Below are 144,179 nucleotides of genomic sequence, written 5' to 3'. Positions count from 1 at the left end.
GAAATGTCTTACCTTTCAAATTATGACATGCATGATTTGGAGCGTATTTTTGAGATAGTAATTTAAAGATAAAAAGAAGAATTATATATAATAGGTTTAAATATGCATTTAATCTCAAAATTGACACATTGTTTTAAATAGGTGTTTATGATTTTTATAATTAAATTTAAATTTTAAAAATATATATTTTTATTATTTAAATTAAATTTGGATCGGGTCAAGTTGAAGTGCAAAAATTCTTGTCCAACCGGGCCAGATGAGCTATCCATCCCTTGAATAGGTCTACATTTAGATCCATAACAAATATGATTTTTTGTTACATTGATACAAAGTATTTTTTTTTAATTTCAAAATGTCATATAAAAAAATTTAATAATATTAACAAATAAACCTAAATTTAGGGGCGAAGCTAGACAAATTTTTACGGGAGGCCAAAAGAAATTTTAATTTTTTATAATCTATATATTTATAATTTTTAAAGGATCAAATTAAATTTTTATAATTTTAGAGGGGCCTAAGTATAATTTTACATTTACTAATTTCAAATTTTAAAAAAAAATTCAATGGCCTAAATAAAAATTTTCTATTTTAAGAGGGGCCCCTGCCAACCCCTGTATCCGCCTCTGCCTAAATTTTAAATTTAAGAAAATAAAAACATAAAATTCTCAAAAATAAAAATAAAAATATTAAATTTCAAATTTCAAATATATATTGTAATATTTATAATTTAATAAAAATAATTAATTAATTATCTAACGCAACCATTATAATCAATAATAAGAAAAGAGTAAAACAATGGTTCATGATGAGATGAGTGGCTAATCGAGCATTAGGCATCCCCTCAAAAATGAAACCTGGGAGGTGGAACTTTGAGGGTTCAGACTCGGTTGTCAATTACAACCAATCAAATAGAAACACGACATGCTATACGAGCTTGACACGTCTGTCACGCAGGAGCGGAAACTTCTATAATATTTTACAATGCGCGTAACTCCCCCGCCTTATCCGGACATCCAACGGCCTACAACTCGCCAGAAAGCGATAGTCTCCCCATCAGATGCTGCTTTTGTTATTGTATGGTCCCCTCACATTTTTCTTAAAATTTATTTTCCTTTGCGTACAAACAGGAGACATTTGCTTTTCCTTTAGCTCCACCCAGTAATGTTGCCTGATATAACACTTCTTTATTCAAATCAGTGAGTGTTTATATATATATATATATATATAAATCTGCATATAAGAAGTCAATACAAATGTGCGGTTCTTTTATTCAAATAATGTAAATATTAATTACAAAAGTAATATTTTTTATTGTACTTTGGGTGCCACTATTATATTAATCCGCACCACCTTAAATTTCCCAAAATCTTCAGTTAATCATTAAATGAAAAAAGTATATATTTAACTATACCGACAATATATCGGCATTTAATTAAATAAAAATTAAAAATAAGTTCTCTCTTTCGGCGTTCATCTCTCCATCTCTCGCTCCATTCATGTTCTTCCAAAAGGGTTTTAATAATTCTTTTTCAATAAAAAGTTTGATCTCAATCTCCTCTTCTCAATCAAAACCAAATCTTTTTAATTTAATCCAAGTGTAGCGTTTAACACTTTCGGAAAACACTTCATTTTTGTAAATAATATATACCTCATACTATTTTAGTAAGCATAGTATTAATATATTATAGGCATAATGCTAGTTTATCTTTTGTTATTTGATTTTTATTCTTTTCTTAGTTAAATTTGGTCTTAACCTTTTAAGGAATTAAATTTGACTACCAATCTTTTGAGAGAGAGTCAAAATGGTGTTCTTTTAATAGAAATATCGGCTAAAATGTTAAAATTTTAAATATAGTTGTCTGCATGTCAATCCACATATATTCTATGTTTTTTCATGAACATTTTATAATTTTTGAATTTTGATTTTTTACAGACTTTAAATTATTTGACTATCAATTTTGAATTTTAAACTCCATATCATGAACACTCAAACATGGTAATATTAGCAATTAACTTTCATCAAATCAATACTAAAATCTAAATTAAAAATATTACTTTTGGATGCCAAACTATATATTTTGACCAAATACAGATATGCCATATTAAATTAAGAAAAACTCAAGTACGGTAATAGAAAATGACAAACTCAAATATTAAATTATGTATTAAACTTTTATATAAAAATATAAATATTTAAAGAGGCGTGTCTGTTTTTGAACTTTTAAATGTTTTGCATTTAAACATGTATAATCACTTCAATTTTGTCCATGGGTTTCCTCGTCATTTAGAATTACCTGGATGTCAATCGCGACTCTTTCCAGTTTCTAATGATTGGAGAACTCTAGAAATTGCTTTTGGTTGGGTGTCCTTAGAGATGTTTTTACGGTCTTGACGGTTAAGACTTGTACAGAGACTCATTGCATCAAGGTTTTATTTATTTTGATAGCTTAGAAGCAAAGTAAAAAAAAAAAAAGTATAGGCGGAAATTAAGTTGTATAATTTTATAAAAGTTAAAATGTAATTTTATTATTTTAATAGTTTATATCTTTATAATTTTTAAATAATTAAATTAATCTTTTATCATTTTAAAAATCAAAATATAATTTTATTATAGACTAACTTAAAATATTATAATTTAAAAAAAAGGGGCTGAGGCCCCTGCTGGAATCTCTCATTGCTCCCAATTTACCACCAGGAGACTTGATTCAAGGGATGGCGATTCATTGTCTCTTTCATAAAGTGAAGGGTTACTAGCTTCATGAGTTCGAGTTTGTAACTTTTGCATGTATGTATTAAGGTTTTAAAATAGTAGTTAACTGTTATAGTTGGTTGTTAGCAGTTAGTTAGTTGATAACAGGTACTGATGTTAGTTAACCTTGTAAAAACTCTATAAATGTAGAAAGTGTAATACCCCTAACCCGTAATCGTTGCCGAATTAGGATTACGAGGCATTACCGAACAAACACAACCATCCTTAATAAACAAAGACATTAAAATCTAACTAATATAGACATTGCAAACTAGCAAATCCATAAGAAAATAAACCATTTTAGTATGGCTATTATAATCATATATAATACAACAAAATACGACCTTCAAAACATTTATCTAGTCTATACATGCCATAGTTAGAATTTAAATATTTAAAATACCGAGATAATAGATAAGGTGATGAACTTGTTGACGATCCCCGAGCTTGAAGCTTGATCTAAAATCTATAAAAGCAGAGAGATGTAAAGCGAACAAAGTAAGCTTATATAGCTTAGTAAGTCTATAACATAACTAAAATATGTATAAGCCATATAATTTCCAAATCAAATTCTTGAATTAAGTAATTAACACAAATAATTATTTTATTAGCATTTGCTATCTTTAAACCATTTTATTTATAATCAAATATATATACCTAATAAACATTATAGCGAATGCAAACATATTCATCAAATACTTATAAACAAATGTATATACACCTCAAATACATATATATACTTATCAAATGCATTTGCGAATATATATATATATATATATATATATATATATATATAGATATATATCAATTGCTTATCAAATGCATATACCAAATGCATATATATTTAATATATGCATATACTGAATGCACATATATATAGATATTTAATAATTACTTAGACCGAATATATATATGCTCATCAATTTAATATAACCAAAATCATAGTTATATCAATTGCATATTCTCACATAATTTAAACAGCTTCACCGACACTTAGCCTGCTAGGTTTTAAAACTTGATTTAGTACACCGACTTTTAGCCTGCTAGACTTATAGTCCGAAATGTATCACCGGCATTAAGCCTGCTAGACGTATAGTCTGAATAATTTCACCGGCATAAAGCCTGCTAGACATAAAGTCTGAATTATTTCACTGGCAATAAATCAGATTAGTACTGAGCTTTAACAAAAGAATCTCAATTCACAGAAGTTGTATCTCATATTTGTATATAAAATCCACTTAAAATTCAGCTCAATAATTTATAAACCATATCTTTAAATAACATAGATAATGTAAAGTTCAAACATCAATTCCAGCTCAATAATTTCATACTTCCAATGCTATTCAAGAACTTTACATGAATAAACATACATAATTCATTACAAGAATATATACTTGTATATTAACATAACCGAACCTCATGTAACCTTGTATAATTGTCATACCTAATTTCACTATAAAATCATATACATGTATGCATACCGATCATTCGAATATAACTTATATATATATAATTACCAACTCACATATGTAAATATAAGTTACATATCTTAATCAAATCTAAGAGTTTATACATATATATATATACATATATTCGAACCTAATATACATATATATGTATAAATTATACTTACCTTGGATTAAAACCAGAATTTATACATATACAACATTCATACTTCCACTAAATTAAAAAAAAACTATATATATATATATATACATATGTATATATATTCGATCATTATGTATATAATTATAAATATAAATATATAGATATTCGTACCTTTATCTAAATTCAAAGTTTATTCATGCTATTACATATATTTTGAATCTATCATATACATGTATAATTTCATACCTAATTTTATTACAAGAGATTTTCATATATATACATGCCTATCCTAATCTCACCTTTACTTATATAAAATTTAAACCTATAATTTAACTCATAAACTTATACAAGATTATACTTGTATATTCGAAACTATCAAATACTTACATAAAATTCATACTTATACTTCAAATTATAAACATTTAATTACAGCTCATCAAGTATACCATCGATATACATGTATAAATATTGATTTAATAACTTTTAAATTGCTAATAGACTTACCTCTGACAACGATAATCGAAACGGAACGATTAGTCAACGACTTTAGTCTTCCCCCGATCCAAGCCCGATTTCTTTAATTCTTGATCTAAACACATTCAAATTGAACTCATTCAAATATAATTTCATTCAATTTTGTCCAACAACACATAAATGAGAAATTTACCATTTTACCCCTACTATTTAACATTTTTACAATTTAGTCCAAATTGTACAAAACACAAAATATTTCAAATTGACCACACTATGTTTTGGCCGAATATTTCCTAGACCCATATAGATCCTTGCATGTCATTTATTTCACCTTTTAGTCCCTCAATTAAATATTTTCTTACAAATTAATCCAAAATAATTAAATTCATAAAAAATTCAAGAACACACATTATAATCTATCACATATCTTTCATATTTCATCATCAACTATTACCAAGCTCAAGTATTCATAAATGGCATGTCTCAAAATCACTATCAAATTCTAAAATTAAATCATGGGCTAGATATAACACGAAGCAACTATCACAAAAACGCAAAAATCATCAAAAACTGAAACCAAACATACCTTAAATCAAGCATCAAAGATGTCCGAATAACTTGGTTGTTCTTCTTTTATTTTCTTTTCTTAGTTTCGATTAGATGATAATGAAATAAAAGATGATGGTGGTCTTTATTTGTTTAATTATAATATTATAATATAATATATATTATAACATTTATAATTAATATAAAAACTATATATATTATACACATGCCGCCCACTATTCTATTTAATGGTTAAATTGCAAAACAAAATCTCCATATTAAAAGAATAACCACTATTCAGCCCCTTTTTAGAAATAACCATTAATTTTTTATTTTACGCGATTTAATCCTTTTATTTAATCGGACACTCAAACGGCGAAATTAAAGCACAAAATTTTCACACTAGTAAATTCACACATAATAAACACAGAAAATAATATTAAAATATTTTTCTAATTCAGATTTGTGGTCCCGAAACCACTGTTCCGATTAGGGTAAAAAAATCGGGCTGTTACAGGAAGTTGGTTGTTCACCAGATTATCTTTTCTGAATGGAAATTCATTCATCTTCTTGGATAATTGAAATTCTATTATGGTATCTGAGCTATAAAAATAATTTTTTTTCTTTCTTATGGCCACTGAAGCTGTTTCTAGTAATGAATCTGAGAATCGTCGGTCATTTGACAACGCGGTTCCTGCAGATGATTCTTCCGGTCCTGGTACTACTTCTTTAAGAAAGATTCAACAGTTTCTTAAGCATGATACTGTGAAACTTGGTGAGCGTAACTTTTGTTTTGTGGAAGCAACAAGTTCTGTTAATTCTTGAAGGTTTTGGCCTCCATGAGTTTGTTCTTGGTACTGTTAGTATTCCTCCACAGCCTGTGGCTGATATAGAAGGTAACCTTGTTCCCAATCCTGATTTCTTGTTTCGTAAACAACAAGACAAGCTATTAGCTTCTTGGCTGTTGTCCACCATTTGTGATGAGATCTTGGTTCATCTCACTAATGCTCGATCTAGCTTTGATATTTGGAGTACTGTTGATACGGGGTTGCGCGCGGACCAAGATCGAGTTGCCAAGTCACGAGAAACTCCTACGAAAACCCTAAACAATTAGATCTGAAACGAAACAGAAAATTAAAAGATTAAATTTTTGAATTTTCAGATCTGAAATAAAATCCCCAAAACAGTAAAGAATCAAATTGAGAATAGAAATAAGTGTTAATAAGGAATCTTGAAACCCTAGAGGAGATTGCGATTCTGCCCAATTGAACACCAAGATAGTTTTCCTAAATTTCGACAATCTGATTTACGCCCAAAAGAGTATGGAAGAGCCCTAGAAATTGGGGATTTTTTGAATGATTCCTTAAGATAGAAAAAGGTGAAAACACAATAAAAACAGAAAATAAATTAGATAAAGATTCAAGACAAGCGAAATAAAGAAAGAATTGACAAGAAGAAACTAAAAGATAAGTCCTAAGAAGCCTTGAAATCCCGAAGATCTCACAACTCCTTCAAACGGCTCTAATCTCCCTCCAAAGAATATCAATGGCAAGAAGAAGGTTGAAGATGGCTCCCACAATAAAAAAGATTGTTAAAACAACTTTAAAGAAAACTCAAGAGAAAATTCTTGGAGAACTCAAAGAGAATTTTCACTCAAATCAAATTTGAAATTTTCAATGTAATTGTAATGTAATGTAGGGTGGTGGCCAAGCCATATAAATAGGCCTTTCAAATGTTTTCCTAATTTAATTAGAACACTAAAACTAAAACTAAGAAAAACTCCTAATTATTTTAATATGGAAATTCGCCAAGGGTCTTTTATTTGGGGCTCTTGGACCTGAATATAAAATTTAAACTAAGTAAAATAAATAAATAAATAAAAATAAAACTTTACAACTTGGGCCACTTTGACAATTTGGCCTGATTTTTCAACTAAGTATGGATGGATTTCTTGATTGGGCTTGGAATATTCTTATTGGGCCTTGCCCTCAAGAATTTGGGCTTGTGATCCATCTCCTACCGAAATTGAATCGTTGATGCTCGTAACGGAGATCCAATGCGCTTTGGCTGCAAGATTTGGTGTCTTGGACCTAGATTCCCAATATTTGAAATCTTGATTTTCCCTTTCTTTTGTGTACGCATCTAAGGCCTTGCTAACAAACTCCTGGATGGTCCCATTTAGTTTGGAACGCATTTGTCGGGCCTTTGATCTCGTATCATTCCCCCCTTCCTCAAAAAGATTCGACCTCGAATCTGAAAAATCAAATGGGGACAAGTCAGCCACATTAAAAGTAGAACTTACATTGTACTCACCAGGTAGATCAATTTTATAGGCATTATCGTTGATCCTCTCGAGTACTTGGAAAGGCCCATCGCCCCTTGTGTCCAACTTGGTCTTTCTTCTTGCAGGAAATCGTTCTTTCCTCATATGGACCCAAACCCAATCTCCGGGTTCTAGGACAACCCATTTGCGCCCCTTGTTTGCTTTGTTGGTGTTGGCATCATATGTTTTGGCTATTCGTTGCCTAGCCTGCTCATGTAAGGATTTCACCAACTCAGTTTTCTGTTCACCATCTAAATTAACAATGTGTTCAAGTGGTAATGGCGCAAGATCAGTAATCGTTAGTGGGTTAAAACCATAAACAAGTTCAAATGGAGAATAACCAGTTGTAGAATGAATAGATCTATTATATGCAAATTCAACAAACGGTAGGCATTCTTCCCAATTTCTAATGTTCTTTCCCACAACAAATCGTAATAAAGTCCCTAAGATCGATTAACTACTTGGTTTGGCCATCGGTTTGGGGGTGACATGTAGTGGAATAAAGTAATTTAGTACCAAGCTTACCCCACAATACCTTCCAAAAGTGGCTAAGAAATTTGACATCTCTCGAAACAATTGTTTTAGGGATGCCATGAAGTCTTACCACCTCTTTAAAGAATAAGTGCTACATGTGTAGCATCATACATTTTGTGACAAGAAATAAAATGTGCCATCTTTGAGAACCTGTCAACAACAACAAATATACTATCTCTTCCTTTCTTATTTCGAGGCAAACCTAGAATAAAGTCCATGGATAAATCTACCCAAGGTGAAGTAGGAATCGGTAAAGGAGTGTAAAGGTCATGAGGCATTACCTTAGATTTTGCTTGTTTGTATGTAATACACTTGGAACATACCTTTTCGACATCCTTTTTCATATGTGGCTAATGGAAGTGTTCTTGCAAGATATCAGTGTTTTGGCCACTCCAAAATGTCCCATTAAACCTCCACTATGGGCCTCATGAATCAATAAGTCTCTCATGGAACACTTTGGTATGCATAACCTGTTCATACGAAAAAGAAAGCCATCTACAAGATAAAATTTATCGAAAGCAGTATGTCCACAATTCTTATAGATATGGTCGAAATCAGCATCATCATCATATAGTTCCTTAATATGTTCGAACCCTAAGACTTTAGCATTCAATGTAGTTATTAAAGTATATCGTCTAGACAAAGCATCTGCAACTACATTATCTTTACCTGTTTTATATTGTATCACATAAGGGAATGTTTCAATGAATTCTACCCATCGAACATGTCTTTTACTCAACTTACCTTGTCCCTTTAACCATTTAAGAGATTCGTGATCTGTGTGTATGACAAACTCATTAGGCGACAAATAATGTTGCCATACTTGAAGTGCACGAACTAATGCTAATAGTTCTTTGTCATAAGTCGAGTAGTTTAACTGTGCACCATTCAATTTCTCACTAAAATAAGCAATATGTTGCTTATCTTGCATTAAAACTGCGCCAATTCCAATTCCTGAAGCATCACACTCAAGTTCAAAAGTTTTAGCAAAATCAGGTAATTTAAGCAAAGGAGCATAACATAACTTAGCTTTTAGAGTTTGAAAGGCCTTTTCTTGGGTTTCACCCCATTTGAAACCCACTGATTTCTTTATAACCTCTGTCAATGGGGCAGCAATAGTAGAGAAATCTTTCACAAATCATCTATAAAAACTAGCTAAACCATGGAAAGATCTCACCTCAGTTACCGATTTAGGAGTCGGCCACTCCTTAATTGCCTTGACTTTGTCCTCGTCGACATGAATACCTTGAGCACTAACTATGAAACCTAAGAATATTAGTTTATCACAACAGAATGTGCATTTATCAAGGTTGGCAAATAATTTTTCATTCGAGAATATCCAAAACAGTTCTAACATGGAAAACATGATCATCTAATGACTTGGAGTAAATTAAAATATCATCAAAGTAAACTACTACAAATTTACCCAAGTGAAGCCTTAAAACATGATTCATTAATCTCATAAATGTACTAGGTGCATTAGTAAGGCGAAAGGCATAACTAACCATTCATACAATCCAAATTTTGTTTTAAAAGTCGTTTTCCATTCATCCCTTCCTCATTCGAATTTGATGATAACCGCTTTTTAAATCAATTTTTGTAAATATTATTGAACCATGTAATTCATCAAGCATATCATCAAGTCTAGGGATTGGGTGTCGATACTTTACCGTTATCTTGTTGATTGGGCGACAATCAACACACATACGAAACGTACCATCTTTCTTTGGCACCAATAAGACAGAACAACGACAAGGACTTAGGCTCTCACGAATGTACCCTTTGTCTAGTAAGTCCTCAACTTGCCTTTGCAATTCCTTTGTCTCCTCAGGATTGCATCTATAGGCTGGTCTATTTGGGATTGAAGCTCCGGGTATTAAGTCAATTTGATGTTCTATCCCTCGTAAATGTGGTAAACCTTTGGGGCCTCACTAAAACATCCTCATAATCCTGCAAAGAGATTGAAACACAATAGGCAAATTTTCGTTAATGTTAGATAAAGATAAATAATTTTGCCTAAACCTCACAAGGATACAAGGCTGTTTATTAAGTAGGGCTCTCTTCACATCTTTTTTTGTTGCCAAAAGATTTTTTTCGCTCATTTTACCACTAGAGGATTCACTCACCTTTGGGCTTTTTAAATTTTGACTTTTCCACTACTATTAGCCTCTTTTCTCTCTGTCTTTTGTACTTGCTCTTTCTCCTTACCCCTCACAAAATTTTATCATCCTCAATTGATCTTTATATACATCAAGTAGGATTTAAAGGAGCAAAAGTGAATTTCTTACCTTTAAATACAAGGGAGTATCGATTAAGTTTACCTTGGTGTGTAACATCGCGATCAAATTGCCAAGGTCGTCCAAGGAGCAAATGTGCCGCATGCATTGGGACTACGTCACACCATACTTCATCTTCATAATTGCCGAGTGTAAAAGTGACCAAGGACTGTTTCAGTAACTTTAACTTGAACATTCATTAAGCCACTTGAAGGTGATATGGCTTAGGTGTTTGGTGCAAGGTAACTTTAAAGAATCAACCAAATAGCTACTCACCATATTTGAGCAACTACCACTATCAATAATGAGTGAACATAAGTTACCTTTAATAAAACACCGAGAATGGAAAATATTGGCCCTTTGGCTATCATCATCTTTCATCTGAATGTTAAGGGTTCGACGAACTACAAGGCATTGAAAATCAGCAAAGTCTCCTTCTCTGAGTGGTTCAACCAACTCTTCGCCATTATCACTATCATCAACAAGTTCTGGCATATCTGGATCTGTTTTATCAGAGTCGGAAGTATACTCACCATTATCTTTCAGAAGAAGGAATCTCGTGTTAGGGCATGCCCTACTATAATGACCACGCCCTTTGCACTTAAAACATTCAACCTCACGAGTCCTCTTCACACTCGAATCACCTAAATTGGGTTGCTTAGAAGGTGTTTGCGTTTTAGCAGGAGCCCCTTTTTTCCAATCTGACTGCTTGTTACTCAAAGAAGACTTATTAGTAACAAAAGGTGGTTTTGAACTCTTAAAATCAGAATTGGAATTGTTACCTCGGTAATATTGTGAAGTAGAGAATGACCCAAACCTTTGTTCCTTTAATTGTTGCTCGATCTCAATGGCTTTGTGAACTGCTTCTTCCAAATCAATATAAGTTTGTAGCCTCAATGTATTAGCTATCGGCATGTTCAAACCATCAATGAATCGAACCATAGTTGTTTCTTCATCCTCCTCCATGTTAGCTCTCTGAATGAGCATCTCCATCTCTTTAAAATATTCATCTACCGTCCTACTACCTTGGATAAGTCTTCTCAGATTTGTTTTAATTTCTCTATAGTAGTGAGGTGGAATAAACCTTTTACGCATAATCTGTTTCAACTCATCCCATGTCGAAATCTCACCTTCATAATTCCGATGGCGGTTTACCCCAAGTTGAGTCCACCAACTTAATGCATAATCAGAAAATTCCAGTGTTGCTAACGCTACCTTTTCATCATCCGGACATTTATAATACGAAACATAAGTTCAATCTTAGATTCCCATTCACAATAAGCGTCAGGATCATTCTTACCACGAAATTGGGGAATTGTGAATTTCGGTTTTGCCAAAGAAGGTTGCCCACGATCATGAAAATCATCATCCATTCTAGTGACACGTCGAGGGCCGCGCCTTTGGGGTTGGTTATCCCTATCTTCTTTGATTGGATGAGGTTCTTGATTCAATCGCACCTCATTGATGGTAGCAGTCAAAGCTCGAAGAGCATCACTGTTCATCCAACTGTTGTTGGAATTTTTAAATATGTCACCATTATTATCACTGTAGACATTTTTTTTAAAATCGCAAAACACTCAACACTCAAAAATAAAAGTTAGCAAACCTCACCGTTAATCACTCAAAAGAAAATTCAAATTCTCAATGAGGTAGAATTCAATCTTGTGAGTTCTTTATCGAGTTTATATCAACCAATTAGAGAGTGGATGAACCGATCTACCAAAGAATCCTAATGTGCACTAGGATGCCAAAAGCGACGAGACACCAATTGATTCGTGTTGCACCGAGGAAGAATTGGGCACACGTTTAAATCCTACTAACACAAGAAACAAGAAGGTGTTAGATATTGTAAAGGAGAATAAAAACAAACAAATGAAAACCTACAGCTAAGAATCAATAAAATTGTTGAAAGCAGAAAACACGAAAAATCATGGAGTAACTTGACAACTTCGTTCGAGGTGTTCCCGATCTCAAAAAATCACAAAATTAAATCTGGAATGTCTTCAAATATTGAATTTTTGATCTGGAAAATTTGGGCACCAAATTCAACCCGCTGAATATTTTTTTAATTTTTTATTGGATTTCATCTTTTTTCAATTTTTTGACTTTTTCGACTTATTTTTTTGCGGGAAATATTTTTGTATATTCAATAAAAGTGCCACAAATATGTATATAAAATTTCAGATCAATCAGAAAACGTTTACCCACTCAAATGAATTTTTTTCAAAAATTTTTCTGGGTAAAACTGCTGTTTGTAATTTAAAAAATAGAGATCAGTTTAGAAATCAACCAAGAACACCCAAAACGCCCAAAATCTGATACCAAATGATACGGGGTTGCGCGCGGACCAAGATCGAGTTGCCAAGTCACGAGAAACTCCTACGAAAACCCTAAACAATTAGATCTGAAACGAAACAGAAAATTAAAAGATTAGATTTTTGAATTTTCAGATCTGAAATAAAATCCCCAAAACAGTAAAGAATCAAATTGAGAATAGAAATAAGTGTTAATAAGGAATCTTGAAACCCTAGAGGAGATTGCGATTCTGCCCAATTGAACACCAAGATAGTTTTCCCCAAATTTCGACAATCTGATTTCGTCCAAAAAGAGTATGGAAGAGCCCTAGAAATTGGGGATTTTTTTTGGGCTGATTCCTTAAGATAGAAAAGGGCTGAAAACACAATAAAAAATAGAAAATAAATTAGATAAAGATTCAGCACAAGCAGAAATAAAGAAAGAATTGACAGTAAGAAATTAAAAGATAAGTCCTAAGAAGCCTTGAAATCCCGAAAGATCTCACAACTCCCTTCAAACGGCTCTAATCTCCCCTCCAAAGAATATCAATGGCAAGAAGAAGGTTGAAGATGGCTCCCACAATCAAAAAGATTGTTAAAACAACTTCTAAAGAAAACTCAAGAGAAAATTCTTGGAGAACTCAAAGAGAATTTTCACTCAAATCAAATCTGAAATTTTCAATGTAATTGTAATGTAATGTAGGGTGGCTGGCCAAGCCATATAAATAGGCCTTTCAAATGTTTTCCTAATTTAATTAGAACACTAAAACTAAAACTAAGAAAAAACTCCTAATTATTTTAATATGGAAATTCGGCCAATGGTCTTTTATTTGGGACTCTTGGACTGAATATAAAAATTTAAACTAAGTAAAATAAATAAATAAATAAATAAAAAGAAAACTTTACAACTTGGGCCACTTTGACAATTTGGCCTGATTTTTCAACTAAGTATGGATGGATTTCTTGATTGGGCTTGGAATCTTCTTATTGGGCCTTGCCCTCAAGAATTTGGGCTTGTGATCCATCTCCTACAGAAATTGAATCGTTGATGCTCGTAACGGAGATCCAATGCGCTTTGGCTGCAAGATTTGGTGTCTTGGACCTAGATTCCCAATATTTGAAATCTTGATTTTCCCTTTCTTTTGTGTACGCATCTAAGGCCTTGCTAACAAACTCCTGGATGGTCCCATTTAGTTTGGAACGCATTTGTCGGGCCTTTGATCTCGTATCAACTGTTATACATCGTTTTGCTTCAAAGTTGACCTTGACAGTTTCTACCTTGTGTCACTCCTTGTACTCTCAGAAAAAGGGTCAGTTGACTATGAAGGAATATTTGACAAAAATTAAAAGTTTGTGTGATACACTTACAGCTGCAGGTAATGATGTTTCTGAACAAGAGCAGATTAGTATTATTCTTGCTGGTCTGCCTGTGGAGTTTGAATCCATTAGGATTGTAGCGTCTGCAATGAAGGTTCCTCTTGATCTTCTTGCAGAAATGCTCACTGATTGTGAGGCTCGACAACAAGAGCTTCTTTCGAATGTATCTTTTCAGGCTAATCTTGTTCAACAACATGGAAATACTAATGACACTATCAGTAAGAGTGATAGGGGTGCTCGAACTTCTTACAGAGGTAATGGAAGGTTTTCTCGAGGCCGAGGTCGAGGAAGGAAGTTCAGTCATACTAAACTCCAATGTCAGTTATGTGGAAGAGTTGGTCATACTGTCCAGAAATGCTATTATCGTTTTGATGAGAATTTTGAAGGTGTGTCTGATCAGCCTATGCAGGTTCATTGTCATTAGTTTCAGGATTCTTCAATTTCTTCTTATGCTCATTGCTGCTCTCATGCGAATAGGGATTTAAATAGCGGTCCGATATCGGAATAGCGGTCGCTATATAGCGGTAGCGGCACCGTCCGAAACCGTTATTGCTGAAAATAGCGGTGTGAAGCGGAGTCACACTGATAGCGGTGGATTGTGGCTGCAATTTAACGGGTAACGACCAATTGCGGGAATAACGGGCCGCTATTCCCGTTATTTTCTGTTACAGTGGTTAAAGTAGCATCAGATTGGAAAAGACCCTTTCTTTTGAGTAAGAGTGAGTAGTAGCTAAGATCTTGAGGTTTTCAGCGTACTCGCTGTCCATGGTTGGGTCGATTCTGCCGGGGCCGGTGGAATTGTACAATCGGCGCGAAACAGTCGGGCAATGGAATATGCCGATTGTATGACCACCTGAAAAATAAATGAGAGCACTTTGAACAACCGAGAAGCCTGAGAACATTTCCCCAAAGGAAAAGTGAAGCAAGGATGAAGATGATGAGCCATGAAGCGACAGTGATGAAGTTGAATTGATATACTTGAAGCAATATCCATGTTGTTGTTGAAACCAGAACAACTGTTGCACACTTGCACTCACTTTCTTTCTCCTGAAATATTTTTGAAAGAAAGTAGTTTGGGGGTGTACTTCCTTTGTTTTTTCAAGTAATGAAACGTTGAATTTGTTGATTGAAAAAATTAAGTGAAGAACAAAGAGGAGTTTGTTTGATTTACATGTACACAAGTGTAGAGAACAACGTGGAAGCCATGCAACAGCCAGTAAAACTGGAGAGCTAAGTGGTCAAGTTAAGCCCTTGGTTACTGAAGAGAGTAAGGAGAGTAGTGAAGTTGTGGAAAGGGCTTGGAATGTTTTACAATAAGTTGTGCGAATTTTAAAAAAATTCACAACCGCGATACCCGCAATGACCGCAATAGCATCTGTTATGTCCGCAACCACGATAAACGCAACGCGACCGAAAACGCGGCCGCAGCCTCAATTTAAATCCCTGCATGCGAGTGCTTCCACTGATGTTGTGACTACTCCCAACCCCAGATCGTGTTCTTCTAATCCTTCAAATTCAACTATGTGGTATCCCGATTCAGGAGCAACCAATCATGTTACTAATGATTTGAATAATGTGAAGGGTGCTGCACCATATACAGGTAATCGGCTTCCTACATTTATAGAGTTTTTACAAGGTTAACTAACACCAGTACCTGTTATCAACTAACTAACTGCTAACAACTAACTATAACAGTTAACTACTATTTTAAAACCTTAATAGTATGAAACGTTAATTTTCATTTATCGCATTTTTTATAAAATGAAAATTTCGATAAAAAAATTAATGATTATATTCAAGTTATTTTTATAGTTTATATTAGATGGTATATATTTACTTTATTAAAGCCAAACAAATTAATTCTATATTATTATTTACGGTTTGACAGTGTAGCTTTATAAATAATATCTAAGTTTTAGTTGAGTGAAAAATAATTTAACAAATATACTTATTAAAAATTCATATAGAAATTAAATAATGCTTTGGTTGAAATGATAAAGTTGAATATTTAAGTCCATTGAAGGTAAATTTATCTTTTAAATAAAATCTAAAACCACTTGCATGTGATGAGAGTTAAACCCAAAATATTATAATTTTTAACAACTTAACTTTATTACTTCAACTAAGCTATATATATTTAGTTATTATATCAAACTTTTAAATTTTGTTAATATATTTTTACTTACCTTAATCAAGTCACACCAACTCATTGGTAAAATACTCTTTTTCCCTATGAAGGTCAAATTTCTGTAACTTTAACCTCAATTAATTTAAATATTTTTATTAATTAAAATTTATAAAAAATTATATTTCAAAACTAATTCTTTAAAGTTTTTATAATATATATATATATATATATTTCTAAATTTTATGTATACTGAATTTTAATATAGATAAATGTGAAAAGGAAACCCCATAGTTTAATGAACTTCGCTAAGCTTGTTATTTAATCAATCAGGAACCGAAGTTATTGTTCAAAATTCAAATAAATAAAATTTCATTAGAAATATAGTTAATTATTACCATTTCAGACTAGGTGAAATGGAAAACACATTACACTTTCAATAAAAATAAAGCTCAGACAGGGAGCAATCGGGAAAAAAATTTAGATTGTTTAAGTCGAAAATTCATATAGATAAACTCAATCTTGTTCGATTTTGTAAATTGAGTTCTAAACTAAACTTCTATTTTCAGTTCATTCTTTTTTTATTTAACTAACAACACAATGAAGATGTGTTACATATAATGTTGTTTATTGTTTTTAGATAAATTTATGATCGACAAACTTTAGGGATCAATCTGAAATTTAAGATATAGTTTAGGATCCAAGTTACAATAAAGCCTCTTTTATTATTATTATTTTATATGGTTAACTGTCAGCTAAACAAATTAGTAGTCCCTCTTTCCTTCTGGTTTCTCTTCTATTTCTAATTTCCTCTGAGAAAACGAAGGTATTTAAAAATGGCGGAATCGGTGGAGCTGCCAGGTCGTTTAGCGATTCTTCCGTTCAGAAACAAAGTTTTATTGCCTGGTGCCTTTATTCGGATTCGCTGCACTTCACATAGCAGGTTTCCTTTTCTTTTTGTTCTCTTTTGGGTATTTGACTAAACTCTATTAACCAGCGACACAAAAATGGGGAAAATTTTTTATGGCTTCAAATTTTGGAATTAGGGTCGTTTCTTTGGTTCTCTCTTTTTTTTAAAAGTAGAATGTTCTTTTTTTTTTTTTGCGAGTTTATTCCCTTGGTTCTTACGTATAATATTAGGCTTTGTTTTCCTCTTGTTTTTTTTTTCTCGTGAAACGTACATGGCTTTAAAAGTTTTCGACTCTTCTAATTCGAGCTCATATTAACCATTCACTTCCAGTTCTTAGAAATTCAAGTTCCTAAATTGTACGTGAGTTATTCTTTTCTAAACGTCCGGTTTTATGTAATGTTCTGTTTATTTTAGCTGAATAATAAAAATGGAGATAGTAGAATCACGGATTAGTTCGTTATTTGTTATTAGAGAAAAAGTGGTTTGACCTTTTCAGTGTGAAATTGGTGGAGTTTTTGGGTCTTCTAGTTCGAGCTCATTTTCCATTCACTTCCAGTTCTTGGAAATTCAATCTATTTCCTAAGTTGTACTTGAGTTATCTGTTTATTTTAGCTGAATAATAGCAATGGAGCTGGTAGAATCACGGGATTGGTTCATTATTTGTTATTGTGACCATTGCAGTGTGAAATTGGTGGAGCAAGAGTTATGGCAGCGAGAAGAGAAAGGATTAATTGGGATTCTTCCAGTTCGAGATGCTGCTGAGATGACTTCGATGGATTCTGTGTTATCTCAAGGTTGTTAATTGTGGACTTGTTTTGCTACCAAGACGAATGCTTAAAGTTTTTTTTAGTAAGAGGTTTTAAACCACTTTTCAGGTGTAGGAAGTGAATCTGGAGAGCGGAGCTCAAAAGTTCAGATTAGCACATCAGATGCTCACAAGGTTGATGGGAAAAGCCACCCTGAAGTTATTCATTGGCATAAAAGGTACTTTCAATCAATCATCTACAACTGTTTTGTGCTTTCAGATATTGTTTGATTAAGCCTATTTCTTTTTTGCTTATGTCAATATTCAAGGCCTTGACATTTACTCTTTTATTCTTCTAGTGAGATAAGGCTATACTTATGGTACTTACGTTTGATTTTGATATCCCAGGGGTGTGGCTGCACGTGCTTTGCATCTGTCAAGAGGAGTGGAGAAACCGAGTGGGAGGGTCACGTACATTGTGGTCCTTGAAGGTTTATGCAGATTCAATGTAGAGGAACTTAGCACACGAGGACCTTACTGCACTGCAAAGATATCTTCACTTGAGATGACTAAGGCTGGTAAGTTGGCATAACATTCTTTCTTCTGTAAGCACAATCACTAAAAATATGAGTGCATGGTGTTCTTTCTGTTGCAAAATTAAAAATATAATAAGTTGGTATCACTAGTCTCTTTTTCAATCTCTAGTACCAGAAGAAAGATTATGTCCTATGGTCTTTGGCTAGAATTAACTCTGGATGCGTTTATTTTATCAAGAGAGATGATATCCTGCTTTTTAGATGCAAGTGTTCCTTTTGAGAACATTGGAATTGTAACACTGTTTAGTATCCTGTTCACGTTTGTAAGTTTCTTCAACCTTTTAATTGTGCTTAGAGATGGAGCAAGTGGAGCAAGATCCAGATTTTGTAACATTGTCTCGACAATTCAAAGCAACTGCTATGGAGCTTATTTCTGTTCTTGAGCAGGTAAAATATTTAACCTGTTCTTTTACTTATCAGTGTCTCTGACCTATGTCACGAAACAAATAAAGATTGTTAGTTCTCTTGTTGATTGCAAACTTGGCTATGTTCTTGTGTTATTATTCTAGTGACAGTTCATGTCTTTGTGCCTACTGTCAGAAACAAAAAACTGGTGGAAGAATAAAAGTTCTTTTGGAGACACTTCCTCTTCACAAATTGGCTGATATATTTGTTGCTAGCTTTGAGATGAGTCTTGAAGAGCAGCTCTCTATGTTGGATTCTGTTGATCCTAAAGTAAGGCTTTCAAAAGCTACTGAGTTAGTTGACAGGCATCTACAGGTGAGCTATTTACTTATGGTTAACATTGTCAGTTTAATTCTTCTTTTGGACTTTATCCAGTTAATGTATTACATTTGCAGTCAATACGTGTAGCAGAGAAGATTACACAAAAGGTTGAAGGGCAATTGTCAAAATCACAGAAGGAGTTTCTTTTGCGACAACAGGTTAGCTTTCTTCAACAGCTGGAAGTTTTTAGGGAGTGGAAAGTAGAGGGTGCTACAGGTTTTTTACAGTAACAGACTAATTAGTAACTTATGATTTGTTATTTTCCAGCCGTTTGTATAGCATCAGTAGTTGTGGAGATGGTCCACCTGTAAAGATAGTTTTTTGGGGGTTTCTCATGTCTCGTGTTTGGAGCTATGTTTGCTGCTGGAAAAACCTTTTCTTGGTTTTTTGCATGTACATTTCATGTTTTCTAAGTTTTACCTGCCTAAGCATTTTACTTTTGAAATATATTCTAGATGAGGGCCATAAAAGAGGAGCTTGGAGACAATGATGATGATGAGGATGATTTGGCTGCCTTGGAAAGAAAGATGCAGAGTGCGGGGATGCCTTCAAATATCTGGAAGCATGCACAGAGGGAGTTGAGGTATAATAATAGACAGTATAAGTGGCAAATTTTGTGAAACTCGTTTTGTGATCCAAAGTTGTTATATTCGATTTTAATTGGATATGATGTTTAACAAGGTTGTCTATTATTCTCATTTCAGGAGGCTTAAGAAAATGCCACCGCAACAACCTGGATACAATAGTTCACGTGTCTACTTGGAGCTTCTTGCTGATCTGCCTTGGCAAAAGGCCAGTGAGGAACAGGAATTGGACCTGAAGGCTGCGAAAGACCGTCTGGACTGTGACCATTATGGTTTATCCAAGGTCAAGCAACGGATAATTGAATATCTGGCTGTTCGGAAGGTTGACCAATTATCTATTTATTGTTGCTTTGATACCTTTTAATTTTATATATATTCATTTGGTTTGAATTATTGCAATCAGCTTAAGCCAGATGCAAGGGGTCCAGTTCTGTGCTTTGTTGGGCCACCAGGTGTTGGGAAAACATCATTAGCATCATCGATCGCCGCTGCTTTGGGAAGAAAATTTGTGCGCATATCTTTGGGTGGTGTCAAGGATGAGGCTGATATCCGAGGGCATAGGAGAACATATATTGGAAGTATGCCTGGGCGTCTTATTGATGGGTTAAAGGTAAAATGGGTTTCTTGTATTATAATGTGATTCTAGACTTTATGTTCTGCTCTATTGCATACAGGTTTCGGAGTGCTGTTTTCCCCAACTGTGAGCTGACTGAGAATATCAATTATTAGAGGTCTACATTTGTTTCAGTGGAACACCATTAGCAATTTAACCATTCTTTGAGAAATGTTCTTGTTCTACTTTCTCGCTGAATGATTTATTAGACTGTATTTCCTCTTTAACAGCATAACCAGTTTTGATTTTGATCGGTGGTCAATTTCCACTCTTAAATATGCTAGAAGTTGATGTATTCAGCTTTTATCTTCTACCAAGTCATTGTATGGGTGTGCTCCACAGCAGTTTTCTATGCGTTACTGTTGGTATTGTGATCCTGTGCATTACTGCATTAATATATGTAGGGTATTATGGTTCTTTTTGCCTCATCAATTAGTTTGAGAATCAGACAAAACCACTTAGAACTAAATGATGATTTAAGTTTGTATGATGCCGTATGAAATTTATCATAGGCTGACAGTCTGAAGTTTGGAGAACTGAATCCCCAGTGAATTAAGATTCTCAATATCCTTATTGGATTTATATTATATGCCAATGGTTATTGGTCTTACCATACTGATTTTATTTGGCTTCTAGAGAGTAGCTGTTTGCAACCCAGTCATGCTATTGGACGAGATTGACAAGACAGGTTCTGATGTGCGTGGTGATCCAGCTTCAGCTCTACTGGAGGTTCTTGATCCGGAGCAGAATAAATCTTTCAACGACCAGTATCCTACTTTCTTCTATGTCTAGATTATCATGGTGAAGTTTGGCTTGGAAACCAGCAGTAAATTTATTGATCTTTATTAGTAAATCCTTGAAAATTTGCGTTGCTGTTTAACTTGTGGACTTTATTTAACATTTATTCTTTGACCCTTTTTTGAATTGTATATATGACATTGTTATTGATTCTACGTGGGTATTTGCGTCTCCATCACTAAACCCATTTCATGTGTGAGTTGGTCTTTCGTGATCTTTAACTGAGGTTGAATAGCTATTTGAATGTGCCATATGACCTTTCAAAGGTGATTTTTGTGGCTACTGCAAATAGGGTGCAGCCTATTCCTCCTCCACTCTTGGACAGGATGGAAGTCATTGAGCTGCCTGGATATACCGCTGAAGAAAAGCTAAGAATAGCCATGCAACATTTGATTCCACGAGTTTTGGATCAGCATGGATTGAATTCTGAGTACCTTCAAATTCCGGAGGTATTTATCACAATTCAATCTTGTCTTTTTGAGGCGCGTGCTTCCATACTTGATAATATTGGGTGTCTTAAGTTCATTAACACCTGTTGTTATGACTACCCTTGAGCATGGAGATAATTTTTAGAAACCTGTGAGCTGGTCTTTGCTTCCCTATTATCTCAGTTGAATAAATGATTATTAGGATTTAGGACTAATATCAAGTATGGAGGTCTTTTCCATCTCATTTTGAAGGCTAAGGTTACTTTGTAATATTTGTTGATTATATCCGTGGAAGATGTCTGAGCTCTTTCATTTTCAAAATTTAATAGAACATAGAGGCATCTATTTCTTCAACTCTTCTACTTAAAATTTAGATTAAGATGTCAGTAAGATCAAGATAAAATAAGCTAATATAAGCATCGAGTTATATTGTATCGTACAGCACATTTTATTTATTTCTTTGCATTCCAGTTCCACCAAGTTATATTAAGTAATCTTATCTTAATGCCTTTTATTGTGGTAGGCCATGGTTAAACTTGTTATTCAGAGGTACACCAGGGAAGCTGGTGTCCGGAATCTCGAAAGGAACTTGGCTGCTTTGGCTCGCGCTGCTGCTGTAAGAGTTGCTGAACAAGAACAGGCTGTCTCAGTTAGCAAAGATGTTCATAAGCTAGCTTCTCCTCTGCTGGATAACAGGCTTGCTGAGGGAGCTGAGATGGAAATGGAAGTCCTTCCAATGGGTGTGAATAATAATGAGATATCAACTGCATTCAAAATTTCCTCACGTTTAGTTGTTGATGAGGCTATGCTGGAAAAAATATTGGGGGTAATAATTCCTCACAAACTCTTTTCTTTTATCTGGATATTCACTTTTTAAAACCTTTAGAATTGGGTCCATTTAAATGTGGTGAAAAAAATATTTTTGGTTTTCAGTTTTTCTTTTCCGGTCACTTTAGGCATAAACTCTCCATGTATGATGTGGTCCATAGGCTTGAGTAAGTTTATGCTGACAGTAGGTTGAGTTCACATTCTTTCTTAATACGAATGAGGTGCTTGTACTCTCTAATGCAGCCTCCTAGGTTTGATGACCGAGAAGCTGCAGATCGTGTTGCCACTCCCGGAGTATCTGTTGGGCTTGTTTGGACCAATTTCGGAGGAGAGGTTCAGTTTGTGGAGGCTACAGCAATGATTGGAAATGGTGAATTACATCTTACTGGGCAACTTGGTGATGTTATTAAAGAATCTGCTAAAATAGCATTGACATGGGTATGCGTTCTTGGATCACATTTTCTACATTTGTCTGATTCAAAATCCATCACCATGAATGCTGCTGGTGATTTAAAAGTTGCTACGTAAACTGTAGCTGGTGTGGGCATATTATTTATTGGATCAGGATCATGCATGTTTTCTAAAAATTACTACCTTATCCTTCAACACCTCCTGATTGATCTAAAAGTTGCAATAGAGCACTTCCTGTCTACTTTTGTTGATTCTGTAAACAGACCTCATATACAAGTTGCTCGTTGATATTACTCTCGTCAGTTATTCTGCTTCTTTGTTGTTAATTATGCTTTTATTTCTTGTGTGGTTGCCATTGCACCTTTCTTGGTATAATTGTCAAACTCAAATAACTCTGTATTCTTTTAAGGGTTTTATTTTAAAGTGTTTCCTATTTTTCAGGTGAGAGCCAGGGCAGCAGATCTTAAGTTGGCACCTGCAGAGGAAAAAAATGTGCTGCAGGGTAGAGATATTCATATACATTTTCCAGCTGGGGCTGTACCAAAGGATGGGCCATCAGCCGGTGTGACGCTTGTAACGGCACTGGTTTCTTTGTTTAGTCAGAAATGTGTAAGAGCAGATACCGCAATGACTGGAGAAATGACACTGAGAGGTCTTGTGTTACCTGTCGGTGGTATTAAGGATAAGGTGTGTTTTATTTCATGAGCTACTGTGTATATATATAGCAAGAGAATAATATGTTCATCATCGATAATAATATTTGCTTATGTTTGATCAAAATCTTTTCTCGTCAAAGAATATGCAATAACAAAAAGATTGACTGAAACTGCTTTTATTTCTCATTCTTTTCAACATTTTTTCCCCGAATATCAATTGTGCAGATACTAGCAGCACACCGTCATGGTATCAAGAGAGTTATTCTACCAGAGAGAAATCTAAAGGACTTAGTTGAAGTACCTGCGTCTGTGCTTTCCAACCTAGAGGTATTTTTTCCCACGTATTTGAAGCAAACATTACTCTAATATCTCTGCACTTCTATATTTTCAGTCAGCATCGTAACATGTAGTTTGAATTTGGTTCTGTTTGCCCATAAGTTTTGGCAATTACTGGGGGATTCAGGCATTCTTTTTCGAACTAGAATCTGGATGACACCTAAGAATGATTTGAGTGCTTGCATTAGTGATAACATTTTTCCCATTGATCGGATTTTTTGTCTCAAACATATAAATAAGGCAACTGAGAAAACAATTGACCATCTTCCCTCACCAGATTCTGCTGGCCAAGCGAATGGAAGATGTGTTGGAGCAGGCGTTTGATGGGGGATCCCCATGGAGACAACACTCAAAATTATGACAAAGCTGCTTCAAGCATCTCTGGTGACCAAATTGTTTGTTCGGGGCTTTGTCTGTTCACAGATTCCAATTATTTATAGTCTTGTTTGGAAATAAAGCTCAGCTGTCATGGACCTTTTGCAAATAAGGCTTGTATACCTCTGTTGGGAAGCTTCGGGTGGAAATTGCTGGTATGCGTTTCCCTTTTCCTTTTCTTTTAACACACTGAATTTCGGAGGCTTGCATACAGCTCCCCTTGTAATATGTTCTCGTTTTCCTTCATTTTTCTTCCTGTATAATTTAATAACATTATAGTCTTACGTGTTTGAGATTTATGTGTAAATAAGATTACATATACTATTTATAAACCAAGGATGAGATGTGATTATTATAATGAAAGCACGCAAGGCAACCTAACATTTCATTACTTATTTCCCAAAACCAAACCTCATAAACTGATTGGTTCCTGTTATTTGGGATCAACAGACCAGCCTCTTCTATTGTATGAAAGCATAAAACAAGGATAGGATCATTTTTTTAATCAATTTTGATGAAGTCGGCATATAAAAAAGTTGATGCACAAATCGGAAAGCAATACGGGGAGTGAGCTGCGTGGATTATGTACAGAAGTATTAGCCTGTAATACCAGAGTTGAGTGCACTGTGAACGTCAACGCCAATTTGGGCTTCAGCTTTCTCCAAATCAGTAGTGGCTGAGCCAAGGTTTTGGGTGAACTCAGCCAGACTCAATGCGGTCGAGTGGGCACTGCTTCCACAGTAATAATATCAGAAACAAAGTTGGTGGCACTGCAGAGCAAATATTTTGTTACATCCTTCACTTCATGCACCGACAAGACATCAGGTTTGAGTTCAGCAATTGTAGGTACATGCCTAGGCAAAACAGCCATATGCCCAGTTGTTGCAGGAACTATTACCATGTCGACCTGATAAAATAGATGCACCGTAAGTCAGAAATTTATTAATATGATGTCTCCCACATTGAAATTTTATTCAAACACCCCAAATACTTATTGTATATATATTACATACAAAAGTTGCTCGTAAATTGGTAGGCACTGTAATGATATATGGTAGAACAAATAACTAATAGGATAGGATAGACCATGATTCACTTCTTATGAATTAGTATAATAACTTTGCTAAAGCATGGATATTGGTCCGATATGAAAGAAAATGGTATAGGTTAAAAGAGGAAATGAACTTAAATTGATAATGAACTAATGTTTGAAAAAAATTGCATAATTGGTAAATACTTATAAGATTGCTAATATAGGATGTAAATGACCATTTTTAGTTTAAGCTATAACTCAAGTAATTGATCAATATAATTAAAATAAACCATAAATCAATCAAAACTAAATTCAACCGAAACCCAGACGCCAAATACATAGCCATTAATCGCACTACGAAGACCCAAGCGAACCCCATTTTTTTACAAAAAGAAAAAAAGCAAACCTCTTTTGCGGGGCAAGGGGTGAAGAGAGCAGATGAAGTCTTGGGAGGGTCCAAATTGGGTATAACTTTGCTCCATGATTCGATGAAGTTGGAATCTTGCAGGTACGTGTGCGGAGAAACCTCGACGCTTGCGGGAACATGGTCAGACGCTTTCTTTTGGTGGCGGTGGATCCTACTAGGTTTTTACTGGTGTTCTGTTCACTTCTTTGTTTTCTATTTTACCTTCACTTATATATACATATTTTATTTTCCAATTACAGTAGATTGTTTTTACAATTTGACAGACAATACATGTGTTCAATAAAAATTCAATAAAAAGAATATGTTGATTTGAACGACAAATTTAGGAATATTTCAAGATAAAAATTAGGAAATAGATTTTTGAAAAATACTTTTTACAAAATGTATTTTTTTATGGATGATTAAATAGTAGTGGTTTCATCTTTGACTCTTAAAGTTCAATTCTTCTCCTAAGTAAATTTTTATTTTTATTTTAAATTATTTTAAGCTTTTTATATTTTTAATTAATAAAAATATTATTTTTAAATTTTACTCTTAATTCATCTATTTAATTAGTAATTTTTTATTTATATAAATAAATTATAATAAAAATATATGTTAAAATATTTTACACATAAAAATAATACTAATATTTAAAATAATTATTTAATTTTATAATATTAAAATTTATTATACTCAGTGAAAAATAAATATTGACATATAAAATTATATAAAAGAAAAATAAATAAATAAAATTAGTATATTCTCTTAAAAATTAAAATATTCTTAACATGAGGGATATATAATATATTTTCATTATATAATTACATATTTATTATTTTGTTTCTATAAAAAAGAGTTATTAATTAAAATATCTTTGACATAATAAAATATATCAAATATATTTTTATTATATAATTATGTATTTATTATTTTTATATAAATAAAAATTCAAGGTATTTATCGTAGCGAGTCTAAAACTAATCTTTCACATCATGCGGGCCCATTAATTAAAAATTAAATTAAAAAGAAAATAAGAAAATTTGAAAGCTAACATATTTATTAATTACAAAACAATAACTAAATATTAAAAGTTAACAAAAAAAAAAAAACACTTGGAACACATGAAAAAAAAAAACTGTATTTGAGATAAGAGTCAAACTTGAGATTTAAGGATGAAAATAGTAATGCTTGACTATCTAATTAAAAGATGTCAGCAAAAGTATTTTTTCAAAACGCTTTTCTCAATATACATTTTGTCACATCCACAACCTATTTCCTAAATAATCAAAATTTTGGCCTATGTTTTTAACTTTTTCATGAAATTAGCATATATTCTTAATTTTATCGGATTTGAACCCACCACTCAACTAAAATTTTATTTTAATATATTTATACATTTTAATTTTATTATACATATTTTATTTCTTCCATCAATTGTACAAATCATACATTTCATTATTTATTGTATGCTAATTTTAAAAATAAATTTGTCTTCTAAATACGTGGTTTTTATATACTTACGTGTGTGAAAGAGTTTCTAATATTAAAATGTTGTTGATTGAGTTAATGTCATAAATTAACTCGACACTAACTCAAGATAGATGACAACATTGTGATAAATAATTGACCTCATTTAGTATTCTTAATCGATGTATTTATTTAAATGTTTAAATTTTGTTTTACTTACAATTTAGTCTATTTTTTATTTTAATCTTACATATTTCATTTGTTATATTAATTAGTTTCAAACTATACATTTTATTATTTATTAAATGTTATTTTCAAACATACCTTTATGCTCTAAATATGTGGTTTCCATATGCATACAGTGTGATAAAATTTTCAATATATATGACAATTTAAAAATTTCAAAGGGATGTCGTAATACTAACCACTATGTTTAAGCAAACTACCCAATTGATCACCAAACTTTTAAGGTGTTATTATTTTGGTCAAAAAACTTTACAATTTCGTCATCTAACTTATAGGGCACTTTTACTTTAGTCATCCAAGCGTTAAATTAATTAATTTCAATATTATAGTAACAAATTTATTGACACTATAAAGTGATCAAAAATTCAATGATTTATTAATTGATTTTAACATTTTAAAATTTAATTATTGAAAAAAAGTTAAGTGAACATAGTGTGTATTGACTCAACGTAGTTTTATTGCTTTTGCAATTTAATATTAATGTTTTTTTTTACCTTGATCAGTACTTTAATTTTTTTTTTGAATTACCAAAATGAAAGCAACCTAAAAAGTTAAGTGACCAAAATGAAATTGTAAACAAGATATGGCATGCACAGTCTAAGTGCGGGACTAAAATAAAAGTGCCCTAAAAGTTAGGTGAAGAAATTGCAAAGGTTTCTTTTTAAGTGATCCCAATGAAAACACCTTAAAAGTTGATGACCAATCGGGTAGTTTACCCAAAAATAAATAAGGCATAATGACTTATTTGGCCCTCAAACTTTACAAAAAAAAGTCATTTAAACCCTTTATTTATTTATTTATTGTCTATTTTAACTCTTAAACTTGTGCTTTTCTCAAATCACACCCGAAATAAATGAAAAAGTTGACGTTTATCAACTTTGCTGACGTGACAGTTCATGTGTATGCCACTTCAGCAACTAATTTTTTTCAAAAATTCTAAATACTATAGAATATTATTATAATTTTTATTATTAAATAAATTTTATATATTTGTTATGCTTTTTAACTAATTTTTATATTTTTTGAATTTATTAAAAAAAATTAATTAATTGTTGATGTAACTTTTCTATCTATTTCGGGGGTGTTTTGACCAAAAGTACTAGTTTAAGGATTAAAATAGACGAAAAATTAAATAAAAGACTATAATAATATTTTTTACAAAGTTGAAAGATCAAATAAATCATTATACCAATAAATAATATAGTAAAATTTTGTGAAGCTATAAACAATATAATTATATAAAATCTGAAACCCATTGCTCACAGAACAAAATTTCAAAAGTATACCAGAGACAGGTTTCTATCCTAGGATGTTGTGGGCCCATCACGCTTCCGCTGCGCCACTCTCATTTGTTATTTAGGTGTTTAAACAATAAATATATTCTCTAGCTCTGTCGCATCCGACTACTTTAGGATGATAGATTGCAAGTATTGAACCATTTTCTTGCTCCAGTGACAGTGCTGCTGTTTTAGAATGATATAGATCGCAAGTACAGAAAAATAATGAACTAGGAATTTCTAATAAATAATTAACTAAGACATTATCTATTCACTAATTCACATAGCTCTCAAAGTTCCCTTTTTTGAAACTATACCCACACAGATGCAACAATGCAAAAGAGAGAAAAAGCCTATACTCAGATGTTGCTTTTTACAAACTTTGAACAAAATTTACACTGGAAAGCTAAGCATCACAGCCAGAACCATGGAAGAAGATGATGGAGTGCAGTCAGTCTTCACTTTAAATTCAAGCAGTAGGCTCATGAGCCCAAAAAGCATCTGGATCCGGACAGAAGAGGGAGAAATCTTGGACTTCTAGGTTTGCAATGTGCCAATCCACAAATCGAGCTTGTATTGACTTGAATATCAGAAGGATGGTTGGCAAAAGCCACCATTTGTTGTCTTCGCTGCAAATTCCAAATGCTATTTAACACATCTTGTTTGGTACAAAAGCCATATAAAGTTAAAAAAAAAAAAAAAACCCTTATATATGAAACTAGATTGATTAGGATAGCAAAACTGGAATTCTCAGATGTGAACCAATTATAGCATGGTTATCTTAGAGTTTATCAACCCCAAACCTAACAATTCTTCATGTCCCGGATCCACTACACCTCACTTTTTATGCAAGAAATATTTCTATCAACAAATTCTACGAACGTGACACCTATTAAAACTAAACGAAATTTACTACTCCAATGGAACTGATGAAGAGTTATCTTAATTACCGATGATATACTAGCACTGAGTGAAATAGAAGTATGATTTTAGGTCCAGTCCTTTACTTTCTATTTATATGTGTAGGACCACAACCCATGACTTGTATAACTGATAAAAAAACAATGGATAGAGAAATAATAGAGGGGAGCTATAACTTGTAACATTATAAACGCCAACTATTAAAACAAATGCATCTTTTAACTACCCTCAAATTTATATAAGCTCTCAAGAGCTCCATCAGACTAATAAGCAATTAAATCCTCACCTTCTAGTATTCCAAGTATTTCCCTTGTCAGGTGGCAGGAAGGAGGAAAATCCATAATGAATAATGCCACAAATGAAAGCGACAGCCTGCAAGAAAATTTATGTGTGATGTTTATAGCTCAAAATCAATTATTGGCGTCTCATTCTCACATGTCACATTCAATACTTTATGAATTCTTCAAATTGCAAAATTCTACACTTCTCTATATTGCTATTGCAAAACATTTCTAGAAATATCTACCTTGTCTGAAATATGTCTCTCTAAATTGTGAAGTGCATCATATACAATATCATATTTATAAGAATTTATGTGATGGCACCATAAGCATGAAGAATTAGGCTGGTCAGCAGAACGCTATGCATTAGTTTACCGTGTCATTAAACCATATTTCACCCAAAAACAAAAAAGTAAGTACTAGGCAACCCAAAAGCATTATAGCTGATTCATGCCAATGTCTAAATTGGAATAACTATCTTTGGTAAAAAGTACCCTACAATTTTGAGGTACTTACAATATTTGACAGAGATGTAGCATTCCAAAGGGAATATATACGGGCAAGCGAAGCTCTACGAGGCTCTTTACTGAACAAGGCATTCAATCCAGCAGGGAATGGAGAAAGCAGTGATAGAGGAAGAATAAGCAGGACAGCAAGGAATATCCCAAGAGATATCCAATAGAACTGAAGCAAGGTAAGGAGGGTAACGGAGAGATCTGCTAAAAGCAACGTAGTAATCAGGAGCTGAAGGGAGTCCTGAAACATAAAAGTTCAAGCATTAGGTGATTGAGTAATTTGAAATATCTGCAATAGGAGTGAGGCTATACAAGTTAGATCGCCACCTGACGACCAACGGGTCTAGTATTGTGCAATAAGAGAGATAATGGGAAGAGAAAGTCTCTTTTAAATTCTAAAGATCTCAAGGTAGCATCATTTATGAGACCTCCGTTAATTCCCCCTGTGATCTTTTTACGAGATAATGCATGACTTGGGTATGGCCAACTTTGCTGGAGCAGTTTAGGATTTTTACCCGCAGATGCAGCATCGTTCCTGAATCATTAATACACAAACAGCCAATGAGCAAATAATAATTCGCAGAGCTTGAAAAGCAAACATTCAAATACAACCTACTTGTGCTCATTCACTACAGTGCTAAAAAAGGGAAATAAGTTTCTTCCTACATACCACAAGTAAGTTCCATTTAAAAACAGATTATTGAAAATGAAAAGTCAGGCAAATAAATCAGAACCATTCAGCCAAATGCTACCAATAGATGTTAGTATCAGAATTTGTTGTTAATATTTAATATCATCTACATGCTTCAGCTGCTTTCAAGAGTAGATTCAACTCATATGTGTTCCAACGGCTTTCTACTTTAACTGTTCAGTTTGGATCAGTGATCATTTTCCCTTGTTTTATTTTGGAAGATAGAACAACATTAGAGACAATTACTTGAGGTTACCTTGGGTATCCATCATTGCTTCTATCTGACAAATCAGGCTGGTGCAAATTGTGAAAAGTCAAGTCACCAACCACTACCACGATGCCCAGCTGATAGTAACCAGAAGCTGTTGCTTGAAACCAACCTAGCTCAATTTTAACCCCATGGAATTCAAGCTGGGGATTTCCATGACTAGCTATCCAATCCAGAACAGGCACCAATGCAGAACGAATGGATCCATGTCTCACAGTCCTCAACTGAGCATTCAAACCAGCTATCAATCGATTCCAAACAGTTGGTGGTATGTGCTGGAGATAGCATATTTCTTTAAGTCAGATGAATGTTACTAAATCGAGTTACGATAAAGCTACAGAAAAATTATAAGACAGAAAAGACACCTGGCCCAGAAGATTAGTCAACAATGTATCACTATGAAGATTGTATGGTGACATATAGCTTCCATCCCCACCAAATATTATGCACATTGGGAATCTCTTTTGTATGATTGATACCATGTCCACACGCTTCTCATCGCCCCCAAGGAAAAAATCAATGTATGCGACCATCAAATCAGGTGTTGCTCCTACCTGCATAAATTAGGTAACCATTTAGAGACATGATAAAGAAGAGAAAATGTACACAATCCTTAATAAAAATTATGTAACTATGTATTTAAGCCTCTACTGCTGAATTTGCATAATGGATGATGTCACTTGCTAAACATCTCATGATGGTTCATCCCGATGACATAGAACCTAGTATCTTCTTTGAAGTCATAAACACCATTGAGGCAGTAATGACGCATGGTATTGAATAATTTAATAAATGTTTTCACAAACAGACATTAAGCAAATGGTTTTTAGCAGATAAAGCTTGGCACCCAAGGAATAAGATGATGGAACATGGTATTGAATAATTTTAAGAAATATATTCTCAAACAAACATAAACCAAAGGGTTTTTAGCAGATAAAGCATGGCACCCGAGGAATAAGATGACTCCAGACGAGTGAAATGCAAGAAGTATAACCTTCATCCCCTTGTATAGAGCACGTGATCTACAAGAGCGGAGACATGAATGGTCGTACTCTGATTTGACATATTCCTGAAGCCGATGAACTTTTTTCCTCCGCCGCCACTGTTTCCAGGACCAGGCACAAGGATATGCAACCACTGACAGTATACTGTGCACTGAGCCTTCCCACCAATCATATGCAGCAACCGAGTTGATCTCATCAATGAATCTATTAAAAGCATCTTCATACCTACACGTCCATGAGTTTATTGATTATGACTATTTTAGATAAAAAAAAAAAAAAAGGAAAGCTGGATTCTAACATGAAAAAAAGGGAGCTTGAATAAATATAAATAAATAAACAGTTCTAAGAAAAGACATTTATCTACTGTACAAGATACTCAGAGCATCTCCATAATTGGTAGGCTTCAATATCAAGTATACATTGCATCAACAACCAGTAAAAAAAAGGGGGATGCTAACAAAATGACAGCTATTCTCATGGATTTTTCTTGTAAAGGGTACTTAGCATTCTACTTCCCTCTACCCCTCTCCCTCAACCCACACTTAAGTATAATTGGATAACTAAACAGAAATCTATTTGCAAGTGGCCAGCAGGGTATATGCAATGATTGTTTACTGTGCTAGGAACAGAACATTTGAGCATATCAATATCTTTTTGTTTATTTCCTTTTAAGAGAGAGGAGGCGAGGGGGAAGGGAGAGGTTTTGAGTTCAGCTGCAACCCACGACCATTCCTACTTCCATGAATTTACCTAGAGAATCACTTATGCTGCAATGGAAAAAAAAAAAGCCATCATTTCATCCTTTGTTACTCAAATTATTTTCTTACACGATCTCAATGATTGAATCAGGAGGAGAGTAAGGAAGATGCCATGGTTCTCTAAAAGTATTGGGCCCCATGAAATACATTCTGTAAACATGACTCTGAGTTTCTTCAGCTCTGGTTCCCCTTACCTAGTAAGAATATATATAGTCCACACAGAAATGTTATAAAATATGAAACTGGATCCAGTCACTGCTGCACTCATTTAAGCCGTAAAATGAAATATAGCTTTCAAAAATATACCTCTGATAGGGAAAGAAGGTACGGGAAATGATGACTGCTCTGATGTTCAATATTAGCAACATATGAGCTTGATTCGACCAATTTGATTCTTAATGTGCTTAATAATACAGCTAGAAGCACCAAAATGCCAGACAGAAGAAGTGCAAAAGGCCAAGGACCTCCAAATGTATACATCAACTCCTCAAGAGGGGTATAGCAATTGGGCATTCTATACTTCTCAGATATGCACTTATAAGGGCAAGATGTCTGACGGACTCCTCCTGCAAAAAATACACACCCTAAACTGAGAAAGGGAAGCATATGGAAAACCACATATAAGGAAAAGATTTGAGGGAAAAGGAAAAAGCCATGGAAGAAAAAGAGAAGCACATAAGAATAAAATGTAAATCAGTGTTAACAAGTACCTCGTACATATATGAAATTTGCACGATTTGGAAGAAGCTCCAGAGGGCAAGGAGTGCAAAGGTCTTCATCAGAGCCATCAATATCTTTGTAAGTGCCAATGGGGCATTCCTGTGAATGAACTCCATTGTAATTTTAAAGAGAAGCAAATTAGTGAAATCTCACAGTTTATTGTCAATAGCTAAGATGATGAATAGAACTGATTAAAAAAACAAATTCTAAATCTAAAGGGAAAGACAATACTTTTGTATCTATGTAGATGTAGTAAACTTGACAAGTAAGAAGAATCGAATAGTTCGTGCCAACATGTGAATAAACAAATTAAGAAATCTGTACATGCATAAAATAGCCAACTAGTGAAGCAAGCCATGTCCCTATTTGATTAATGGTGAATATTTTCCCATTATAATCTAGATGTAGACCGAGTAGAATCAGAAAATTCAGATTATAGTGTTGGAACTTTTGGTCTGGAGCAAAGTCTGGTAAGTCAGATTAGGCGGCGCTTGTCCTCATAAACAAATAAAAATAACAGCTTACAAACAAATACTATCACAAGATGTTTCCAGAGGAAATTTTAAGCTGGGATGGAAGGTGCTACAAGTAGCAGTAAGACTTTAATGGACTTTTGGTAAATAGTGCAAATTGCAACAATATTCTCTAAGTATCCCTGTAACATAACCCCAGCAGCATTGTGATGTATAATAGAAGAAAGCCATTGGTACAACATAAAACATCTTGAAACACAAGTTTTAAAGGTAATTTATAACAATTTTAGAAGTTCAGTGAAACTTACCCTGCAGAATGTACCATAGAGGCCTTTTGGACATTTTTTACCAGTTACTGTGCCCTCGTCTCCAAAGAGTCCACCTTTATGCCCAGCACCTCCACTGTCACTCAGCATGTTTGAAGAAGTAAGCTGAAATTCAACAGTTTTTTGTTCATTTTTTCTTTTTGGGTGTGTGTATGTGTGGAAAGGCTTATATTTCAAAATTTTAATTGCTTCTTATATTGACAGACAATATAAAACTACAGATTATTCAGTGGAGATATTAAGTGATAATTCGTCCAAACCTTACTGGAAAAGAACTCCATTTAGTATCTTTCATATTATCTGTTAGTTTACTCCTAACAATTTGATAGTAAAGAATAGATAGCAAGTGCAAATAGCCTTATGGAAAACTACTCCATCTAATGTTTGCTGTATTAGCAGCTTGTTAACTCATTAATCTTATATTAAACAATGATAATCAAATTCTGGAGTATCTTAAAATGTTTGACATAAATGGTCCAAAAAAGAGTTGTGATAAAAAAAATTAGTTAATTATGGAATTTATAACATTTGTTGCATTAAAGAGCCCTACCTACTATTGATGAAACCGCTGATAGTAGCAACTGGAACATATTCATCCCCAATGCCTATATTAGACCAGTGAAAATGCACTCTTCCACCACCGCCGCCGCCACCACCACGAGGACCACCATTTCCCCCAACAGTTGACAAAGATGAATTTTCCGCAAGCATAAGCTCTTGAAGGAATAGAAGAACTGTTCCACCAGAACCTCCACCAAGTCCACCAACCAATGATCCATTACCGTTTATTGTTGCTTCCCCGAAGCTTTGACCATCAGCCCTCAAAGAACCATAAATGCTAAGCCTTAGGAGAGGCCATTGGTTTGAGCCAATTACTAGCGAAGAGACAACCATAAGTTGGTAAAAATAATAATTTCACAATGTCAGAGAACATAAAAAATTGTCGAAACAGTCAGAAAATTTGGACAGATTTGTTATCGCTATAATTCTTGAAGACTTGGCTCTCATCATCATTTATTTGAATTTTATTGATGTGATAATTTATTTTTGAATTTTCCGTTATTATCTTTTATTGCCTGTTAGTGTTTTTAAATAATTCTCCTATAAGATAGGATTATCTCTCCATGTATAACCAGGCTTGTTGACATTCAAGAAATTCATCCTTCTTTGTCCATTATCACATACTTAAAATAACAATCTAATCATATAGAATCTTTTGGCAATTCCTGAACTGAAAACTCACCAATCATTCCTCCTCCAACTACATGTCCGAATGACTGACTAGGACCTTCTGTTCCGCTTCCCAACTCACAAGGAAGATCAGCATTACCATACTGATAACCACCACTGCTAACTCTTCCATTGAAATATCCAGCACCCCCTCGTCCACCATGCCCGGCACCACTACCAGCTCCATTAAGATAGTTTCCTTTTCCTATACCTTTGCTGCAACCTAATAAAGGGTCTCCACAAAATTAGAAGTGCTAACAAAAGCAATAATCCCACTTCACAGAGACTAACAGATTATTTGAAAACCATTGTAGAGAAGAAAGATGGAAACAGGGAAATGCAGAAGACAACAACGATGAATATCAACACTGCTGGTTATACTCCTTACCTAATTCAGATGCAGTAATCAGGCCATTAGCATCAATGGTGACCGTCCTTGCCCTATGAATGTGAACGATACTTCCCTTAATGATCCCATTAACAAGTAGGTCCTCAACCCGACAAACCTATGCGTAGGTCAAAATAACTGGTTAGAAATTGAACTATGCCACACTCAAAACAGCATCCTAATTCTATGAAGCAAACTAGGAAGAACTCATTTAAAGCAATATGCTTCATGTTTTGTCCTTCTCCAATTCCAAGGTATGAGAACAATTCTACTTAAGAAAGAAAATTTTCCTTTTTTGATAAACTAGAAGGATTGTACAAGATGGCATCTCTTATTAACTTTACATTCTCATTATTATAAAATCAGTTCAAACCTTCTAACTAGAAGAAGAGATGGATTACACCGGCCCTTCCATGCTTTACCCAAATGCTAGGGAAGGCATGACTGTGATATGCATGCCAAAGTAAATTTCTAATCTTGAACCCAGAAGTTTGGCGCTTACCCTAATACCTTCAATAAATCATTTCATTTGCACTTAAAAATGCTTGAACAAATGGAAGCTAGATTTCAACAGATATTTTGTTAAGCAAGACTTTTAGTCCTCTTATAGAATGACATCAATTTGATTCATGAAAGTAACCTATATGAAATATACTAGCAAATCCTCATAAATAAGTAAAAAGACACAAATAAGTTAATTTCGTATCCCCAAATAAGTCGAATTCAAATATGATTTCTACCTGCAGGGAAAAGGACAGTGTATAATTAACATGGCAATCATCAGGAGGAGTTATTACATCTATTGGACATGTTTGGCTCTCACAAAGGGAATTTGTAACCCTACAAAAAATTTAATAAATAAAAAGTGAGAATTTAAACATGAAAGACAGGTTTGACATTTAATTCGAATGTGCTTAATATTATCACGAGAAGTCTTTAAAAAAGAATTGAAATTCATACTCACACAATTCTGCTAGCATCATCATCTAGTGGAGCCTGAAGTAAAGAACCTGGCCCAACCTGTAAGGTGCAAGGACTTGTAAACACAGGGTATCAAATGATATTTGGCTCTAGAGAAACAAAAAGAAGCCAGAAAATTAGAACAGTAATATCGTCTGCAATAATCGATCAAGATATAGATTCTCAAAAACCATTACAGTTCCATTATACAAGTTAAAGTTATCAAGCAAGGAGGAAATGTTTTATAGGTGATTCCAGTAGAATTTCATCTTATTATATGCTTTTAAGGTATGAGAACTGAAAGACTGGGATGTATAAGAGAACATGTATCAAGACAGGCTTCCTTCAAAGAATCTCAATTATTATAGAGAAGCTTAGCTGTTTGACATACCATTTTATCACCCATGCATAGCATAAACTTACAATACCATAGTATTACTCAAGCCATATGTGCAGAACTTACACAGATATACATGTATAGAGAGAGACACACACAGATAAGCATAATTGAGGAGCACTTGCACACAAATTACTGCGTTGTCAAAATAAATACCTCTAACAGTAAAATATAACCACAAATTGGAGCCCTCTTAATTATCTCACACCTTTAATAAGTTTAAGCAACAGAAAAATAGTAATTCATGTCAGTAATGTCTTACTGTTATGTTATAAAACAGAGACAAGGAAAGCCGCTGGCCTTTAATTGCATCACCATGACCAGTTAACTGCAGCAGACCTTGACCATATACACCCAAGTTTGCATTAGAACTAATGACAGAGTTCTCCTGCAAAGAAAAGGAATCAACATGATTACCAAAACTTTTAATCATAGCTGAAGATTGAGCAATAGAATAAGGAAAAAGACTAAGAAATTCATGATGAAATCCAAGCATCATACCCTTAGAACAACCAGATTCCTTACTTCAAGGATAGATGCTGTGACAACAGTGTTTCCACCACCATCTATTTGAATCTTCGAGTTCCACATGAGTAGCATTTTGACAGAAACCCTAAATGCACCAAATACCTTTATTTTTGAAAGGAAATTAGTTAGAGTAACAATGAAAAAAATGGCCATACCTCCATAGAGGATAAACTAGACTGACACTTCAGAAGAAATTCCAAAATAAAAGTACCATAAATCTTTCAAACTTCACTAATAGGTCTAGACAACAGTAGTCCTTATTGACGTAGTCTTAGGATTTGAAATATTCAAATAAATTTGTTATTATTCTTATCTTAGTTTTGAATTGTTTTGAATTACTATTTTATCTTATTTTCAAATCAATCGCTTGAATTTCTATTTTAAATGTAACCAGCTATCTTTACCTCTATAAATAGAGGTTTCTATCAATAAATTAATGGAGCCATTTCACACACCTCTCATTACTGAAATGAAAATTGCACGCAGACACTGAGCCAGTTAATCTAACCAGCATTTCAGATCTTTTACAAACCTTAACAAAGTAAAATCCGTAAATGTCTAAGGTATTACAAGATTTGAACGAGTGATGGTCCCAAAACACAATATTGTGAAGTACAGGCTTCAAAGAACCATTTACACAGTAAAATCTATTATTTATCCTCTTTCCCATGGTAAGTACCACAATCTAGGTCAAAACACATATTAACTCAAGTGGTAAGTGTTCATAATCCTATAGGACAAAACCTCACTTAAAAAATCATTCCCCAACTACCTAGCACCAGATACAGCCATTAAATTTTGCAGTTCAGCTCTACTTAAATAAATAATAATAACTATCATAAAACATTATAACGTTTCCCTCAGAAAACATGAAAAAACAAAAAACAAATGTAACATACCTTTATGATGGAATCACTCATTAAAAGTTCTTCTGCGACAAGCTCAAATTCTGACATTGGGTATGCAGACAACCCAAAGACAATTTCCCCCCCACGATATAGACTAATTTGGCCTCTGACCTTCACAGTTAAAAGCATATTAAGGAATAAGAACGCCATTGGAATGTGACCACTCACCACTATTATAGAAGAATAAATACTTAGAAGGGCGAAGTATTTAAATCAAAGCAATTGTGATGACAGGCTAAGCAACATAAGAGAGCAGAAAAAAAATGATAAAACGGAAAAGGGTGTAGCTTATTTGGAAGAAGATAGAGATTAAGCAACCTGAACTCTGGTCCAAAGAAGAGGAACCAACACTTTTGCGTTATTCTCCACAAAAACATTTGACCATAGTGGACTAGTAGAGAAATCAAGCAAAGGAGTTTCAGTTTCTGTGGTGACATTATCATTGCCGACTCTTAGACTCAGTAAATCAGCATTGAAATATGTACCAGCTGCTCCAGAGTTTCCAGGACAACCCAAACTATAACCACCTGCCAAAAATTGAAGCATGTAATGTAGCCCAATCTAACCACAGTAATGTCTCATTTTACAATTATGTACTAAATTTCTAGATTTTATGGGTGTGATCGGTACAAACCATGCACAGAAACCTTGACATCTTCTTGTATGCTGTAACAATCCAGAGATATTCTTCCACCACCACCACCACCCCAACCCATCCCACCAGCTGCACTTATAGTACCATATCCCTTCCTAAGTACCAAAACAGCATTCTGACATTTAGTTAAAGAGTTAATTTCTACTTAATGATTTTTAACTTATAGGAAGGTAAAACATTGATGCCCAGGAGTAGTCAACTGGCTATGGTGCCATTGTTTTGTCAGTCATAAGCAGCTTTTTGAGCACCAAAAATGACAATAACTTGAAAAATCTAGGTAAATGAAAAATCACCAATAATGAATGGATCTCACTTGCTTCAAGTGAAGAATAAAAAGCCAAAAACAGAATAAATTACACTATGTGGTTGGCTTTGGATAGAACAAATTAAAATTGGCAAAAAGGGAAATTGGCAATCATAAACTCAAGAAGAATCTTTGGGCTTGAACCCCAACTATTATTAATGAAAATCCTACAATATGCATTCATGACTTAGTCTACCGTGGCATCTCCATCGAGTTTATTATCAAAAAGATAATTCCAGTATAAACTGTTACAATTGCTGCTGAAAGCAACCCTTTTCAATATATCAATTCATACTCAATAACATATAGCCACAAAGACATTGAATTACCAAACATGAGGAATGCAAAAATCATTAGTGAATTATTATTGCAACCATACACTTGAAATTACAGAAAATTTATTATATTGCATATAAAACCTTTCTATACGATGTCTCTTTATTAGTAGAGAGGATAAGCATTATTATGTGCAGTGATAATGCAAGAAATGTTGGGTACTGTTAATAGATTTTTCTACAAGTGCTGAATCAGAAAACATTAACTGAAAAGCTAACAGACACCTGACCATAGAGAAAACTAGAAATATGAAAATGGTGTGTTCAGGTACAGTGTACTCACAGCTTAACAGCTCTTATGTAGATGCTTCCACCAGAACCCCCTCCCCCTTTTATTCCTCCATTTCCACCTTCTGCAGTTACAGATCCATTCAGATATATCATGTCCTTTACTATGAACTTAACTCGTCCTCCACCCTTCCCTCCATACCAATGTCCATCAGAAGCACTGTCATTCTTACTGCCACCTTTACTCCCGTAACTCCATGGCTCAGACAATGTGGACCAAGCATAAACATCACCCCCCCAAAAGCTTGTCTTATTATTTTTGAGACATGAAGCACCTCGGCCACCATGCCCTCCACCAGCTCCTTCAGTGCCAACAGGTGTACCACTAGTTTGAGGAGGAGGAGGACCAGCCAAGGATGTTGTGTTAATAGTAGAATTGTACCCAACAGTCAAATTGGCAGCACAAATTACTACTGATCCAGCAACAATGGCAACATATTCACCCACATTTACATTTCCAGACATATTAAAGGTAACCATACAGCCTTCTGTGGGGCACTTGATTGAAACATGGGGAAGTATTTCCAAGTTTCCGGTACCACAAATGTAAAGATCAGAACTTAAATACAAGTTTGAGTTTAGCAAGCATGTAGTATTAAAGGATCCTACACCTTCCAAGTCCTCACAAGATAGAGAATCATTCAGCGGTAGTGAAGCTGATTTCTTAACGTGGATGGACGTGGCAATTACAGATTCATCAGTCAAAATTAATCTAGGTTTCAGGAAAAGATTCTCTGATCGATTCAAACTAAGACAAAGGACAGACGTGCAAAGATGCCCAAACAGAACACACCAGCAGAGATACCTATGCATTAGCAATGGATGCATTACCATCCACCGCAACAAACCATTAGATAAAGTTGCATGCATGTAATGCTGCACATATATCTTAGCTTTCCACTCTACCGCTGATATTTATCATCCTATGCTTATCTATAGAAGCTCATTTACTTGAAACCGTCTTCAGGGGATCTTCCATCCAAATGTTCAGAAATACTCTTTTCTCAACACTGAAACTCGCATAACCAACAATGTATAAATGTTATCCTGCCATAAAGACAATAGATTTATACTTAATTCACAAAAGAAATTATAATGAAATATTACATAGACAACATACAGCATAATATACGTAACTAGACTGGACTACTTAATTGGAATGAAAAGGTCTACAATGACTTAGAACACAAAGCGGAAAAACATCCCTCTGAAATCTAGCTAAGTAGACTCTTCATATGAGCAATTAAACCTTATCAATAAGAATAAAAGGGGATTGTATCGGATATGTAATGCAGTTTATGAGTATCTGTCAACTGTTCTTCACTTGATATGTTCTAAATAAAATGTAATGCTTCATTCTTCTCAGTTCAACCAACCTATCAGTAGGCTAAGCAGTAACAGATATCTGAATGGTAATTATCTTGGAACAGCTTCTAAGTTCCAATAATAAACAAAAAAAGCTTATCAGCACTTTAGTATTTCCAATTAAAGTTACTTGCTTTATGTCAAACTAATGTCAACACAACTTTTACTTGGACGATCAATGACATTCTATTAAAATCGAGCACCAAAAAAGTCCACAAATGCGCGCAAAAATTAATTAACAATGCAATCATATCATGTAATACAGATCACAAGCTCATTTTTAATATCATGAAATAAAATATTTCCAGAAAATATATTAATCCATTAATTTCTTGTTCATTTTTCAAAGTCAAAATCCTACGCGATCTAGCGTTTCGGTTACCAACTTCACATATAACAAAACGAGAAGTCAAAGAATCTAACTGAAATTATAGGAAACAAGTTCCGTTACATAATTGAATTTCGAATTCCTAAAAAGAAAAAAGAAAAGAAACAGAGAGCAAGAGAGTACCGTTTGGCAAGAGAGAAAGTGAGAATGAAAAACGAAAGAGAGTCCTACACAAATCTTGAACGAAGCTTCGCTCATAGTCGCACTTCCGCTCTCTCTCTCAAACAAGACTTTTTCTGTGTTTTTCCCTAGTCAGTAATGGTCTCAGCTTTGTCTGTTTGCTTTCTCTGCTTTGCTCTTTCTCCCTCTCTTTTATTTATTTATTTTAACGCTCCAATTATTCAACTTTTCGATAAAGATCAAAAGTAAATTATGTTATTATTATATGTTTGGGCAGGTAAAGTAAAATAGTGAAGATGGAGAGGAAGAGAAAGAAAAGGAAAATCTCGTACAGTCCAAGCTACGTCTTTAGCTTAGCTGGCTTCTGATATCGCTCGACATTTACGCGTGTGCTTTTCATATCATCATAACTCTCCTCCATTTTGTGTTTAATGTCGACACTGCCCTTGCTATAATTTATATCATTCTTTCTTTCTACAAAATATTTTTTTATTCAACTCAAATTGCAACACCAGACGTAACTCTTTTTCATGACCCAAAGACACAATAAAATATGGATTTCAACCCAACGCTGTCCTACTGATTATGGGTATACATCTTATGTTTCAATAATAAAATGGAGTTGTATTATTAAAAATAATTACTTTTTGTTTATTTCAGATTACATTTTAGTCATTTATGTTTGAAATGTTACGTTCTAGCTACTTACGTTATCGTTTTATTACGGCTGTTAAACTTCGTTACTTCCCTAACGGCAGCCTTTCGTGGCAGTCCAAATTAAATTTATTTAATTAAAAACTTGTTTCCATTCCAGCAACTGGACATCTAAGTTGGCATTTAAAACCCATTTGGCCTCCCACGTAGGACTGTTGTTAGGGAGGTAACGGAGTTTAACGGTAGAGTGATCACTTCGTAATAAAACGATAACGTAAGTGACTAAAACGTAACATTTTAAACATAAGTGATTAAAATATAATATAAAGCAAACACAAGTGACTATGTTTGTAGGTTACCCTATTAAAACTATATTAAATCATAAAATATGAATAAAAATATAATTTATGCGATTTGATTTACTGTTAAATTATTTACATTTATCTTAAATTTCTCTCTACTAAAATCATGCTAAATCAAGTTAATTTCATTGTTTGACTGTTTTTATTTTTAAGCATTTGAAATATAAAACAATTCACTTAAAAATAAAAGAAAATAGTTTAGTAAAAAAATAAATGCAAACATAAGATTGTAAAGTCAGAGGTTTGAGTGTAATTTTATAATCACATGTATTTAACACGTTTGATTTAATCATTATAATTAATGAATTGCACCATTTTCATTTTTTTTCTTTAAGAATTGAAGTGTGTAAACACCATAAATACATTCAAGAAAATTACATATGATGACTAAAACAAAAGTTAATTCCTCTTGTGATTCTATAGTATCTAAACAAGTCGGGGTGTAGAGTAGCTCAAATATTATCAATTTCTAAAAACAAATGCATTGGTTACAGAAATCTGTAAGTTAGCCAAAACATTTTGGGTTTGAAACAAAATATTGGGATTTCAGTATTCTTAAATTGGATTGATGCTCGAATTTAGAGGTGAGAAAAATTCGATGAAATATTTAAATTTTGAATTAAATAGTTCGAGTTAATCAAGTTATTCGAATCAACTCGAATAAAAAGTCAAAGTTTTCGGTTTAACTCGAATATGAATTACACAATTCGAGTTATCCGAATATCCAAATTAAAAAAATGCAAAACTACGTCGTTTTGATAAATGTTTACCTTTTCTAGACTTAAAAGTCAAAATCATTAAGTTAAAAGGCAAAATGACGTCATTTTGATAAATGTTTATCCATTAGTTAAAAAGCAAAACCATTATATTGTTTATGTAGTTAAATAATCTTGTATTTTGTCTACTAGTTAAATAATCGATCCTTGTAAACACAATATTGAGTATAAGTAATAGGAACCGTTAACTCGACTCGAATTTTTTTTACTCGATTTGATTCGATTCAAAAAAATTTCAAATTGAGTTCAGTTGCTAAAATAGGATTCATCAACTAGACTAACTCGAAACTTTTTGACTCGATTCGACTCGACTCAATCGAATGCTCACCCATAGTCGAATCAATCAAGTTAATTGATTTATCGGTCCGATCTATTCAACTGGTTCAATTAAAAAATTATTAAAATTTTTTAAAAATTCTAAATCATAGGTCAACCTATTTTTAGTTGGTTCAACCGTTGATTCAACTGATTTTTTAGCTAGTTCGTACCAGTTCCCGATCTAACCAGTTCAAATTCACTTTCAAAACCGAATCTGAATCGCTTTCTGGTCCAGTCCAGTTTAAACAACATTGATTTGCACAATTCTTAGGTGAAGGATCCTCTATCATTAAAAGGATTTGTATAGAACACATTGAATGTATCATTTGCAAAGATGATATCACCATTGTCGACTCTATTAAAGTTTCCTTTCGAGAGATTCAATTTCATATCTAATTTCCAAATGTTCGACTTGAATTGTATTTACCATTCTTCATATTATTAAAAGGAAAGCTAAAGGTAAGGTTCCCTAGCAGTCCTCAAAATTGACATGAGCAAAGTATTTGATAGAATCTATTGAGTTTTCGTTGGAGTTAGTTTAAAACTTATGGGATTCAATGAAAATAGGTCAATCTTATCATCCAATGTATATCCACCATCTCTTATCAAATCTTGGTGAATGGTGTGCTCTGTCTCTCTCACTCTAAGCAATTCGATCATTGTAGAGTTCTAAAACAAAAGATTCGTTGTCACCTTATCTTTTTGTTCTATGTCAAAATATCATCTCTTTGTTGTTCTCCAAGGCAGAGTCAAATAATCTTGTTAAGAGTATTAAAATCAACAAGGAGGCACCCCTTATTAACCATTTTTGTTGATTATTGTTACATAATATTTTATACCAATGTCCAAATGTACAAGACAATCAAGAATATCCTTAAAAAGTTATATGAGCTTTTAGCGTAACACCCCCGACCCGACCTAGGAGTTTCAGCTAAGTTGAAGGCGCTATATTCAATCACCGAAGTGATTCTATAAGCCTCTCTTTAAATTTGTGAAGAGAGTTTATCTAAATCTTTATATATTAAAAATAAAACAATGAAAATCATTTATTAAAATTGATAGTTTTCTAAATTGAAATAGCATGCAATATATCAAAGTATTAAATAAATATCATGCTTTAAAAATAACTAAGCTAAACCTTCTTTTAACCTAAAATAAAAATGTGGAATAATAATTATAACCCTAAAAAACTATATGAAGGAAATCTTAAATAAACTTTAAAGTAAATAATGAAAGCAACTTTGCTAATCCGAGGGTCCTCCGATGTCATTCTGCGTCCTAGTTTTATGTGTTATTTGAGAGGTAAAGAAATGGGGAGTGAGCTTACAATGGCTTAGTGTCAATCTAAATTATAAATCATCATATATAATTGTAAAAAACATAAAGCATATAATTTAAATTATAGTAATGGAACTAAGCATTCTTCATGGTACACACAATAGATATACAATCAATCTATATATGATGGCAATGCAATTTATGGATTGAAAATCCCATCTGTCTATCCTACCCACCCTCGAGCATTACTCGACACTTCAAAACACATCACAATAACTGACCATCCCGAATTTGATTTTCAGTGGTGATGGTCTTTCACTTGTCATCTATAACGACGACTTTTGCTACAATAACTTACCATCCCGATTGCTCGGTCCTTTGATGGCTTTTTAAACTATCATCCCGATTTATTTAGTTTTGATGACATTGTCACCTACTTCATTCAATACTGACATTCAGTGTGGACTAAATTTACCACTAGCTACTACGAAACTCCTCCATTCTCCTTACATGTTTAATGCAATTATGCACATATACTTAGCATGTAATGTTTTTTTTTTCATTAATCGATGCTACATTCAATATTTTCATACTGGCATTTAATGGCATGTTTTCTTGCACCCATTCATGTCAATTTCACATTTACACATATAAGTTGTGTGAGTAAAGAAAAAAGTGTCATATGTACAGGATTTTCATATGAATTGCCTAGTTATCTAGCACATATACAAGTTCGCGTATAGAGCTAGCAAGTAAAGTTCATAGTTTAGGGTTCGCATAGAAAACCTATAGGGTTTGCATGACATGGCTTGCACAACAACATACAAAGGGTTCTCATATTCCTTAGGGTTCGCAATATCTATAGGCTCGCATAGTACTTAGGGTTTGCATTACATAGCTTGCATATTATAATATAGAGGCTTGTTTAATTAGATACATAAGATTTGCATGTAATAACTTAGGGTTCGCATGTCATAAACAATTAGGGTTCGTGTAACATCGCTAACCTATCTCCGTCGTCAGATTAAGGTTACAAGTATTACAGCACACATCGAACCAATCGACATCATAAAACCATTCAACTATTAATTTAAATAATCAATGTTAAATCCAAACATTATACATAGTATATATACAAATATAAGACTTATATAGAGCTTACATGACCTTAAAAATAGTTTAGAAACAATCATGAACTAATTTGAAACAAAATAGAAAAACATGAAAAATTTTGAAAACAAGGGTCACACAGCCATGTGGCCAGACCCTGTGGCAAACCGTGTACAGTTTGAAGATAGGGTCACACGGTTGTGTCGCTTGGTCGTGTGCTAGACCGTGTACAATCTGAAATAGGGCCACACGGCCAAGTCGTAGACCATGTATGATTCAAAATAAGGTCACATAGTTGTGTTTCTAGGTCGTGTAACAACCTGAGATCGTGTAGGACAAACCTGTAGCAAAATTAAATAGTTCACACGGCTGTGTAGTGTGACCGTGTGTGGCACACGGTTGTGTGATAGCCTGTGCTCTAGGCCATATGCACCTAAAATAGCTTCCAAAACAAGGCAAAACAATACCAATTCCTTATGTACCAAGCCAAACCAAAATCAACCATTAACATGCCTTCAAAAACACATCTAAACAAGCTTAAAACATATTAAAACATTCAACTTAAAACCATAACTATACTATTGTTCGACAAGTGTGCTTGCCTTAGTCGTATTTTTAGTTAGTTTAGTGACCATCAGCCATAACAACTTTTCTAACCCTCAAATTTTATATTTTTTTCAAATTGGTTACTCGTAAAAAAATTCATATTTTCAATTAAACTACTACAAATATAAAAATATTGAAAAATACAAAAAATTATAAAAATCATAAAAAATATAAAATATATAGAAATTATGAAAATTATAAAAAATTATAAAAAAATATAAAAAATTATATATATATATATATATATTTGAATAGGCTAGAAAGTTACATCAACATGTCGGGATTTTCTTAACACGTACACAATGTTCAAAACTAGATTGGATTATCTTGCGTGGAGATGGACGCCAGCAGGTAATTTCTCTTTATCGGAAACTTACAAGAGGGCATTTGCTCCATTAGAAAACAGAAGTTTAGTTAGTGATAAGTACACTTGGAAACTTTTGGAACCACAAAGAGTTCGTATGCTTCTTTGGTTGCTGGCTCGCGGGAGAATCTTGACTAATGAGGAACACACAAAGCGAGTGTAACAGCCCGATTTTGACCCTAATCAGACAAAGTAGTTTTGGGACCACAAATCTGAGTCAGAAAAATATTTTAAAATTATTTATGGTATTTGCAGTATGTGAATTACTATGTGTGAAAATTTCGTATAAAAATTTGATTGTTTGAGTGCTCAATTTGATAAAAAGGGCTTAATCGCGTAAAATGAAAACTTAGGGATTTAATTTAAAAGCATCTATTTGTTGTTGTCTTTTTAATTAGGAGGCTTAAAAGTAAAATTAAACCACTATATAGATAGTGGATGGTTATGGACAAGACTAACCTTAATGTTTATATATTATATATTTAGTAAGTAAGGTTAATTAAGTAAATAGCCTTATATTATATTATATGTGAATTAAAATACATAAAATTAAGCTAGCTATCATCTTCTCGAAGTCAAAATTGAGAAAATAAAAGAAAGAAACATCCAAGCTAGGGTTCGGCCATTAGGAAGCTTGATTTAAGATCAAGAACCAAAGAAATTGGAGTTGGATCAGGGAAAAGCTAAAGTCGTCGACTAATCGTCCGGTTTCAATTTTACACTGTCCGAGGTACGTCTATTAGCTATTTAATGTTATTAAATCAGTAAGTATGTATATCTATTGTATTTTTTTTTGAGCTATAAATAAAAATAATTTGATTAAATAAATTGAAGTATAAATGGTATATATATATACAATGTTCGAATATATAGGTATATACTTATATAAATCGTTGAATTAAGTTAAAGTATGAATGGTATATAGATATATATAATGTTGAATATTTATATATGTATCTATATGTATATGTTCTTGAATTTAGTTGATTGTGGAGGTTATATATATATACACAAGGTTCGAATACATATATGTATATACATGTATAAATTCTTGGATTAATTAAAGGTATGTATATTGTAATTGTATAGGTAATTTGAATAAGTATGTATATGTGGGTTGGAATGTATATGAAAATACTTGAATAAATCTTGAATATATTTTAAGGTATGAATGTTAAGTATGCATGTGGAGTTTTGAATATGTATGAATATACATGTATATGTTTTATAATGAACTTAGGTATGAAATTAAATATATATATGTTATTTTCGAATAAGCGTGTATATATACATGTAAATTTCTTGTATTGAATTTAGTTAAGTAATTATATATGTATATATATACATGAATAAATTATGAACTTAGATAAAGACAAGAATGTGTATATATATACATGTATGAGTTTATGATTTTAGCTAAAGGTATAAATGTTAAATACGTACATGGGAGTTCGAATATATCTATATGTATATTCGTATATAGGTTCTTGGATTGAATTAAAGATATAAAATCTTATATTTTTATATGTGAGGTTCAATTATATATATATGTTTATAAATTTATAAATACTTGAACTGAATTGAAAGTATGATTTGTAAACTCTTTTATGATTGAACATGGACTACAACGAACATGTGTTTGCTATTAAGAATTTTTCGAGGAATTATTTTGTGTATGTGAAATTGAGATTTCAGGCTTAGTGCCTAGCAGACTTATTGCCAGTGAAACAATATCAGACTTTACGTCTAGCAGGCTTAATGCCGATGAAATAATTTTAGACTTTACGTCTAGCAGGCTTAATACCGGTGAAACAATATCAGACTTTACATCTAGCAGGCTTAATACCGATGAAACATTTCAGACTATATGTCTAGCAGGCTAAGTGCCGGTGTACTGAATCAGGCCTTAAGCCTAGCAGGCTAAGTGCCGATGAATCTGTTTAAAGTATGTGATTAAGTGTACAGTTATATGATTTTGGTTATCTTTTATTGATGAGCATATATACCTTCGGCTAAGTGTGTTTAATGAATATATACATATTCGGTCTATGCATTTGTAAAATATACGTACATGCTTTCGATTTATGCAGTTGATAAATGTATACTTATAAATATTCGGTATATGTATTTGATAAGCATCTACATATGCATTTGAAATGTATATACCTCTGTTTATAATTATTTGATGGAGATGAATGCATTCGATCACATGTATTAGATTTGTATTTGGTTATAAGTTTATTATGAGTATACATACGATCGGATATGATATGTGTATAACATACATATATGCTCGGTTATATTCATTTGGTTGTAATGTTGTTTGGTATAAATATATATATTCAATTGAACGCATTTTGACGGTACATATATTTGACTATAAATAAAATGGTCCGAGTACGATAAATGTATAAATATTAATTATATGTGTTAATTGCAATCTCAGTAAATTAAATTAAAAAGTTATATTATTTATATATATATATTTAGTTATGCAATAGACTTACTAAGCTATAAAAGCTTACTTTGTTTGTTTATGTCTTTCTGTTTTATAGACTTAAAGATCAAGCTTCAAGCTCGGGGATCGTCAGCAAGATCATCACTCTATCTACTGTCTCAGTTTTAAAATGTTTAAATTTTTAATTTATGGCATGTACAGGCTAGATAATGTTTTGAAGATCGTACTTCGATATATAGATTGTATATGAGATTAATAGCCATACAAAAATGGCTTATTTTTCTTATGGATTAGTTGGATTGTAATGTCTTTGTTTTGTTTTAAATGGTTAAAAGAAAAACTTAGAATTTTGCATGTTTAATATTAGACCTAGTTTATCATGTGTAACTGTTAAAAATTTTGAACTTTAACGAATGTCTATTCTGAGTTGTGTTTTGATTAATAATACCTCTTAACCCTAATTCGGCGACGGATACGGGTTAGGAGTGTTACAGCGAGGTATGTCTCACTATCCTTTTTGCAATCGTTGTGGTTTAACGGTTGAATATGCTTTGCATGCAGTTAGGGATTGTTAATTTGCCCAGGTAGTTTGGAAAGTTGTCATTCCAAACTTCATTTAAGGGGTTTTCTTTAACCTTCCTCTTGTAGAGTGTATATTGTGGAACATTAGGAATGCATGGAAATTATCAATCCAAAGTGGTGAATGAAGCACCTTCTTCTCCATTGTTTGCTGGTTCATCTAGAAGAATCAGAATGATTTTATTTTTAACAACGCTAGTGGTAATAGGTATGAGCTTTTTTCCTCAGCAGAAGCATGGACGAGGTCATTGAACATTAAAACTGGGATGCCTAGTTGGGATATTTCTACTAGTTGGAGGAAGCGTTGGCATTTCCCTGATACCGATTGGACCAAGATTAATGTGGATGGCTTGGTTTCGACGTCTCAATCAAGAGTGGCTATTGGAGGAGTTATAAGAAGACCCCAAGGGGGATGGCTTGTGGGATTTGGCATGGTGACAGGCTTGGTTGATATCTTTCAGGTGGAAGCTAAGGCGATGCTTGAAGGGTTGAAACTAGCTTGTGAGCGGGAATTTCGACAGGTGGAAGTGGAAACCGACAATGCTTTCTTACTGGAAATTTTACATTTTGGTTTTTCTTGTGTAAACAATATAGCAGAAGTCAGACTGCTCCACACTTGGATTGTTAAAGATTAGCAGTGAAGCTTAGACTTTTATCGAGAGATGTCAACAGAGTCACTAACTACTTGGCTAAGGAAATCTTGGGAAGCTTGAACCAATTGGTCATCCTTGATGAACCTTTGATCTATGTGCGACATCTATTGGAAATTGATATTTATCACGCAATGTCTGATATAATCGATGAAAGTTAGACTAGTTTTGTTTTAGTCTAATATTTTTCTTCTACCAATATATATATATATATATAAAATTATTTCAAGCCACGAGTTTATATAATGAAAAAATATTTATCATTGAAAAGTAATAAATATAAAAAGATAGATTGAATCTTAATTTAAAAATAAATTAAAATTATAATAGTAAAATGGTAATTAATAAAAAGTTTGTTGTTAAAGTTAATTCCACAACCTTAAATTGAGGGTTTTAGAATCGGAGTAGTTAGTTATATCATGATATCAATTAGATTAAGATATAGTTTGAAATAAAGTGCATGGATCGCTTGATCCACAAACTGTTGAAGTGATTTTCTTTATTTTTTAATTTTAATAATTTATTCAATTGAACCTAATAAACTTATCGTACTAGTTAACCTATTTTAATAATTTATATACTTTGAATGGGGTTTGTTCGAATCTATCTAATTTAATCCAACTTTTGTCTAGTTCTTTGTTCCCTGTGGATTGTTTTGGAATGCTACATTGTAAATGGTTGGACATATATTTAAGGGTGAATACAAGGGGCGGATAAGGGTCTTGACCTCCCAAAATTAAAAAATTGCAAATTTTAGCTCCTCTATAAATGATTAAATTATAAATTAACATAGGAGAAAATTAGGCAAAAAAAATAAAAATATTCAATTCCGTTCTTTCAAAAATGATAAAACAATAAATTAATATATGATAAAATCTATATTTAACATCTCAAAAATTTATAATTCAATTTTAGCCATTAAATTTGTTTTTAGATTTACCCGTGTATATTTTCAATTTAACAATATTATCAATTACACTTCGATTATTAAAATTAAATGAATAAAAAAAGTTAAATTCTTGAAAATTAAAAATACATAAATACACAAATTTTATGTTAGATTAACCTTCAAAGCTATATGTTAAAAGTAATTTACACCTTAATTACCTTTGAAATCAATTTTATTAGCGTTAGTAATCTGACATCCATACCAAACATCTGATGCGAGATGTGGCATTAATAATGTAACAAATATATACATATACAAAAGTTTATATTAAATCAATCAATCATGAATATATAAAAACAAAGTGTGTTTTAGTTGTACCATCTTTTCTCCACGTATAATATCAACAAAGCTACTAATTAATTAAGATGAAAACTAGAATTGGGTCAGCTATCGATGTTACGAACAAACTATAATTTTGAACTAAAGTTTAATAAAAATACAACAATTATATTCAATAGCTAGGTTTCCTGCATTCCATGGAAATGTTTTTAACAAAAATAATTAAATAATTTGCTTTCAAAATATCCCAATCGATCTTAATTTGATCGATATCGATATTATTATCAGTGTCAAGAGAATGTAAGTTCAAATGCGTTGAAGTGCATTTTATCCTTATAGGTAATTTTAGATATTGAATAAAAAATATGTATAATATTAAAAGTTGAATTGTCCATGGGTTGGGCCAAGTAAAAAAAATTAGGACCATTTTTTAGGCTTGGGCTTGACTCGACCCGAAAAATAAGCCTAAAATTTTGTCTAAATTCAACTCGGATAAAAATACTAAAAGTCGAGCTTGGTCCAATCGGATTAAAAAATTTTATATTATTTTTCATATAAAAATAAAATTTAAAAAATATAATACATCAAATATACTAAAAACATTAAGATAAATGTTTCCCAACAAATGGGAAAAAAATGAAAAATATATACTTAAATAACACTAAGATAAGTACAACTTAACAAACAAATACCTCTAAAATAGTAGCACAATTAATAATAAAAATAAGAATTATATAATATTTAAACAATAACAATAAAATAGTAGCAATATAATAGCGAAATTATAGCAAAAAAATTAAAAAACAGTGGTAAAATAGTAAAAAAAACAAAAGTTTTTTTTTTTGCAAATTTGGGATGGGCTCGGGCAAAAAAAACTTACCCAAGGCGCTATCCATTTAAAAAACGGGCCTTAGTTTTTGTCCAAACCTATTTTTCAGATCTATATTTTTGTTCAAATCCTCTCACTTTTCGAATGGGTTTAGGGCCGGGTCAAGACAAACCTATATAAAAGTATTTATTATCTAATATTATTTAAAACTTCTGTAGTTATTATTTAATATTATTTTTTAACTTTTGCTTTTATTTTATTATATTCTGCTACGTTCATTTCAATCTATCAGAAGTTGATTTGGAATATGTTTTCTTAGTTAAAAGATGGACAAGATTTTAGTTAAAAATGTGATAAATACGAATTAACAAAGATTTCCAATTTTAGTAGATTTTTCACGAGTGAAGGAAAATATTTTAACAAATGATGAGAAATTTTATAGAAATTTATTGGTTTAGTGTTGGATTATCAAATAATGTTTTTTTGTTATTTTATCTGAAGATTTATAAAAGTATAAAAGATAAAAAATACTCTTGTAATAATATTATTTACTCTTTAAAGTAATAATTTTGTAATTGAGTTAATGTTGAGTTAATCCGTGACATTAACTTAGCTAGACTTTTTATATAGTATAAATATTCATTAAGTTATTTTATTTTTATTTTTAAATCGAATTAGTGTTTATCAAATAATTATTTTTTATAATAAAAATTAAGAATTAACAATGAATGTTTTATTTTATAAATAAAATTCAACTTAAGTTTTGAAAATCTTAAACTTTTCAAATATTTCTATCATAAAAGACAATTGTTTCTTAAGTTTTAAATATTTTTACAATTAATTATGTAAGTAAAATGTTTGAAATAATTTTTTAAGTTGTAGCTTAAAATCATCCAAAATTCGATGTTGAGTATAAAGTTTAATTAATAACTCTTAAGTGGGTAATGCAAATTTTAATCGCACTTAGAGTAAAAATTTTGCGTTTAGTAACAAATATAGTAACAAATTCTAAATCCATTTTAATATAATCACAAAATTTACTTAAACTTATAAAAATTTAAAAGTAAATATTTTTTCATTTAAACATTTTTTTTGACGAAATACTCGATGCATTTATGCACAGTTCAGCCTGGGTGGTGTCTTGGGGTTCCTAAAAGTAGAGAGCAGCTTCTTAAACATTTATTCTCATAAATTTAAAAAAAAAAAAAACAAAGAGAACTAATCCCTAAACACATCTTTGGCCCCTTCCTAAAAACCCCTTTCTTAATGCATCGGATGATGAAGATGTGAGAGGCTGGTCACCTTCCCATCGATCTGTTTTATCTTCCACAGAAACCTCATTGGTCTCACGCGCACTGAGCGTCGTCGGAGTCTTTGCTTCCTTCCCTTCCTCCGGTCTCAATTTGCAAAATCTTTCTACCCAAAAACCTTACCCACCTCATCTGTCGACATTTTTTAAGTGTTTATTTATTTGACACATATTCTAAAATAATTAGAAATAAAATAAAAAAACTTAACTCATATTAATATTTAAAGTAGACTCTTTTTCTCAAATTGATAAATTAATTTGTCACAAATTATATGCTAATAACACACTGTTGCATATTTTTGTTTCAAATTTTTTTACTTTATTTTCTTTCTTGTCTATCCATTTTTTTTTCTGTCTGCCAAAAACTCCAATCCCACTGCTGCCGCCCTGCCACCCTCTAGTCCGAAAGAATGGTACATCTAAAAAGGACAAGTTCGCGTTGGGTGAAAATGCCTAGATCTTCAGACTGAAACTCAAAATCTTCAAATCGTGCGGTGCCCAGGGCTTTTACTTATGCTCTGGAGATTCATAATGGGAATAAAAGTTGGAACTTTGAATTACGTTAGACAAATCGAAGACGAGGGGAGCTATTTGTATCCTTGAGCTGACACAAGCTAGTTGGAGATGGAGAGGAAAAGAGATAAATTCGCTGGTAGTGCAGATAAAAACAAAAACTCATCAAAGTCTAGTCAAAAGTACAAATTGTAGATCTAGATTCATCCTACAGACACCCAAAAAATGGTAGATAAAAATGATGTCTGGTGTTATTATTGAGTGATTTTTTTTAATGGCGTTAATTTTTTTGGAGTGAATTGGGTAATAGAATATAGTTTAAGTATTATTTTTTATAAAAAGAAAATTATATTAATTTGAAAAAAGAGTATAGTTTAAGTATTAATTTACATATTAAGGTAATAAAAATTAATTAGTACAAATTTAAAATGTAACTAGAAAGATGAGTAAAACTCATGTAAAAATAATTTTCTTTGCTATAAATAAATCATGTCAGTACTTAAAATTATTATTTATAATTAACCAATGAATAAAATATGTGAAAATAATATTCAAATCAAATATAATTTTTTATTAAGTTAATTAAAATTATTTATATAATTAAGCCTCAAAGCTCTCAAAGTTTTTCAAAAATGCAATTAAGCCTCTATTTTTTTTGCATTCATTTGGATACTTAAACTTTCAAAATGTATCAAAAAGCCCTCAAACTTTTCAAAAAAAATTAAGTCCCTATTTTTTGCACTCAATTGAGTACTTAAACTTTCAAAATGCATCAAAAAAATTTTAAGCCCTTGCTTTTATTAAAATTAGAAAAATATAAAAATAAAATCAATAAAAGCTATAAATATTATTAAATTTTATAAAATCAAATATTAAAAATTAGAAAAAATATAAAGTTGTAAAAGAAATATAAAAATTGTAACATTTTATAAAAATCGTAAAAAAATTATAAAATATATAGAAATATAAAAAATTGTAAAATTTTATAAAGTCGTAAGGAAATTATACAAAATGTAAAGAAATATAAATTTTGTGAAAAGATTTATAAAATTATTGTACCAAAAGAAGTATTTTATAACTTTTCTATAATTTTATTAATTTTATTTTTTATCATTTTCACTCCATGTCACATCGTGTTGGGACATGTGATGACTTTAATTAAAAAATTAGGGTCGTTAAATTTTTTATAATTTTTATAAAATTTTACAATTTTTATTTTTTACTATTTTTATAAAAATTTTCTAATTTCTAATAATTTCTAATAATTTTAAATTTTTATTTTTATTAAAATTTAATAATTTTTTCTAATTTTAATAAGAGCATGGGCTTAATTATTTTCAAAAAAGTGTGAGGCCTTTTTAAAAAATTAAAAGTTTAAATACTCAATTGAGTAAAGAAAAAAATTAATTACTTGCTTTAAAAAATTGGACTTTTATACCAGCATTTTTAAATTACAAAAGAAAGTAAATCCCTCACAATAACATAATTAATGTAACTCAAATCACATCTAAACATGATTAGCCCTAGCTGTACCAATCAACACTCTAACCATCCGTGAAACACATTGTTTTTATTTATAAAATTTCAATACATAGTATTGATTGAGACTAAACATCAATCCTAAGTGACGCATTGCAATAACAGTGAAGACACGTAGCTATAAACAGAGACTTAAGAAACATAAGGGCAAAACTGAAATTTAAGGGAAAAAGGAGGAAGTTTCGTAAAGGAGCCAATGGACAACTGCTCCAACCGTTTCTTATTCCCATGCTCTCCCTTTCGTGAAGGTGGGTCCCAGATTCCAAGGATCGAAGCAGCTGAGCCGAATGTCGTTTTTAGACAGTTTCCCACTTGAGGCAGTGATGAGTGGCAAGTGCTTTATAGTCATTTTCCATTACAAAAGTGATGGAAATGGGCCCGGCACGCACTTTGGCATGAACGAAGAGATGCTATTGCAGATTGCTAAGCTTGGTAAGGATGGCGTCACTCTCAGACTCATCGTTGATTATCGTAAGGGGTTAAGGGCAGTTTTCAAGCCTTTCAGAGTGGTAGGTAATACGATAAATCCGTAAATAGAATTGTCGCATGAAAAATGGGTTTTTCTTTATAGCTATAATAAACGTTTCAGGCATAACGGTTTTCTTTTCGCTAATTAAGAAATATTAAAGGAATGCCAATTTGGTTATTAAATTAAATTAAGAATAATCCTATCACCATGTTTTATATTTTAAGTATTTCTTTTATGTATCTCAAAGTTTACATGGCGTAACGTTCGTAACGTTTTATTTTCATCATCCCAATTTTTTTATTTTTGTTATATTTTTAACCAAAAGAATAAAATAAATCACTCAACATTAAATTTATTCTTCCACGCTTAAATTTATTTTTATTTTTTAAAAATTTCCTTATTTTTTAATGCTCATCAATATTGGTTCAATCGATAAAACAACAACACCTTTAAGGAAAGCGACAATTAGAACTTTTAGGTTAGGAGGAGAAAATAAAAAAAGAAATACATAAATATAAATAAATTGAAACTAAAAAAATATATCACTTATTTTTTCACACCACTTCAAATTTTGTTAAAAGTTAGAATAATGGCAAGCTGACGGTGATGCTTATGATACGAAATCAAATTAAAATAAAATCTAGTAAAAAATCATAGCATATTTCTTTGTAGTTTTATGAAAATGTGGCATTGGTTAAAATTACACTCAAACATAAACTTATAGTTAATGAATCATCTCAATTAAATTTGATACAAAAATATTATATAACAATTTTTAATATAATTTTACTTTTCCTTATGATATTATATTTTAATGTTAAAAATTTTTAAGGTGGGAAAAAGAGGCAATATTTATTTATTTATTTTAATCAAATTTGAAAAGTTTATTAATGAAAATCAAAATTACAAAAACACATTAAATGAAACAATAACACCAATCTGCGGTCATTAAGGATCATAGACATTTCACGTACAAATACAATTAGAAAAAAAAGAAGGATCAAATACAGCTCACCAACAAACTCATTTAGCATACTGCATTGATAAAATTTCATAACCCTATATAGATCCCCTTCCTTTCATAAGCATTTCCATCCCCGCTGAATAATAACCAAACCATAACAAATAATATTGTTACGTACTTATGATCACCAACTTGAGAATCAGATAGATTTAGGTTGCTCACTCGCAACCCGGCTAAGCCCTACTAGATGGATACACGCAAGTTTTATAGAGAGAAGTCAACAACAAGAGCTCGTTGTCTCAGCTCGTATGTACCAAATGAGTTTGCATGTGGGGGCAACGAGGTCCAGCAGGCAGCCTAGAGTAGTACACCTGTCCAGCATGTGTAGAGTTTACCACGTATATAAACATTCGATTGTTTTCTTTAATGAGACATAACGAAAAATTACTCAACAAGTATCAAGTCGAATAAAACTCCTATAATTTTTTGCTCTTTTTAAATAGTCATTCATCATAGATTTATGTTCCACAAAACTTTCATCTCAATAGCCACACAAAAATTACAGATTACAACCAAAATCTAAGCCAAAACACATGCCAATTGGCTAAGAACACTCCTACAAACATACCACTTGCCAGAAAACATTCACATATGGTTTGGCCATGAATGATCTTTCCATCATGAACTTACTTTATTCTAGACCAGTTATAGTCCCTGTCGGAATTAGAGATTATATGCAATCGACATTGTAATTGGCACAAAACAGAACTGATGGTTTAAACCTTGAGATAATTTTCAATTTTAGAGATGAAAATTGAAAAGAAGATGAATTTGAAAATTGAAAATTTAGATCAAATTTAATATTAAAATGGATAAAAACAAAATAATGAAATTAAAAACTAGAATGATTTTTAAAAAATAATGTTTATAAATATGGATAGTTTTGCTCTAACTCTTAAATAAGAATATACACGTATTTTAACGTGTTCAAATTTAATTTTTTTTACACTAATAATAATACCGATGTCAAATAAATATAATAATTGTTAATTTATAAATCAAATCCATGAATAGACCCATGAACTGCACCTATAAATTGAATCCATAAACCTAACCAATGCAGCCATAACCGAACATATATGAATTTAATAATCCATGAGCCGACTTTCTCAAACCAAACCCATCAAATTGACTTACCTTAAACTAAATGCTAAACCTGGAGCAACTCAACTGCCCAGGGAAATTGGTGAGGAAGTTGATAGCATGACCAGAATTGATTTTTGATGGTGAAAGAAGATAAGGAAGGATATGATTAGGCAGTTTGATTTTATGAATGTGTTTCAATTTTTGCAATCTTTTGAAGTTAAACTTCATCCGATGTAAATGGGGTCTATTACTAGACTAAAATGAATGTATTAATAGGCCGACGTGTAACGGGAAACCCAAAATATATTTAAAATCCAGCCCATAGCTACCCAAAACAGAAAAGACTTGCTCCACTTGGTGTCGGAGATCGGCGATAAAAATTTTCAGCGGTAAGAACGAAATAATAATTTTCTTTCCTTTCTTCAATTTTATTTTATCTCTAGAGAAGTTTCACTCAGGTATCGACTTGATGACACGAATTTTTTTAAATTTGATTTTTAAGGAAGAATTAGTGATTTGTAGATCATTAGCAATCTTGATCTAACGAATTGCATCTGATTTTCATTATAATTTGTATGCTCTCTTTATGTTTTCCTCTAAAGTTTGGAGATTATTGTAATGTTATTCTCGTTTCTCAATTTTAGCTTGAAAAGAATTAAGAAAAAGAACATTTAGCACGTACTTGCTTTTGTTGTTTTTTTCCCCTCTTTATTTGGATCCATCTTTTAAGCTTGGGTTAAAACTGTTTCTATGGCTTCCAGGTCGATAGGATCGGAATTTTGGAAGCAATGGACAAAATGAGTACTCTAGAGTACATCAACCAGATGTTTCCCACAGGTAACTGATAAAAAGGATTATTGGAAATCTAAATACGGTTAATTTCAGCAGGATTTGCGATAATTTTGTAACTGGCATTGATGCTGCACATATTTTTTATGTTCAGAGGCTTCTTTATCTGGCGTTGAGCCACTAATGCAAAAGATACAAAGTGAGATCCGTAGAGTTGATGCTGGAATACTGGCTGCTGTTCGCCAACAGGTTAGAAATATTTCTTATTCATTTATGCAGTGTATTTTTTTATTGGTTTTGCATCTCACTCATGTGAAAATCAAATGTCAAGAGAATTTATCAAATCTTTCAACTAGGATATATTGCAGTTTGCCTTTGGGAAAGTTGAGGTAACTGTAAAAGGTGACAAGCTATTTTGATTACAGAGTAATTCAGGAACCAAAGCTAAGGAAGATCTTGCTGCTGCTACACATGCTGTGGAGGTTAGCTTGTTTGAATTTTGTAGATGCTATAGATGAGATCCTTCATACTATTTGCATCAATTTTTTCCTCATACAAGCAATTTTATAGGGTTTCAGTTGTACTATTGAGAAAATAATTGTTCCTATTCTGATTAGTAGCACGACTTGGAAAAGAATATAAAATTCCTCTCCCCCTTTGGGCCATTTTCCTCTTTCTTTCTGAACTCATGGTTTTGTCTGCACAGGAACTAACATATAAAATCCGTGAAATAAAAACAAAAGCTGAGCAAAGTGAGATGATGGTTCAAGAAATATGCCGCGATATCAAGAAGCTGGACTTTGCTAAGAAGCATATAACCACTACAATTACAGCTCTTCATCGTCTAACCATGCTAGGTCAGTCTTTTCTTTTTGGGTCTTCTTTATCTGTGCTTGTGTGACACCTGACACCTCACCCAAGTCTTAGCAATGTAATTTGTGATCAGTCATAAAATATGCTTACATAAGACTATGTTGGTTCTAACCTTTGGCTGCCTTCGGTATTTAGGATTTAAAAGAACTTGCTTTTTAATATCAATTCCTTTTTCTTGTCATGGCAGTCTCCGCTGTAGAACAACTTCAAATTATGGCATCAAAACGACAATATAAGGAGGCAGCTGCCCAGTTAGAGGTATGTCATTTCTGAGTGTATATTTTGTTTGCCATCTCTTAAGAAGCTACGTGGTGTTCTGTCATTGAAAGTACTAAATATCTTATCGGTGATCTACTTGTACTGGCGTCAAAACTATTTCATTTCTTTTGTTTTTTGATTTGAGATTGATGGCTGCTAGAGATGACTGAATACCTATGGTTTTGGTGAAACTAATTCTGGCATGCTTTGATTCATTGGCTGAATCTACAAAGGGCCTTATCATGAGTATAGATAGAACACTTCACTTTTTCTTTGGCTTGTTCAACTGCATTTGTCCTCTCTTCTGCTTTGGTGTTTTGGAAGAGTTAAACTTTTTCTTAGGTTTTCAGACTTTTATTAAATGTATAAGGTGGATAAGCTACCCCTCATGTTGAGAATTTTTGCTTAAAAGAAGGACAACCTAAAAACCAAAGTTTTCTGGATGGCACTAGATGAATGCATCAGTCTAGATCTTCTTTACTTAGAGATGCTTACCTTTTCCATTAAGCTCTCCCTCTCCCTTTTTTCTTACTTTTCTCTTAAAAGTTCTTTTAGTCCCTACTTGTTCTATGGTTTGTTTATGTCGTCTTTTTTACTTCGTAAAATTCTATCTTTGTGATGTTTCATTTAATCATACTATTTATATCCATTTAAGGTATCCTTTTTTGCGTTTTGTTTGTTTTCTTTTTCTGAAGTTTGCTTTTCATTCCCTTTAACAAATCTGGTTCATCTTAAGAAGTCAAATTTATCATGCATTTCAGGCTGTAAACCAGCTATGTAGCCATTTTGAAGCCTACAGGGATATCCCAAAAATCACAGAGCTAAGGGAGAAGTTTAAGAGTATTAAACAAATACTGAAATCTCATGTCTTCTCTGATTTCTCAAGGTAAGTGATATATAAATTTGATGCTGTCCTTTGGTATGAAACTAAAGGTAGCTATTTAGAAGCTAATTGCCAATATATTTCATTGAGACATTGCAAAATCTTAATATTCATGAAGAAATTTCATTAAACTTTAATTAATAGAATTAAAGTGGTTCTATATATGTAGAAATGACAAAATATGGAACTTACACATCTGAAAGTCCGCAAGTTCTCAATAAGTATTAAGCAAATGAAATAAAAAAAAATTAAATAAAACAAAATTGGCTCTGTATGCATAGAACTATAACTTCTAAAGGTAATTTTTTACATTATTGCTGAAATTTACTAAAAGGTGATCTTTAATGTTGTTAAATCTTATCTTTTTAAATGTTGTTTTGGAAGAATTTCTCATGCTGTAGGGGGTGGTGCCATGGTGGTTTTGGGGGTTTTAGAGAACCTAGAACTCCTTATGGTTCTTGAACAATTAAATAAGAATTATTACTGTGTTTATATGGTTACAGCTGTTGGTTCTTCCCGCTAAATTAATTATTTAAATATACCTTTTGTATTTTATAAATTTGAGGTTTTAATTGCAGCTTAGGAACCGGCAAAGAGTCCGAAGAGACAAATTTGCTGCAGCACTTATCTGATGCTTGTTTAGTTGTCGATGCCTTGGAGCCATCTGTGAAAGAGGAGTTAGTAAATAACTTTTGCAGCAGAGAGCTTACTTCATATGAACAGATCTTTGAAGGAGCTGGTTTGTGTGGCTCCATCCTCCCATCTTTAATATGGTTTCTATGCATTAAGCTTTTGCAAACTTTTCATGGTTCTGATTTTTGAATTTTTCTCTAATTAGAACTAGCTAAACTGGATAAAACGGAACGAAGATATGCATGGATCAAGCGTAGAATGAGAACAAACGAGGAAATATGGAAAATCTTCCCTACCTCTTGGCTTGTCCCGTACCGTCTCTGTATCCAGTTCTGTAAGAAGACAAGGTATGTATTATCTAGGACAGCATAAGTACTTCTAGGATGGTTCAATAACTTATATAATCTTCATTTTTATTTAATTGAAGGAATAGTTTCAAGCATTTGCAACTTTTCTTTCTTTAAACAATGGTCAAGTTAACATTCTAATTTTTTTCCAAGAAAGATTCTAGAGAACTATTTTCTGGGTAAAGTAATGACAAAAAGAGTTTTTCAACCTTCTTTTTTTTTTGGAAAAAAGACTTAATGAGATGATGCTGAGTTATACTACAAATGAATTATTGGTTGTCCAAAGTGAGTGGGAAACTGCAGCATACTATCATACATGATTTAAACTTTCTTACTTGGGATTTTGCTTCCAGGAAACAATTGGAGGGGATCCTTGACAACATGAAAGAGAAGCCTGATGTTGCAACGTTGCTGATGGTAAGCCATATTTTCTAGATCTTCGGCAAGAGTCTTGCAAAATAATCAACTCTTCAGTATAAGTAGAAACTGGTATGCTACCTTAGTGTGTTTGACTCCCATTGCTTTTAGTTTGGGTACAATAAAAACAACTTAATTATAGATGCCATAGTAAACTAGCTCCTGTTTTTTATTATATCTTGCAAATGTGGATTATAGCATGGAATTGTAGTACAAAATTAATGACAGGGAAGAGGACTAGAGAAAAAAGTGTTTTTATTATTTCTCATTATTGGTCAAGCTTAGCATATTTCTTTTTTCTGATACAGTTCTGCTGATTATTGTCAATCTCATCCTAGGATAGTTGGACTCAGATGATCAGTATCACATTTCTGTTCATTTTACTTATTTTCTGTTGTTGGAATAACCATAACATGCTTTAATTTGGCAAATTTCAATTTCATACTTCCTTACCCGTGAGTTTCTGTAAGCTAGTTTTAATTCTGAAGTTTCTTATGCTTTGGATTTTGCAGGCATTGCAAAGAACTTTAGAATTTGAGGATGAGTTGGCAGAGAAATTTGGTGGTGGTACTCAGAGTAGAGAGATTGGAAATGAAATTGAAGAAATTGGTAGGCAGAATAATAGTCAAAGTGCATCAGATATTCGAAAGAAGTATGAGAAAAAGCTTTCTGCACATCAAGGAAGTGAAAATGAGGTATGCTTCACAGTCCACACAAAGATCACTTCTCTCTGTTATGGAAAAATCCTTCTGCTAGAGAATTACAGAATCATGTTTTTTTCTCTTCGGATGTTGTGTTGACAGGAAAAGGATGGAAACAAAGATTTGTCTGCACCTGGAGCTGGGGTAAAATTTTAATCTTCTATAAGATTATTTTTACATATTGTTCGGTCATGGTCAAGTGCGGAGTCTATGCACTAATGGCAGAAACTTTATGTTGGACAATTTGATTACTTTAACGTGTCTTACCTTTAGATCTTCTGCATTTCCTTGAGAAATTGGAAGGTGATTGGTGCCTAAAGAAATTATTTACTGGTTATGTCTACATGTTTTTCTGTAAAATTGCTTTTATTCTGAGGCATGCACGTCATCTCAGACTGTCTTTATGGGTCTCATTGAAATGCTGGAGTAACATGTTGCCGTCTATTTCAAATTGAATAAGTGTAATTGCCTACTCTTGTTTTTCTATATTGTAGTTTGAAAATGCTATATCTAAGAAGTTATCTAATTTCACACTTTGAACTTGCATTCTGAGAAATAGTATCTGCCTATGATTTTTCTAAATTAGCATATAGGAAAATATATTTTCCATCTGCATTTTTGCATTGTCCATTGCATTACACCATAGTGTTTGGCTTTTAGCTTTCATCTCGTAATTTTGCTACTGAAACGGTCTTTAACTCATTTTCTGGCAGTTCAACTTCCATGGGATTATTTCATCTTGCTTTGAGCCTCACTTAATTGTATATATAGAATTAGAAGAAAAGACGCTGATGGAGAATCTCGAGAAACTTGTTCAGGTAGTTCAGGCATAATAAGGATCATTCTTCAGTACACACTTTCTGCTAATTTTTGGCACTCATATTTCATTGACCCATTGTATGACAGGAGGAAACATGGGATGTTGAGGAAGGAAGTCAGAATAATGTTCTTTCCAGTAGTATGCAGGTAAGCAACTGCATATTCCGACTTACCTGCATGTTAACCCATCATGTCTTCCTAAACAATGCTAAGTATTTTTCTTTTTACAACTCAAGTTGATTGCTTACGTCTTTTTCTAGTTTCCTACAATGGGTACACACTGTTGTTTAGAGAGCAACTATGTGCTTATATTGATTTGCAGATTGTTGGTTAATAATGTATTGCCAGTTATATTTAGTATATTCTTTGTATTGACTTGGTCTTTCCTGTGCTAGTTGTTTCTTATAATCAAGAGAAGCTTAAAGCGATGCAGTGCTCTGACAAAGAGCCAAACTTTATATAATTTGTTCAAGGTATTTTCCTCAAATCTAATCTTGTTTTTTCTTGCATTGCAGTAACATTTATTCTTTCTTGGAATGAAAATAATTTATTCAATAATAATGAAAGCTAGGAAGGCTTCATAAATTCAGATGGATGGGACATGTTGATTCCTTGATCTTTGACTTACATTTTGCTTTATTTGACAAGAAAACCCCAACTTATCAAGAAGGCCAAGCATATCATTTTTTGAACTACTGAACCAAACATATCTGGTTTTCTCTCCATTACTATCCAATACAAGTTTAATCACCATTCACAAGTATGATTTCCACAATTCATGGATGGGTCCTATACATTTGAATGGTGAGGATTAGTCTATTTGAAAATAATGGATAAAGCTGTCAAAGATTCAAGATCATTATGTGCATAATTTCTATTGTAGAAGAAAGTTCTGTAGGTGATTCTTCTGGTTAGATTAAACTCTTACCTGTCAAGAACTATATACAAGTGATCTTAAGGATCAGAACAAATTACAAGGGAAAAACTTGAGGTGGTTGGTTAATGCAGTCCTAAATAATCTCTCCATCCTCAGGTGTTTCAAAGAGTCCTCAAAGCCTATGCTACAAAGCTTTTTGGGAGACTGCCGAAGGGTGGTACAGGGATTGTTGCTGCAGCCACTGGTATGGATGGGCAGATAAAGGTATAGTCTCAGTGTGATAACCTTTGAGGTGTTTGTGTAAACTCTATGCCAAATGCTAATGTTTTATTTTGCATTTATTGGCAATGTTTGACAGACATCTGACAGGGACGAAAGAGTGATCTGCTATATTGTAAATTCAGCTGAATATTGCCATAAAACGGTCAGTTTCTCTAATCATGGCTTCCCTGGTTACCAAATATTGGAATGTACTACTACCATTTTATTCCTTGTGCCTGCTTCTTTGTGCATGCCATACCATTTATTCATATCAAAGAATTATGGGTACAATAGGAAGTAAAGGGTATTGGCTTTCTTTGTGATTTACTATGGGTGAATTAGAGCCAGGAGCTTTGATGTCTGTTTTGCTTAGTTTAAGCATCATAAAATTGCAGCATAGCTACTGCATGTGTGAATAATTATGCAGCAGTCATTAATTTTGATGTAGTTCTGTTTCATCTTCATTCTTCAACTATTTAATGGTATTATAATCTACTAGTTCCTTTTTTTTCCCCCTAAACAAGTTAGAATCTTGGTCTCACTGATGCTTGAGGTAGGGTAACTTCACTGCATGGAGCATCATAGCAATATTAAACATTTCAAGTAGGCGGTTGTTGACTATGCTGTTATTCTTAGAGACGAACTTAGATTCATGCTTACATTGATAATGAAAACTGATTTTAGAGTTTTAGTAACCCACATCTACTTTTTCGACAGTCTGGTGAACTGGCTGAAAGTGTATCCAAAATCATCGATTCTCAATTTGCAGACCGGGTGGATATGTCTGAAGTGCAGGTATTGCATACTTCATAACAAATTCATTTTGCAACATTGCTTCTGTTGGTTCTACAAGGTCTTGCTATTTTACAGGATGAATTTTCAGCGGTTATAACCAAATCTTTAGTAACCTTGGTGCATGGCCTGGAAACTAAATTTGATGCTGAAATGGCTGCAATGACCCGTGTTCCATGGGGTACCCTTGAAAGCGTTGGGGACCAATCAGGGTAAGATGCATTCCTTTTTAAGATTTTAATTTCACCCAGGCTAGGGTCAACTTTTAAAAGGAATCTCATTGTCTTTGTGGCAGATATGTCAATGGCATAAATATGATCCTTAGCAGTAGCATTCCTGTACTTGGGAGCCTTCTTTCACCTATTTACTTCCAGTTCTTCTTGGACAAGGTAAATACCAGAAAATAGGGGTCTTGCACTATGTCTCTTAACATGGTTTTCTCTTACTATTTTCCTTTTCTTCTCTCTTTCCTTTTGTAGATAGATATTTTGTGCAGCTTGCTTATTGCTAATTCTTGCAGCTTGCATCATCGGTTGGCCCCCGGTTCTACATGAATATTTTCAAATGCAAGCAGATATCAGAAACTGGAGCTCAACAAGTACTTTTCACATATTGTTTCTCTCAGTTTCCTTCTTGTTCTTGTGGTTATGTAATACTAATATTGCCATTACCTCTATTACTATATCTATTAACTTTTTGTGAATATTAGCATGCAAGGCAAGGTCAATTTAGATGTTGATACTTAGTTGTTTAAGTCTTTGTGATGTGCGCTAACTTATTTACAATTACTTATAACGACCATGTATCAACATTTGAATGTGATTGAATGGCTTCTGATAACAAAAATGGAATTTGGAAAAATTGATACCGGAGCATTGAAGTATATTAATGTATAAAACTAATGGTATATTGTATTGCAGATGCTGTTGGATACTCAAGCTGTAAAGACAATTCTTTTGGAAATTCCTTCACTTGGTCGACAGGTGAGTTATGCATTCAAATGAATACTCATGATTTCCTGTTCATCTACTGGTTGTTGCGTGTGAATATTGGTTGTTGCGTGTGAATATTCTAGTTATCCAGGTTTAAGGCATTTTTATTTCCCTTATTTAGCATTTGAGTATCACATTTGATGCTGCAGTTAGCTCTTACTGACATAACTCATGGTTTTGCATCTCTGTTTTCGGCAAGGCTGCATCACCTTTTAGTTGTGGAGTGTGCCTATTCATGAAATCACGCTTCTCACAGCTCTTATTGAATTCATTTGCTATTTTGAAATTTCAATAATTAATCCACTCTCACTGCGGAAAAAAATTGATGTTGGAAAGATGCGTGACATTGTATATTTTATTATTTAAAAGGACACTACTGTATTATGGACCCATTGAAGTGGGCCCTCTGGTCTCTGGTACACAAATTGTAAAGATGTGGTTTATGCTTGAAAACTTATTGTTCGATTGGTTTCCACCCCTTCATTTCGGTACTCTATTTGTTTTGCAATTTCAATAATGAAGTTATCTCTGGTATATACTTAAGCATTTGTTTCCATTTGCATTTTCATGATCATCCTTTCTCCTGTTTTTGCAAGACAAGGAGAAACTGAGGGTGCAAAAAAGAAAGAACTGATAAACTTTTAACTTCTATTGGCAGACATCTGGTGCTGCTGGCTATTCAAAATTTGTAAGTAGAGAGATGAGCAAAGCTGAAGCACTATTGAAGGTTTGTGACAAAAAGTCTGGTCAGCTCTTATTCTATCAGGTTATGGCCATCTATCATAATACACCTTTGCTCCTTATCATTACCCAGGTTATACTATCTCCTGTTGATTCGGTTGCGGATACATACCGTGCATTGCTACCAGAGGGAACACCAATGGAGTTTCAGCGAATTCTAGAGCTTAAGGTGATTGACTTTGATTTCAGCTTTAGCTGAATGTCAGCTTGAAGTTAGGATATCATTAAAATGATTCAATAACTTTAGATGACTTAAAAATTTAAAAATTTCATGAGCAGGGCCTCAAGAAATCGGACCAACAAAGTATCTTAGATGACTTCAACAAAGGTTCGCCAGCAATCTCACAACCTTCTAGTGCAGCACCAGTTGGGCAATCGATGGCACCAGCCCCGCCTGCCAGTACAGTTCCAGCCATTTCAAATCCCGCTTCAGCTGGATTTATTGCTTCTCGGGAAGATGTGCTAACAAGAGCGGCTGCTCTTGGACGTGGTGCTGCGACAACAGGGTTCAAGAGGTTCCTTGCTTTAACCGAAGCTGCCAAGGACCGTAAAGATGGACCTTTCAGAAAGCTCTTCAATGCATGAGTATTGCAAATATGCCTCTGTTATATTCTCTTCTCTCTTTTTGGCATGTTTCTTTTATAACCTTTTTTCTTCCCCCTCCCCCCCTCTTTTTTTCTTTCATACAATTTTGCATTAGGAAACAAAATGTATTGTGATGTCAAAGGTGGAGCAGGAGCAGCATTTATTCTTTTTTTAGTTATGAGCTTTAGTAACAGTAAAAAAAATTCCTAACTCCAAGATTTTCAACATTGGACAGCGATTTGAAAGGGTTTAACAAAAATTCTCTATGACGCGGCCGATTCCTAAACGCTGTACGCCATCTATGAGACACGGAGTGGTTGTTGATTCTAGTCTTGACTGTTGAGTAGGTGTGTAACGTTAAGTTGTCAAAAGCTCAACTTCTATTTTAAATTGAAGACTCAAAAATAAAGATTTGAATTTCTACTTTGATTTCGGTTGAATTTTATTTTTAAATTATTATTTTAAATCAAAACAAGGCTCAAATTGTTCAAATTCTATTCATCTTTTATATTTAGTAATTAGTAAAAATAAATTTGATTTTGATGTTTAATTTAAAAAATAATCAATTTTGAATTTAAATTGAGACTTTTTTCTGTGTACAAAACTTATTTTTACTTATAATCCCTCTCAAAAAATGTGTTTAAGCACAGGTCTTCTTAATTGTTGTAATAGCAACAATGTCAATTGTGTTAAAGTTCAATCGATAATTTAATTGAGATTTTTTTATATTAATTAAAACAAAACAAAAAAAAAAGAGAGTAAGTCCTCAAAGTACTGAGTCAAGTACGAAATATTCCCTTCTATTCAAAAAGAAAGAAAAGAACAATGTCAATTAAATAATTATTTAGATAAATAAGGTAAATTTTGATAAATAAGGCTAAGGGAATATAGATATCAAAATTTTATTTTAGCTTTTTAGTTGTATTTTAATTAATTATAATTAGATTCTCGGCATTTATAATGCTTTCAAATCAATATTTTAACTATAGTAGTTAGTGGTGTTAACTATTTTGATTTATTAATGATATTACAAAGTAGAAAAACATGTTTCAGGTGTACATTAAATCTGATATAATAAGATGACTCTGTACATTTCTAAATAATAAAAGTAGCTTATAAAGCCTGATTTTATTAAGAGAATTGTCCCGTACTTACCCGTGTTTTTTTTTTTTTTGTCTTTCGTTACATTTATATTTTTCTTCGTGTCTTGAAATAACAAAAAGGAGGTTACTCAAGATAGAAACCGTGTTGAAATGTCCAAGCAAGCTAAGATTATGGATTGGGTTAATGATTAATGGATTAGGGTTTTAATTAGACAAATATGTGTAACCTCGGTGCTTTATTGGTGAGCGTGGATTGAGAAATGCATTTCATCGACAAATGCCTCGGTGCTTATTAAGGGGTCGCCAACAAAGGAATTCAAAATGAAGCAGGTCTCGCCTTTTCTTTTTATTCTTGTGAACCAAAAAGGTGTGGATGATCAGTCTGGGTTGCGGATCAATTGATGGAGATTTGGCAGTCAACTTGGGGGGGGGGGGGGGAGGATTTTTGGGTGAATTTCATAGACGCCTATTTGCAAACGAAGAACCAAGGTCTTATTGCCAAATGGTGGGCATCGGAACCAGGCTCTAAATATGGCGCTGCCTCTTCCAAACTTGAAGGGGCATTGTTAGCTTGGCCAATTGCGACCTGCCATCAACCTAACTTTATTAGTAAATCGTTAGATTGTTGGCCCAGGAAAAGAGATTTTCTTTTCTTGCCGCAAGCAAGACCCTGGTTAGGGACATGAACCTGTACGTGATTCGATTAGGTAATTGTGGGTGTGTGTTTTTGGCTGGTGGAGAATCAAGTATGCCCCATCCCTTCATATTTTGCATGAAAAATATATGGTCATCACTATGTGTTGACGGTTGTGGTTTATATTCATTAATCCAACGCTTCATATCATTTTGCTGTTTTATGATTTTCATGACAAAAACTCCCCATACCATGCTAGGGTCAATGAGACCACGAGGAACAAACTTTTTGAACAATCAAGCGTGGCCGCCCCACCCCAAGAAAGAAAATCAGAATTATATTATATAATTTAAAAAAAGTCAAAAATCAATAGTATTATGCTAATTTTTAATTTTTCAAAACACATTTTATAAAATTTATCAACTGTTCTATAGTGGTTGTTTCAAGGATTTCCAAGCATCCAAGAATAAAGGTACGTAATGGTTACCATCCAAGCATCCAAGCATCCAAGAAGAAAGTGGAAGAAAGCCGATATTGTGAGAAACCGCAACCCCCAACTCTTGTTTATGTAAAGAGAGGAGGCGCATGGGCATAATAAGAGAAATCCCAGTAGCAGAAGCAGCAGCCCACAAAGTTTTGGTTGAAGAATTGGACGATGCCATTGACTCCATCACGGGTCGCCCACTCACCGGCTCATGGGTGTGGGACTCCGCCCTTGTTTTGTCCCGCTGGATTCCCACCCACCTCAATTTTCAAGGCAAGTCTGTCCTTGAACTCGGAGCTGGTGCCGGTCTCCCTGGCTTGACCGCAGCTCTGCTAGGTGCCAACCGAGTTGTACTCACTGACGTCCAACAGCTCCTTCCAGGCCTCTTAAAGAATGTTGAAGCTAACGGCTTTACAGACAGAGTGGAAGTGAAACAACTGGTTTGGGGATTGGACGACAGTGGAATAACGGAGTCAAGCACGTTTGACATAGTTTTGATGAGCGACGTGTTCTTTGATTCAGAAGATATGATAGGATTGGGTAAGACGCTTAGAAGAGTCTGTGGAGAAGCTACGCAAGTTTGGGCTGCCACAGAAATGAGGCCATGGACTGGTGAATGCCTGGATCAGTTGATGGCTCAAGGCTTCCAAGTGGTTGAGCAAGAAACGAGTCAACTCAGTGTTCACGCAGCAGTACAAGATTCTGATACCTTCTTTGCCATCTTTCAAATCAAGCCAACGCTTGCAGAGAGTTCTCAGTCTTGACCAGCACCTCGATTTTAAATGCATGGTCAAATTCTGCTGCTATTAGTAGTGTCTATAGTTCTTATGGTTAGATCTTATTAGTTCTGCACTATACATAAAAGTAAAATAAAATTAATCCATGTTTTTCAATTGAATGTAGAATTAACCCATTTAATTCATATAATTTTCAATCTTAACATAAATAACAAACTTACTACTTTATACATATTATAATATATTTACCACATTGAAATAACAAAATTTAATTAAAAACTTGAAATTAGACAAACAATAAAAGTGAACAATTTAAAGTAATTGAAGTAAAACTCACGCTACAAGATATATTCTACAATTAAACATTGAATGCTAAATCTCATCAAGACAAAAGACACCTATTATATCATTAACAATGACGCCAAGTCAAACAAACCCCAATTTCTCACATTTTATATGATAATAATGTCTACAAGCACTAGAAAAACACTAACATATCGCCATCATTTGCTAACAGTAGTGAAAGAGTAATGTATAATTACATGTCAGGAAGAGCTGAAAGGATCAGGCGATTTTCCCCAGCCTGCTGTACAAAAATTGTCACCTGTATCTGCTTTCTCTGTATCATCATCATCATCATCATCATCAATGGGTTTATTCATCCCTGTAATTCAAACAAACCCACCTGCCCTCACTTTATCATCAAACCCTTTCAACAAAACCTTATCATGTAAATGCTCTCTTTCTTCTTTTTTTTCAAAAACAATGCAACACTTCCAAGTAGGTATTTGGGGTTATCCTTTTCTTTCTCAGCACTGGATGTACCGCCCGTGTTCAAACAACGCCCCTTAATGATATAATCCTTACTCCAATTATATTTATTCCCCATCAACTGGAATCATCTTACAGGTTACGAACAGGAAGTTAACTGACCTCAAACTGGCAAACATTTTGCACTTGAGAGAAGGATATATTTGGGCATACAAGGACAGCACAAACCAAGTTGCTGATTGCAAAGACCATAACCCATCAAAGCCAAATACATCTTTATTCTTAACCATTATAGTGAAGATTCTGGTTTTGGGAACCCTGGCCCTGCTGTGGTTGCTGCTGTTGAGGAGACTGCAAGTTTAGTGGCTGTGTGTTGTAGTGTGCAAAGGGCTGGGAGTAGAGAGAGTTCATCAAACCCTGCAAATAGATAGCCAAATACTCCAATTTATAATGCAGAAAAGAACTTAACAAGGTCACAAAATGCATGGGCCAAAACTAAATGGTCAGAAAATATGTAGCCGCATCACAATGTGAGATTTTAGACAGATTAACAAGACCAAGACTACCACTAGTGGCTTAAATGTACAAGCATTAACAGAAAACTTTATGGTTAGAAAAGGATTATTAAATCCTGCAAACCTGAGACTGAAGCTGGTTGGGATTAGCCGCACCAAAGTGGCTCTGTGATGCATCATCTTGTGAAGGATCATTAAAGCCAGCCTGAGTAAACAGGCCTTGTGATCCATGATTCATGTAGTCCTGTAAAACATAACTTCGTTAGAAAAAAAAAAGGGAAAAACATTAGCTAATCACAGCACAGAACTTTGAGCAACCTGAGTCATGAAATCATTTCCAGCACCAAAACGAGAATACCCAGCTTGAGAATTCTGGTTTAGGAAGTTCCCTGGAAACCCACTCTGAGCTCCTTGTGAAGCATAATCAACCGCATAGCCACCCTGTGAAGACAACATAAAAACACATTATCAAGCCAGAAATAAGGAACATTTTTTTCTATATACAGATAATTACAAAATAAAGAGAAACTAATGTGAAAATCTAAATACCTTCAAGCAAATACATCATCAAGCAACCCACATTATCAAACTGGAAGTCAAACAACAAAAGAAACTTCCTTTTTTTAATTACAGAAAATTTCAAAGAGAACTTAAATATCTTAAGTTTTAAGGTGGAGAATTTAATAGGATATACAAACCACACACAGATAAAGGAAGCAATGTGAGGCTTTTGACAATAAGCCCACCTCTCAACATACATGACAAAATCAACAAAGAACAGGCAACCCAAAGCAAAGGGCAAAGAACATAGCTTTGATACAAAGTAACTCAAACCTAACTTCAAAAGCAAGAGAACTTTTAAGGTGGAGAATCTAATAGCGTATATAAACCACATTTAGGTACAAGAGGTAGGCATATGGGACTTTGACATCTTCAATACCACTTTCATTCTGTAAGGTAGGCCCCAAAGAAACATCTAGCAAATTGCTTTGATAGTTTCTTTCTCTTTCCATAAGGTCAAGGCTTGGGCGCTTGGCAGGTTGGCAATAAGCCACTAGAGCAATCTCCAACAAAATTCAAAGCAAATACCAAGCAACCCCACTAACTGATGTATGACGTACAGGATTGAGATGATAATATTAATATAATGACAATGCTAGAAGTAAACAGCCTCTACCTGCGTTGAAAAATCAGCAATGTTATAAGGAACATGTGAGCCTTGGCTTTTGAAGTCCTCACCCAAGAAGTCCTGTGGGATGGTCAAACAAACCAATTATAAGTTATCAAGAACATAAATTGCAACTATGGAAGAAAATTAAAAGACTCATGCAAGACAACGTACCTGGGACGTTCCTCCCATTGAAAATCCATCACGAATTGTCTGGCTTGCCCCTTGGACGGGCATCTATTTCAGATGACAAGCATGGTCAGAATCCCATGATATCAAAGAACATAATAAATGTACAAAACTAAAACCATAATAGAAGAGAAAGGATAAAGTACTGACGTTGTTAACAAATCCAGGTTGAGATAATGGACCACCTACAGATGGCTGGCTGTTTGGGATATCCAGAGGAGGGAAGTTAAAAGGAGATCCGATGGTACCGACATTTTGCTGTGTGCCTTGCTGATGTGGGAGATGATGGCCAATAGGAGCACTGGCATTACCCCGACCAGCCCCAAAGCCTCGACTTCCTGGTTGAGGGACTTGAGGAACAGCTCTCACTGGTCCATGTACAGCTCCACGGGATGGAATAGCATAAGGCTGAGAAGGAGAGCCTGGAAATGGTGGAAGAGGAACCCGGGGCATTGGGAATCCAGTAGGATGCACTCCAGGCTTATGTGTACCATTGGGTGGACCAGGAGGCATATAAGTACCTGCAGTTACCAACATGAGAAGGCTCACATTATATTATAAGCAGCTAAGAATCACCCTCTTCAACATCAAAAATTCAGTGCCAAAGGCATACTCTATTGCTATTGTGCATCTCAGTAAAAGAAATATCAGTGGCATGTCTCAGTGCAAATGATATAAATGGCATACAATTTGTAGACTCAAGATGCTCAAGCGCTTACCCCGGGCACGGCTGCTTCTTCTATCAATGTTTGGACTAGATGAGGCAGCCCCAAAATTATCATTAGGTACAATGCCAGGTCCACCACCAAAGAACAGCCTCCGTTCATTGTAGATCTATAAGAAACACAAACATTAATATTCACATCATCCTTGACAACCTCTAAAAACTAAATATCAATTGGGAGGCAAGGAGCAAAAGCTAAAAATTTGAACAGATAACAAGCACTTTCTTTGTATTCCATACACAAACCTTTTTGGGCTTTTGGAATTGAACCATACTCTGCTTCAAGTTATTGAGGGGTCCTTCAACCAGACACTCATTTTCCTACAAACATTAGCAGAAAGGATCAGTGACAAGAACAGCAAGATTCTCTGTAGTACAATCAGCATTAAGCTACCTTTAACATTTACATATGCTATGTACCCAAAAAACGAACATATAATATGCTAATAACCTGCTTTTGAAGAAAAATTGAAAGGTACCTTGTAATGTGTCAATAAACCATTCCATAGAGGCTGTTTGCTAAGAACTTTAGGGTTTCCAAGAATTACAATACCATATCGAGCACGTGTTAGGGCGACATTAAGCCTTCGAGGGTCATTTAGAAAGCCAATACCCTAAAAAATAGATAAAACAGTTAAAACTAGTTCTTCTCATATTTAAAGCAAAGAGAGTCAGAGAAGGGTAAAATATAAGCATTAAGCTTATAACGAACATCATAACTAAAGGTTGATCCAGCAAACAAATGAATAAAATTATGGAGTCAAAAAATTAAAACATTAGTTATATACAAGGCAGACAGATAATATTCAGTCAGACTGAAAAGTCATTCAAGCATATGCTGCAAGTTTAATTCAAAATCCTGAATCAATATGTTAACTAACCTGATGTTCATTACTTCTCACACAAGACACAATGATGTAATCCTTTTCCCGTCCTTGGAATGAGTCAACACTTGCAACCTGATGTAAATCCCACAAATTAAATAACAAATAACTATATTATGATTTTTATTCCTAAAGTTCAAATAAACAAATTACCTCAATTTCCTTGTAAAGCTGCTGCCTCAAAGAACCATTTCTTGACATATAGTTCACAATATATGCCCGTTGTCCCTCATAAGGTGTTATGACCCCAATCTGTAAAGTATTAAATTTTTTTTTTTACAACCTGATATCAATCTGAAAACGAAAAGGAAAAAAGAAGTCCAGAAAATCACCTGACTGGGAACAACACCACTCCTCAAGAATGTGGTAACTATCTTTTCAACATTTGCAGCCTCAGTTCGATTGAGATATGATGTTCCACTAGCACTAATCTCCTCTTGTCCCATCTAAAACAAAACTATTTAATTACAAAACATAACCATGAAATAAATAAACTATTAGCAAAATTTGTAATATATGATGTTCTTCCCATTCGCACCCACACTTAGCGCCACAGGGTGATGGATAAAGAAGAATATGAATGGGGGGTGAAAAAAATTGTATTTTGATTGTTACAATGTTACTTAAAGATTCAATACCTGTACATAGAAAAACATGGGACGATTAGGCACAGGCCAAGGGAAATCAATGCCTGATGATTGCCTTTCATTGATTGTCACTCCATTTTGTAATGTGCCTTCATAGAAACTGTTAGAAGGAAACTCTGACAAACATGGGTGCATACGGTATTGAACCTAAAATAGAACAGAACATTTACCATCAGATAAATGCACGTTTTCTACTACAAATCACATTGAAATGAAGGGCAAAACCAGCAAACATACAAGGACATCACCTGCAATCTAATAGGTTTAACACCAAGTAAAACTAGACGTTCAAAAAGAGACTGCGCTAGCCCAGCACGAGCTGCTTTCTTGCACATTATAACAGGACCAAGTTGGCAATGATCACCAACAAGGACAACCTAAAATAAAAATAATAACATTAGAAGAACAAAAAAGAAGCATTCAAGCAGCGCAATAAAAATTATCTCATTAAATTTTGATCATTCATACCTGCTTCACTCCAAGAACTAAAGGAATGAGACACTCAGGTTCTGTTGCCTGAGTAGACTCATCAATAAGTACCTAAATAAAGGCAAAAGAGTGTCAGTAGGTTTGTTTGTTTATTGGTTATTAAATATCACATATCTGATGTATTCACCTGGCGGAACCTAAAATTGGCAAGTCTGGGATCTCCAGCCCCAACACAAGTGCAACAAATGACATCAGCACTTTGTGATATTTCCCTCTCTGTTGCTCGCTTCAATGCTTTGTACTTTTTCTCATCACTGCTTGACAACTCACCTGTAAATTTGGGATTAGAATAACAAACATTGTGGCATTTTTAAAATTTTCAATTTCAAGAAATGACTTGCACATTCATCATTACTTTGCAAGTTAATTGAAGGGTTCCTTTTCATCTCAGTATAAGCAGGGTCATATCCCTGTAAACTCTAACTAAAAACATTTCGACAACAAGAAGAAAAAAACACCAGCAAACAAGGTAACAAGAAGAAAAAAAGCACCAGCAAACAAGGTTTTTCATCATTGTCAACTGGACAAAGTATCCCAACCTTGTTCATCTTTCAATTGTTGTAACTTGTGAAGTTCACTCTTCTCAGATGTATCAAGATGTCGGACCTGCATGCAGAAATTGCAAATATGAATAATGCTATGAACAAAAAACTGTTGAAGAGCAACAGATGGAAGAAATAGACACCACAAACCTGATAATGCAATGTCAAATGTTCAACAGGAGAACTGACAGCTTCTCTAGACTTTGCACAAAGCCTTACAACCTTCGGACCAAAAAACACATTAGTAACAAGTATGAATTTACAGATAAATACAAGTTAAGCCTTGAAAATACTTAATCATAATTGCCCAGAAAACTAAGACTGATGCATATTATTAGTTAAACCTTCAAGATACTAGAACATAGTTCCCTTGAATCTAATATGATTAATGCATCATAATATACACCTTTGAAGAAATGAACAATTAGCATAACCACGATCTGACTAGAAGAGTTTAACTTCACTACCTTTAACCCAGTTGTGCTTATCTTTTCAGCTAGCTGATCAACAGCCACATTACTTGGAGCACAGACCAGAACCTGATATGAGAATCAAATATCAGAAATATAGACAGAACAAAATACGAACTATATATGAGCCTCAAAGTTGCTACCTGCCCCTGCCCCTGTTTGGCCATGTGATAGACAATGGCGGCAGAAGTCACAGTTTTTCCTGTGCCAGGGGGGCCTTGAATCAAGCTTATAGGCTTCTGAAGAACACTCTTCACTGCAAAAACCTTTCCAACAAAAGAAGGTCAACACAACTTGATACCCAAAAAGAAATGTTATTTAACAAAATCCATCTAAGCGAAGAATGTGGGAAAAATGGGTCCATACTTGAGATGCATTCAATTCTGGCAGACCAGGTGCACCAAAACGACGAGGCAGTGTATTACGAACCATCTGAACCTCAACTTCATGGCCGAGAAGGTGATGGTAAATATATCTGCAAGAAATTAACAAATTACTTACTTGGAAAATATATCTGCAAGAAATTAACAAATTACTTACTTGGAAGGGACAAAGACTTCAAGTTCAACAAATGCATGACCTTTGAAATAAATAGGAAAAAAATTTTGAATGCTAGACACCTAGCTGAAATAAAAGTGGCTATCTTTTCCTTGAATAAAGAACAGAAAAACAATTAAGGCATGCCATCCAACTGAGCAGTACAGTTTTTTTAGGTTAATGTCAGACAGACCTATATTTCAACCCATGCATGGCATATATCTAATCCATCTTAAGATATGTATAAGAAACTATATAAAGAAGGTTATAGTACACATAGACACTCAAAAGCATCTAGTGACTGGTGTATTGCAAGTCAAATAATTAAATAGACCTACCTTTTTCCCAAAAAAATTTTATTTCTTTTATTGACCATTAAAATTGCTACCATGGTACATGTACAAAAGGAAAATACTAACACAAAAAACTCGCAAAGAAAACATATGATGATATCTGACATTACAATCTAGAATAACAAGAAGCAAATGCAAAGAAAACAAAGTGAGCCAACATACCCACTAACACTTGTTTCATCAACTGCAAATGTTTTCAATGCCCCCTGCATCCGGTCAAAACTTGTACTTTTCCATACAAAATCAACGCTAAACCCATGGTTCACATCAATAGGAACTCCCTACACCACAACAAGAACAAATTTTTAAGTACCTCCCCAAAAGCCAAAATCAATCGAGAAAACAAGGAAACATGAGAACTACCTGACTAGCACGAAGCTCAAGTGCAACCTCCTCTTGTGCCGTTAGCTTGATCTGAAACAATAGAAAGATATCTCATAAGTGTGCTCTTCAGGTGCACCAACTGCACAAACCTTGCTGAGGAATACGATAAATCAGGTTTTCCACAAACAATACACAGAACCGATGTCACATATGTACAAGCACACATCAAAACCAGAACTGAACCACAAACTCACTAAGGACACATACCACATGCCCAACAGCCTGCCACACTGGATGTGCAGCATCTCCTGAATAACGCAGTCGCAACTCATCACCAGGTACAAGACGGAGTTCATTGTCTTCCTACAGCACCACAACTTTTCTATTAACTTCAAAAATAAAAAGAGACCTTGTCATACAGGGGCAAGTGGGGCATTGACCAAAAACACAATTACATCATGGAATAAATTCAGAGAAGACAATTAATAAAAAACACTACAGTAACGCACCTTTGGAAAGACAAAATATGCAATTCGTTTCTTGTTTAGCCCGATATCCCAACGAACTGTGACATTGTCCTTGCTTTGAGATTCTTTCATCATCTGGCAAAAAATGCAAAATATTGATTTAGACATGAAGATTAAATTTTAACAAATAATTTAATATCCCATAAACAGTTGAGGGCAGCTGGTTGGACATAAGGAGTGTGAACATGATGATCCATACTTTATCATAGTCAGCTTCAAGCTTAATAAGAGGTGCGAAAACATTTTGATACTGCAAAAGAAACCATCAACATGATTAGTAAACCACATTTGTAGACTTTATATAACTTCCTGTAATTTCACAAAAATAATGCAAAGCCAAATAGTGCAATTGTTGCAAGTGCGGGTACCTGATAAGCATCTTCATACTTCAATGCCACTGGCTGAGGTTCATCATCTACACCAGGCTTCTCAAGATCTTCAAAGGAGGCATCAGGATTTGTCTTCCAAAGCTCTTCCACCTTGTTTATTTGTTGAGCACTTATTTGTCGAGCCCTTAACTGTTCTTGTTCAGAAGGGATCTGTGTAAGTGAAATGTATTAGTAAGTCCTCAAACCGTTAGTTTATTTTCATGTGATTCAAGGAAAACCAACCTTAACCAACCACTGCAGAAAGCACCTATCATCAATAAGGGGGCACCACTGACTCAAATCCCAATTCATGTCCTTCAAAGCATTGACATTCAAACAAGGTTCTCTACAAAGAAGAACGACAACACTCTCTGTCTTAGCAGATATAAAACCAAGAAGAAAAACATTTCTGCATCCACAGTTGTAGCATTCAAGAATTGTTTCTCCCAAAGGACTATCCTTATGAAGGCAGACTTCCTTGTGTTTGGATCTCACCTAAAAAGGAACAAAAAAACAAACTCAGTAATCAACAACTTCCAGTGACTACCCCAACTGCTTTATCCAGCACACTAGTTAATACTTTCAATAATCTCGTTCTTAATAACACACGCATGTAGTAAAAGCATCTCAGATGATGTTCAACAAAATATGGAAACACACAACTAAAAGGAACTTTTTCAAACAGAATAACATGGTTAAGTGAAACTGCTTTCCTAGGCAGGCTTGAATGACAAGGTACAAACTGAAAACTTAGTCACAAACATTAAATGTAGTCCCAATTGTGTTAAGCCCATTTTCCTGCAGCATTATTAGTCTGAAGCAAGCAAGAAACAGTTGTTTCTTTGTTCATGAAAAAGCAAACTATTAGATTGCAGTTTGTGTTGTCAGATCTTCTGGGTTCAAGAATGCAAGATGGGAAAAGAGAAAACAGACATGGATGTGCCTGCAAAACAAGTGGATGCAACAAAACCTGCATGACTATGAAAGGCAGTTACCAAGCTACAAGAAGATACGATGCTTAAAGTACAAGATAGAATGGTGCGCATAACATTGGCAACCATCAACAGTGGTCCTCAGCCTGTGTAAAGTACAATAAGCAAAACTGATTCCTATAATCAAGCAAAATGGTAATCAATGTTAAAATTCCAACAGGAACAAAAGACAATATCTGGAATGAAGGCCTGACTTCTAATAAATAATAAAGTTTCTGTCTGAAGATATTAAGAGTAACACCTGACTTCTGATTGTCTTATAAGCAAACTCCTTAAATTAAGGGGGAAAAACAACAGATTCTATAACAGCCTCAGGAGTGTAACACTAGCTGTAAGAATTTCTTAACAGTCTCAATAGAAACGAAAGTCAAAACATGCTTTCAATCAAAACCCAACATCTCTAATTTTGATTTCAGGATAGCCTATAAAAGGAAGACTATGAATAATGCCATAACTTCATGTGCTTATTCACAATAAATGTTGATTTCAGGTTAAGCTTGCTTTTTAAAATTTAGGCAAATTTTTTTGCAGAAATCCCTACTTTAAACTTTCAAAACTGTATCTATAAACCTAGTATGAAACTTAACCGTTTAAAAGCATAAACAATCACATGAATCATCCCCTTTCTCAACCTACATGCATTTTTTTTAAAGCTCAACAAAATCCGAAGCCAATACCCTAAAATAAAAGCACCATTCCTAGTTAATGCATTCTCTCCCTAACACATGCCTTCAATATTTCAACCTAGATCACAAACATGCGAATCTACATCAATGTCACGCCCACTAAGACTTAACCAGTGCATTTTTTCCTTAAATAAGAAATAAAAGGAGAAAACTTACGAGATGATTAACAATATGCGAGCCGGATGTATTCCCTCTTGAATTACAAAACCACTTCCTACACGAAGGGACATTACAGCGAACCACGCAAGCCGGGTTTGAAACCCCACAATACCGACAAGAATGCTCGGCGAAATCCCCTTTTCCGTAGTCATACCCGCCATCCTCATCCCCGACCGTCTCCTCAAAATTCAATCCACTGATCCCCGTGGCTAACGCATCGACCACGGCCGCACTATTGCTAATACTACTGCTATGGCTGTTGTTATTGCTCGCTACGCCACGGCCAGCGCCTTTCGAAGCGCTAGAGGGAGAAGAGGAAGCAGCAGTGTCCGAGTGGTGGTCGGAGCCGGATCGTTCGGCGGAGTGGGCGTCGGAGGGTGTCGGCCATGAACGAATCGGATCACGGAAGTCCGTGTACTCGAAATCGGACTCACCTTGGGTGTTGAATTCGAGGAAGGTGTAAGCGTCGGTGGCTGGGTCAGGTTGCGAGGCCGTCTCGTATTGAGAATCCATAGAAGAAAATTTTCAATGCCGAAGCGTTATGTTGAAGATTGAGATTAGGGTTTTTGATGTTTGTTTTCTGAGTTATGGTTAGGGTTTGGTTAGGAAAAATAGTAATAAAAAAATAGAATAATGGAACTGAAAGAAGGAAAGAGGTTAAACCTTTATATAAAAATTCAGTTTGGAGTTATAAGTTACATTCATATGTCAATTTTGTTCCAAAATAGAAATACATATATCACTTCAGAGTTTTGATTAAAATCAGATTTATTAACACTCTAGTGATAAATCATATTAAAGGAAACCGTAAAACAGCTAGCATATCAAAATATTTTTATTTTAAATTAAAATTTGATTTATCTTAAATTTTATTTAAATTATAAAAATATAATTTAATTATATTATTATGTGAATTTGTTTTTAGGTAAGCTTTCGTTTACGATTTATATTCGAAATTTATGATATGTCAAGTTCGAACATGTGTCTCATTTTAAAAGTGCAATGCGCTTTATTATTAACCCAACCTATAGTAAGTAACTTACTAATTTAATTAGGTAACTTTTATAAAAGGAAGAATAAGAAGAAGAAAATATTAAACTAATTAATAAATAAGGAGTTAATATTTAATATACTACGGTGGAGACGATGAGATTGATTCATGATTTTCTTTTGCTGCATTTATAATATATTTTTTAATTTCATAGCCGAGTTAAAAAAAAATCAAATATCACACATCCCATTTCTTATACATGTTTATTTTTACATTTTAATATATTTTATTAAGCATTTGTCATCATTCTAACTCTATTTATGGAGCCTAAAATATCGAATATATATATCTACTAAATATTTTCTCATAAATATATATATAAAGGTAATTATTTTATACACAATATATGGAATTTTTAAACTCTCTACAAGTAAATTTTTACACTCTTAACTCAACTTGTAGAGTTTAAAACCATGTATAGGATAGTTTTTTAGAAAAAAACCCAATATAGACCTTCACATTACCCTAAACCTATAATTCGCTAGAGTAAAAAAACTCACAACTTATTCTCAATTTGTTGTAAACAAAAATTGATTAAACTCTCCTACTAACTTCCATAAAATGGTGAATTTAATTCTTATATTTTAATTTTATCAAAATTAATCTCTATATTTTTGAATTGATCAATATTAGTCTCTATACTCTAAGAATTTTGAAATTTTAATCCTAAGCTTAGCCGTAATAATTAGATTTGTTTGATTAAATTCAATTACAAAGTATATACTATGCACAATTGTAGGTTTCATCCATATTCTCCAATTAAATTATTCTAAATCCTATACTTTTCAAATTTTAAAATTTTAGTATTGGCATAAATGACCGTCAATCAATCCATTAAATGAAATTTAGTAAATAATATGTGAAAATAACAAACTAACATGTCATTACACAAATGATATTATGTTTTTCTACATCAAATTTTAAAAATATCAAAACTTAATTAAATGAAGTTAACAATTTTTGTTTGACAGGAACTGTAATTTTAAAATTTATAAATACAAAACAATAAATTTCCAAGTACAAGAACAAAATTCATAATTGTAAATTAAATGGACTAATAACTTAATTTGACCCATAAAATTCATGTTGAATTTGCAAAAGTCTAAAATTTAAATATTAAACGAGTCCTTAAAATAATTTGTCCAGCATTATAATGTTCAGATAAAATGTATACATTCATCTACATTTTTATTATTTAAAAGTTTGATTAAATTAATTTAAAATATTTTTAAATCAATTACATTATCATGAGCATATTTTTTTATATTTATAAAAATCAATTAAAATTTATGTACATAATAATATTTAAACTTTCTTTAAAACATATTTAATTTTTTAATAATTGAGAAAGGGAATAGAGTTGATAATCAATTTCAAACACTATTCGATTGAAAAGTATAAAACTCTTGTGTTTTTAAATATAATTCAATGCATAAAATTTAACACAAATTTCCTTTAATATTAAGGATATTTTTATAACACAATTGATGTTTAATAACTTTTATATCATTTAAAAATTTGGGCATCAAATTAAATTTAAATACCAAATTTAAAAAATTATCAAATTTAAATTTTAAATTGAATCAAACTTAGATACTAAATTAAAAATTTTGTTAATATTAACAACGAGTTTTAAAATTACTTTATACTCAAAGGTAAGAAAGAAAGACCCTTACTATCTCACTATTATATCACATCAAATGAAAATTATAATTATCATGTCTGATCATTACATAAAATGGAAATTTGATTCAGAATTATTTTAATATATATTCTTTTATTTATATTTATAAATACCAAATGCTTTTGAATTTTTTAAAAAGATACCATTAAGATTAAGAAACGAATTTAATATTGATCTAATCTTACAGGATAGTAATTAGTTAGCCACATCATCTCAAGTAAAAAAACAAAGCAAGTAGTAATAATGATATTCTCGTCTTCATATGGCAGGGAAGGTTCCAACCGCTCTCGCTTCATCCCATCTTTCAATCTAATTAAATAAACAAATTATGTTTAGGCATATCATCATCTATGCAAAATAAAGACAAAACCCTTTTACTTACCCATTCATCGGGACATAGTGACCGGAAATGCCTTGCCAACTTGTCACATTGGGGAGCATCCTTGCCTTTTTCTTTAATGCACCTTGGATATCAGTTAAATTTTCATTAATTTTTAACTCATTTCAACCACGTCTGTATAAATTAAACCTTACTTATGATATTCAACGTAAGAATCGTAACAGTGGCTTGCTTTTGGTGCTACGTCCTCCTCTCCCTCCGCCACCTGTATGTTTATCCAACACCGATATCCTATCATCACCCATTTATTTATTCACTAACAAATATTGATTTTCATAAAAGATAAGCATGAACCTTGCGAGCCATGTCTTTGTTAGCTATTTTACGAGCAGGAGGTGGCGAGGTGGATTGAGGACTAGGCGGTGCCGAAACGGTGCCATATTCGTGGACCGGCCTAGGAGCTTGCTCACCTCTGGCCACCCTGTTCACGTCTCTTGCCCTCATCTTATCTCGGGGATCTACAGCGGCGCCCGTACTCGACATGGCTATTTGATCACTTCACTTTTTTTGCTGGAAAATATGTTACTTCAGTTTGTTATCTCAAACACAGAGAAACACTTCTCTCGTAGCCTTTTTTTCTTCTTTTTTTTTCCCTTCAAGAATGAGGTTAGATAAATGATTAGCATTTTGATTGGAGTATACATGGAATGGAGACACGTAGTAGTAAAAGGAGACACTTGTGCTATTGGTAGGTTACTGATTTGCCTTTGCCTTTGCATGCAGTGGATAGCTGCAGCTCGCCGCCATAACCCAACTGGTAATTCTTTTTTGTTAGACTTTAGGGAAGCTCGTTAATAGTTATGCTTTGTTATTGGGTGAACATTTGGGGAATCGGCCTACAAGCTCAAATATGGACAGCTCGGGAGGGATAAAGGTCGCATCCATTCGGACAATAGCACAATGCCCCATCATACCAAAAACCTTGGGCTTAATCCGAAACTATCTCAAAACGTTTTAAAAATGGTAGTGAATTCTGGCTTTGCGCATTGAAATAGAAATATTTGCCCATAAACTTTTGTAATTAATGTATATTTTAAAAAAATTGTTCTTAAACCCTGTAAAACTTTAATTAATTAATATTATATTTGATTGCATTGTCAATAAATTAGATAATGATATATTTTGTAAAATTTTTAAAAATAAATTCAATTAATTTCATTTTAAATAACGTGTTAATGTATAAAATTATATATATCATGGATACATTAAATATTAGTCAAATTATTTATACTTAAATAAAGAAAACATTAAGCACTTAGTTTACCGTCTTCGGAAGTTTACGGTATCATCGCTGTCAATTCAATTAATATTGAATGATAATCCTTCTGATTTGGACAAACATAGGTAAATATCGTTAATTTATTAGGAAATTCCAAAAATAATATGGTATGGGCTAGGCACATGTGCCTGCCGTAGGAAGGGATAAAAAAAAAGTGTAAACTATAAAAACAAGTCAACATGAATTGTCTCGTATTAGCATTTTCACGCAATAACTCTACTAAAGGTGATTTTATTATTGAAATAGCTTTCTAAATGTTTATTACAATTTTGATTATCCAATAATTAATTTAGTCTCGAGGTAAGGAATAATCTGTTACGCCAAAAGATGCGGTCAACACAATCAGAACTACACCTGTAATCCAAGCTAATTCACGAGGTTTTTTAAAACCACCAATGAGATAGACATGAAATACGTATAGGATCAGCATTAAGGTCATCATACTTACCGACCATTGATGAACTAATGAATTAACCAACCAAAGTTAGCTTCAGTCATTATGTATTGAATAGAAGCAAAAGCTTCAGTAACAATTTCATGATAGAAAAAAAGTCATACCAAATTTTGTAGCTACTTGTACCAAAAAAGCAAGTAAGCATAATTCTTCCTAGACAATAAAATATGTTAACATGAGGAGGAACATATTACTAGTTATCTCATCTGCAATCACCTAAATTTCGAGATGCTCTTTGAACCAATCATAGACTTTATTGAGATAGGTAAATTAAGAGGACCCCAAAGAACTGTATATGAGAATTTTATCTCATATACAACTCAAACAAAAACACCTAATTAATAGCTAAAACATGTATGGAATAGAAAGTTTGAAACTTTTTAATCTTTCCATTCAATTTTATATGAAGACACAAAAGAGTGAAAATTCGAAAGCTTTTTTTTTTGTAGTTGTAATTATAATGCCAAAAAATCAAGTTGGCATGGTTGTCTTTATATTGATCATTACAGGACTCTTGAATATTCTATTTGCCTACTTATTTCTTTTTCTTTGCTTTGTTTTGTTCTGGGTATAAAATGTGGCTTTATTATTGTTTTCTTTCTTTTTTATAGGAAGTGTCTTGTTAAGACCTTATGAAACAATTGAAATTTCAAATTGATACAAAAACCGCAATACTATTTGTAACAACTTGATTTTTTAGTGGTGTCGAAAACAGTGGTTTAAGGCCACCAAATCCGGCAAGTAAATTCGTAAATATTATTATTTAATACTTACGAGTTAAATATAGTTTTAAAAAGGTTTTTGAATTGGTAATTGTGTTTTATAATAATTTATTAGGTCAAGTGATTTTAGAAAGTGAGGTATTGGGACCTCGTTTCTATAAACCGAGCTGTAAATATTTATAAAAATATTTACGGAGTGTTATTAAGGTAGTATTAAAGTTTCGTTGAAAAATTTTAACGTTTCTATAGTTAATTAATTAAAAGGACAAAATTGAAAAAAGTGCAAAACTTGCTAATTATAATATTTAAGAGATTAAATGGCTTGATTAATAAAAAAAGAAGGACCTAAGTAATAATTGTACCTAAATTTAATGGATGAGGCGGCATAAGAGGAAAAAAAAGCCAATCAATGGCAAAATTGTAATTTTGGTGAAATAAAAAATAAAACAAATTGAAATTGGAAAGTTTCTATACATTTTCTTCTTCAAATTTCGGTTCAAAACAAACATAGAAGAGAGCTTAAGCTGGTTCTTCAAATTTTTCTTCATGCGAGTTCAATTCTTATCTGTTTCTTGTAATTTTTATATTTTTGAGATTGTTACAATTAGGTCCAACTAAACCATACCTTTGTTTTTGATTTTATTAAAAATTTTGGAAGTTTTCATCGATAAATATTAGATTTTTTTGATGAATAACATGGATTTAGAGCTTTGATTATGTTGTATTATGATTTTATAAAGTGATTTTGTTAAATATTGATTTTAGGATTAAATTGTGAAAAGGTTAAAATATTAGGGTTTGATAGTGAATTTTGGGTTTATTAGGGGGTGAATGGAGGCGTAGAGTATTTGGATAGATTATTGATTGAGAAAATTTGTAATGGCTCAAATTCAAGGTTATCGGAATAGTGGTTTCGTAACCACAAATCCGATTTAAAAAGAAATTTATTTTAATATTTTTGCATGAATATTGGTATGATAGGAAAATTGTATGAAAATATCGATAGAAAAATTTTACCGATTTAGTGGTTAGTTAGAAAAAGAAATTATTGAAGAAATTGCGTAAAAATAAGGTATCGAGACTTCAATCTCGTAAAACCGAGTCAAAAATATTTTTATAAATATTTATGAAGTGTTAGTAATATGATATTAAAATTTTGTTAGAAAATTTTAATGTTTGGGTAGTCAATTAAGTGAAAAGGACTAAATTGAAAAATGTGTAAAAGTTACTAGGAGATTAAATAGCTCAATGGTTAAATGAGGAGGGACATAAATTGTAAATAATCCCAAAAGAAGATATTTTGGGCGGCATACGCTGAGAAAAAAATTAGGAGAATTGAAGAATTAAGGGTAAAATTGGAATATTGCAAAATTTACTTTAAAAGTTAGGACTAAAGTGAAATTATCTAGATTCCTCTTTATTTTACTGCATTCCCATCAGCCAAAAACGTCCTAAGGGTTTCTTCAAGCTGGTTTTTTATAATTTTTTCACCAAGTGAGTTAATCCTTGCCTTTTTCTTGTAATTTTTGTGTTTCTAAGACTTTTACAACTAGGTCCTACTACTAAATTCATTAGTTTTTGATTTTATGAATGAATTTGAAAGTTTCTATGAATATGTTCTGGAAGTTTATGATGAAATATGATGAAATTGGAGCTTTAATCTGTTTATGAGATGATTTTATTAGGTAATTTCAATAGAAATTGATTTGTTGGACCTAATTGTGAAAAGTTTAGAATTAAAGTCTAGTGCTAAAATTCTGATTTCCAAAGCTTATAAAGTAGTTTAAAGTGATGGGATAAAGTTTTGATTGAGAAAATCAGCTCAATTGAGAGGTTAATTGAGCATGGATGAAATTATCATTTATTGAAAGTTTAGGGAAAAATGGTAATTAACATCATACACTAAAACAGTTTTGGACAGCAGCAGTACTATAACTTTGAAAAATCACCAAAAATTGTAGAGATCAAATAAGAGAATGAATAAAATATGAAATTAAATCTTATTGAGTCTAGTTTCTTATAAAAGAAACAGTGTAAGCAATGAAATTGTAAATCATGAGATATAATAGATTTTGTGAGACAAGGTCAGAATGAATTTGGGTTCCCCTGTTCTGACTTTGGAAAATCATTAAAAATTGTAAAAAAATTATTATGAGTTATAATTTATATGGTTAGAATCCTTAATGAGTCTATTTTTAGAAGAAACAACTGGAAACATCATCCGAATTCTGTACAATGAGATAATTAATTTTTAGTGAAGAAGGGTCGGAACTGTCAAACAGTGAAACAGGAGAAACTTTAAAGAATAAACTGTACTTATTGGCTAAACCAAAAATTATGAAATTTTTATGGTAAGAATACATGTGAGTCTAGTTTTAGGGAAAATTAACGGATCTTAATTTGGAGTTCCTTAGCTCAAGATATAAATAATTTAGTGACTGTGACTCAGTGAGACAACTTTGAATGCACTATAAATAATAATGGAATTATAGAGAATGTTACATATGAACATGAAAAGTATTAGATTAATGATTAAATTTATTTATTTAGATCCGGAAAATTCAAATACAAAGCTAGATCGAGGAAAAGAAAAAGTTCGGGATTAGTAGACTTTTGGTTACGAACAAGTGTCGAGGTAAGTTCGTGTAACTTGAATTATATTCTTAAATGCCTGAAATGTTTGTTATTGATGTGAATATGACTTGAATGTTCATTATATGAAAACTGATGAAACATTGATATATTTGATAAAAAGGGGAAGAAATCCCGGTTGAATGGAAGGAAAATTCGATGGATCTCTGAAAAGGAATTGACGGTAAAAAGGATCTAGCCGGATGGGTGATCCTATCTGATATAGCCCTCCGAAGAATATGTGGAAAATGGATTTAGCCGGACGGTAATGTGAATTAGGGTCTCAATTTAGCTTTGGTGGTAATTCGGATCAAGCTCATTAGAGTATTTGTCGTTGCGAGGATTTAGCTTTGGGTGGTAATCCCGACAATACTCTATGAGTTTATATTACTGAGGATTTAGCCTTTGGTAATCCCTTTGTAAGGATGAGGTTCATGGAGTGTGCTCTCGAAATGGAAATGTCGCACATGAATATGAATTGACGGACCGGATTTGTACACTAAAGTGTACCTCTGAAAATCCATCGAAATTCCGAGAAATTTAACGGGATAAATATGGAAAAATAACAAGGGAATGAAAATCATAGAATTGATGAGCTCATCGATCATGATATAAATTATTGATACATGGAAATTATTGGACTAATTTGAATGTTGAGTTTGTGCATGATAGGGGAAAAATGTATGGAATGGGTGTATGAATGTTTATTGCATTGTATTGAAAATATTAGGTAAGTATAATTCTTGTTACATGAACTTACTAAGCACAAAGTGCTTACCCTGTTTCCTTTTTCCCTGTTTTGTAGTGTTAAGAGCTCGGAGGTCGGATTTGGTCGGAGACGCATCACACTATCAACCTCAAGATCTCGGTATATAAAGAAACTTTATTTGGGAAATCAATGGCATGTATAAGCTAGTGAAGTAGATGTTAATGTGAAATGAATGTATAGTTAGCCATTGGTATGGCTAACAAATTTTGGTTTTGGTATGTGATGATATTATCTTATGAGTACGATAAACCTATCTTGAAAATATATTGAAATAGATTGGTTGTGTCGGATTGGTCTCGGTTTAAAATTGCAAGGAAGATTAGATATTTATAAAGGGGTTATATTGAGTTTTAAAAAAAAATTCAGTAAAATCTGGTAATACCTCGTATCCTATTCCAGCGACGGATACGGGTAGGGGGTATTACAAGATTAGTTAATTTGATAGATTAATTAATTATGAGATTAATTACAAAAATTGTAAAAGTTTGGGTAATTGTGTAAATTCAAAAATAAAAGGGTATTAATTGTAAAATGAATTGGAAATGAAATATATGCTAATAAATGCATAATTTTGTATTTTAGATCAAGATCTTGTAGATACTCGAGAAAAAGGAAAAATAGCAGAATAATCCTTAAACTTTTACAATTACTACAATTCAGTCCAGGTAAGTTCCTCCGGTTAAAAAAATTTAATATTTGTATAAATTGATAAATGGTATTATGTATTTATTCTATTGTTGGAAATGAATTATGGTTGGAATTATAATATTGAATTAGATTTCGGTTTGAATGCAACGCGGGATTTGAGTACATTCGTAATTTGGTGCATGATGCTATTGGAAGGAGACAATGACATTTTTCCCAAGTAAACTGGGGTTCAGTATTTGTTGTGAACTCTCATGTTTTGCTTTTTGTTTGGTGTAATTGGGTGAATCAGCTCTTACGAGCTTCTGTTTAGCTTACGAGCTTCTGCTCAACTTTCGAGCTTCTGTTGGCGTATTCGGGAGAACCAGCTCTTATGAGCTTCTGTGGACGATGTACTCTTATCCGTAAGTCGTTCTTCGAATGGAAAGATTTCGGTAAAGTGATTTATTAAATGAATTTGAAAGATATGTTATTTATTTTTATTTATATATTGATTTGAATACGGATGTATTTATCAATAGAAGTTATGAATGACAGGAAATTGACAGTGAATGACAGGGAATTGACATGAATGATTTTATTTATTTGACTTGTTATAGTAGGTCCGATAAGATTTTGTTTAATTGTCGAACTTACTAAGCTTCATTAAGCTTATATGTGTTGTTTAATGTCTTTGTAGATTTTCGGAAGGTTGGACGATCGGATCAACACTCATGTCACACTATCCAGCTTACCTCATTAGTTTTTGAAACATTCAATACAGTTTATATGACATGTATAGGCTTTTGTACGGACTTTATCAAAGTTAGTTTATGTAAATATTATGAATAATATTTTGTTTATATAACCAACATACATATTGGTGTGAAATTAAAGTATGATTGTGATGTTAGTATAGGTATATACGTATGTATATAATTAAGTTAAAGTGAACTTTGGTAACTTGGTTAGATAGGTTAATTAAGTAAGGTTGGTTACTTAGTTGACATGTTTTTAAGTTATCAATTGAGTGCCTAAGGGTATAATAGTTGTATGTGGTGATAATACATGTTTAAGACTTAATTTTAGCTTATGTTGAATGCGTTATTATGGCTTGTTGATGTGCATTTTGTTGAGGTTAGGTTGATGTCAATTTGGGTGAAAAATTTGGCTTAGAAAATGACTTATTTTCATCCACACGGGTAGAGATACAATCGTGTGTCTCAGCCGTGTGTGACACACGGCCAGGTGACACGGCCGTGTGTCCCCTGTATCTTCTTAAGAATGCAAGTCAGTATGCTCACATGACCTAGCATACGGGCGTGTGACTTGGCCGTGTGACCCAAGTTAGTTTACTCACATGGGCACGGACACGGGCTGAGGCACGGCTGCATGTCCCTATTTTGAATGCCCACATGGCCTGAGACATGGGCGTGTCTCCTGACTGTGTGAGTCACACGACCTGGCCACACGGCTGTGTGACCCTTGCAGTGTTGAAAATTTTAAATATTTCTGAAAAATTCTCTGAGTTTCCGATTTGGTCTCGACTTGTTTCTAATATGTATTTTGGGCCTTAAGGGCTCGTTTAAGGGACAATATATATGATTTTGATTGGTTTTATTAGGAATATTAATATGTAATGAAACGTTTGAAATTTCTGTCTGATTGATCCGTAAACCCTAGTAATGCTCTGTAATCTTGTTCCGGAGATGGATACAAGTTAGGGGTGTTACACCATTTTTTCTTAAGTATCTTGTAGGATACTGTTATTTTAGTCACATTTCTATTTTTCTCTACTAGTAGTTTAATTGGAGCTTGAACCTAAGTTTCAGTGAGGTTGAGTCCACTTTTTTCGTTCTACCTTCCTTATTTATTTTATCTAATTCTTATATAATTCTAAAAAAACTAAAATAAAAATAAAATAGGGGTGAGAGAGTGGTCACAAATATTTGATTGTATCTCGATCTAATCTTTTTCGCTCTGTCTCGTAGCAATAACTAAAATTATAAAAAAGAGAAATGTTAACGCATCTGGGAAGAAACGATTGATCTCTATCAATAAACCCGCTAAAGAATCGAATTAGAAAGTATTTAGTACCAGTGCTACGGAAAGATATATTTTTGGATCTCACATTTAAAATCCTCCTTTATCGTATTACATTATGGTAATACATATATAAAAAGACCACTTGTATTTGTTTATTTTTACCCAAAATTCCTAATTCAAAATTCAAAATTCAAATGTACAATGATTCGATAAATACTATTTTCCCTTTCTTAAAATAACAAAACAAAATAGGTCCCTTACTGCGTAAGAATTCCTGCTTAAAATATTCATTTATTATTCATTATATGGTTGTTATATGATATGAGACCAAAAAGAGGAAATGGAAAGATAATTTTATATACCAATAGATGAAATAAGGTTGTGGAAAAAAAGATAGCGATTCTTTACAATGACATTGTAGGCCAATTGGAAAGGGATCTAGTCAGGGCAAATGCCAAGAAATTTTTTTAGTAGGGGCTGAAATTAAATTATAATTTTTACGACAGTAAAAAAGTAATTTTTAAATGATTAAATCAAAATTTTATCATTTTTAGGAGACCAAAGTGCAATTTTACCTTTACTAATTTAAAATTTTAAAGGGTTAAAATGAAAAATTTTCCATTTTAGGAGGGATCGGGGCCCCTGCCAGCCCCCCTAGATTCACCCTTAGATGTAGCGTAGCTTAGTAGCGCATTTGTTTTGGGTAAAAAATGTCACGGGTTCAAATTATGCCATCCCTACTTATTACTTCTCTTTTAAATAGTAACAAGAGAGTCGTTTTAGATTGATTAAAATTAAGCATACATAGTCTATCATTTTATCAAATTATATATGATATTATAGGTGTGCACGATATATTGGGGTTAATTATAAAATAAAAGAAACTTTTTTTTTTTACAATCTTATTTATTATAATAAGGAATCGCTCTAGTTTAGTCAGGTAGAACATGGGTTTCCAAAACCCAATGTCGTAGGTTCAAATCCTACAGAGTGTGATTCAACTCTTATTAGGTCAAAAATTACACTAAACTGAAAAAAAAATTGAACAACAATTCAAAATTGACCTCCTTGAATTAAATTATTAAATTAATTAAATTAAAATTATAAAATTAAAGGGGTCAGTCAAAAGAGAGACGTTAACTAATCCAAAAAAAAAGTATGTTAATTAATCAAAGTCTAACTCATCACCATGTCTATATTGTAAATATGAGGTTATGAATAACCCATTTAAAGTAATAGGAATTAGACCTAAGATGATTCCAAATAGAAAAACTTCAATCAAATCAATTTATTTGAAATGAGAAAAGAAAGTTAATATTTATCCTAAATATTAATTTCTATTGCTCATGAATATAAATAACTAATAATTGATAATTAACACGTTAAGGAGCTATAAAATATATGAAATAAGATCGAAAGTTTTGTTTTTATGAATTGTTCGTTCATTCAATTAATTTTCAAATAAGCCTTATTTTACTCGGACTAATAAATAAAGTTGAAGTTATAGTTAAAGTCACTAGTAAAAACTAAAATAACTAGTTATTTTAGGCATGAAAGAGCTAAATGAAATATGCTCTTTATATACATATGTTTATAGAGTAGTCACCTAAGTTTCAATTTTTAAATGAGAGGGGTAAGCAAAAATAACAATTGAATTTTTGATTCATCAATCATTATAAACATTATTTACAAAAATAGAGTGGCAAAACAAGAATAGAAAAGAAAAGAAGTCGATTCATCTTCTTTGTAGTTAGGTCAAGAAAATACCTTTAGATCTAATACAAGAATACAGGAAAAGTCGGCTCACAAATATTGATTAGTAGAATTTATTTATTTATTTATTTCTTGCTCTCTCTTTTTAATCTATATCTAATACTATTAACTACTCTTACTTGTTACTAGACAGCTAAGCAATTCCTTAAAAAAAAAAAAGAGGGCCTCCAACAAAAAACAAAACTTGTTGTGCAAGTATAAGCAAAAGTCAATTTTTAGATTTTGCATCTAATTGACTTGTGGAAATATGATAATTTTCTCCATAAATTATCATAAACTAATTTGTTGGATTCACGAGTTACCTAATCTTTCGTTCCTAGGCCAAACCCAACACCTCCAAGAATTTTCTATAGCATATGATATTTGGTTATACATCGACAAGTAAGAAGAAGAAAGAAATTATTTGAGATTATTGTTACAATTATCATAGAAGAGAATATTTCACAAGCAAAATGAATATAATTCTAATTACAAAGATATTTTGAAATATTTTAAATTCTTTAGAGTAATAATTCTTTCTTTTTTTTCTTTTAAATTTAAAGCTTTATCAACATTTTCAATAAGAATCAAACATTACAAATGTTTAACCAAAAAATTAATTAAAATAAATTTAGAAATAATGTTGGGATCAACCTGTATCAACAACGAACAAGAAAATCAGAGAAGATCGAACACAAATATTTTACGTGAAAAACTCCTCTGAAGAGGATAAAAACCATGGGCAAAGTAGATTTCACTAAATGAGCAAATAATTTGAAATTGTGCAATATGAAGATAACCAAAACAAGAACACCCTAAACCTCGAAAAAACAAAGCTCTCTAGCTAAAACACGAAATTCCCTTAAAAGCTCTCTTAATATTCTCTTAATCTTAATGTGATGAAGATGTCAATTCTAAGGTTACTAAGGCCTTTTTATAGGTCGAAATTCATGTGAATATATATATATGACTAAAATATCCCTAGAATAATCAGATTTTAGCTGAGAAAATATATTAGAGTTTAACTAGGAAAAAAACCCGGTTTAAGTTGAATAAACGTCACCACGTTGTGACATATCACCTCGTCGGGACGTTGTTCGTCATTTCGTCGCAAAGTTGTGCTCCTCCTTATCCTGACGTCGATTTTGTTTTGTCTTTGGTTTACACAAAAATGCAAGGCACACCCCACAGGTAACCCACACATTTACATAAGATCAGACTCAAACATGATGAAATTTCAAAGTTTCTAAAACCTTAATCTTCCCATCAAATCATATCTTAATAATTAATAACAAAGAATTCATAAAACCCAAGGCTTAATATGATTAATTAATGTCAAATTCAAGAATTTAGATACTCCCCTTAGATGATCCAATGTAGGTGTTTAATTGACGATATAACAATCAAAAACTGAAAAATGGAATTGGAGAAATTAAAAGTAGTTTGGGTATGTCATTCTCTTAGTGTGATAACAAAAAAAGCTACAAATGAAACGGGGAATACATAAAAGTAAGTGGAGCACTTCCAGAGTTGTTGCTTTCGCTTCAACTGACTGATTGCTTTCTACAAACTTTAGCATGAAACAAAAACGTAGGAAAATCTAACAAGTACCAATAAGAAAAATTCTCTTTGTCTTCCCTTTGCATTTACCTAAAAGTAATACCAGTTCTAGGAACCAACAAGATATCACCACAAGACCATTCATATGTCTAACACTGTATATGTACATATATATAGATAGAGAGAGTACTGTGTGCAATGCAAGGAAACAACACTATGCATGTTTCTTTCTTCTTAATGAAAGGAAGAGATTAAAACATAAAATATTGGTATCATTAAACAACTATTAGACCTGTAACTTCATTTGTATGACTTGTGGTCAATAGAACAGGAACTGCAAGTTGTCTTTAACGCAAAGGTTATTTTATTACCATGCTATTTCCACTAAAATTGATGCCAACTAGGGCGTGGCTGGTCCTTAAGCCTAAATGGGTTCAATGTCACAGCTGATGTAGTTCAATGGATTTCTTTTCATGTCGGTCTACATCAGCGTGTTGTGCAAGTGTCACTTCTTTGACCCTCTTGAAGAAAATTTCCCCACTCAGTTCTGCAGCATCCTATGAAGTTCTGGGGTTAGCACACCTAATTGGGCTCGAGGTTCAAATGTCTATTTGGGATGAATTAAGCCAACCCTTTTACGTAAAAATCAAGCTCTTGAATGATGTCAAGAAAGGTCATGTTTAAAATGAACTTTATTGACAAAAGAGTGATCATCCAAATCTAATAATATATCATCAATAAACTAGACTCCCTTGTGGTGTCTTTTCTAAACATGATATGTATATGTATTGATTGTATAAATATAATTCTTTCTTTAGACAACCCTTCATAGTTTCAGCAACAAGCTGTTCAAACATGGATATCGCAGGCCTTATGATCGTAGCCAAATGGGGGACAAAGAAAAATGACTGACCTAGGGTTGGTTTAGTGGGAAACTACTAAACTCTTATCATTCTGATTTCCATGTAGCCGCAGACAAACCATTTGTTACATGATTCTCATTCAAAGTACTTAGCTTATAGTTTCAACCTTGAGCCCCTTCCACTTTGACAATAACCTGTCATGTTCAAGTAGCTTGAATCTGCAAATCAGAGAGAGAATGTATTGAGAATCAAAGTTTCCACATTAATCTTATGTAATATTTCTTTTTGATGTGAACGAAAGATATTAGTAAAGAGACGAAAAGTATTTTCAATATGGAATTTGTTTGCTCTGCATTATATTAGGATTCGATCTAGAGTAATCAAGTTAACTTGAGTCTTCTCTTTTGAAACAAATTTCGAATCATCTTGGAACTTTTGAGACTGTACGAACACTGCCCTCTTACAGCGATGTGAAACTTGCTCAAGAAATTGCTATTGAGTTGGAGCATAAAAAGCATTTTGAGAGAATTAATACATTTTACACAATAAAGAGCATGTGTTTGTGTTATTAGCATTTTGCTTATGTATGTGTATATCAATCCATGTATAAAATAAAGAGGCTGCATAACTAATTCGGATTGAACTGAAAAATCACATAGGAATAAGATAATGAGGCTTAACTAACAAAAAAATAATAATAATAAAAACTAAAATGATGTTAGAAGTTGGTATTAAGAAGACTAAAATGAAATCCGAGAAAGGATTGTATGAAACTATTATTCTACGTCCTCTCTATCCATTTTCAATAGAAACAAGACAAATCAGTTTTTTCTTCCTGATTTTTAGTATTTTTAGTTGGATTTGAATTTTTTCAAGAGGAAAAAGCTAAAAATCAGGAAGAAAAATCTGATTTTGTCATGCTCTTGTTGGAAAGGGATAGAGATAACGTGGGATCAGAGTTTCATATAATCCTTTCTCAACGAAAGCCGAAGGCAATGCCTAATGCTAAGATTATTCCATATATAGCAAGTAAAGACTATGGGAAAAGTGTTGGGGAGTTTGGTAGCAAAACAAAGTAAAACAAAAGCAAAAAAGGACCAATGAATCGAAGCAAAAAATGAAGAGAAAAAAGTTTCAACAAAAGGATAACTGAAAACTCACACACACTTATTTCATTTAAAATTTGAATGTATATGTAAGTTACATAACAATTGGACAGTTACCTAATGACATAATTGCTCCCACTAATACATGACTAATACAAACTTGAATTACACACAAAAGTAAGCTGACATATCAGCTATTACATCAAGTTCAAATCAAAAACTAATTCTACTAACTTTGTGAACAAATTACAAGGAAACTAAATAAAGTTACATAGGAACAAAATGAACAAAATGAACTAAGGAAGTTATAGCATTCGATTCAACTCCAATGCTGATCTTCATGTTGAGTTACTGGTCTCCATGCTAAACTGTAGCTGGTCTCTTGTTGCATTTCAGGCCAATGCTTAACACTCCTCATTGGACTGTATGCAACAAACACCAATTTTGCTTCTTAAAGCTTCAAACCTAGTAACTCCTAGTGGCTTAGTAAGAATATCAGCTAATTGGGTTTCTGAACTACAATGAACAAGATTGACTTCTTTTGATTGCTCAACCTCTCGAACAAAGTGAAATTTGGTCTTGAAATGTTTAGTCTTGCCATGAAAGACTAGATTTTTTGCTATGGCAACTGCTGACTGGTTATCAACCCCGATTTCTGTTGGTTCAAACTGTTCTTTATTAAGATCATATAGAAGCTTCCTAAGCCAAATAGCTTGATTAACAACTGCAGCAGCTGCAATGTATTCTGCTTCAGCTGTAGATTGAACAACGGTTTGTTGCTTCTTTGAGCTCCAACAAAAAACTCCTTAACCAAGGGTAAAGAAGTAACCAGAGGTGCTCTTCATGTCATTGATAGAGCCAGCCCAATCACTATCAAAGTATCCTGTCAGCTTAAGCTCATTTCCTTTCTCAAACTTAATTCCGTAGCTCAAAGTTCTCTTGACATATTTGAGAATTCTCTTAGCAGCTTTGAAGTGAATAACATCACAGCAGTGCATGAATCTTGATAGGAGACTAACACCAAACATAATATCAGGCCTGGTTGCTGTTAAGTAAAGCAAGCAACCTACTAGGCTTCGATATTCTTTCTCATCAACTCTCTTTTGATTTCCACATTAGTCAGCTTCTCTCCTTGAGCTACTGGTGTGCTGACTATTTTACAATTCAACATGCAAAATCTGTTAAGAATCTTCAAGGCAAAGGCATGTTGGCTTATAAAGATGCCTTGATCAGTTTGGTTCACTTCCATTCCAAGGAAGTATGTCATAACTCCCAAATCTGTCATTTCAAAAACTTCTTGCATTTGCACTTTGAATTCATTAATCAATTCATCTTTGCTTCCAGTCACTAGCAAATCATCTACATAGAGTGATACAATAAACAAGGTCTCACTTTCTGACCTTTTCACATAAAGTGTTGCTTCACTAACACTTTTCTCAAACTCGAGCCTAGATAGGTATGTGTCAACCCTATCATACCAGGCCCTTGGTGCCTGCTTAAGGCCATACAGGGCCTTTTTCGGCTTATAGACTTTGTCCTCTTCTCCTAGGACTTTAAACCCATCTGGTTGTTTAATGAAAATATCCTCTTTGAAGAAACCATTGAGAAATGCTGACTTAACATCCAGTTGGTGAACCCTCAATTGTTTCTAAGCAGTTGAGGCAAACAGAAGCTTAATTGTGTCTAGCCTTGCTACAGGAGCAAATGTCTCCTTGAAATTGATGCCATATTGCTAGCTGTATCCTTTCACCACAAGCCTTGCCTTGTGCTTATTTAATGAGCCATCAACATTATACTTGGCTTTAAACACCCACTTGACACCAATAACCCTCTTATGATTTGGTCTGTTCACCAATTCCCAAGTGTCATTCTTGTGGATCATTTCTAATTCAGCTTCTATGGCCTTCTTCTAATGTTTGTCCCCGGCAGTTTCTTCAAAATCTGAAGGCTCAACTATTGCAACATCATATCTTTGGTAGATGTCAGCAATAGTTCTGGTGCCTCTCATAGGAACATCATCAAAAACTTCACTGTTTGGCCTTTCTTCAACAGGTTCAAAATCACAGTTTAGTTGATCTTCATCAATCAAACTTACATCTGCACCATTCCAGCTCCAAACCTTTTCTTCATCAAATTTTACATCCCTACTCACTAAAATCTTCTTTGTTAAGGATTAAACACTCTATAGCCTTTCTTGGTATTGCTATAACCAACAAAAATCCTTGGAACAACCCGTCTTTCAAGCTTAATTCTTTTTTCTGCTGGAATGATGGGCATAGCAGACATAGCCAAACACCTTTAGGTGTGAAACAGTTGGCTTGATTTTATACCAGACTTCAAAAGGTATCTTTTCTTTCACAGTATGAGTTGGCAACTTGTTAAGCAAATGTACTGAGGTGTTCACTGCCTCAGCTCAAAATTTGTTTGGTAGCTTACTTTTAAATAGCATACATCTGGCCATATCCAATACTATTCTATTCTTCTTTTCACATACTCTATTCTGTTGAGGAGTATAGATTGTTGTTAGCTGGTGGTGAATCCCAGCTTGCTCACACAGCTTCTGAAATCTTTCAGACAGGTATTTAGAGCCATTGTTTGATCTCAAAGCCTTAATTTTGCAACCAGTCTGGTTTTTAGCAAAAGCCTTGAATTTGCTGAATGCTTCAAACACTTCTGATTTCTGTTTCAAGAAGTAAACCCAACAAAACCTGGTCAAATCATCTATGAACAAAATAAAGTACTTACTGTCATTTAAGGAAGGAGTCTTCATTGATCCACAAACATCAGAATGAACCAGCTCAAGCTTGTCTCGAGCCCTCCATGCCTTGTTAACTGGAAAGGGCAATCTAGCCTGCTTACCAAGCTGGCAGACTTCACAAATAGTGTTTCTAACTTCAATCTCAGACAAATCTTCAACCATGTTCAACTTATACAGCAAGTCAAGTGATTTATAGTTGACATGGCCTAGCCTTTTTTGCCATTGGCTAGCATTATCAACAAGACAGGTGTAAGCCTTCTTCTCGAGTTGATTTACATCAAGCTTTGTCAAAACTCTGCTAAATCCATGAAAGCTCAAAAAACGGCTTTGTTGGGCTTATATTTTTTGCGGCGCTTTCTCAAAAAATGCCGCTAAAGCCCTGGGCATTAGCGGCGCTTTCCTAAAAACATCGCTAAATCCTCGAAAGCTCAGAAAACGGCATCGTTGGGCTTAGGTTTTTTACTGCGCTTTTCAAAAAACGCCGCTAATGCTTATTTTCAGCGGCGTTTTCCATAAAGCACCACTAATGATCGATCTTTAGCGGTATTTTTTATTCAAATGCCGCTAAAAAGCCTGTTTTGGTGTAGTGTGTGAATCTTTAACAATGCAAGAGCCATTCTTAAAAAACAGTGAATACCCTTTTTCTATTAGCTGTCCAACACTAAGTAGATTCTGATATATGTCAGGCACAAAAAGCACATCAGAGATTACTTTGTTACCTGACCAAGTGTTGATCACAACATTTCCTCTGCCTTTGGCTTCAATCAGGTTCCCATCACCAATTCTGATATTTGAGACAAAACTTCTATCAAGGTCCTTGAACAACTTTTCATCAGCTGCCATATGGTGTGTACAGCCACTATCCACTAGCCAATCACATCTGACTTTGCTTGAGATTGCAAAGTAGGAGGCTGTGAAAACATGTTCCTCCTGAGCTTGAAGATCCTCAGCAGCTTGAGCTTGAATTTGCTGCTGAGCTGGTTCCTTCCATTTGCTTTTGCACACATTCTTGCAGTACTTTTCCAAATGTGTAGTCTTCTTGCAGTGAATGCATGGTGGAAACATTTTCTTGCGTGCATCCCTTATTGGTTTCTCCCTTTTATTGAGCCAAGGCTTCTTCCCTATATGGCTTGAACCTGAGCCTTTTTTAGCCTTTGCTTAGAAAGTTCCTTCAGGATGCTCTTCCTGCCTATTGGCCCTCCTTTGCTCAAGTGCTACAAGGAGTTTATCAGCTCAGACAATGAAATAGCTGACAAATCTCTTGAGTCCTCAAGTGATGAAATTTTAGACTCAAACTTCTCAAGGAGAGTGGTGATGACCTTTTCAACAACTCTGCTCTCATTGAAGTCTTCCCCCAAGAGCCTTATGCTGTTGACAGTGGCCATTATCCTGTCTGAGTACTGGTTGATGGTTTCTGCCTCTCTCATCTTCAGGTTCTCAAAATCTCTCCTGAGATTGATCAATTGTTGCTGGTTTGTCTTATCTGATCCCAAGAACTCCTCCTTTAGTTTCTCCTATGCTTTCTTGGGTGAATCACAGGCCATTATCCTAGTGGAGATCACATTAGATACTCCATTTTGCAAGCAAGTCATTACTTTGTGCTTTTTGGCACACTCCTCACTGTGCTGCCTAATCTGAGCAATGGTAGGATTAACCCTCAATGGAAGTGGATCAACATCATTCTCGACCACATTCTATAAATCATGTGCTTGAAGGTATGTCTTCATCTTAACCACCCAAATGTGGTTGTTCTGTCCAGCAAACACAGGTGGTGAAGGTGGTGTGAAGCTCATTCTACTGAAACAACCTCAACAGCTTTAATTTCTTTCTTCTAAAGCTTTTGTTTTCACAATAAAGCAACCAACAACAGAGGCCCTCAAAGATGACAGGCTCTGATTACCATTTGTTAGGGAGTTTGGCAGCAAAACAAAGTAAAACAAAAGCAAAAAAAGACCAATGAATCGAAGCAAAAAATGAAGAGAAAATAGCTTCAACAAAAAGATAACTGAAAACTCACACACACTTATTTCATTTAAAATTTGAAAGTATATGTAAGTTGCATAACAATTGGACAGTTACCTAATGACATAACTACTCCCACTAATACATGACTAATACAAACTTGAATTACACACAAAAGTAAGCTGGCATATCAACTATTACATCAAGTTCAAATAAAAAACTAATCCTACTAACTTTGTGAACAAATTACAAGGAAACTAAATAAAGTTACATAGGAACAAAATGAACAAAATAGACTAAGGAAGTTATAGCATTCAGTTCAACTCTAATGCTGATCTTCATGTTGAGCTACTGCTGAACTGCAGCTGGTCTCTTGTTGCATTTTAGGAAGAAAAATCTGATTTTGTCATGCTCCTGTTGGAAAGAGATAGAGATAACGTGGGATCAGAGTTTCATATAATCCTTTCTCAACGAAAGCCGAAGGCAATGCCTAATGCTAAGATTATTCCATATATAGCAAGTAAAGACTATGGGAAAAGTGTTGGGGAGTTTGGTAGCAAAACAAAGTAAAACAAAAGCAAAAAAGGACCAATGAATCGAAGCAAAAAATGAAGAGAAAAGAGTTTCAACAAAAGGATAACTGAAAACTCACACTTATTTCATTTAAAATTTGAAAGTATATGTAAGTTACATAACAATTGGACAGTTACCTAATGACATAACTGCTCCCACTAATACATGACTAATACAAGCTTGAATTACACACAAAAGCAAGCTGACATATCAGCTATTACATCAAGTTCAAATCACAAACTAATCCGACTAACTTTGTAAACAAATTACAAGGAAACTAAATAAAGTTACATAGGAACAAAATGAACAAAATAGACTAAGGAAGTTATAGCATTCGGTTCAACTCCAATGCTGATCTTCATGTTGAGCTACTGCTGCACTGTAGCTGGTCTCTTGTTGCATTTCAGGCCGATGCTCACCAAAAAGACCCGTGTTAAGAGGCTTGTCACTGAAAATTTTGGCTTTAGATTGACACTCTTTATAAAGTTGAATCTTCGTAGATATCTGCCCTAACTTCTCCTGTAATTGTTCTTTTTCAGCATAAATTTCTGGATCAACTTTCTTTGAAGCAAAATAAGCATAAGCAATGTTGATCAAGTGCTGCTTTGCAAATTGAACCTCCATATTGATCTGCAGAGCATCACAGATTGCATTTCTCCAAATTCTCAACCTAGATATGTCAAAATCCTTTACCTCTTTCACCTCATTCATCTCCTTTATCGTGGCATAGAACATGACAAGCGTAGGATAAGCTGCACAGTTGCCGAGTTTGCTGTTTTCTATAATATCCCTACGTGTATCCTTTATTTTCTGAATTATAGGATCCAGAATAGAAGGAAAGCAACCGTGCTCCACTTTGTTCAATTCCTCTGGCAACCAATTGAAGTCTGAATATTGTAATTGTCTTTTGGTTTTATCATCCCATTCCTGGAGAAGTATCACTTGCGTATCATCAAACTTTTCTCCATTCTCATCACAAGTACTTGTTGAACTCATAATGTTAGTCCCCCGGACTTCGCAAGACTGCGGGAAGATTAATGGATTCTGAACATGATGGTGGGTTCAAATTAGGATTCTATTTAAATAATAATCAGTGAATATTGCAGGCTAAAGGAAAAGGATTTCATACCCAGTCAGGTAGATCGATATCCCAAGGGAACTTGGGCTGAACATTTTGCCGCAAATTTAGTTAAAAGAAATAAACAAATGAAGTTTGAAAAAATGCATTAACAAATGATAATGGTGAAAACGTTTGGTTACCTGGACGGCAAAAGCAGCAGAGTACTGCACATGATTCTGATCGTATTGACAACCCAATACCTGGAAAGCCATCGACTTCGCTTATAGAATATAAAACAAATTAACATCTGGATTTGGGAAGGAAATATAAAAATCAGGACAAATATGAAAAATCTTTTTTATACTTTGTATATACATTTGAATATAAAAAATCTTTCTCCTACCATAGTCTGCATAACGTTCTGCAAGTCATTTCGAAGAGGCGATACTGCGTTGCTTACTGCCTCGCCTTCACATATAAATCAGGGAGAAAAGAAATATTACTGCCATAGTCTTGGATTCTATTTTGTTATTTAACTATCTTTTCATTGCAGTAGAATAAAAGTGATTATAAATGTGGAAATTGCAGTATACGTACTTTAACCTCCTGAATGCACGGCATACTATTTCCCCCTTCATTCCATCTCGCTATTGCATCCTTTATGTACATGAGGAACAAAATACCCCTTCAAATAATAAAAATAATAATTTGATAACTAGAAAATTGGACTAAAATAATTTTAGTTATTTCAATTTCTTTAAACTAAATTCGCGATTAAGCATCTAAAATATACTCATTTTCTCATTTTAGTACCTAAAGTATCAATCTTCTCTATGCTAAAAAAACACTATTAGATAACTTTGGCTAATTAAAAACCTCAAGTGGCATGTTGTGGACAATGAAAAATAAAAAAACTAAATTTAAATTAAAACAATAAAATTTATTATATTAAATATTTAGATATTAAAAACATTTTTGATTTTGACCGTCCATGTGGCGCTATTAGAACAAGCCACGTGTCATTTTTAAAAAAGTATTATATATATTATAATGATAAAAATGTAAAAAATTTTAAGAAAAGTTTAAAAATATTTTTTATATAAATTTTAAAATTCAAAATAAAATATATAAAATTTTAAAAAGGTATTTAAATTTCAAGTAATTGCAAAAAAATTTAAATACCTTTTAAAATTTGATATTTTAGACTTTTATAAAAATTTATTTACAAACCTTTTTTAAAACATTTTTACAATTTGTTTTACATATTTTTGTAATAATATTATTTATTTCAGCTAATTTCTTTTCAATTATCGTATTTTTATAATCTATTTCTAGATTATATATATTTTCTAATTTTTTTATTTTGAATGTGTATATACATTTAATAAAATAAAATATTTATTTATTTTACATAAAGAAGCCACGTGACATTTTGTGATTGGCTATAAGAATTGTTTTTAATGTCTGTGAATAAATGGACTAAAAATTTAATAAGTACATACTTTAGGTACCAAATTAGAAATATAAAAATGAGAAAACGAATATACTTTAAGAGTAAAATCATGAATTAAACCATTAATAAACTATATTTAAAATGTTGGTTCAATTTTAATTCTAACCATTTGAAAACTTATAAATTGAATTATGGTTAGTTAGAAAAGGACACGTACTGCTCCATATATATATTTCATTAGATCCAAAGCAAAAATGTTATCTTTCCGCCTCTACCTCCACAAAGTCAAAAGTCAACCCCAAACACTCACACATAATTTTTTATACATAAATTCATAAAAAGTTGATGGAGATACATTTTATTTTATTTTATTCAAAACATTGATAAATACGTCCCTGAATATTAGTTCAGAGAGTATATTGATTCTTTCTGTTAAAGGTTTCATCTATCTGTACTGTTAAAAATTGACGTGATTGACGAAATAACTAAACATGTGTACATCATGCTAATATATAAGAGCCAATTTTAACAGTAGAAATAGATTAAACTTTTAACAAAAGACCACTTTACTCTTTTATTTAACATACATAAATTATTTTGTCCATTTTTAAGTAAAAAGTGACAAATGCAATCTAACTCCTAGTATAGAAACCTCAATGATACTTTTACCTACATAATAAGTTGTTCAACATTTAATCTTACTTTATGAATAAATGAATTAGTCTTATATTTTTAGACGGCTAAATAAGCAACCTTCTTTTTCTTCAAATGGATCTTCATTTTAAAATTATAAGTAAAATTAGAAAAAAATATTTAATTTTTATGTTATATGGGGCAATTAGGGATCTGAAGTAATCTTTTGTGCTTTGTATCTTTATCTATATTATTATAAAATTTCTGTTATTTGGTCTTGGTGATACCTGTTTAATTAAGAAAGAATAAATTTTTTATATATTTATAATTTTATTTTAAGAAAATAAAATATATTTTTACTTTTTAATAAAAATCTTTAAATAAATTATAAAAATAAACATCGGTTTTTTTACTATTTTATACTTTTCTTTTAATTAATTAAATATATAAATAAATAACTATTCATTAATTACACTCACGGGTCTTTTACAAACGAACTTCACTCTTCTCTTTCAACAATGTAATATGTACGTAACTTCTTTCAAAAAAAAAAAAAAAGAGCAAACTATTAGGTAAATTAGTAAGTACTTTTTTTAAATTTTATATACATTTAAATAATTTTAATTTAAATAAGAAAAATGATTGTGTATTATCAGTTACTGAAGCTTTAACCCAACTTGATTACTAGTTAAAGCCTTAGATTTATTATCATGTATTAATATATTACCAAGCTGCAAATTCAGTAACATATAGAAACCTACTTACCCGTATACATGTAAGTGTTTGCAGCAAGTCGCCTTCTTTGATGCCGCTCCCAAAGGCTTCCAAGAGCTGCTTAAGAATCGGGGCTGCTTTTGTAAGTTCCACTACAATGTCCTGAGAGTAAAGATTTTTTAGTCATACATTTATTCAAAGCTGAAACCTGAAAGCAAAAGGCTCTAACCCTGTTTTCCTGTCCAGCTTTTTGATCGGTGACTCTCTTGTTCTTCTTTTGGTTGTCGGTTGGAAAATGACTTGGTCGACCTCCTTTCTTCGGCTGCTCAGAAGATTCTCCAGACATGCTTTGGATGGAATGCAGTCGAAGTAGATGCTGCAAAAGTGAGGATATATAAATGACCTTCAAGTTTGTTTGGGAATTTTACGTCATGATCATAACTAGGGAAGAAGCAGAAATCCTCCTTAAATAATCAAGAAGAGGGTTTAGCCTTTAGCTGAATAGGGATAGACCAAGAAGCTTTAGGACTACCCTTTAGCCTTTAGCTTGATAAGGAACATACAAGGATAGACCAAGAATCACAAAATATCTATAGATAGAGAACACTGCTACACATAACATATAAAACGACTATACTGTAGCAATATATTTATTTATTTATTCTTGAGGACCTTTGATGGGAACCGCGCGACTCAAAATAATCTTTCCTGCTTACTGCTGTGAAGCGCGAGAATTAATCCCAACATAAAAGGTTCCATAATACCGCCAAAAATAATTTATAATTTTATGAACCACATAATATTATCTCTAAAAGTAAATTTATTGGGCAAATTCCCAATAAAAACCCATTTATTTTTAAAATTACTGAAATAGGTCAGATCTTGAATTAATTACCGAAATTGGCCATTTATCCCAAAAACGCGTCCATATCAGCGCGTTGTCAGGGGATAAAGCAGTAAAACACTTCCTCAAGGAAGCGCTTTGTCCACGGGGACAGAAAACTCTTCCTTGAGGGCGCGCTTTGTGTCCACGTGGACAAAACGCTTCCTTGAGAAAGAATTTTTCCCGTTTTTTAGGGTTTAGGGTTTTTTACAATTAAGATTAGGGTTTTAGGGTTTTTGAGTTTTTAGATTTTAGGGTTTTAAGGAAAAAATTTAAATAAATAAGGGATTAGGGTTTCTTAATTAAATTAATTATAAATTTTAAAATTTTAAAATTATTTATTAAGTCTAACTTTATTTAAATATAATTAAATATTAATTACAATTATTATACTTTTCTCGAATTTTGTATTTAAACTTCTACAGTTTAAAATATATATTAAATATTAAAATATTAAAATTTATGTTAAATTCCATTAAATAAAGTTATTAATCCTTATTTATAAATTATTCACTAACAATCAATAAAATATTTACCCATGATCTTAAGACCTTAAGGAATTATTATCCCTAAAATATTCTATTATTAATATGATTGTATTATATTAAATTTCATGTATTTTTTGCATATCATATTATATTAATATTTTAATTTATTATAAATTTAAAACAAAAGATAAATTTAATATATATATATATAAACTTTTAACTCCTTTTTCATAAAAAAATCTTTTCCATTTTAAAATTTGAAAATACAAAATTCATTATATATTTTATTTTTAATTTATTATTAAAAATTCTTTTAATAAATTTAATTTTTACTAAAAATATTTAATTTTATTAGTTTATTTTTTAGAAGAGTTTAAAATATATAACGAATAACAACTACCTTTACTTGATTTTTCCTTAAAACCCTAAATACTAAACCCCAATATAATTTTTTAAAATTTATAATTAATTTACTCAAGTAACCCTAAACCCTAATTTATTTGATTTTTCCTTAAAATCCTAAACACTAAACCCTAATCTAATTTTTTAAAATTTATAATTAATTTACTCAAGTAACCCTAAACCCTTATTTATTTGATTTTTCCTTAAAACCATAAACACTAAACCCTAATTTATTTGATTTTTCCTTAAAACCATAAAACTAAACCCTAATCTAATTTTTAAAATTTATAATTAATTTAATTAAAAACCCTAGACCCTTATTTATTTAATTTTTTCTTAAAACCCTAAAATCTAAAAACTCAAAAACCCCTAAACCTAACTCTAATTGCAAAAAATCCTAAACCCTAGAAAATGGGGAAAGTGATTCCTTAAGGAAGCGCTTTGTCCACGTGAACACAAAGCGCACCCTCAAGGAAGCGTTTTCTGTCCACGTGGACAAAGCGCTTCCTTGAGGAAGCGTTTTCCTGCTTTATCCCTTGATAACGCGCTGACGTGGACGCGTTTGTAGGGTAAATGGTCCATTTATGTAATTAATTCAGGACCTGACCCATTTCAGTAATTTTAAAAATAAAAGGGCTTTTATTGGTTATTGGCCCAAATTTATTTTACACAAATACATACAGAGTTATTACCACAAATATAAATTTAAATTTTTAAAAGATTTTTCTTTGTTATAATTTAAATGTACTAAAAAGACATTAGTGTTAACAAGTTACCGATTTAGAGATCATGTCTTGGGTTTTTTACAAAAATAATATAAAAAAATAAAAAATTACCAGAATGTTATAACTTTTTTTTATTTACCAAAATATATATAAATTTTTTATTTACCAAAATATATCAAAAAACAAAAAAACAAAAAAAAACAAAAAAAAAACCTGAACTGATTTGACAACTCCCTGGATGGAGGGAAGCAGGTTGGCGGCACCAATGGAGGGATCCGTGTTGGCGGCACCAGTGGAGGGATCCCTGTTGGCGGCACCACCCTTGAATTTAAGGGTGGTCGGTTGGTGGGGGAAAGAAGGAGAGGGGAAGAAGAAGAAAGAAAGGAAGAAAGAAAAAGAAGGAAAAGGAAAGGAGAGGAAAGAAAGAAAAAGAAGGAAAGAAAAGGAAAGGGGAGGAAAGAAAGAAAAATAAGGAAAGAAAAATAAGGAAAGAAAAGGAAAGGAGAAGAGAAAAAAATAAGAAAGAAGAAGCAGAGGAAGGAAGGAAAAAAAGAAAATAATGTAATTTTTATTATTAATTTAAGATTTTTGTAATATTTGTGTGTTAAAAATAATGTTAAGTACATTTCGTATTTTATTAATTTATTTAGGATATATAACTTTTGAGATATATTTAGCATGAAAAATTCATGGTATGTACATTATATATTGATTAGGAATTTTTTATGAAATTGACTTAGGATGTTGAAATTAGTTTTGTTAGGAAAATAACATTAAAAGTAAAATGATAAAGAAATATATTTAAGAAAACATAAAATACGAAAAGAAAAAACGAAAATTATATATTCACGAAAGTAAGAAAATGCGAAAAAATTATATCTTTAATAAATTTTAAACATAATGCACTGAAAAATTATAAAATTATAAAATTTAAAATGACGATATTTTTAAAATAATAAAATGCGGAGAGAAAAATACGAACAAATGGCCAAAATAATAGTGTATTACTAACTTTTTAAAATTGAGAAATAGTTAATACAAATATTTTTAAAAATGTAATGAAATAATATAAAGTAATAAAATAAAAAATATATTTTTATTGAAAGTAATAAAATCGGGAAAAAATACGAGCAAATGGCGTGGATAAGGTTTTTTCTTACACCAAATAAAAACCCGTTTTAGTATTTTTATTTTGGTAAATAAAAAATATATAATATTTGGTATTTTTTAATATTTTATTATTTTGTAATGTTTTATTATGGGTTTTATAAAAATAATATAAAAATAAAAAATTACCAAAATATTATAACTTTTCTTATTTACCAAAAATATATAATTTTTTTATTTACCAAAATATATAAAAAAGTAAAAACAAAAAAATAAAAAAACAGAAAAAAAACACACTAAATTTATAAATTAATTTTACACTAAATACACTAAATAATACGAGTAAATGGCAGGGATAATGGTTTTTTTACACTAAATTAATTTTAAAAACACACTAAATTAATAAATTTAAAACATTTTGTAAATTTATAAAATTAGAAATGAAGATATTTTTTAAAGTAATAAAATGCGGAGAAAAAAGTACGAACAAATGGCCGAAGTAAGAGTTTTTTACTAACTTTTTTTTCAACTTGCAGGCATCGCAATGGCTTCATTGATTAGCACCAAAAGCCACATATCTGATGCGGTTAATAACGCAGTATGAGTTATTATTTATTAATCACGGGTTCTATTTATTTAAAAAGGATAGACCGTGTGAGTGTTTTGAAGAATACTCCGGATGCACGGTTGATGCCATACTTAGAGCTAGCCGGATTTGGGTCCGTAGCACAGATCCGGTACACCGTCTTGCGCTTTGATTTATTATCTGCGCTAGTGGAGCGGTGGCGCCCGGAGACCCACACTTTTCATTTTCCGTGCGGGGAGTGCACGGTGACCTTGGAGGATGTAGCGTTGCAGCTTGGGCTCCCAATTGACGGGAGTCCTGTAACAGGATTATCTGCATTTACCGATCCGGATGCACTTTGCTATCAGCTTCTAGGAGACTCACCAGGGGACGGTGAGTCATATTTTTCGGGCGTACCATTTACATGGCTGAAAGCCAAGTATGGACAATTATCAGCAACAGCCACTGAAGGCGAGTTGATGTGCGCTGCTCGAGCGTACATCATGCATATCATAGGGGGACAGATCCGAATGATGCAAGCAACGACAAGGTGCATTTGATGTACTTGCCCCTGTTAGCTGACTTGTCCAGTGATAGCTCCTATACCTGGGGCTCAGCCGTGCTAGCAGTCTTGTATCGAGAGCTTTGTCGGGCGACAGATCTGAAAGTTCGCGACATTGGCGAATGCCTCTCACTGCTGCAGTCCTGGGTGCTGTATCGGATGCCATTTTTGGCATCGGTTAGACACCAACCATATGTTTATCCACTGCTGAACAGGTGATAAAACATAACTTCTTGTTATTTGTAGTCATAATATATTGACTAATGTTACCAACTCTAAGCGCTATATTTGTTTTTTGTAGATGGAGTGGTTGTCCGGGTATCGGGAAGTCGTACAATGTCCCGCTATACCGCCTCATGATTGAACAGTATGCCCAGGATGGGGTAAGATGCTATTCTAATATTCATGCTATTTTAATATTCATGACATCTTACTTTCTATATCTTACGCACACGTTATGGCTAATTATAACCATGTTATTAATCATGCAGTTTATATGGACGTCGTACCGAACGCCAGAAATTACTGCCATGGTACCCTCGTCTGCGTACGTGCATTCGTACATATGGTGCACTAACGCACCAATTATAAATTTCAACATGGTCGAGTGGTATCACGGGGATCGGGTGCTACGACAGTTTAGCTTCATCCAACCTATCCCGGATCTGCCGTGTGAGGTGGGAGAAGTTCACGGCAAGAATAAGAGAGGAAAATCGATGATAGATTGGGGAATTAAGCACCGAAAATTTGTGGCGCTGTGGAACGATCGATTTCATCGAAGACCTCAAATGGTTATGGCTACCGACTCGCAACCATCAGAAGAGTATATGCAATGGTACTATAGTCGCGGGAAGCCATATTTATACGGAGGCCAGTCGGTTGTAATCCCTCCGCACATGCAGCGACATGGGGGATCGGCCACAGCGGCCCAGCATGATCTGGATCCCATGACATATTATTCTTCGGAACCACCGGAGCCCGAGCAGGAGCCCCAGCCAGATCCGGAACAATCTGGATTTGTCTGTTCAAATAGCTATCATCTGGATTTGTCAGGCACTGACAATTTGCCGAGCTTCTCAGGGCCAGAATATGCATACGACTTCGAACTATTCGGATCCTACTCGCCCGACCCATATCCGCAGCATTATGGGACTCCCTCAGGTGCATCAAGTTCGTCGCTGCCGAACGAGGGACCTGCTCAAAATGATTTCCTCCCTATTTTTACTACACCACCACCTGCGCCAAATGATAATGTCGGTCGTCGCGGGCACCTAGAACGTGACCGTCGACCTTCGAATAGGTATACCCCTAGGACTACACCATCGAACCATCAATTTTAGGGGTGTATGGCACATGTTTGTACATTAACACGTTTGTACTTTTTTGTATCAATTTAATTATTCTAATTTAATTATTCTAGTTTTAGTTATTGTGGTTATTGTTCAATTTCTTTTTACCAATTTAATTATTTTAAAGTTGCATTATATTAAAGCTTAATTTAAGGTTATATGCCTCCATTTTCGATATAATATTAACAATTCCAAATGCCATATACTATTTTATAACTTGTTGTTAAGATGACTCCGTCGAAATAAACGCATACAAAAAACTTAGCATCCATCTTCAATATTTAATCTGTCAAAAAATAAACAAAATCTCGTAAAACATCTCGCACGGATAATAACTAACACAATAATAATATTAATAATTTTATATACAAAATAATACTAACTAAAATTATTAATAACTAACTATAAAGATAATACTAGTTTTTACTAACAACAACAACAACAACAACAACAACAACAACAACAACAACAACAACAACAACAACAACAACAACAACAACAACAACAACAACAACAACAATAATAATAATAATAATAATAATAATAATACTATAGAATTTTTATTTTTGTAATATTTTGATAATAAAACCCTAACTAAAACTATCAATTTGAGTTTTATTGATTTTAATCTTAATAACTAAACTAAAATAAAAAAATACAAATTATACAAAACAATAACAATAACATAATCAATTATTTTTAAAAATACCTTAATTTTCTCTTCTATTTCTCTCTTTTCTTTTTTTCCATGACACCTTTTCTTTTTTTTTCTTTTTTTCTTGATTTTTCTTGTTTCAATTGGATGAGTTCGTGTTTATAACACAGTAGTGCCATAATCTGGTTGGCGGGATCGGTGCCGCCAACAGGATCCTCCACCTGGTGCCGCCAACCTGCTTCCCTTGTTTGGTGCCGCCAACCCGCTTCCCTCCACCCAGGGAGTTGTCAAATCAGTTCAGTTTTTTTTTTCGGTTTTTATTTTTTATTTTTTGTTTTTATATATTTTGGTAAATAAAAATATATATTTTGGTAAATAAAAAAGTTATAATATTTTGGTAATTTTTATATTTTATATTATTTTGTAAAAACCCTCATGTCTTGTATGATGCTATATTTAGAATTCCAACTGTTTGTGTCCAAATTAAAGTAATTAATTGAAAAAAAAAATCAAGAATAAATTTAAACTAGCTAGTTAAAAATCAATGATGTCAAAATTGATTTAACCGGTGTCATTCTAAAAAATACTTGTTTGATGAATTCAATCATTAGTCATTAAAAATATTCCCTCACTTCTCACAATATTCTTAAATGGCTTAGCTTTTCAAGGGAAATTACACTTGTAAACTGTTTACATTTGCCACAAGTTTTGTAGGTGCATCACGGGTTTTTTCTTTTTTTTTTGTAAGAGTTGGCAATTTTGGCTTTGTAATGGAGTCCACTTTCCATAATCACAATGATTGATTTAGAGTTGTGAAATATTAAGGTTTTTTGTTCTGCTGTTAACATAAAAATTTATTCAAAATTGTTAGAAGGTCATTCATATACCTAATATATTACTATTTGCTTCTCTTGGGTTTTTTAAAATCTAAATCTGACACATCGCTCTTCATATATCATTCTACCAAAACAATAATTTATATCATGGTATCACATAATTGATGTAAAGCTCTCATAGGTCATCTCCTCAATTTCTAAACATTTTTCCATTAAAGATGTCGATCAGTTGCACTATTTCCTCAAAGGTATTAAAGAATTCAGATGGTCTCATTTTATTACTATCAAATTACATTTTTGGTTATCTGGGTATAAATGTAAGCGAAGGAGTTCAAAAACCCATAAGAGTATCATAAGCACTTCAAACAAATGATGGAGCATCGTTTACAGATGTTACTCACTATTGAAAGGTAATTGGCAAATTGCAATATTTGTCTTTTTGCAACCTGAAGTCTCATTTTTTGTGAATAATCTCTCATAGTTTATGCACTCCCCATCCCAAATACATTAGAAAGCTATTAAGAGGTTTTTACGTTATCTGAAAAACACAACACAATATGGTTTGCGTATAACTAAGATCAAAGAAACCAATCTTTAAACACTTAGAGAGGCTAACTAGGTCGACAATCTAAATGATCGTGTCTCCATTACTGGCTACGTTGTTTACTTTGGTTTGAATCCAATAAGTTGGTCCTCAAAGAAGAAACCCACCATTGTCCGATCTTCGACCTAAGTCAAGTATCAAGCAGTTGCCAACGAACTTGCAGGGACTATATAGGTAAAACAAACCTTCTTCTTAAGCTACACATTCCTATACCAAGACCTCCTACAATTTATTATGACAATGTTGGTGTCACCAACTTGTGCCAAAACGCAGTATTTCATAGTCATATAAAGCATGTTATAGTGGACTTCCATTATGTTCACGAATCATAATCAGGTGCAAGCCAATAAAGAGATTAAAACATGCAGACACTGTTTTAGTTAAACTATGCATTCACCAATTTACAAGCTCATTTTTACTAGGCCCACCAGAGAAAATAAAACAAATAAATAATTAATAAGCCCAAATCAAAATAACCCAAAAATTAGCCCAATACCAAAACCCTAGCAGCCCAACAACTTTTTAGCAGAAAAACCCTAGGTGCGCCGCACCTAGGGTCTTCTAGCCGCTGCACGTCCCATCCGCACCTGCTATGCCCACCAGCCATCGTGGCTCACACACCTCTGCCATGCCAGCACTGCCACGGTCATGTCACCGCCCTCCACTTGCACCTGCTCCACCTGCAAAAGGAAAGAAGACACGCAAGCAGAAACGAGAAAGAAAAAGCATAAATAAACTATGTAATATGGCTATAAAAGCCAGAACCAATTTGTAAAATGGGGGTGGAAAATATCAAAAAAAAAAGAAACAAAAATATCAATAAAAATAGAGAAATCTTCAAGAAGGTTTACCTCTATTTTACGTTTTAATCTATTTCTATTTTATTTCTTTTACTCTACCTTTTATTTTATTTTCATATATACTAGATAAAAAAAAGGGGGATACGAGCAGACCTATATTCGGGTCTTCGACGCTGTGGATGGCCGAAGAAGTCGCCTCCGAGGATAGGCGGCCAGAAAAAGAAAGGTTTCTTGAGCTTTTGGGGCCTTTTGGTTAATTTTTTTTGGGATTTTAAACACAAATGCGGGCTATGGGGGTTAGATAAAGATAGATCTAAATTTTCCCCTTTTTCGACCACCGCGTACGGTGGCACCGTCGCGGCCGATGCGGCGGCCGATAGCCGTACCTTTGGCCGGGCTCTGGGGAGTGAATGGGGGGTTAGAGAGGTTTTTTTGATTTTTCTTGTTTCAAAGAAGGGAGAAATGAAAACCTTTGAATAAAATTTGGCTTTTATAGTACACATAAAACGACGTCGTTTCACTTGGGGGGTTTTAGTGCCAAAACGGCGCCGTTTGGCGTGACCCGCGGGCGACCCGACCAGTACCAAGGATCCGGGTGTTTCCATACTAATGGGATATTTGCTTGGTGAGTGCGTAGAAAGTTTTATGGAGCAACTTAAAGCCAAAGTGAAGAGTGAAGTAGATTATTCAGACTTCCAAATCTTAGAAGAGGATTTAAGGAAGGATTTGAGAATGGTTGGGAGATTTAGTGTTTCGCTACGCCTGGCTCCTATTGCAAACAGAATCCAAGATGGTTTTGATGACATTACTTCAGGCAGTTCACAAAGTGCCTACCTATCTTCTCTTCTGTGCTGCCATCAAAGAGATGGATGATCTCAAACTAGACCTGGTCAACGAGACTAAATTATTGTTGTGGCGAGATGCAATTAACAATGCCCTCAACCTTCGATTCAATGCGGATTTCGCCATTAAGCACCTCTTTAAAATTGCGCGTGCATATTTTGATTTCAAAGTAATGGAAGGGAAAAGCGATGAAGAGATGCTCAAGCTCAATAATGTAGATGGGAATATGGAGGTCCCCGAAGATTGCCTACGTGAAGCTGAATATTTTAGCGGTAAGCCTCTTAGCATCGGTCTGCTCCTTTAGTGATTTTCTACCTTAAGCCATGCCACCTTTATGTTTCTGCCTTTCGTCTTTGTCTTTGTTACATTGTAATGTCTTTCTATGTTTAATGAAATAGCATTTATGATCTTAAACTTATTCCTAAACAACTTGTAGTTGTAGTATTTCTTTTTCTTACCCCAAGCTGCATGTAGATTCAGGCACTGCATTTTCTCATAATCTCACCTCCTTTTTTTTTATCAAAAAGAAAACCCTTAGATGTTGCCGTTGTTGGCTTGCTGCCCTTTTGGGACAAATCCCACGACAATGCAAGGCATGTCGTCGTAAACCAAAATCCAAATTACCAAACTTCACTAATCTTATATTTCTATAAAATTTATATTACAGAATAAACAAAGATACATGTATCGAAATTTAGGATAAAAGTAAACCACACAATAATTATTATACACAAAATTGGATAATTTGATATTCCACTAAACTGATATTTCAAATAACAAAATTAAGTAAAATTTCTTAAAATGATTGATTTTATTGATCTTCCAGTCACACTTCATTTCCGTTGCATAGTTCTATATCATAAATAATCTCAGCAACAATGGGTTAGAACACAATTAACTTTAGTGACAATTATTTAGAACGAAGATTACATTTAACCTTAACTGCAATGAGTCAGAAAAATATTAACGACAACTATGCTTTTGTGGCTCAATATATATAAATATAGGCAAACAAAACATGTATAGATGAACAAAAAACATAATCAGGTATAGACGCCAAATTTTCTTTAGATCCTTTGATCCAAATTATGGGGTGATTGAGCTTTAAATCAACTGAGAACGGATTTTGAGAGTTTTCAGACCTAATTGAAATTTTATTTAATCTTAAGACTAAATTAAATTTTGATTTAGTTTTAAGGTTAATTTGAAATTTCATGTTTAAATTTAGGCCCAGATTGAAATTTTTATTTAATTTTAGATTTTGGTTAAAGTTTAATTTTCTAAACCTAGCTATATTCTGTTCTGTGCTGCAATCAAAGAGATGGATGATCTCAAACTAGACCAGGTCAACGAGACTAAAATATTGTTGTGGCGAGATGCAATTAACAATGCCCACAACCTTCAATTCGGAGTGGGTTTCGCCATTAAACACCTGAAACGAATTGCTCGTGCATATATTGGTTTTAAAGCCATGAAGAGGAAAAGCAATACTAAAGACATGCTCAACAACAAAGATGGATTCAACAATAAATTATTAAATTTGAGCTTTTTAAAATTGCTTTTGGAAAAAAAAAACTTTACAAAAGTGCTTTTTAATACAAAAGGACTCTTACGAAGCAATATTAAATTAAGCCTAAATTATATTAGTTTTATTAAAAATGTAACCCCAAACTATACTGAGATTTAGACCGCACTTCTAACCTGGATTTGGACTCTCTAATTGGCCCAACTTGAACTTGCATTTGGATTCTCAAAATAAATATCAATAATTGTGTTAACACTGTGTGAGAATTTGTTTAAATCAAAATTTCATGTACAAAATTTCACAAAGTCAAAATTCATGTATACAAATGCATATTAAATCAAAATTCATATATAGTTTTGAAATTTATCCCAAAATTAATTTAAAACAAAACCATGTTTTCATTTCAAAATTTGATTTTATTTTGGAAATCGATTTATATCTTTTCTAGACTTAAAATACATATTTAAATATTCTAAAGTTAAAATTTCACCAAAATATCAGTCAATTAAATCAAAATTATTTTTAAACCGGTTCTAAAATAAATAAAATTTAATTTAATCTAAATAAGTTTAACTATTTTATTCGGGCTTTTTAAATGAAAAATCAATTAAACTTTAACTATAATTCAAAATTAAATAAAACATTCAATCGATCCTAAATTTAAACATGAAATTCTAGTTTAAACCTTAAAATTAAATCAAGATTTAATTAAATCTAAAACCTCTCAAAATTTATTCTCACTAATTCAATCACCCGTAATTTGAATAAAAAATCCAGACAAAATTAAGGGTCTACACCGAATATGCTTTTGTTCATCTATACATGTTTTGTTTGTATATGTTTATGATTCATTACATAAGATTCTTCAAATGAAAATAACAAAATTTGTTTTGAATACTGAAATGTGTTTTGTCATATAAATAAGTCTTATTTAGTATAATTGGACAATTCGAAATATATGTATTGCTTTACTTCATAGTATTACTATGCTTTGACCCTATTAACATGGATGGTAATATGTTGATTCAAGTAACTAACAAAGAGGAGAAGACATGGGAGAAAAGTATTTGTTCATGCCAAGAATGAAAGTAGAGAGAGGGAGAGAGAGACTCCTAGAGTTGATGTGGAGCGCTTTTAGAGTAAGGTTGCTAGGTTGAAATAGGGTTGTTGTGTCGATTCTTTAGATTGGCTCAGGCAAAATATAAGGGGGTTATTTGCGGACCCCTCTCAATGAAAGGTCGTCTATAGGTTGCCCCATATCTTACCATGTGTCATGTTAAGTTGGAGGTATAACAAAATCGATTTCAATTTATGCTACCAGTTTAGTGGGGAGGGTTTATATAGATTGAGCTGCAGAATCATGAGTTGCCTTTGATATATTTCTGACCCATTGTAATTAAGGTTAATTGTGATTTTCATTCTAAATAAATTTCACTAAAGTTAATTGTGGTTTTTGTTTTAACCCATTGTTGCTGAGATTATTTGTGATTTAGACCTATGGCACTGGAATTAATTGTGATTGGAAGACCAATAATATAAATAGTTTTGAGGCCACAAATGGTTTTCTTTAGATGTCATACATATAATGAGAAATTTTTATCAGGTTATTTTATGAGAATATCTTATTCAAGATTTTTAGAATCGGATCGGTGGTCAAACAAATTCAACTGGTTTGATTAAAATGAATGAACTATGTAACATGAGTGCTTAAGTTGTAAGATTTTATTTTAGATGCTTAAAATGAAAAACTTTTATAGTTGAGGACTATTTATGGAATTTCCCTTAATAAAAAGAGTAGAGAGGGGGAATGCATTATCATTTGAAAACGTGCACCATCTTGTATTCCATTGTGGGCTGGAAGTGTTGGCTCGCACGTGTGGATCCTTTAATACCAGCTCGCGTTGTAATCAGAATAGATGAATAGGAAATTTAGCGCGCGAATAGGAGTATGGCGATTACTTTCGAATGGTTTTGGTATACAAGCAGTGTAAATCTTAGACATTCACAGCCACTTCCTCCATCTTTCTCCAAATGGCTATTGCCCAAGGTAATTTCATTCTTAGAAATTTCAATAATCTGTAGCTCATTAAATCCTGGGATTTTTCTTTATTTTTCACTTTCCCATCAATCATCGTTGGCTAAGCTAAATTTCAGTTTGCTGCTGGTCATGTTGACTTGGGTTCTCAAATTGTTTCTTTCCATCTACAAGATTCCAACTGCTTATTCAAAGTTATAAAATCATGTTCTGTTAGTCCTTGGGTCTGATTGCTTTTATTTTCAGTTTGTGTTATATCTTGTGCTTAATTTCCTGCAGCAAGAGATCAATGGAATGTGATACGGCAGCAAAAGTAGTGGAAGCAGAGAATATAACAATGGCAGAAGAAAATGCAAATCATAAAGAAAAGGAAGCAACGCCTAGAAGAATGAGTGAAGAATATAGAAAGCCTAATGTGACAGAACAACACAAAAAGCTCAAAGCAGAATTAGAAGAAGAAAACGCAACGGTGTTTGAAGGGATATCTTCTGCTTCAGAACAAGGAAAGGTGCTGGGTCTCTTCTTCCCTATCTTTTAAATTATCAACACCGGAATAAACTGTTTTATTTGGATAATTTATGGAGCAACTAAATGCTAATGTTAAGAGTGAAGTAGACTATTCCCACTTTGAAATCTTAGAAAAGGGTTTAGGAAAGGACCTGATAATGGTTGGGAGATTCAATGTTCCACTTCGTCTGGCTCCCATTGCAGACCGAATCTATGATATTTATGGTGATATTACTGCTAGCAGTACGCAAAGTGATTGTGCAGCTAAACCTAGCTATATTCTGTTCTGTGCTGCAATCAAAGAGATGGATGATCTCAAACTAGACCAGGTCAACGAGACTAAAATATTGTTGTGGCGAGATGCAATCAACAATGCCCACAACCTTCAATTCGGAGTGGGTTTCGCCATTGAACACCTGAAACGAATTGCTCGTGCATATATTGGTTTTAAAGCAATACTAAAGACATGCTCAACAACAAAGATGGATTCGTCGAGGATTGTTTCCGTGCAGCTAAATATTTCTTGGGCAAGCCTCTTAGCATCGGTCTGTTCCATTAGTATTATTCTAGCATAAGCCATTAGCCAGGCCGCCTTTCTCTTCAACACTCTTTTTATGTTTTTGCCTTTGTAACATCTTAGTGTCTTTCTATGTTTAATCAAATAGCATTTACGATCTTCAATTTATTCCCAAAATAACTTGTAGTATTTCTTCTTCTTACCCTAAGCTGCATGTAGATTCAGGCACTACGATGAAAATGCCAGCGTTGTTGCCCAAGGAGAGCATACAAAAATGGCTGCCCTTACAAAAACATAACACCATCTTTTTAGTATATTGAGTGTTGACTCTTTCTAGATCTCATTGCTATTTAACTTGAAACATACTCCCAACATATTTACTTCTCATGGAGGAAAAAGGTTGATTTTCATTTAAAATTTAATTTAAAACAAAACCATATATTCACTTCAAAATTTTGATTTTATTTTGAAATTCAATTTCTATCTTTTCTAAACTTAATAGACACATTTAAATATAAGTCAAAATTTGGCCATTCAATTAAATTAAAAATATTTTAAAATTGGATCTAAAATAAAATAAATTCTAATTTAATCTGAACAAATTTAGTTATTTTATTCTGTCTTTTAAAATGAAAAATTAATTAAACTTTAACCAAAATCCAAAATTAAATAAAAATTCAATCTGGTCCTAAATTTAAACATGAAATTCCAAATTAACCTTAAAACTAAATCAAAATTTAATTTAGTGATCTTAAGATTAAATAAATTTTCAATTAGGTCGAAAACTCTCAAAATCCATTCTCAATGATTTAAAGCTCAATCACCCCATAATTTGGATCAAGGGATCAAGAAAATTTGGCATCTATACCTGATTATGTTTTTTGTTCATCTATACATGTTTTGTTTGCATATATTTATATATATTGAGCCACAAAAGCATAGTTGTCGTTAATATTTTTCTGACTCATTGTAGTTAAGGTTAAATGTAATTTTCATTCTAAATAATTGTCACTAAAGTTAATTGTGTTCTAACCCATTGTTGCTGAGATTATTTATGATATAGAACTATGCCACGAAAATGAAGTGTGACTGGAAGATCAATAAAATCATTAATTTTAAGAAATTTTACTTAATTTTGTTATTTGAAATATCAGTTTAGTGGAATATCAAATTATCCAATTTTGTGTGTAAATAATTATTGTGTGGTTTACTTTTATCCTAAATTTCGATACATGTATCTTTGTTTATTCTGTAATATAAATTTTATAGAGATATAAGATTAGTGAAGTTTGGTAATTCGGATTTTGGTTTACGACGACATGCCTTGCATTGTCGTGGGATTTGTCCCAAAGGGGCAGCAAGGGTTTTCTTTTTGATAAAAAAAAGAAGGTGAGATTATGAGAAAACGCAGTGCCTGAATCTACAAGCAGCTTGGGGTAAGAAAAAGAAATACTACAACTACAAGTTGTTTAGGAATAAGTTTAAGATCATAAATGCTATTTCATTAAACATAGAAAGACATTAAAATGTAACAAAGACAAAGACGAAAGGCAGAAACATAAAGGTGGCATGGCTTAAGGTAGAAAATCACTAGGGAACAGACCGGTGCTAAGAGGCTTGCCGCTAAAATGTTCAGCATCACGTAGACAATCTTCGGGGACCTCCATATTCCCATCTACATTCTTCAGCTTGAGCATCTCTACACCGCTTTTCCCTTCCATTACTTTGAAACCAAAATATGCACACGCAATTTTACAGAGGTGCTTAATGGCGAAATCCACATTGAATTGAAGGTTGAGGGCATTGTTAATTGCATCTCGCCACAACAATAATTTAGTCTCGTTGACCTGGTCTAGTTTGAGATCATCCATCTCTTTGATGGCAGCACAGAACAGAATATAGGTAGGCTCAGCTGCACAGTCACTCTGTGAACTGCCTGAAGTAATGTCATCAAAACCATCTTTGATTCTGTTTGCAATAGGAGCCAGGCGTAGCGGAACTCTAAAATTCCCAACCGTTTTCAAATCCTTCTTTAAATCCTCTTCTAAGATTTGGAAGTCTGAATAATCTACTTCACTCTTCACTTTGGCTTTAAGTTGCTCTATAAAACTTTCTACGCACTCAGCATCAACCTGCAGTTTAAGTCATGGAGATGCACATCAATTCTAAAGTCAAAACCCACCAAGAAGAAGCATGAAAAGAGATTTGAACAACACCTTTCCATGTTTTGAAGGAGAAGATATATTTGTGTTCGATTTGGCTGCCTTCATCTGTTTCTTGGGCTGTTCTGTCACTGTAAGCTTTTCATATTCTTCTCTTATTCTTCTTCTCTGTTCTGCATCCGATTTTGCTTTCTTTTCTTTATGGTTTAGATTTTCTTCCGTCATTCTTCTATTATCTGCCGCAGCACAGCCAGATCTCACCATATCTATGATTGCCAAAAAGAAATCATAAGACAAATTTAAAAACAAAAACAGCCAGATTGAACACCATTTTACCAACCCATCTTCAATCACCAGTTTGAATCTTTGTAGACTCACTCACAGAAACAGATTCAATTAATCAAAATTTAAACAAAAAAGCAACCAACCAAGCCATGATTGATTCATAACAAACTAAAAAAATAAAAATAAAAATCAATCAGTGAAGCAGAAATCATAAAAAAAAGACAGGTAATTTGTAAGAATAGAATTACCTATTACTGCAAAATAAGCAAGGCCAAGATGAATTTTGAGAACAAACTTAAGACTACTACTGAATCAATAATTTTCCCACACTTGTTTATATAATGGTGGATCTAAGCCTAAGTCTTGACTGAAGGAGTCGTTGGAAAGAAAAGCGCGCGGCAACAAAGAAAGAAACGCGAGAGGTATTAAAGGGCGAGCGTGCGCTGTAAACATTTGTCCCACCAAAGATTTTATTATTGTTTTATAAAACTCTTGCGCTGCATGTTGATTGGTAGGCAGTGGGCGAAAAGTTTAATCGCTTCTTTTAACTTTCTCACTTTCAATTATTTGTTCCCTGTAAGATTTAGATGCTCGAACTCACTTTATCCTCAACTATTAATTTTTAGTATAATTATAAATTTAACCCCTTATACTTGACATTTTTATCATTTTGATCTATTTTTTTGGGCATTTAAATTTAACCAAATTATATTCTAGAGAAAAGTTGACTGGACACGATACTTATGTGGTATTAATATGGATATATTGTTTAAAATAAATTTTTTAAAATTTTAATAATTTTATGTAATTTTTAAACAGACAAATATATGATCCATCTTTTTATGACTTCAGCTATAAAAAACTTCAACATGGGTAGGTATGATGTATTTTTTTTCACGGCTCATCATTAAGTGGTTAAAGTGATATTAGAGGAAAGAAATATACAAGTAATAAACTTTTTTTTCTTGAATTCAATGATAATAATACATTAAATACTAATTTGGCGAATGCATAGTGTAACTAAAACAATGTCTGCAAGTTTTAATCTCTTTATTGGCTTGCACCTGATCGTGATTCGTGAACATAATGGAAGTCCACTATAACATGCTTTATATGACTATGAAATACTGCGTTTTGGCACAAGTTGGTGACACCAACATTGTCATAATAAATTGTAGGAGGTCTTGGTATAGGAATGTGTAGCTTAAGAAGAAGGTTTGTTTTACCCATATAGTCCCTGCAAGTTCGTTGGCAACTGCTTGATACTTGACTTAGGTCAAAGGTCGGACCAGGGATTTAAATAGCCGTCCGATATCAGAACCGCTTTTGTTGAAAATAGCGGTGCGAAGCCGAGTCACACCAATAGCGGTGGATCGCGGCCGCTATTCCCGTTATTTTCCGTTACAGTAAATTAAAATAAAAAAGTCATCCCCTCTAAACAAAAATCAACAGAAAACAAAAGGGAATATATTCCCCCTACCGCAAAATCGAGAGCTTTCAATCAAATAAAAATAAAAAGAAGTCCAAATAAATGAAAAACGTAATCAAAACTCAAAAGCAATAGAAAATATGAAATTCTATTTCTTATATTTATAAACTCATATTAGAGAGAAAAGAAGAAGAAGAAGAAGAAGAAGTTTTAGAAAGGCTTCTCATTTATTAGCAAAATTAACACAATAAAGAAAAAAAAACTTTAGATTTAACTTAAGAGAGTAAAAAAAAATGATTTCTAAATATAATTTAGTTTGCATAATAAGAAAAATTACTATGTTTTACACTTAAGAGGTTCATAAGTGTTAGAAAATACTCTAAAAATCATTAAAAGTGATTTTTTATAATTATAATAATAATTACTATGTTTTACAATAAGTTGTGCGAATTTTAAAAAAATTCACGACCACGATACCCGCAGTGACCGCAATAGCTTCCGTATCGGGTTTTCTCTGAAAATTATTCACCACTAAAGGAGATTGTCGCTACGCCAAGGAGAGACGACATTTCGAAGGAGAAGTGGATAGAAATTCTTCAAAATCTCCGAGAGGAGGACATTGAGCGGAGAGCTCCTTGGTTACTTCTAGATGAGATCCTGTATAGGTGTGGTAGTTTTGATTGGGTTCCTTTACTAGGGGTTTGGGGAGCTATTGGATATGCCCCATTATTGGTGCTAAGGCAATATAGGTCAAGGCAATTTATACCTGCGACCCAAGGGATAGCTGATTGTGAATTTTCGTACAAGGATGATGGTTATAGAAAGAAGATTCAAGAGATGACTAGTGCGTGGAAACAAACTCGCCGAATGAAGAGGCTAGCTGTGGGTCCAATGACAACTCCTGAGTATCATCAATGGTGGGCTAGAAGGATTAATGATAATACACTTGAGTAAATCAAGAAGAAAGCCAGTCAATAGAAGAGCATTTGCGAGTCATTCATTCTGAGTTGGAAATCATAAGGCAAGATTTTGAGAGGAGAAATGCGGATTTGGAGAAAAAGATAGAGTAAATGGAGGCGGAAAAGACGAACTTAAGATTGGATATAGACGTTCAGAAGCTTGAAAATGAGAAGTTAAATAAAGAGAAAAACAAGGCTGAGGAAGAGCTGGGTAGTCTAAAATCGGATTATAAAAAAATGCGTTTGTCAATGAGAACTGCTGGGCTGGGAAAGACTTCAGAGCAATGGCGAGTAGAAATCCGTGAAGAAAAGGACAAAGCCGATAGATGGGAATAGAAATTTCTGGAGATGCAGAGACGAAACGAATTTTTAGAAAATAGTTTGTCAGAAAGCCAAAAAGAAAAATGCGAGCTAAAAGATAAGGTGGTTGTGTTGGAAGGATGTCTTCGTCAATATCGAAGTCGAAATTTGGCAAAAGAATTGAAAGCTAGCTTGAGCAAGATTGAAGAAATGAAGAAAAAAATTGAAGAGCTAGAAACAGAGCTGCAAAATTGTGAGATCCAGATCAAGCACTTGAAAGTAAACGAGAGTCATAATAATGAACAGCTTCATCACTCTCAGAGTCAAGTTAGAAGTAGAGATCATCTTATCGAGGAAGCTGTGGTCCAGATTCGAGAAGTAGCTGATCATATATAGACTTTAGCAGTACAGGCTGATACGCTGAGTGTGAAGTATGAATTAGAATCGGATCGGGGATAAGAATTAGCTTTGTTACTTAGAAAGATTAGAGTTCTGGGTACTAGGGCAAAGTCTTATTTGTAATTCACTTTATGTAAAGGAATTTAATTTCTAGTAAAGTTTTCTTATATGAAATTGGATCAAAATTGATGCCTTTCTGCATTCATTTCATGCATTGCATTTTTTCATATGTATTAAGAAATACATCAATGGATTCTAATTAATTTAAATCACTCCTCAGTTAATTTGGAAACCAACCAACCCACCAAGCACCACTACGGTACTCGATCAAAAACTAAAGATATGGATCAAAGGATGGAAAGATTAGAACAATCTCAAAAGGAAATGCAGGAGCAGCTTCAAAAGCAAATGAATGAGCAACAGAAGATGATAGACAAAATGATGGAATCTCAAGGGAGTATGATGGCTCAGTTAACTCAGTGGTTCAGCAAAGAAACTGATAAAGGAAAAGACTCTGTGCTCAATATTGAAGAATGAGACAATGAGGGACCTGTCTATCCTCCAAACTTTACCCCCCAACAAGTTGAGATATACCCGCGTTGGTCTTCTGTTACCATTAATCCTCCGGGTGACGCTGTAACGCAAATGAATCTCCAGGCGGGATCAGGTTCTAACCCCGGAGCCAACTTTGTTAATCCTGCTATTCCTGATTTCGATGATACGGCTGGAAAGGAAAAAATGAATGATGAATTACCAAAACAGCTAGAGGAAAAGTACAAATGGCTTGAAGAGAAATTTAGAGCGATGGAAAGTGCAGAAGGCTACTGTGGAATGGATGCTAAATAATTGAGTTTGGTTCCGGATTTAGTGCTCCCTTACAAATTCAAAATGCCAGAGTTTGAAAAATATAATGGAACCAGTAGCCCCGAAGCTCATATTATCATGTTCTGCAGGCGAATGAATGGTTACGTCAATAATGACCAACTCTTGATTCATTGCTTCCAGGATAGCCTCACAGAGGCAGCATCCAAGTGGTACAATCGATTGAACCGTACCCAGATTAATTCATGGAGAGATTTGGCATAGGCGTTCATAAAGCAGTACAGTCATGTGACTGACATGGTACCTGATAGGATCACTCTGCAGAATATGGAAAAGAAACCAGGCGAAAGCTTTAGGTGATATGCGCAGAGATGGAGGGAGGTTGCCGTTCAAGTTCAACCGGCTCTTCTAGAAAGAGAGATGATGATGCTTTTTGTCAACACATTGAAGGCACCATTTATTACACATATGTTAGGGAGTGCTACTAAAAATTTTTACGACATAGTTATGAATGGTGAGATGATAGAAAATGATATCAAAAGCGGGAAAATAGATACTGGAGAAAGTAACAGAAGGGCGGCCTCAAAGAAGAAAGAGAACGAGGTCAACAACATAAGTTCATATTCGAAGACAGTTACAGTGAATCAGTCGGGAAAAGTGGCTGTTAACTAGCAAGGATCATCAAAGCAGAGATCTGATACAAGATAAAATACAGAGAAGATTCAATTTACACCAATTCCAATGACGTATAGGGAGCTATATCAGAATCTATTCAATGCACACGTGGTTTCCCCTTTCCACTTGAAACCTCTGCAGCCTCCATACCCCAAGTGGTACGATGCAAATGCACAGTGCGACTATCACGCGGGAATTGAGGGGCATTCTATAGAACATTGTACGACGTTCAAGAAGTTGGTGGAAAGACTTATAAGCTTGGGTGTGGTTAAATTGAATAATTCACCCAGTACAGAAAATCCGTTACCTAATCATAACGGAGTGAACATGATAGGTAGGAGCATGGGTAGAAAAATCAAGGAAGACGTAGCAGAGGTGAAAATTCCTTTAAGGTGGGTCTGGAGAAATATGGTAAAAAGGGGATTGATCATCCCGAATTCAGAGAGAAGCTTTGAAAGGGTAGAAAATTACTGTGAGTTCCATCACGAGGAAGGACATAAAATCCAGGAATGCGCAGAATTCAGATCCTTGGTTCAAGACCTGATGGATAATAAGGAGATGGAATTTTATGAAGAAGTTAAGGAGGAGGGGAGCATTTTCACATCAGAGTCCTCGAAGGTTCCAAGAGTAGTGCAGCCTGTGGTCATTATCTCGCGACCAAAGAAGGATGAGGTGAGAATACCAGTAATGCCAAAGATCATAATAAAGAAACCTGCAACATTTATTTACCAAGACAGTAAGAAGGTTCCATGGAGCTACGAGTGCAATACAACTGTCCTAGGAAAAGAGACTGCAAAGAACCAGTGTGTAAGTGCCAATCCAGAATCTATGAAAGAGGCCATAATAAGGGAGCAAAAAGGGAAAATAGTTGAGCCAGTGAAGGAGGAAGAAGCTATGAATTCCTCAAATTTTTAAAGCATAGTGAGTATAATGTCGTCGAGCAGTTGCATAAACAAACGGCTCGCATATCTGTACTGGCATTACTCTTGAATTCAGAAGTACATCGAAATGCGTTGATGAAGATGCTAAATTAGACCTATGTGTCCAAGGATATTTCTATCAACAAGCTAGATCGGTTGGTCAATAATATTAGTGCTGATAATTTCATATTTTTCAATGATGATGAAATACCTCCTGGGGGCATGGGATCTACCAAAGCTTTACATATTACTGCACGATGCAAGGGGCATATTTTGTCGGGAGTATTGATTGAAAATGGATCAGATTTGAACATACTGCCATTATTCACACTTAACAGGCTACCCATAGACAGTTCACACATGAAAACGTGTCAAAATGTAGTGAGGGCGTTTGACGGTACAGAAAGAAAGGTCATGGGAAGAATTGAGATACCCCTACTAATTGGCCCCACAGTTTATGAGATAGACTTTATTGTGATGGACATCAAACCTTCCTATAATTGTTTATTAGGAAGACCGTAGATACATTCGGCGGGGGCAGTATCGTCATCATTACATCACATGTTGAAGTTAGTGTCAGATGGTCGGCTAGTGACAATAAATACCGAAGAGGATATAATAGCAGCCATATCCAATGAGACGCCATACGTGGAGACCAATGACGAGTCAGTAGAATGCTCATTTCGATCTTTGGAGTTTGTAAATGCGGTATTTTTTCCTGAAGGGAGCAAAATTTCGGTGCCAAAATTATCCAAAACTACAGAGATGGGTTTACAGTTGTTGGTAGGAAAATAAGCTTTACCCGGAAGAGGGCTAGGGAGATATCTCCAAAGGAGGACTGAGGTTCCAATGCTGAAAGAAAAGCAATATCACTTTGGCTTAGGATACAACCCGGATAGAGGACAGAGAAAGAAGGAGATAGAAAAAAGGCAGGAAAGAAGAATTGTGCGTTTAAATGGGGAGGAAGCTAAGTGGGAGCCAATGATAATTCCCCAATATCCAAAAATTTCGTATCTAGAGGAGTTATTCATTATGAGAGAAAGAAATCAGTTGAGGAAAGCATTGAGGAGACGTTGGGAAATATGCACATCAATGTCATTCATGAGCATGTGAATGAAGAGAGAAGCTGGCTGGACATTCCTCCTTATGAGCACGGAAGTGTTCTAGACAATTGGACTGCGGAAGAAATACCTAAAGTCTTTAGAAATGTCTCAGAGTAATGTTCAGAACAAACTTGTTTTTTTAGCCTAGAAATAACAAGAATTCTTTTGTGAAATAGGCTTATGTTTGAATATCATTATTTTAATAAAACATCTTTGCAATCGTTTCAAACAAATATTCTTTCATTCTTTCCATACAAGTAAATATTTTTGCACAAGTAATTGTACATAAATTCATACATTCTTTTGTAACCATATTAGGTCCCTGTGTATCTACGACGTGAATGACGTCGCTACGAGCTCAAAGTGCCCTTTTGAACGAAGCGTGTGTTTAGAGGGATCGCATGACTTTGAAGGTGACGAAGATAGTGGTTTATCTTTGGACTTGTTGAGGATGGTAGAACAAGAGGAAAAGTAAATTCTACCTCACAAAGAATCAGTAGAAATTGTGAGCTTGGAAGAAGGAAAGGAGGTGAAAATTGGAACTGAGATTTCTGCAAAGACAAGACGAGGCCTCATTGAGTTACTCCAAGAATTCAAAGATGTCTTCGCATGGTCCTACCAAGATATGCCCAGATTAAGTGCTGACATTGTAGTGCATCCCCTACCTATAAAAGAGGATTGCAAACCAGTTCAACAGAAGCTCAGAAGGATGAGTCCCGATATTGTGCTCAAAATAAAAGAGGAAGTTAGGAAGCAGTTTGATGCTGGTTTTTACAAGAGGTCAAATATTCTGAATGGGTAGCCAACATCATTCTAGTCCCTAAAAAAGATGGAAAAGTACGAATGTGCGTGGATTACAGGGATTTGAACAAAGCAAGTCCAAAGGACAATTTCCCATTGCCACATATTGGTACTCTGGTGGATAATACAGCGGGATTTTTACTGTTTTCTTTTATTGATGGGTTCTCAGGATATAATCAGATAAAGATGTATCCGGAAGATATGGGAAAGACTACGTTCATTACTTTGTGGGAACATTTTGCTATAAGGTGATGCCATTCAGATTAAAGAATGCGGGAGCAACATATCAGAGAGCCATGGTAGCCTTGTTCCACGACATGATGCATAAAGAGATTGAGGTTTATGTTGATGATATGATTGCCAAATCCAGAACAGAGGAGGAACATGTGCAGGTCTTGAGAAAATTATTCTTAACATTAAGGAAATTCCAACTCAAGCTTAATCCGACAAAATGCACTTTTGGAGCCAGGTCAGGAAAGTTTTTAGGCTTTGTAGTCAGTGAAAAAGGAATCGAGATTGATCCAGACAAAGTCAAGGCAATACGAGATTTATCGCCACCACATACCCAGAAAGAAGTTCGAGGTTTCTTAGGAAGATTGAATTACATTGCTCGGTTCATTTTGCAGTTGACTGAGAAATTTGATCCTATATTTCGCCTATTGAAGAAACATAATCCTGACGTCTGGAATGAAGAATGCCAGAAAGCTTTTGAGAAGATAAAACAATACTTATTTAACACTCCAGTGCTGTCACCACCTAGCCCAGATAGACTTTTGATTTTGTATTTAACGGTGTTCGATAACTCCATGGGATGTGTGCTGGGTCAACGTGATGCGACTGGAAAGAAGGAAAAGGCAATTTACTATCTCAGCAAGAAATTCACTGATTGTGAGATGAGATATTCGTCTATCGAAAAATTATGTTGCGCCCTGATTTGGACGACCAAGAGGTTGAGACAATACTTACTCTATTATACGACTTGGCTAATCTCAAAATTAGACCCTTTGAAATCCTACTCTCTGAGTTTGATATCGAATATGTAAGTCAGAAGGCCATCAAGGGGAGTGCGATAGCAGATTTCTTGGCTAGCAGAGCTCTAGAAGATTATGAGCCTCTAGACTTTGATTTCCCGAATGAAGATTTAATGAATGTGGCAAATACTGAAGAGGATCCCCAAGAAAATCATTCTTGGAGATTAAACTTTGACGGAGCATCAAATGCACTAGGCAATGGGATTGGGGCAGTCCTGGTGTCTCCGAATGGAGATTATCACCCTTTCATCAGTAAGTTGGACTTCGATTGCACTAATAATATGGCTGAGTATGAAGCTTGCATCATGAGTATACGGGCAGCCATAGAGCGGAAAATCAAGACATTAGAGGTGTACGAAGATTCAGCATTGGTAATATACCAGCTAAGAGGGGAATGGGAGATAAGAGACCCTAAATTGATCCGTTATCGGAGATTAATTTTGGAATTGATAGAAGAATTTGACAACATTACCTTCTGTTATCTCCCATGGGAAGAAAATCAGATGGCTGATGCTCTTGCTACTTTAGCTTCCATGATTAAAGTGAATCAGTTAGAGGACATGAAGCCCATTCAAATTAGTATTTATGAAATCCCAGCCCACTATTACAACATTGAAGAAGTGGAGAATGATAATCGTCCCTAGTACCAAGATATATTGCTATATGTGAAGAATCGCGAATATCCTGATCAGGCAACGGAGAATGATAAGAGGACATTGAGAAGACTAGCTATTGACTATGTCTTAGATGGGGAGATCCTATACAAAAAGGGAAAGGATTGAGTATTGTTGAAGCGCGTAGACGCTGTAGAGTCTAAGGAAATTTTAGAAGAAATCCATGAGGGTGTTTGTGGAACGCACGCTAATGGATTTACCATGGCTAGACAGATTATGAGATTCGGGTATTACTGGTCTACCATGGAAAGAGATTACATCAATCATGCCAAGAAATGCCATAAATGCCAAATTAATGGGGATAAAATGCACGCGCCTCCTTCTCCTATTCATGTTATGACCTCTCCATGGCCTTTCTCCATGTGGGGTATGGACGTCATTGGACTAATATCAGCGAAGGCTTCTAATGGACATCGTTTCATTTTTGTGGTTATTGACTACTTCACTAAGTGGGTAGAGGCAGCCTCATTTGCTAATGTCACGAAGTCAGCAGTCAGTAAGTTTTTGAAGAAATAGATCATATGTCGATATGGAATGCCTGAAAGGATCATATCTAACAATGCGCTGAATTTGAATAACAGCACAATAGCAGAAGTCTGTGAATAGTTCAATATCAGACACCATAATTCGTCACCGTATCGTCAAAAAATGAATAGGGCAGTAGAGGCGGCCAACAAAAATATTAAGAAGATTGTGGCGAAAATGGCTGAAACTTATAAGGATTGGCATGAGAAGCTACCATTCGCTCTTTTGGCTTACCGAACATCGATCAGGACTTCTACTGGGGCAACACCTTTCTCGTTGGTTTATGGAATGGAGGTGATTTTACCCATTGAGGTTGAAATTCCTTCTCTCCGAGTTTTGGCTGAGTTAAAATTGGATGAGGCCGAATGGATCCAATCTTGGTATGATCAACTGAACTTGATTGAAGAGAAAAGATTAAAAGCCATTCGTCATGGCCAAATGTACCAGAAACGAATGATGCGAGCTTATAATAAGAAGGTTCGTCCCAGAGAATTTCATGAAGGGGATTTGGTTTTGAAAAAAATCCTCCCTTTGCAAAAGGATTTCAGAGAGAAATGGATGCCAAACTGGGAAGGACCTTATGTTGTGAAAAAGGCTTTTTTTGGAGGCGCTTTGATTTTGAGTGAAATGGATGGCAAAAATCTTCCGAATCCTGTAAATTCAGATTTGGTCAAGAAATATTTCACTTGAAGAAAGAGAGGAATCAAAGTGAAAACCCGCAAAAAGGCGCTCTGATTTCCAAAAAAAAAGGAGAGGCCAATGTGAAAACCCGAAAAGGGCACCTTGAGACCAAAGGGGGTTTGAGTTGAAAACCCGAAAAGGGCGGCTCAAACATTGTCAGATTGGGGCATAAGGTGATCTTGCTTCACTTAAGTCAACAAGGATATACGGTGTCTTGGGGCATTGACAAAGTACTGTAGATCCCCTAAACACAATTTAAATTCAAAATGGTTCTTGGTTTGTACGGAGAAGTTCAAGCGGCAATATCCAAAGCACCTATTCTTCATATTATTTGTACCAAGTTTGTTGGTTCTTGTAAATACTTCATTCTTTGTTGTTCTTGAATATTTTTCTTTTTTTTCAGGACGCTTACTATCAATAAATTCTTGAATTAATTCATCTCTTACTCAGTATTTTTATCTTTGCGCAAGCATGTCGCATTAGAATAATGATTGATGGACTAATAAACTTTCACAAAAGTAGTTTTGTATATTACTCTGGGGATTTCTAAATAATTTGGTAATCTGAAACAGGACTATTGTTTAGAATACCCCAAGTTCAAAAGTTAAAGAGCCTAGGAAGGAAGAAGTCTAAATTAAGACTGTTTTTTTCGGATTTGGTTGTCTAAATAGTGAATGAGACAGCAAGAATTCTTGATGGGGTAGGAAGAAGTCCCCTACGGAAAGAAAGCTCCTCGTTTGGGCGTGAGCCTTTGGTAGGACACCCTGAGAGTGGTGTAAACAAATTTCATAATCTGTATCCTTGAATTACGAGAGGAGAAGATTGAGAAGAGCCAAATTTTCCTACTCTTAAAGTCACGGGGGAAGGAATATAGTACGAATTCTGCGTCCTAGAGAGTTGAGCTTTGAAGTGCACAATGGGGGGCAATTTGATTAAGCGTTTTTTTGGAGATATCAGCCAAGCAAAAGGCGTCAACGACAAAACCTTAATAAACTTCAAAAATGATAATTCTTGGAAAATAACATTCTGCATTCATTCAAATGTCATTCACACATGTCTAGTTAGGAGCATTTGATGCATTTTTATGTCATCCTAATCACTAGGCATAATTAAGTTCATAGAATGGATTTTTACAGGTCATGTTCCCTAGAGAACAGATCGGTGGCCGATAATCTTATCTCTCTAAAGTTACAGTGGAGCAGATTAGAACCGATAATCCTATCTCCCTAAAGTTACAGTGGAGCGGATGAAAACCTTGGATCTTATCTCACTGAAGTTACAGAGAGCAGATCCCATCTAGTCTTATCTCCCTGAAGTTACAGTAGAGCAGACTAAGTGGGCAAGTCTTATCCTCCTGAAGTTGTAGTGAGGCAGACTGAAGATGGAAAATCTTATCTCCCTAAAGTTGCAGTGGAGCAGATTAGAGCCGATAATCCTATCTCCCTGAAGTTGCAGTGGAGTGGATTAAAACCTTAGATCTTATCTCTTTGAAGTTGCAGAGAGTAGATCGCATCTAGTCTTATCTCCCTGAAGTTGCGGTGGAGCAGACTAAGTAAGCAAGTCTTATCCTCCTGAAGATGCAGTGAGGCAGACTGAAGATGGCAAATCTTATCTCTTTAAAGTTGCAGTAGAGCAGATTAAAGCCGATAATCCTATCTCCCTGAAGTTGCAGTGAAGCAGATTAAAACCTCAGATCTTATCTCTCTGAAGTTGAAGAGAGCAGATCGCATCTAGTCTTATCTCCCTGAAGTTGCAGTGGAGCAGACTAAGCAAAGCAAGTCTTATCCTCCTGAAGTTGCAGTGAGGTAGACTGAAGATGGCAAATCTTATCTCCTTGAAGTTGTAGTGGAGCAGATTAAAGCCGACAATCCTATCTCCCTGAAGTTGCAGTGGAGTGGATTAAAACTTCAGATCTTATCTCTATGAAGTTGCAGAGAGCAGATCGCATCTAGTCTTATCTTCCTGAAGTTGCAGTGGAGCAGACTGGCAGATCAAGTTGAAGCTACAAGTCTTATCTCCCTGAAGTTGCAGAGGAGTAGATTGAAGCACTAATTCCTATACCTCTGAAGATGCAGTAGGAAGGAATGAGGTTACTTGAAGAAGAAGAATACCAAGATCCAGAACGACCGGGCAAAATCGGGCGTTTTAAAAGTCTTTGCTCCGTTCCCGCTACACAACAATGAGCAAAGAGGGGCAACTGTAACACCCTATTTTGGCCCGGATCTAAAGGACCCGAGGTGGCCCAAACCCAACTGAGGCCCAAACCAAACAGAAGCCCAAAGTAGATTTGGAAACCCCTAGGGTTTCTAGGGCAGATCCTCGCGCCGCAACCATCAGCAAGAGCCGAATCTTCACACCTGCACGAAAATGGAAACAAACAGTATATGGAAAATAAAATCAGAGATTTGCAAATCAAATCAAAAGAAAACAAATATTGTTTCTTCTTTTAATTATTTTATTCGGCTATATAAAAAGCCACCAAAGCACTATAAAAGGGATCCGGATTTTTTTTAAAAAATCAATAAAAAAAAGAAATTACTTTCAACAGAATTGAAGGCAGAGAGCAAAATCAATCGAAAGGTTGACATTTACGATAGTTTTTTTATATTGTTATTTTTTTATATAAGCGAATAATATAAGATAAAAAGAGGGAAAAGAAATTACCTTCGAGTCAGAATCGCCGTGGTCAGTTGAGGGAGCCACCCCGAGATTGGTGGCCGGAAACTGAGGGGTTTCGAGGTTATTTGGCATTTTTGATTGTTTTTTGGAAAGTTGGAACCAGATCTGGGCTTGGAATGATCAAGAGGGCCAAATAAGAAAATTTCCATTTTCCGGCCACCGCATACGGCGGTGCCGATGCCGGAGATTGGCGGCCGACGCGGTGGTCGGTGACCGTCCGATGACCAGCCAATGGCTGGAGGACAGAGGGGTTGAGAGAGAGTTTTTTAAAGGTTTTTTTTTTTCGGAAATGTTTTAAAATGAATTTTTTTTAGGAAGGGAGGCTTATATACGGTACCAAAACGGTGCCGTTTTGGAAAGTCTCCAGACGCACAAAAACGTCGTCGTTTTGAGTACCCGACCCGAATCCGACCCGATCCACTTTAAGGTCCGCGTGTTTTTATGCGGAGGGGCAAATTGCACTTTTGACCCATCCGCCTTTTAATATATTCCCAATTAGGTTATTATTATTATTTTAAATTCGGCCTTTAATTTTTTTTAAATTCCAATCTAATCCAGTTGAACGGCGCCGTTTTAGAGGAGAAGGTAAAATTGCCCTTCCAGCCCCTCTATGTAATTCGTGCGTTCAATTTAGTCTTCCAGACTTTATTTATTTGCGGATTTATCACGGAATTTTATTTGCGACTCAATTTAGTTTTTTTTCTTTCATATTTCACTTAAAATTAATATTTTTAAATAATGTATTTGTTATCTTTTTATTTTCATAAGTAATTATCATTATTTTATATATATAGGTTTTATGTATGTATTTATACCTTTGAAAAACTAATATTTTTCGTATATTGTATATACACATGTTTCATTTATTTAATTAATTTTGATATTATTCTAATTGTTTTTAACTTATGTATTTTTATGTGTACATGTATTTTTTTGTTGTTTATCATTTGCTTATTAAATTATGTTTGCATATTTTTATTATTATCTTGCCTATTTATTTGATATCTTTTGCATGTCATTATTTTATATTCATTTGTTTATGTTATTTTTATGCTATTGTTGTATTTGTTATCACGATATTTGCACATATAATATAACGTTACATCATCTTTTACTCAAATTTAAAAATAGAAAATTTTCAAAATTGAGATAATGCTCGTATTTAGGATTTTCAAGAAAATTGAGCCCTAACGTATTGGGTTCCGATTTTCTTCGTTAAATCTAACGATCAAGCATTTCTCTTTAATCAAAAAAAAATAAGAACTCATTATTGGGAGTTCAACACGTTGTGTCCTAACGTATTGGATGTGACGCATTGATTTCTCGAAATGAAGATTTTTTCTAAAAAATAATAAAGGAAATATTCCGAGTTTGGGATTTTAGAGGAATTGTGCCCTAACGTATTGGGCCGCGATTTCTTAAATCTTGAATAAACGGATATTCTTTTAATTTTTTTATTACACGAGTATTTTGACCTAATTCATTTTTGAGGAAATAAGAATGTTGTGCCCTAACGCATTGGGTGTGGCATTTTCTTTCTTTGAAATGATAAGGGTCTTAATACATAACGTTTTAAGTTTTTAAAGATTATATTTTTAAAATTTTTGACCGTAAGACACTAATTAATTAACTAGGTACCAATTTTAGGCGTTACGAGGGTGCTAATCCTTCCTCGTACGTAACTGACTCCCGGATCTGTTTTTCTAAAACTTGTAGACCAAAGCCGTTTTTTTAGGTGATCCAATCACACCTCAATAAAAGATTGGTGGCGACTCCCAATTTTTGTTTTTTTTTTAAAGTCGACAACCTAAAATTTTTTGTTTTCAAAAAATGGTTTCGACAGTATATACAAATTTAAATTCAATATCTCAACAATAGCAATTCATCAATTAATATCATACATCCACAATTTGAATTTGGACATATCATGAACCTTAGGTTCATTTCTAAATCTCATATCACATTTCAATTCACCATTCAACTTTTCATTTCATTTCAATAGCTCGATTGATCAACTCATTCAGTTTATCTTTTCATTATTTACCCTATTAACAAGACTCGGACTTTGGCGGATACACGGATCCAACCAAACACACCAGATGGCACCCAGTGCCTCATCGGATAGTTCGAAGCAATAGTTGACACCTAATGTCTCATCGGCAGAGCCGAAGAAAGTTGGTACCCAGTACCTCATCGAATCTATCCGAAGAAATATAGTGACACCCAGTGTCTCATCGACTTGAGGTCGAAGTATCTCTGAACTCTTCCAATCCTATGTCATGCCAACTATATCCGACTCAGCCCGACTATTTAATAGGGTATTTAAATCACATATAACCTCAATTCAATCACAATTTCTCACATTTTCAATTCAATCACTTTTCCACCTTTCAATCAATAATTAATCCACAAATTCACACATTTTCACAACTCAATACATTTCCATTCAATTTAATATCAGTCACAATTCGATTCAAATTCACTTTCCGCTTTTAATCAACAAGCAATTCAAATATTAATTCATATCAACTATTCAATTTAATTCCCACTCATTTTAATAATAATGATAATGATGATGATGATGATGATAATAATAATAATAATAATAATAATAATAATAATAATAATAATAATAATAATAATACTTACCTCACATTTCATCTATCAAACTCATAAATTAAAATTTAACATTTAACAATAAATAACTTGAATTATAGTAATACAAACCGTAAATCTCCCGTTTTAGTCCTCGATAGCTTTCTCCTTTTCTTTTGATGCCGATGCCTCGGGTTCTTTGTTAGCTACGAAAACAATAATAATTTTTGCTATTAATTACAGCATTAAATTAAAATAAATAATTGAATTTCTAATCAATTTTTACCTTATTCTCAATTTAATCTTAACTAAGTTTACTTACTTTTCTAATTCAATTTACACTTTATTTCTATTCAAATTTCATCCAAACTCAAATTCAACTATTAAAATTTCAGCATATTTTCCTAATTTCGAATTTCTCTCAATTTAATCCCTAAAACATAAAACTTATAGTTTCTTTTACAATTTAATCCTTTTATCAATTCTAACTTGAAATTTATTCAATTAAATCTCTAATTCAACAATTTATTCAACATGAACTATGCTTAAAACCTATAAACTTCCAAAAACCTCAACTTAATTTCATCAAACTCTACTCTAAAGCTTCTAAAACATCAATATTAAAAGAAAAGGGTTTAATTGACTTACCAAATTATAACTCCAAGCCTTAAATCCCTATATTCCCTTTTTCTTTCTTTTTCTTCTTTCTTTCCCTGTTTTCGAAATGCTATTCTGTTTCTTTCTTTTACTTTATTTTATTTTATGTTTTGTTTATTATTTAATAAATGTAATATTTTAATAATATAATATAATAATATTTTCTTATATAAAAAGTAATTACAAAATTTTTATACAAGTGTATTTATACAATCATTATCATGACACATGTGTAAATTATTACCATACATTTGTCACCATCTTATTTATTTTATAATATAATATAATATAATAATAATAATAATTTAATAACATATTTTAACACATAAAATCTTAGATTTTTATGCTTGTGCTGCCTCAAATTTGGCAATTGGCATAATTGCTTATTTAGTCCCTATTATTTTCTTTTAATCTATAATTAAACTTTCACTTCTATTGCAATTTAATCCTTTTTGCTAAATACTCCTAATTAAGCTAAATTCACCTATCTAAAACCTAATTAAACACACAACTAGTCTAGTTAATATTTCTAATAATTATTTTCGAACTCAATTTACTAAGACGGATGCCCGATATTATACTTTTTCGATACCCGTGAATTTTGGGTCATTACAAATCTTATTAGAGTAATTCTCATTGTAGGGGATTTAGCCTGAACTGGTAATCCCGACAATACTCTATGAGTTTATATTATAAGGGATTTAGCCTGGACTGGTAATCCCACTGTAAGGATGAAGTTTGCGGGAGTGTGCTCTCTGAAATGGAAATGTGCGCACATGGATATGAATTGACGGACCCGGATTTGTACACTAAAGTGTACCTCTGAAAATCCATTGAAATTTTGAGAAATTCAATGGGATAAATATGGAAAAATAACAAGGGAATAGAAATCATGGTATTGATGAGCTCATCAAATCATGGTATATATATTATTGGTACATGGAAATTATTGAACTAACTTGAATGTTGAGTTTGTGCATGTTAGGGGAATAATGCATTGAATGGATGTATGAATGTTTATTGCATTGTATTAAAAATATTAGGTAAGTATAATTCTTGTTACATGAGCTTACTAAGCACAAAGTATATAAGCACAAATATTAGGTAAGTATAATTCTTGTTACATGTTAAGAGCTCGAAGGTCAGATTTGGTTGGAGACGCATCACACTATCAACCTCAAGAATTTGGTATATAAAGAAACTTTATTTTGGAAATCAATGGCATGTATAAACTAATAAAGTAAATGTTAATGTGAAATGAATGTAAGGTTAGCCATTTGTATGGCTAACAAATCTTGGTTTTGGTATGTGATGAGGTTATCTTATGGATACGTTTGAATCTATCTTGAAAATATATTGAAATGGATTGGTTGGTTTAGATTAGTCTCGGTTTAAAATTACAGGGAATGTTAGAAATTTATAAATGGGTTATATTGAGTTCATAAATTTTTTTTTGAGATTTTGCAAAAAAAAATTCTTATGGTTACGATTTAATCTCGGTTTAGTCCCAATATATGTTTTGGGCTTCGAAGGCCCATCTAAGGGTCGTCATGACATGTTTCGATAAATGAATAGTATTTAACTCGTAATAATGGAAAATAAATTTGATAAAATCTGGTAATGCTCGTACCCTATTCCAGTGACGAATACGGGTAGGGGGTATTGCAATATAAAATCCCACTAAGCTTGGGATAATATGTAAGTGATACTATGGATTTATTCACCTTGTGAATTGTTGAATATAGCTGCATGAGTATTGTGGTATTAATAGTGGATTATTCTTGATGTATAGATTTCATATTTGAAATGAACTAATATGATTAAAGTCTATACAAGCTTACTAAACATTCATTGCTCATGTATTCGCTTTCTTCTACTTTTCAGATTATCAGAAGCTTGATTAGGTTGGAAGCTTGTCGGAGACATATCACACTATCCATTGGTTATATCGGTATGTTCGAATGATTGGATTTTGGATATAGTGGCATGTAGGTA

At 33.4% G+C, this 144,179-nt stretch overlaps 11 protein-coding genes and 1 pseudogene across 14 annotated transcripts; 5 read left to right on the top strand and 7 right to left on the bottom strand.

Moving 5' to 3' along the window:
* Positions 1-17,067: 17,067 nt before the first annotated feature.
* On the top strand, positions 17,068-24,703 carry LOC105791980 (lon protease homolog 2, peroxisomal). The gene is made up of 17 exons (XM_012620322.2): positions 17,068-17,249; positions 17,898-18,010; positions 18,092-18,200; positions 18,370-18,539; positions 18,853-18,944; positions 19,098-19,277; positions 19,358-19,441; positions 19,739-19,866; positions 19,988-20,189; positions 20,271-20,477; positions 21,117-21,247; positions 21,514-21,727; positions 22,230-22,532; positions 22,778-22,972; positions 23,387-23,632; positions 23,827-23,928; positions 24,215-24,703. The coding sequence occupies exons 1-17, from the start codon at positions 17,143-17,145 to the stop codon at positions 24,296-24,298; spliced, it is 2,667 nt and encodes an 888-aa protein (XP_012475776.1). The 5' UTR covers positions 17,068-17,142; the 3' UTR covers positions 24,299-24,703.
* LOC105793394 (ATP synthase subunit delta', mitochondrial) lies at positions 24,659-25,934 on the bottom strand (the record flags this gene model as incomplete). Its single annotated transcript, XM_012622305.2, is given in 3 exon segments — positions 24,659-25,033; positions 25,036-25,219; positions 25,752-25,934. Coding segments are annotated over 3 exon segments (492 nt in total), but the record flags the coding sequence as incomplete, so codon positions are not given.
* Positions 25,935-28,957: 3,023 nt separating this feature from the next.
* On the bottom strand, positions 28,958-42,762 carry LOC105791978 (uncharacterized). 3 transcript variants are annotated; one of them, XM_052634529.1, is made up of 23 exons: positions 42,571-42,762; positions 40,690-41,741; positions 39,747-39,862; positions 39,431-39,639; positions 39,104-39,223; positions 38,178-38,306; positions 37,939-38,064; positions 37,284-37,339; positions 37,117-37,159; positions 36,320-36,437; positions 35,945-36,154; positions 35,252-35,576; positions 34,684-34,777; positions 33,893-34,001; positions 33,489-33,748; positions 33,252-33,376; positions 32,415-32,649; positions 31,786-31,974; positions 31,409-31,695; positions 30,789-30,996; positions 30,463-30,702; positions 29,952-30,037; positions 28,958-29,373 (listed from the first exon to the last, which is right to left on the bottom strand). In XM_052634529.1, the coding sequence occupies exons 2-23, from the start codon at positions 41,562-41,564 to the stop codon at positions 29,214-29,216; spliced, it is 4,320 nt and encodes a 1,439-aa protein (XP_052490489.1). In that variant the 5' UTR covers positions 41,565-41,741; positions 42,571-42,762; the 3' UTR covers positions 28,958-29,213. The 3 variants fall into 3 exon arrangements, with proteins under 3 accessions (XP_052490489.1, XP_012475770.1, XP_052490488.1); XM_012620316.2 differs by having other exon boundaries at positions 37,060-37,159; positions 42,571-42,761; XM_052634528.1 differs by having other exon boundaries at positions 37,060-37,159; positions 40,690-41,704; positions 42,571-42,761.
* Positions 42,763-59,948: 17,186 nt separating this feature from the next.
* Positions 59,949-70,114, top strand: LOC105791979 (vacuolar protein sorting-associated protein 53 A). Its single transcript, XM_012620317.2, has 25 exons — positions 59,949-60,108; positions 60,481-60,556; positions 60,663-60,757; positions 60,934-60,990; positions 61,215-61,365; positions 61,569-61,639; positions 62,401-62,525; positions 63,101-63,261; positions 63,361-63,502; positions 63,856-63,919; positions 64,432-64,614; positions 64,723-64,764; positions 65,334-65,438; positions 65,527-65,586; positions 65,835-65,912; positions 66,473-66,580; positions 66,675-66,740; positions 67,295-67,372; positions 67,448-67,581; positions 67,665-67,758; positions 67,890-67,967; positions 68,290-68,352; positions 69,020-69,088; positions 69,176-69,271; positions 69,382-70,114. Exons 2-25 carry the CDS (start codon positions 60,508-60,510, stop codon positions 69,685-69,687), a joined length of 2,475 nt encoding a protein of 824 aa, XP_012475771.1. The 5' UTR covers positions 59,949-60,108; positions 60,481-60,507; the 3' UTR covers positions 69,688-70,114.
* Positions 70,115-70,847: 733 nt separating this feature from the next.
* Positions 70,848-72,801, top strand: LOC105791977 (uncharacterized). The gene has a single exon (XM_052635344.1). The coding sequence runs from the start codon at positions 72,010-72,012 to the stop codon at positions 72,670-72,672; it is 663 nt and encodes a 220-aa protein (XP_052491304.1). The 5' UTR covers positions 70,848-72,009; the 3' UTR covers positions 72,673-72,801.
* Positions 72,802-73,027: 226 nt separating this feature from the next.
* Positions 73,028-83,639, bottom strand: LOC105791976 (regulator of nonsense transcripts 1 homolog). 2 transcript variants are annotated; one of them, XM_012620314.2, is made up of 29 exons: positions 82,988-83,635; positions 81,397-81,648; positions 81,154-81,324; positions 80,985-81,035; positions 80,768-80,860; positions 80,526-80,621; positions 80,298-80,348; positions 80,097-80,215; positions 79,411-79,519; positions 79,188-79,310; positions 79,042-79,113; positions 78,725-78,796; positions 78,572-78,638; positions 78,160-78,302; positions 78,012-78,083; positions 77,792-77,920; positions 77,535-77,690; positions 77,229-77,342; positions 77,050-77,148; positions 76,894-76,971; positions 76,492-76,626; positions 76,259-76,333; positions 76,008-76,122; positions 75,439-75,809; positions 75,274-75,336; positions 75,109-75,180; positions 74,250-74,372; positions 74,056-74,175; positions 73,028-73,833 (listed from the first exon to the last, which is right to left on the bottom strand). In XM_012620314.2, exons 1-29 carry the CDS (start codon positions 83,501-83,503, stop codon positions 73,699-73,701), a joined length of 3,792 nt encoding a protein of 1,263 aa, XP_012475768.2. In that variant the 5' UTR covers positions 83,504-83,635; the 3' UTR covers positions 73,028-73,698. The 2 variants fall into 2 exon arrangements, 1 of the variants encoding a protein (XP_012475768.2); XR_008198894.1 differs by lacking the exon at positions 73,028-73,833 and adding an exon at positions 74,481-74,520 and having other exon boundaries at positions 82,988-83,639.
* Positions 83,640-85,870: 2,231 nt separating this feature from the next.
* On the bottom strand, positions 85,871-86,695 carry LOC105793671 (putative cytochrome c oxidase subunit 6b-like). Its single transcript, XM_012622523.2, has 4 exons — positions 86,420-86,695; positions 86,260-86,330; positions 86,108-86,189; positions 85,871-86,034 (listed from the first exon to the last, which is right to left on the bottom strand). Exons 1-4 carry the CDS (start codon positions 86,606-86,608, stop codon positions 85,984-85,986), a joined length of 393 nt encoding a protein of 130 aa, XP_012477977.1. The 5' UTR covers positions 86,609-86,695; the 3' UTR covers positions 85,871-85,983.
* A 690-nt stretch (positions 86,696-87,385) lies between these two features.
* LOC128043065 (uncharacterized) lies at positions 87,386-100,929 on the bottom strand (annotated as a pseudogene).
* Positions 100,930-105,368: 4,439 nt separating this feature from the next.
* On the bottom strand, positions 105,369-107,123 carry LOC128042845 (uncharacterized). Its single transcript, XM_052634097.1, has 5 exons — positions 106,882-107,123; positions 106,688-106,752; positions 106,485-106,591; positions 106,354-106,389; positions 105,369-106,268 (listed from the first exon to the last, which is right to left on the bottom strand). Exons 3-5 carry the CDS (start codon positions 106,554-106,556, stop codon positions 105,564-105,566), a joined length of 813 nt encoding a protein of 270 aa, XP_052490057.1. The 5' UTR covers positions 106,557-106,591; positions 106,688-106,752; positions 106,882-107,123; the 3' UTR covers positions 105,369-105,563.
* An 11,546-nt stretch (positions 107,124-118,669) lies between these two features.
* Positions 118,670-119,207, top strand: LOC128043064 (uncharacterized). The gene is made up of 2 exons (XM_052634873.1): positions 118,670-118,795; positions 118,875-119,207. Exons 1-2 carry the CDS (start codon positions 118,670-118,672, stop codon positions 119,205-119,207), a joined length of 459 nt encoding a protein of 152 aa, XP_052490833.1.
* Positions 119,208-122,329: 3,122 nt separating this feature from the next.
* On the top strand, positions 122,330-123,708 carry LOC128032041 (uncharacterized). The gene is made up of 2 exons (XM_052635402.1): positions 122,330-122,475; positions 122,743-123,708. The coding sequence occupies exon 2, from the start codon at positions 123,042-123,044 to the stop codon at positions 123,543-123,545; it is 504 nt and encodes a 167-aa protein (XP_052491362.1). The 5' UTR covers positions 122,330-122,475; positions 122,743-123,041; the 3' UTR covers positions 123,546-123,708.
* Positions 123,709-124,967: 1,259 nt separating this feature from the next.
* On the bottom strand, positions 124,968-126,359 carry LOC105791970 (uncharacterized). Its single transcript, XM_012620305.2, has 3 exons — positions 126,183-126,359; positions 125,704-125,915; positions 124,968-125,619 (listed from the first exon to the last, which is right to left on the bottom strand). The coding sequence occupies exons 2-3, from the start codon at positions 125,911-125,913 to the stop codon at positions 125,062-125,064; spliced, it is 768 nt and encodes a 255-aa protein (XP_012475759.1). The 5' UTR covers positions 125,914-125,915; positions 126,183-126,359; the 3' UTR covers positions 124,968-125,061.
* Between the last annotated feature and the right edge of the window lie 17,820 nt (positions 126,360-144,179).

The sequence above is a fragment of the Gossypium raimondii genome, chromosome 8 (assembly GCF_025698545.1).
Source record: "Gossypium raimondii isolate GPD5lz chromosome 8, ASM2569854v1, whole genome shotgun sequence".
NCBI classification, from domain to species: domain Eukaryota; kingdom Viridiplantae; phylum Streptophyta; class Magnoliopsida; order Malvales; family Malvaceae; genus Gossypium; species Gossypium raimondii.
This window is presented reverse-complemented; position numbering and strand designations above follow the sequence as displayed.

What these genes read in the sequence shown, in the direction of transcription:
- LOC105791976 (XM_012620314.2), bottom strand. Translation starts at nt 83,503, where the DNA reads ATGGATTCTCAATACGAGACGGCCTCGCAACCTGACCCAGCCACCGAC. An exon ending in CCATGTTTTTCTATGTACAG is followed by an intron (nt 77,343 to 77,534) that starts GTATTGAATCTT and finishes GTTTTGTTTTAG; the next exon opens with ATGGGACAAGAGGAGATTAG. An exon ending in AACCTGGATTTGTTAACAAC is followed by an intron (nt 75,337 to 75,438) that starts GTCAGTACTTTA and finishes CATCTGAAATAG; the next exon opens with ATGCCCGTCCAAGGGGCAAG.
- LOC105791977 (XM_052635344.1), top strand. Translation starts at nt 72,010, where the DNA reads ATGGGCATAATAAGAGAAATCCCAGTAGCAGAAGCAGCAGCCCACAAA.
- LOC128043064 (XM_052634873.1), top strand. Translation starts at nt 118,670, where the DNA reads ATGGGATATTTGCTTGGTGAGTGCGTAGAAAGTTTTATGGAGCAACTT. An exon ending in TAAGGAAGGATTTGAGAATG is followed by an intron (nt 118,796 to 118,874) that starts GTTGGGAGATTT and finishes ACATTACTTCAG; the next exon opens with GCAGTTCACAAAGTGCCTAC.
- LOC128042845 (XM_052634097.1), bottom strand. Translation starts at nt 106,556, where the DNA reads ATGGCTTTCCAGGTATTGGGTTGTCAATACGATCAGAATCATGTGCAG. An exon ending in CTGCTGCTTTTGCCGTCCAG is followed by an intron (nt 106,390 to 106,484) that starts GTAACCAAACGT and finishes CAAAATGTTCAG; the next exon opens with CCCAAGTTCCCTTGGGATAT. An exon ending in ATATCGATCTACCTGACTGG is followed by an intron (nt 106,269 to 106,353) that starts GTATGAAATCCT and finishes CATCATGTTCAG; the next exon opens with AATCCATTAATCTTCCCGCA.
- LOC128032041 (XM_052635402.1), top strand. Translation starts at nt 123,042, where the DNA reads ATGGAGCAACTAAATGCTAATGTTAAGAGTGAAGTAGACTATTCCCAC.
- LOC105791970 (XM_012620305.2), bottom strand. Translation starts at nt 125,913, where the DNA reads ATGGTGAGATCTGGCTGTGCTGCGGCAGATAATAGAAGAATGACGGAA. An exon ending in CTCCTTCAAAACATGGAAAG is followed by an intron (nt 125,620 to 125,703) that starts GTGTTGTTCAAA and finishes CTTAAACTGCAG; the next exon opens with GTTGATGCTGAGTGCGTAGA.
- LOC105791979 (XM_012620317.2), top strand. Translation starts at nt 60,508, where the DNA reads ATGGACAAAATGAGTACTCTAGAGTACATCAACCAGATGTTTCCCACA. An exon ending in ATCAAGGAAGTGAAAATGAG is followed by an intron (nt 64,615 to 64,722) that starts GTATGCTTCACA and finishes TTGTGTTGACAG; the next exon opens with GAAAAGGATGGAAACAAAGA. An exon ending in TTCTTTCCAGTAGTATGCAG is followed by an intron (nt 65,587 to 65,834) that starts GTAAGCAACTGC and finishes TTCCTGTGCTAG; the next exon opens with TTGTTTCTTATAATCAAGAG.
- LOC105793671 (XM_012622523.2), bottom strand. Translation starts at nt 86,608, where the DNA reads ATGTCGAGTACGGGCGCCGCTGTAGATCCCCGAGATAAGATGAGGGCA. An exon ending in ACAAAGACATGGCTCGCAAG is followed by an intron (nt 86,331 to 86,419) that starts GTTCATGCTTAT and finishes ATAAACATACAG; the next exon opens with GTGGCGGAGGGAGAGGAGGA. An exon ending in TCTTACGTTGAATATCATAA is followed by an intron (nt 86,190 to 86,259) that starts GTAAGGTTTAAT and finishes CTGATATCCAAG; the next exon opens with GTGCATTAAAGAAAAAGGCA.
- LOC105791978 (XM_012620316.2), bottom strand. Translation starts at nt 41,564, where the DNA reads ATGCATGCAACTTTATCTAATGGTTTGTTGCGGTGGATGGTAATGCAT. An exon ending in ACCTTCTTTCCCTATCAGAG is followed by an intron (nt 33,377 to 33,488) that starts GTATATTTTTGA and finishes TATTCTTACTAG; the next exon opens with GTAAGGGGAACCAGAGCTGA. An exon ending in GATTCAATCATTGAGATCGT is followed by an intron (nt 32,650 to 33,251) that starts GTAAGAAAATAA and finishes ATGGACGTGTAG; the next exon opens with GTATGAAGATGCTTTTAATA.
- LOC105791980 (XM_012620322.2), top strand. Translation starts at nt 17,143, where the DNA reads ATGGCGGAATCGGTGGAGCTGCCAGGTCGTTTAGCGATTCTTCCGTTC. An exon ending in ACTTGAGATGACTAAGGCTG is followed by an intron (nt 18,540 to 18,852) that starts GTAAGTTGGCAT and finishes AATTGTGCTTAG; the next exon opens with AGATGGAGCAAGTGGAGCAA. An exon ending in AGTACCTTCAAATTCCGGAG is followed by an intron (nt 21,728 to 22,229) that starts GTATTTATCACA and finishes TTATTGTGGTAG; the next exon opens with GCCATGGTTAAACTTGTTAT.